This window comes from Lissotriton vulgaris, chromosome 4_1, assembly GCF_964263255.1.
Source record: "Lissotriton vulgaris chromosome 4_1, aLisVul1.2, whole genome shotgun sequence".
Lineage (NCBI taxonomy): Eukaryota > Metazoa > Chordata > Amphibia > Caudata > Salamandridae > Lissotriton > Lissotriton vulgaris.
Window position 1 is genome coordinate 44,631,899 of NC_141691.1, and position 144,179 is coordinate 44,776,077.

The following is a 144,179-nucleotide window of genomic DNA, read 5'->3' on the forward strand; positions in this document are numbered from 1 at the left end:
GATAGCAAGCACACAATACAAAGTGCAGGTCACAAGTTCCAGTCTTAGTAATATAATTCAGTGGCCTTTACTCCTGCATTAATGCGGGCTGCATGTAACCCGCAGACACAAGCCACAAGTTGAGAACTTAGCAGTTTTTTCACAATCTTTTGTTATACTAAGGATGTTAAAATGGACTCATTTGGGGGCTAATGGATACTTAGGAAGTACACATATAGGCAGATATACCTCAATTCTTGCAGGGCATGCATAGACTAACACCACTTACATACAAAACTTTAAAAAGTAAAGATCTGTAAAATGTAGTTTATCTCTTAGCAATTCGACAAGCTGAAGGTCCCTGTTTGCCCTGATGGGCACCTTTCTGAGTCTGCTGCCAGGCACTAGGTTCTTGGTGTGATCCTTTAACCTTTAACAGCTCCCAGTCTGGGTCAGCTTCAAAAGCTGTTGATGAGGGCCTTTTTAGGTCGAGCCTGAGCAGCGCAAGCGCTGCTTTGCGAGGCATGTTGTATTAGAGTATGGACTTAAATCTCCACCCACTCGCCACCCATATTTTTCATTGGCTTGAGTCATTGTCCCTTGTAAATGCTGGCTTCTGATTCGTTAATAGGCTTGTTAGTCCCACCTTGTCTACATTTGTAACCTCCCATGAGGACTGGCCCTTTTACTGCTGTTACACGATAGGTGTTATTTATTCTGTAAGCACTATGTTCTTTAATGAGTTTCTTGTACTGCAGACATGACATGCTTTCCTGCAACATTCAGGATGCCACATGCGCTTTCACTTACCAAGTAGCCCGGGGCAATGGCGGCTGTTTTTAGGTCTCGCATGCGCTGGAAAGGCAAAAAGACCTCTTGCAATCGCTTTGGCTTTTCAGCCATAAAGGTGCACGCGTTCCATTGCTTTCAATGGCAACGCGTGCACGTGTGGCGATTCACTTGCGGGAGCGCGCAGCGCCATATGGTAGCAATTATCGCTCTTGCCGCTGCTCGCTCACGCAAGTGAAACACTTTCACTCGCCCCCTCCTCTCGCCTGTCCGCCTGCTGCCTCCTTTTAGCCCAAGGAACGCGCTTGTCTTCCATGTCTCGTCAAACGCCTACTAACAAGTTGTTTGTTCCAAGTGATTTGAGTTGTGTCTCTGAATTTATTCTGCCAAAACTGAGTTTTTTACGTATAATGTCTGAGACGTGGGTTGTGAATGTTGCTCCGGCAGTGTTCCTCTGCATCTTTACTTTGGAAAGTTGTCTTAGATAAAACTGATCGCATTCTCGGCAGGAACCGTGTCTGTTTGGCCTTATCGAGAACATTCTTAAATCCAATTGCCTCACCTGCCAAACGACGACAAACCTCCAAGGACTAGCGGACCTGAGCACTCTTCTGAACGCCGTGAGGGCCAGCTGCAGCCGCCACGCCTCGCCGGACCCGCTTCGCGGGTCCCGCTTCGCGGTCTGCAGCGGCCAGTTTGTAACTGCAAGGGGCTTGCATCCAACAGAACGGCAGGGCTGCGAGCTTGAGCGGTGGACTCCAAGGACCAGGAGTCCCCGCGCGCCCGTGTCCAGCTGGGCTGCTCTCCCTGCCGGCCCGCCCCCACTCAGTCCAGTTAAAGCGGCGTCCCTCCAGCCATTCTGTGGATTGCCTCACCTGCCAAACGACGACAAACCTCCAAGGACTAGCGGACCTGAGCACTCCTCTGAACGCCGTGAGGGCCAGCTGCAGCCACCAGGCCTCGCCGGACCCGCTTCGCGGGTCCCGCTTCGCGGTCTGCAGCGGCCAGTTTGTAACTGCAAGGGGCTTGCATCCAACAGACCGGCAGGGCTGCGAGCTTGAGCGGTGGACTCCAAGGACCAGGAGTCCCTGCGCGCCCGTGTCCAGCTGGGCTGCTCTCCCTGCCGGCCCAGCCCCCTCAGCGACCAATCGCATAGCTATTTACAGGTAGAGCCACCCCCGCAGCGCGGGAGGGCGCCGGGAGAAGCCCGGGACAAGGGCGGGACCGTCTGTGGCTGTCCGGGGCCGCAGGAGGCCGGGCTGGGCCAGGTTATTTGCATCTCATTACTGCATACTGTGTTACGACCATCATCTAGCTTTCTGCCAGTAGTGTGTTAAGTCCGTTTCATTGTGTTGTGCAAGTTCAACTTGTCCTCTTTTGCTATGAGTCACTCTGCCCCCCCAGGTGTAGGTATCTCTGTTCTTGGCCCATTAGACAAATTCTTTAAGAAATCCATCAAGGAGGTAGATATGGACCTACTCCTTGCAGAGAGAAGAGCAGAGCGTCGGCGCTCAATTGAGCAGCTAAAGAACATCCCACTGCCCATACAGTTAGCCTCAAATCACACCCATGAAATGGCTGCCCAAGGGTTGAGCTCCATTGAGGACGATACCACTGATATCAACCAAACCCCCAGTATATTTAGGTTCCCAATTATTTCCCCGCCTTGTGTCAGTGCTTCCAGCGGAGGCAACCTAGTTTGTCCCCCTATTGATCACTCTAGTTTTGTAGAAACAAACATCCCTGACATCCAAACTACGGATTCGGAATCTCGTCCCATGCTGCCCAACCTGTCTCTGGTTTGCATAGACCCAGGCGAAAGTATACCAGTAACGAGTATACGTAACTCTAGAACCAAGCCTGACTTGACCAAGAGGGTTGTGCATTCTCCCCCTAGGAAAAAAAGGAGAAAGGGTGGGGTAAAAAGGAAAGGTCAAAGCTACCAGTCACCATCACTATCTCTATCGAAACCAAACAACGAGTTAGGGATCCCACCTAACCCAGAGCCACTGCCGCCAGATTTAATGGATTTGGTAACCCCTGAGTTAGCTAGCGAAGGAGTTAACGAGGTGTCCTATGTTATTATAGAGAAGCTTATCAAATCTTATATGCTACCCCTGCTGGAGCGTGTTAGGACAATGGGTGATAAATTGGACCGCCTACTGGCGACCATTGAGCCTACACATCCCTCTTGCTTGGATAAGCCCAAGGGTCCACCCAATAAACCTCCTGGTTCACCCCATGTTCCTGGTAATATAACTAATCCCACTAGCCAACAACCCAATAGTGCATCCAATGCAGCCACTACTACAAATACAATTTCGGCGCTGCCTATGAAACCCCCCAGAGTATCCACTAATGCCAAAGCAAACCCTAGGGAGGTAGTCAAAAAACCACCTGCTAAGGGAGTAGCGCCACAGACAAAGAATAGGATGGGTAAACCCGCTAACGTCACTGGTAAAACTAATAAACCCCTACCACAGAAGAAAAATGTAGATCTGCCCCCGGATTCAATGAACTATGTAATTGTTATGACGGGTGTGCCACCAGTTGCGGAGGGGGATTGGGAAAATAACGATAGCCTAAAAAACAAAGTCATCTTTAGGCTGAAAACAAACAGACCCCTTCCTCTTCATCTTAATGGGGATATTGTTACGGTCAGAAGATGTCAGTGGGTAGGGGTTCGCCCTAAGGATATAGAGGGGGACATAGTAATTATTAACTTTAGGGACCATAGAGTAGTATCCCATCTTACAGACTGGTATGTGGGAAGCAACGAGGGAGGGATCTCCACGAGAAATCTTAGCTATTTTTATCCTGAGACCCTGATTAACCCAACAGATCAACCTCCTGCTAAAAACAACAAAAATAGCCTCCTTAAATGGTCCAACTTTACACCCAGCTTTCATGGACCTCATTTTAATCCGGAGGCGCAGTATCGCTCCTACATTCAATCTAGCTACAATTGTCCCGTACAAACGTCTGGCTGGGCTAAGATCAATACCCAGCCCATAGGTCCTCCAGCCCTATTGGATCCGCCTTTCCCCAACAGGCCCCTGTTTCCCACGGTTTCTACAACACCTGCTTTCACACAGTTTCAACAGCCCCCAAGTTTCTACCCAGCACACCTCTATCCCAATAGGTTTACCCAGCCTAAAGATCTTTGGAATATTCCTCTGAGAAATCTATACGACCCACTATCAGGGCTGTCGACCAATGATTGACCAGTAGTTTCGACAAGGGATGATGAATCTAACCCTGACTGTCTGGGTGTGGGAGATGACCTGTGTATCTCAGCAGGTGTTGTTGAAAGTCTGGAAGACCAATCCCATTATCGTGTGGAGGGAGGTATGGCTTATTTAGGAGAGTCAGATATACCTGCCTTGGTACCCACCACTATGTCTCTCAATGATGCTAACAGTGTGGGTGCCAACCCGGAGTCAACTGTACAGGCTGGGTCAATATGTCTGCCAATGGAGGGTCTGATTATAGGTGCACCCATGCTTGTAGAACCCTCTCCCCAGTCCATCGATCCCTACCAAACAGCTGTAACAAAAACGTGTGACCAAGTATGTGAAAGGGGTACCACATTGGGATGTTGGAACGTCGCAGGAATTGAATCCTGTATCTGCATTCCAGACTGTGCTGATTTCATTCGACAAGGTGATGTTTGGTCTTTCCAAGAGACCTGGGCAACCCAACCAGTTTATTTTCCAGGTTTCTTGAATTTTACCAAACTAGCAGTTAGAGGCCAAAGAGGTAGGGCTATGGGTGGCCTCATTACCTGGGTCCGTCAAGCTGCAGGTGTATCTGTTAAGGAAATCCTTATTGATTGCCCCGATATATTGATAATTAGTATGAAAAGAAATAGTGGACTGGACATGCTGCTTATCAAAGTATATGCAAGAGGAACTGCGGGTGGCCGAGTTTCAACTACCCTCACTTGTTTGGATGACTTCTTAGGTTCCACTCAAATTACAGGTTATGTGGTTATTATGGGTGATTTTAATACCTGCTTTGAACCTTTAAGTATAGAGGATGGGTTACTAACCGAAGCTGAGGATCTGACCTGGGGGATCCCACAACTTGATTTACCCCCGATCCCTAAATGGTCCCAGTCAGCCACTTTCATTAAAGGTCTCTGCCTGAACTGGGGGTTGAGAGCCCTAAATGGACGTGTAAGCTCGGACAGGATGGGTAATTACACATTCTTCAATGGCAGACATAGTAGTCGCATTGATTACATCCTTGTTGACATCAAAATGTGGCCCATAGTAATGGACATGATAGTTAAGCCACGTCCTGAAAGTGACCACGAACCTCTCATAGCAGAACTGAAGGACTTTAGCTTTGTGGGGTCGACCGAACTACAGCCCAACCCTGTCCAGGAGGCCGTGGTTCTTTCAAATGACATGAGGAGGGTGCGCTGGCAAAAGGTTTCTGTAGATGTGGAAGCTCGCATAAAAATCAGAACCCTGATTTCAACTTCCTTAATGGAAATTGAAAAGTGTGAAAACCAGGAAACGACGACCACAAACATTACAGACATACATGCTCGCCTGTTCCTGTCCTTAAAATCATTGTTTGTTAAATTTGTTGCCAACAAGGGTAGAGGGAAGGTTAAGAAACCCGCAAACTGGTATAACGAAGCTTGCCGAGTGTCCCATTTGCTTCTATTTAAGGCCTTAAAATTAAAGAACCCAGCCCTAATTAAATCCAGTAGGAAGGCGTACAATGAAGCTAAACGTCATGCTAAAGCTACATGGGATGATGAGCGTTGGACATCCCTAGCCGAGGCCTGTGGCTCCAGGAACTTACAGCAATTTTGGCACCTTCTCAGGTGGGGTCAGTCACAGGATGATCGCCCAAGCCCAGCATCCGTTGAACAACAGAAATGGGTGTCCCATTTTGAGGAACAATTTAGATGCCATAGCACCACACAAGATTCCATTAGCTGGCCAATAACATTTGACACACTTGTGTTCTCAGCCAAAGAAGTTGAAACAGTCCTGAATGCCATCCCTAGGGGTAAAGCGCCTGGTCCGGACTGTATCCCAGCGGATATATTCCAACAGGATCAAGATCTATGGGTTCCGTACCTAGTGCGTTTGGTAAATGCGCTGGCCATGGGGGCCAGGGTACCCGATTCTTGGGCTAGCGCGGAAATATTGCCTATCTTTAAAAAGGGTGACCGGTCGGTTCCATCGAACTACCGGCCGATCAGTCTAATTGACGCGGTCCAGAAGATCATATCCCGTCTTGTCTTGTTAAGGGTTCAGGCTTGGATTGAGGAACATAACATCCTTACTCCTCTCCAAGCTGGGTTTAGACCACATGTGAGCACCCTGGATCAGGCATTTCGTTTCATGCTTTTGCACTGGAAAACGGTTACCTTGGGCAAAGGCAACCTTTATGCGGCCTTCGTGGACCTAAGGTCTGCGTTCGATCTTGTCCCGAGGGACGGGCTTTGGAAATGTCTATTAGATTTGGGCATGCCTCCCATTTTGGTACGACTTATTGTGAACCTTCATGCACAGACATTTGCATTCGTACGATGGGGTAAACCGGGTGAGGTGACAGAGAACTTTTCAGTGGCCAAAGGTGTCAGGCAAGGTTGTGTTTTGGCACCCACCTTGTTTTCTCTATATATTAATAGAGTCACTAAGTACTATGACAACTTTTCCACTGATGCTCCAAGTTTGGCTGGTATGAAAATCCCCCTGCTCATGTTCGCTGACGATACTCTCCTGATTTCACGAACCAGACAGGGTCTGCAGCAAGCACTGTCAAGGTTCGAGAGTTTCTGCAGCGAACATGAGCTGGAGGTAAACGTGTCCAAGACCAAATTTATGGTTTTAAGGGGGCACAAACAAATAAATGCCAGGGTTTCCATGGGGGACACCCCCCTGGAGCAGACAAAGCACTTCACCTATCTGGGAGTTACTTTTAGTGACACCATGAGTTGGACCCAACAGATCGAGCTCATGACCTTGAAACATCAACAGCTGGGCGGGGCACTGATCAAGGAACACAAAGGGTCTTTTACGAGGCCAATGTCCCCGCTTATCAAGATCTACGGTGGTACGGTTTTGTCAGCAGTCTTGTATGGCGCTGAACTTTGGGGTGGTAGCAATTTGGACTCGCTAAAACATGCTCAAAACAAATTTCTAAGAATGGCCACAGGGTTGCCACAGTCGACCCCACTAACCCCCCTACTTTATGACTTAGGATGCCACTCGGTGGAGGACCAAGCAAGACTACGCCCACTTGCATTCTGGCGTCGTCTGTGGACAACGCCAGAACTCCATCACTATGCAGAAGCCTGCCTGGAGGTAAAAAATAGCTCTGGTGCCGCAAAAATTGGATGGTTTAGAGACCTTAAGGCAACTTTATTAGCTTTGGGTTATGGCGATTTGTGGTCCTCGCCTGAGTCAGCCAATTTTCCCTCAAAAAAGGAACTTAAACAATGCTATTGGGCATGGGTGACACACAGTATGTATTCAAAAATTAGTTCGAGCAGTCTTACTGGACTGTTCATTGTACATAAGGACACGCCCAAGTTAGAAGGGTATTGGGATATTATAACCAAACCCTTGGACCGCAAATTATTCTTTCAATTTAGATGCGGTTCACTTCCAATTGGGGACTTCACTAAAAAGTGGGGAACAGAAAGGTCGGGGTTTTGTCCTATGTGTCAAGGTATTGGGGAAAGTCTGAATCACTTTTTGTATGTGTGTCCTCTATACTCTGCCCCCAGAGCCAAATGGCTAAGACCGGTATGTAGAAGTCTAGGAACCAGATCAGCTGCGGAAGCAACTAGATTGTGAAAAACCAACCTGGATCCCCTTATTGTTGTGGGGGTTGCCAAATTCTTTGGGTGGGCGTGGGTGCTCAGAAGTAGGCATATCAAAAACAATCAACTGGGGACTTAAAAATTGTGATTGTCTGACCCGCGACCTATTAAGCCACGGTTGTACTTGAGTCTTTCTGTAAAGCTTCGCATATTTGCACATGAAGTTGATTAGCTCGTCACTGATTTAATACTTGTTTTAACTGTTTTATATGTATATATTGTATTTTATGTCTTTTATGATGAACTAATCGAATAAAGACTTTTTGAACTGAACAAAATGAACATTGCCAACTTGGGTTATGCTGCTTGCCTGGGCCTTGGGGCAGGAGCTGTGCTGGTGGCAGGGACCGGACGTCTGGCGTTTTTGCACGTGATAATCTTGTGGCGTAACTGCCCATTCTGAGAGACAACTGCTCGCCAACAATTAAAATTGTTGCATGACTAATAAACGAAAAACGTCACCTACCGGATACTTTTCTCTGGTCCACCCATTCCGTCTGACAGAGTTTGTAGCGCTGAAGTGCAGGGCCCCACGGGGCTGCAGCAGCACCCCAGCTTTGCTGTGTACAGGGGGGTGAGAGCTGCAGTGATGCCATCCCGAACCCCTGTCCTATCGCCCCAGCAGCGGGCCCCCGCTTTCAGTAAGAGTACCCCCGCTGTGGTAACCTTCTGAATGTCACACGTGCCCGGAGATTGGCTTGGATGCAGTGGGCCCGGCTCTCGGGTTTCTGGTGTGTTCACTCTTGAGTCGGAGAAGCCCTGTCCTGTGATACTTCACCGGAGCTGCATTCACACCAGGGCCTGGAGCCGGTACGGAGGCCGAGAAGGGGACCTGCGACGTGCGCACCATGCCCGGGGTGTGCAGCGAGGAGGACAGGTCAGTTCAGTGTCTTGGGGTGCAACGGGCTGGGGGGAGGGAGGGAGCGGGGACAAACCTTGCAAAAGTTGGCATTTACTTTCTGTTAATAGGGTATGTCACGCGCCTTGCGTGTATCGCAGCGCTATGGTACAACAGACTCATTCCCTTTGAAAGGCATTTTTATCTTCACAATATATACAACAAACCCGTGTTATCTTCTTCCTTCGCCCCAGTGATATTATTTATTTATTTATTTATGCGTTTTTATATAGCGCGGACTTTACCCAAAGGCGTCAGAGCGCTTCACAAAAGGAACAGATATGATACATGAGGAGAACATTACAAGTGAATAAATTACAAAAGCAAACGGTGCATTACAGGAGGAAAAAGTGACGTGTGCAGGTTACAAAAGGATACAAAGTACAAGTAGAGGTAAAATACTGCAATAAATGGCAGACACTCAAGCACAAGAACAAACGTTACGTAAGCAATGGTGGCACTTGAGCAAGTATCAAAAGCCAACAAAATATAAGAGGAAGCAAACAGTGTGTTACAAGAGAAAAGTGATGTGTGCATGTTACAAATGAGTACCAAACACAGGTAGAAGGATAATACTGCAATGAATGGCAGAACACACTGGGAAGGCACTTCCATAGTCATAGAGAATAGAAATTTTCAATAATAAGAGGTCTTCCTTCAGATAATAGAGAGACTCCTGAGACCGGTTCATCCTTTGTCATTGCACCGGACAGGTTTAGTCAGAGGCAATTGATACTTATTGATCTGTCGCCAAGGGTGCATATGCTGTTTGCATAGTCCTGTTATATGGTAGTGGCTAAGATGTGCGGTATACATGTGGACTTACACGTAGGCATGCAAAAACAAGCGTATTGCCAGTTACAGGTCATTTACAAATGGAATGTGCGCACTTGTATTATATCACCCTATTCAAGGATTTGTTAGATAGTGCACATTCTCAATCTTCTTTTGAAAGCCACTGAGGTTTTACAAAGCTTTTCTTTTGCTGCTTGTTTTTTTGGGCCACCCAGCACTTGTCAGTTTTTGACCGCTGTAGATGGCTTATGGGATTTCAGTGGTGCTTGTACCAAGCACACGATGGTTCCAGTTGTAAACAAGGATTGAAAATGCAATAGGTCTTGTCTTTGATTAAGTTAAAGCCATTTGCTTTGCTAATGGTATTGTATAGCAAAGCAAAAGGCTTTAACTTAAGAAAAGGCGAAACCTATTGCATTTTCAATGCTTGTTTTATAAGGAAATAGGTCTCTAATTTACAAGAGTTTGAGCTATTGGCATTGTAAATAACAATGCCTTTTATTTATTTGAGAATTAGCAAAAAGTTACAATGCCAATAGCTTAAACTCTCGCAAATGCGAGACGTATTGCATTGCAAATGCTTGTTAAATCAAGCCGCCCTCTCGGGATGCTGGGTAGAATTTGGGAAAAATGTGGGTAGAGTGATACTGATTAATATGAAAATCCGAGATCCCTTTAGGTAGAAACTCGGGTGAGTTCTCATAACCACTCGATTAGCATGGAAAATGTGATAAGGCTCTGTAAAACATAAGGGCTGAATCTCACTTACCCTACAAGCAGAGGTAATTGCCACTAAAAAAGCGGCCTTCCAAGAGAAGTGCTGTAGAGAAGCTTTGTGAGAGGGTTCAAAGGAGGGGACCCATTAATTTAGAAAGGACCACATTAAGTTACCAGGCAGGGGAAGGTAATCAAATTGGTGGGTAGACCATTTTTAGGACTTCCAGGAAGTCTGAAACAACTGACATTTGAAAGAAAGAAGCCAGAGTGGGAGACTTTCTATAAGCTGTAATTGCTGCCAGATGTACTTTGAAAGAAGAGGAAATTAAGTCCTATTTAGCTAAGTACAAAAGATATGACAAAATAACCTGTTCTTGGTCCATGATAGGGTTATGACCATTAGCTGTACACCTTAGATAAAAAATGCTTCTACTTTTTGAGATTTTGAGTTTGCTGCATCTGCGAATAAGTCTCAGAAAAATGTCTTATGCTATCTAGTCTTTTAGCACCCAGTCGTGTGCTTCAACAAAGTTTCAGCTTAGGTCGTCTCCCTGTGCATTAAGGGCGCCTGGAAGGTGAACTGCAGCTATGGACATGTTCCTCACAGGTAGCCATTTCCAAATAGCTTGAGCCTCCAGAGACAGTGGCCTGGATCTGGTCCCTCCCGGTTCCTTCAGGTAGTACATTGTTGTGGTGTTGTCCATCTGAACCAACAGGGAGTGTGACTCTATGGAGGGGAAGAATGCTTTGAGAGCCAGATGTACAGCTCTGAGTTCTAACATGTTGATGTGGTAAGTTTTCTCCTTTTCCGACCACACCGCCTGGACCTGAAGAGATCCCACGTGAGCACCCCATTGCTGAAGAGATGCATCTATGACATTTTGTTTGGGAATTTCTTGGTGGAAAGGAACTCCTTTTAGAAGATGAGACTGTTGCATCCACCATCTTACTGAGATTTGGAATGCTTGAGTGGAGTGGTGTGGCTCACTGGTTAGAGGCGGCAGACCCGGAAGCAGAGGACGGCCCGGGACCAGGGTTCAATTCCCGACATGGCAGGGTCGTGGACCAGGGTCAGCGGACTCGATAATTCTCGCCATGGTGCCTACTCTAACCAGGGATAACACTCGGCACTCTGGGCATTAGCTTGCCTCATCTCCACAATGGCCCCCCACATACGCCGGGGATGCCTGGTTTCACCTTGGAGATACCCAGTAGGGACCATCTCATAGGGAAAGCCAGGACGGGTTCCCCAGCGGTCTACAGCGCGGAGATATCCCATGCGGGGTGATTCATGCGCTTTACAAGACATCATTACATTACATTACATTGAGAAACAGTTATTGTGTCCTCCCAGCAGTTGGAAACTTGAGACCATTGGTCTTCTAGAGCTTGTTGTAAGGGTCTCATCTGCAACCTGGCATTTGGAACAATGAGTATGCATGACGCCATCGAGCCCAGTAGAAGGGAAACCTGCCTGGCCATGGAGTGAGGTGTTCTCAGAAGAGTACGATCTTTGTGGAGTATTGATAATAATTCTTCCTCTGAAGGAAACGTTCCTACATTTGCAGCGTCTAGCCCTTTGAGTAGGGGTGAGGATAGATTTTTCTGAGTTTACTCACAGGCCCAATCAGTTTAAGATCTGAATTCAGTAATTCAGATGTTCCTGCAAGAGACTGGGAGAGGCACTTTTGAGTAACCAGTCATCTAGGTAAGGATTAGCGAAGGTCTTTTGCTTCCACAGGAAGGCAGCCACCTCCGCCATGCATTTTGAAAAGGTGCAAGGAGCAGACTTGAGTCCGAAAGGCAGGACTTTGAACTGGAAGTGGTCTAACTCTATTCTGAATTGAAGAAACCTCTGGTGCTTCTGAGAAATTGGGATGTGAAAATAAGCATCCTGAAGGTCTATGGAGCACATCCAATCCTCTTGATAAATATGTGGAATGATTTGGTGTAATGCCAACATTCTGAATCTCTCTTTGAGGATGAATTTGTTTGAGAATCTGCGGTCTAGTATGAGCCTGAACTCCTTGTTTGGACCTTTCTTTGGAACAAAGAAGCAGCAGGAATAGATCCCCTGTCACTGTTGTTGCCAGGGAACCTTTTCGATGGCATGTTTTTGTAGCAGGATGGAGACATCCTTTCGCAGCAGATCTAGACGATTGTCTGGCGTTCTTTAGGGAGGTACGGATGGTGGCGGAGACTTGAATCTGATTGAGTACCCATTCCGCACAATATTGAGTACGCAGGTGTCCTGCGTTAATTTTATCCACTCTTCCAAGTGAAAATGTATACTTCTTCCCACTGGAGTGGGTAATAGAGTTGGTGGAAGCAAGCACTCACTGCTTAGGCTGTTGTTTTCCACAGGGGTTTGTCTAGAGCCCCCTCTTCCTCTACCAGGTCCTTACTGGTGGAAATGCGATCTCGCATGGTGTTGCTGCAAGGACCAATGAGGGGTTTGAACTCTCTGCTAGTATTGAGGGCGATCGTAGGGTTGGTAGCCATGTCGGAAGTCCTTCCTCTTCTCCAAACCAAAAGCCTCCAGTTCGGATTTCATCCTTTACATATCATCCGCATGAGAGCCAGAGAGATGTACCATTGAAGGGAAGGTTGTGAATCCTGTGTTGGGCCTCTGGTTTCAAGCCCGTGAGTCTGAGCCATGAGGATCTCCTAGCGCAGATACCATGGGAATAACCATGGTCTGCAAGGTCTGAGGCATCTGCTGCAGTGCTGATGACCTAATTCGCCATGAGCCCTCCTTCATGCAGGATCTCCTGAAAATCTTCCGGATCTTCTTTTGGCAATTCCTCCGTAAAGTTTGAGAGAGAGTCCCATAGCGAACTCTCATATCGACCTAGCAGAGCAGAGGCGCTGGCCACCTTCATGTAAGAGCCAGAGGGGTTGCACATTCTCTTACCAATTGGGTCCATGACTTTGCTGTCTTTGGCAGGTGGAACACCAGATGAGGAGGCCCCCATGTGACCCTTTCTGGCTGCAACGGAGGTGGGTCAGATCTCAGAAAAAGAGGGTCCTGAACTGGAGCTCTGTACTTATTCAGTATCCGCGATGGAGCTACTGCCACTGAAGACGGTGTATGGAGAGCCGGTTCTAGTAACCAAGGCACCAAAGGAAGAAGAGGTCTAGTAGAGGACCTGTGATGCAGCGTCTCAAATATTACAGATGTTGATGGGACAGCTGTAGGCATTTCAATCTTGAGCTTCGTAGCCCCTCTACACAGTACCTCATTAAAAGTGATAATATCATCCACTGGCAATACTCTAGTTGGTGGAGTGGATGACAGAGTTGGAGAGTAGTTGGCCTTCGATGGTGTGAAATCAAAGGACCATGAAGGAGACCTGTGTCTTCGCTCTCTAGGCGAACAGTGCCTAGATTTAGACCTAGAGCGACTAAGAGGAGACCTTAATCTGGGTCTCCTCGAGGATGTGGGCTTTTGAGGTAGAGAGGGAGAATCAGAAGGCGTGTATACTTGAGAGTATTCTGATCCGGGGGTAACTTTCCGCATCCTCCAGTCCTTTAAACTCTCCAACCATCTTGGGGAGAGGTTAGTAGGAGGAGTATGGTGTTCTGGAGCCAGCGAGCCTTCCAGTGTGACCTGAACATTTCGTAGTTCCTGAGAGGCTGAAGCACTCCTCGACGGCAAGCCTTTAGCAGTCAGATTGTTGATTTCCCTCGATGTCGACGGATCCCTCGACGTCGACACTGGTGAGCTACATGTTCTCAGTCTCTTAGGTGGAGACCTATGGGTGGAACTAGGTCTCGACGTCGACCTCCTCGATGGCGACCTCCTCGATGGCGCCCCCCTCGCTGGTGACCTCCGATGTCGAAGATGACCTTTTTCTCGACGCCGAAGGCAACTTTCTCAACGGCGATTTTCTCGACGGCGTTGCTCGTTCTGCCGTCTGCGATGAAGCAGTCGATTGGCCGTGAAGAACAAGTTACTTACCTTCGGTAACGCTTTTTCTGGTGGATACAGTATCTGCCTGTGGATTCCTCACCTACTGAATACCCCCTGCACCAGGATTCCGCGGGAAATTCTTTCCTAGCTCTCCCACATCGACGAGGACGTCACAATAGGTAGGCTCTGCTCGCGACACTGTATGACGTCATCGGAGCCATAAGATGACTTCGTCGGCATACTGACGTCAGTTTCACCCATTTTTCCCATGCCACCGAGGCAAACAGGCAGACCGACACATTTTCAAATATATACATAGCATATCAAATATTAAACACACTCGTTTGGCGTTTGCTCCAGCCTCCCTTAGCAGCGGGCTTCCCGGCGGGATCGCCACTTCCCAAACATTAACACACTCCTGGTAGTAAAAGCTCGTAGATCAGCAACACACCAGAGCTGGGCCCAAATGCTTGTTCAAAGTGCAATATTTATTTGGCACACGGACAAACCCTACGCGTTTCGAAGCTTACGCCTCTTGCTCACGGGTACATTTGTTTGGGTGGCCATTCTTTTTTAAAGTGATACAGACGTGATTACTTTCGTGCACGTGACTTAGGGAACATAGAAAAGTTACTATGTTGCATTCACGGTCTACTGTTTACAATTACAAGGTTGCCATGAAAATACACACATTTAACTTTGGAGCATTTGAAAGAATAAAGCCCATTCCAAATTTATAATAAATGCAGAATTGCTGAACTTATAAAGTCTTAAACATGTAACGACCAGCGTTTCATACCCAAGTGGGCAATTTCAAAAACCTCTCATTTTCAAGAATACATTCCGCAAATTACAAAGAGGCGACAGGGTCATAAGTTCATGTCTAAAGATGTCTCGCTCCAGTGGGCAATTTCAAAACCTCCTTATTGTCAATATAGTGTTCTTAATATTGTATGGAGGAAACAAAGTCCAAAGTTCATGCTTGAAGGTGTCTAGCCCCAGTGGGCAAAGTTGTTCCAATTGCTGTGTGTATAATCAGCATACCTAAAAATTAAAATTCAAAGGACAATGAGTCAGAGATTTACTCTATCAAGCCCTTACGTCACGCAGGAATTAACATATAAAAAACAAACAGATTGGATATATGTAGGAAAGCAGACAAAATATATCTATTATGTTTGTAAGTGAACTGATAATTCTTCCCCCATATTGTGTCCAAAGGGCTGTATGGTGTTGTACCGGATGATGTACCGGGATTCCAGTTTGCGCAGCTCTAATAGTCTGTTACCACCTCTTTCATTTCTTGTCACACAATCAATGACATAAAATTTCACGAGATTAGGGTTCTGTTGATGCTCAACTGCAAAATGCCTAGCCACAGGGTATTGTGGATTTGCATTTTTGATGGCACGTAGGTGTTCAAGTGCCCGCAGTTTCGCTTTTTTGGTTGTCATCCCAATGTAGAACTTGTCACATGGGCATTTAAGGGCATACACTGCATACTCGGTGTTACAGCCTAGTATCTTGGTGATCTTATGTTCTGCCTGATTACTGCAGATTTTGAGACTTTTACATTTGTGGCTGTTTTTACAAGCTTTGCACTTAGTGCAGGGAAAAAATCCCACAATTTGGGAAGATTTGGTACATTCCTGTATTGTGGCCTTACTGAGAGAGTCTTTCAATGATTTTGCTTTTCTAAAAGTGAGTGATGGATTCTCACTAAGAACTTCACTAAGATCCTGGTCAAGTTTGAGGATACTCCAGTGTTTGTCCATACTTTTTCTCAATTGCCAGGTCTGACTATCAAAATTAGTGACAAACCTGATCTGTTCAGATTCTTCACGTACCTTGGGTGCTAACAAATCATTTCTTTGCATTGATTCAACCTTGGTTACAGCTTGCTTAATCACTTTTTTCGCTGTACCCCCTTTCCCTGAACCTTTGGCACATTATGATTTTTTCTGCCTCAGAACTCTCATTGGCACTGCAGTTGCGTTTAGCCCTGATTAGTTCTCCCATGGGGATGCTACGTATTAAGTTAAGAGGGTGGCAACTTTTGGCATGTAGCAAACTGTTCCCCGCAGTGGGTTTACGAAAAAGAGAACTAGTTAGTGACCCATTGATAATTTCTAGACTAACATCTAGAAACTCCAATTTTTTGGTGCTCATGTGGCTGGTAAATTGTAAATTCAATGAGTTGTCATTGAGGATGACCTCAAAATCATTCGCTTGATTCAAAGTCCCATTCCACACACAGAAAATATCATCGATGTAACGTACCCAGAGAACTACATGGTCAGAGAAGTGGGAGATGTTATTCACCACATGCTCCTCCCACCAGCCCAGGTACAACCCTGCAAAACTGGGGGCGAAGCAACTGCCCATCGAAATTCCCTGGGTTTGCTGGTATATCTGTTTGTTGAAGATGAAGAAATTGTTCTTCAAACAAATCTCAATCATGTCGAGTAGCATGTGTGTGTGGAGTAGGTGAGAAACTGATCTTTTTCTCAAGAAATGCTTACTAGCATCAACGCCCGAGTCATACGGTATACATGTGTAGAGACTCGTGACGTCAAAGCTGATAAGCCAATATTCATCTTTCCATACTAAGTCATTAATGACTCTCAAAAAGTCAGAAGTATCTCTGATAAAAGAGGGAAGAGACTGGACCAGTGGTTGTAAGAAATAATCAATATACCTGGAAGTATTTTCTAAAAGGCTTCCATTAGAAGACACAATGGGCCTTCACAGGGGCACATCAAAGTTTTAATGTAACTTTGGAAGTAAGTAGAGTGCGGGGATACGTGGATATTTGCACACTAGAAAATTATACTCATCATCTTCTAGAACCCCTCTGTCTCTCCAGTCAATCAGTTTGCAGAAATACATTTGTTTGGATGCCTCATACTCTTGCATGTTTGAAATCTTGTAATTGTCACCATTATTTAACTGCATGAGACCCTCTTTCAAATACATGTCTAAAGGCCAGATGACGACGTTGCCTCCTTTATCGGAGTTTTTGATTACAACATCCGACCAATTCTGCATTTCTTGTAATGCTGAATACTGTTTTTTGTTTAAATTGAAATTTAGATGTGAAACCCGTTTTTCAATTTTTCTCATCTCATTAATCATACCAGTTTCAAAACATTCAATACAATTGCTATTGATTTGCGGAACAAACAAGGATTTAGGTTTAAAATTACTCTCACTGCTTGCCCCAATGTCAATATCACTGTCCAGTAAATTAAGGACCGGATTGTCTAAAACATCCTCACAGCCTGCCAATTCATGCACCAACTGTAGTGTCTCTGCATCATTAATACACAGGGTGCTCGCTTTTTCTTTTTTGTCTTGTCTTAGCCGTGGCTTAGAGGCAAACCATTTTCTAAGCTTCAGTTTTCTGGTGAACCTGAATAGGTCAATTCGTGCCTCTGTGAAATTAAATTTGGCAGTGGGGCAAAAAGATAACCCACGTGACAAGACATACAATTGTTCAGTAGATAAAATATGAGTTGAAAGATTTACCACTGTCTTGTTATCTTGACTCTTCATTTTTGTGCCTTCTTGCCCCTTGTTCGAACTCCCACTGGGCTTGCTGATTCTGTTGTTCCTGTTGATCTCCTCTTGCTCCTTTGCCTCCTCTTGCGCCTCTGCCACGACCTCTTGGTGGGGTTTGGCGTTCCCGGGCAAGTAAAACTACCTCGTTTAAAATGGGGTCTTTTACATTTTGTGGTTCCATGTTTACAGAAACATCACTTTCCACACTTTCTACATCTGACTGCTCCAATGTAGCGATACCTTCCATCGCTGTTTCATCTTGTGCAGCTGACTTGTTGCCTGGCGGTTTTACTTTTTAGGCGTTTTGGTAGACACTCGTAATGCTTCAAATTTCTTGGCAAAAGTAAGGATTTGGCCTTTTTTGTACTCAATCTCATCTCTTAGAAATTTCCTTTGTTTTTTGGCTTTTATTTCTTCTTCCACTTTCTCCAACCTTTTGTCCATCTTATTCATTTCCGTGGTGAACTCGCTTTCCGTGTACTTTTCTTTCAATTTAGTTATAAGGGTTTCACTTTCAGTATTAAGCTCAACACATTCCTTTTCCGCATATTTTATGAGAATGTGGAGCATGTTCATCGAGCAAGCATGATTGTTGGTCATCCACTCATTGATTAACTCGGGATCGGGCTTTTGAAATGTAGGGATTATGAAAATCCGAAGACCTCGTGGAATACGCCCACATTCCACATATTTAGTGAGGGCAGCCGCCTCCCACCACTTGGATTGTTCTCTTTTTAGCACTTTCCATAGTGCATCCCATAGCTTCTATACATCATCCACCCTCGTGCTGGGTGGCAGTGTCTCATCACCGATATCAGTTCCATTAGTTGTAAATAGTTTGGACGCTGCCTCTTTCCTTTTGCTATTCCGCGTTTCTGCCATTGAAAAATATAAATCAGCGTGCACAGCGTGCTTCGCTGATCGCACTGAACTTAACGCTGCTTTGCCTTAAAACTGTACTGTCTTGATGTTGAAATACCGGCTTTCGATTCCCCCTCACCTGCGTTACCAAAGCCCGCAGACAGCCGCCTGCTCCGCTCGTCAACGCAGGAATCGGGTACAATCCTTTCCGTTGATCGTTGTGTTGATGCTACTGTTTCCTCGGCGGGCAGGAGCGTTTTCTCTTGAAATTAAACACACTCGTTTGGCGTTTGCTCCAGCCTCCCTTAGCAGCGGGCTTCCCGGCGGCATCGCCACTTCCCAAACATTAACACACTCCTGGTAGTAAAAGCTCGTAGATCAGCAACACACCAGAGCCGGGGCCCAAATGCTTGTTCAAAGTGCAATATTTATTTGGCATACGGACAAACCCTACGCGTTTCGAAGCTTACGCCTCTTGCTCACGGGTACATTTGTTTGGGTGGCCATTCTTTTTTAAAGTGATACAGACGTGATTACTTTCGTGCACGTGACTTAGGGAACATAGAAAAGTTACTATGTTGCATTCACGGTCTACTGTTTACAATTACAAGGTTGCCATGAAAATACACACATTTAACTTTGGAGCATTTGAAAGAATAAAGCCCATTCCAAATTTATAATAAATGCAGAATTGCTGAACTTATAAATTCTTAAACATGTAATGACCAGCGTTTCATACCCAAGTGGGCAATTTCAAAAACCTCTCATTTTCAAGAATACATTCCGCAAATTACAAAGAGGCGACAGGGTCATAAGTTCATGTTTAAAGATGTCTCGCCCCAGTGGGCAATTTCAAAACCTCCTTATTGTCAATATCGTGTTCTTAATATTGTATGGAGCTTTTACTACCAGGAGTGTGTTAAAGCATATCAAATATATATACATATGTAAAAGCACAAATGCATAATCAATAAAGGCAAAGAGAAATAGCAAGCGAAAACCATTTCTCATTATTAAAATATAAACATGCCTAAAATAAAACATTTTTTGGTAGAAGCAGGTGGACACCGTGGAGGCGGGTGGGACCATGAGGAATCCACAAGCAGATACTGTATCTCCCAGAAAAAGCGTTACTGAAAGGTAAGTTACTTGTTCTTCTGATGGATACTTCTGCCTGTGGATTCCTCACCTTCTGAATAGAATCCCAAAGCCGTACCTCTCCTGGAGGAGAGTATCCACCTGACTAGACCAAAAAATCCTGCAAAAAAGAACGAGCAAAATGGCCATCTCTCCTAACCTCAGAGTCCCTCCAATGCAAAGGTGTGGAGGGAGGCCCAAGTTGCTGCTTTACATATATCAAGAACAGGAACACCTCTAGCCAAAGCAGTAGACTTAGCTCTGGTGGAGAAGAGGGTCCTTCTTGGCCAGGGCGTAGCAAATCTTGATGCACAAGATAATCCACCTGGAAAGAGTCCTCTTGTGCACAGCCTTGCCTTTCATCTTCCCAACATAGCTCAAGAAGAATCGATCGTCCAACCTCAGTTCTCTTGTGAGACCCAAATAAAAGCTGACAGCTCTCTTAGGGTCCAAACAATGCAGTCTCTCTTCCTCCTCAGAATAGTGAGGGGGAAGATAGAAGGTGAGTAAAATAATGCACTCTCCCATGTGAAAAGGGGTAACCACTTTGGGAAGGCAAGCAGCCCTGGTCTTTAGAACCAACTTATCTGCATGAATGGTCAGGAAAGGAGGTTTTGAACTAAGAGCCTGATGCTCACTTACCCTCCTAGCCGAGACAATCCAGAAAAACCTTTTAAAAGAAAGAAGCCTCAACGGTCAAGTATGAAGAGGCTCAAACGGAGAACCCATTAAAAAGGTAGGAACGAGATTCAAATCCCACTGAGGCATAATAAAAGGTGTAGGAGGGAACTTATTTGTAAGGCCCTTAATGAACATCATGACAATGGGGGGCGTAAATAAAGACGGCTGGTCCGGCAAACATAGAAAGGCCGACAAATAGCTCTTAATAGTGGCCACAGCAAAACCTTGCTGTGCCAAAGAAAGCGAAAACTCCAGAATATTAGACAAACGGGCCTTCAGAGGTTCAATATCTCTCTCCGCACCACTTAACAAACCTGGACCATCTGGAAGAGTAAACAGACTTAGTGGCGTGTCGCCTGGACGATAAAATAACATCCACTATATCCGGCGGGAGAGAGAAGGAACTCAGGTTGCCCCGTTCAATCTCCAGGCATGAAGGTGCAAGCTCTGGAGGTAGGGGTGTAGAACCTGCCCCTGCGACTGCAAGAGGAGATGTGCCCTGAGAGGGAGACGGAGTGGTGGGTATGATGAGAGGTGAAGTAGATCTGTGTACCACACCCTTCTTGGCCAATCCAGTGAGATCAATATAACTTGGGCCCGGTCTTGGCGAATCTTTCTCAGAAACCGAGGAATCAAGGGTATGGGAGGAAACGCGTAAAGGAGTTTTGAGCTCCAATCTATCTGAAACGCGTCCCCCAACGCTCCTTGCATCGGATATTGGAGACTGCAGAACAACGGGCAGTGCGCTTTCTCGTGAGTGGCAAACAGGTCCAACTGAGGAGATCCCCACATCTGAAAGATGCGATGGAACACCTCCGGATGAAGCTGCCACTCTTGATCGGACGAGTAACGCCGACTGAGACTGTCGGCACGAACATTTAGCACACCGGCCAGATGAATTGCAAACAAACAAATCTGATGGCCCTGAGCCCAGGACCATAGACGCAGAGCTTCTCGGCAGAGACGATACGACCCTACACCTCCCTGTTTATTGATGTACCACATCGCGGTAGTGTTGTCCATCAGGATCTGAACCGACTGACCGCGAAGGGAAGGAAGGAGAGCTTTTAGTGCCAAACCTATTTCCCGCAATTCCAACAGGTTGATATGAAGCAAACTTTCCTCTAGAGACCAAAGACCTTTGACCTCCTGATCCCCCCAGATGAGCACCCTACCCTAGAGTGGAGCCATCCGTGATTATTGTGGCCACCGGAGGAGCCTGAAAGGGCTTTCCTTGAGACAGGTTGCCCTGCACACTCCACCAAGTTGTAGGAGAGTAGGGTCTGCTATCCTATGGTCACCCCAAATTTTTGCTTTTTGCTTCACTGGTTTATGACTTAATGTGGCAGTGGGCCTGCTAATCAGACCCACAGCCTGCTGTTCTCTCTCTAAATTAATGCCAATGCACTCTAGGTGCATTACGAATTGGAACTGGTTCACCGTATAGGCCCCTGTAACAGTGTACCCCAGGTGCCCAGGGCATAGGTGTAACCAAGGCCTACCAGGGGCTGCAGCATGTATTATGCCACCCCTGGCCTGGCCATATTTGACACAACTGGCTGATCAATCAGCTGGGGTAATTTGGTGTAATCACCTCTTACTTAGATATAGTATACCTTTATCTTACCTAACTGGACACATGTTAACCTATAAGCCACTCCTATGGAAGGCCTCGACAATCCTGGAGGCAGAGTACTTGGTTTCATGTGAGATGGTGCTCTGGCACGAGCTGAGCCCGTCTGCAGCTGTCGGGAACAACTCCCTTAGCTGTTCAGGGATATTGCCATACCACATACTCTTAAGTGCATTATAATACTCGCTGTTACTTGCTAACTTTAGTTGGGCTTTATCAAAACATGTTGAGTAAGGTGTCATACGAATTGGGATACTACCCCCTCGCCAATTCTGGCGACGGGGGTAGCATTCCACCCTTCTAGAGGGACACGACATGTACCTAACCTGAACCCCGCTTAAAGTTAAACTTGAGCCTCAGCATCACAAAATAGATACTGCCACCACAGACACAAGTCTGACCTCCTGCTGCTGGGAGTCCTTCCAGCGAGGGAGGCTTGGACAAAGGGTTTCCTGCCTTGGGAGGTGCGAGCACCACCCCAGACAGGATTTTGTGTATTGGGTAGGACAGGGCTGAATAGAATGAGACATGCCTGGGGCACACAAGGTGTCCCCGTGCATAAGCCAGTCCAAACCAGTGCTGGGGCTTTCCAGCCCCAGTCCTGGCACGGAGCTGGACAAAGGAAAGGGGGTGTAACCACCCCCCTTCCTGGTCCCACCCTGAGGAGGGGCCTAGCAGGTGATCCGGCCCCCAGGTTTGGAATAAGAGTAGGAGCTGTGTCCCAGGACTTCAGATCACATCCTGAACTCGACTTGAAACTAAGAAGAAAACTGGACTTCGACATTCTGCTGCACAGAAGACTGAAGAGCATCTCCCTTGTGGCCAAGGAGTGACCACCCTGTGAATACAGGCACCATCCAGCAACTCGATGTCTGCTTTGCCGCCGCCTCCCGCCGGAGCCCGAGCCCAGAGCCCGACAAGACCTGGATTCCCAGACATCTCAGAGCCCGATCCACAGTCCCTGAAAAGAAGAGACCCGTGGAGGCACCGAGAGACGTGGGACCGGCCATCTTGAAAGACCCACGAGGAGCTGACTGCGCAGCACCCGAGGCACCTTCGACGCTGTGCTTTGAGGTTTGAGAAGCCCCACCACCGAGCAGCATCTGCACCGAAGATCAGCCCCCCAGCATCTCCACGATCTGCGTGGGGCCCTTTTGCATTTTTGCCACTCAACGCGCCATCCCGGTTACTGGCCCGTTGGCTACTGGCCATTTTGGCGACAAAATCCAAAATCAACACCGCTGGTCTGGTTGCTCCAGACTGGCCCTCGCTCCTGTAAAAAGGAGCAACCATTCTGACCTTGCTGGTCCGAGTGAGAAGCTTGCATCGTTTCCTGCGTGGCTTGCATTAGCTAGGACCTGTTTGATCCGATCAAGACGCCGACACCGCCATCAGCTAGAGCCTGCGTGGGACAGCTTGTGACCAATGCCTGGACGTCCTCGACCTCTTCGTGTCCACGTGGCTGCAGAGACAATCTTCACCTCTTCGCCTGTTTGCACCCGACATCGCCTGGTTCCATCCTGGTTCAATGGTAGTCACTGGCTAGTGACTTTGAACATTGTCCCCTCTGCTTTCAGGTCTTCACCTCTTCAGATCCACCCTTGGATCCACCGGAACTCTCCTCGACGACCCGCCTGCAGCATCTTCATCTTCAGGCACCATCGACCTCCGTGACGAAACCCGACACTACTTTGCACCTGTGCACCCGCTTCCTGTGGGTGAGGTAACTCAGCAACGCTGGTGCTCCTGCACTGGTACAAACCTCTAGTGTATATGTCTAAAGTTTCGTCCTTCTAGGTCAGTCTGAAGGTTCCTTTAACAGTAACTTTATAACTTTTACGCACCATTGACATTGCATTGGTGCATGCGTGTGCTTTAAGCGCTGCACCCAAGTCCCGCGGGTAACCAGTTAGTTACTTCACCGTTAGTCCCGACCAGCTCCAGCGATTCACCAGGCCCTATGCCAACTTCCTTTTTGATTGGTGGTTCTTATACCACTATTTTAGTATATGGTTTGGGTGGCCCATAGGGCTCATCCATATTGTGCAACTTTTGTATATTTAAATTGTGTTTTGTTTTAACGCATTTGCTTCTGTGCTCATAAAGAGAATAGGGGATACTTGTAGTAAATAAATATATATATATTTTCAATGTATATCTGTGTGGTGTCCTTTCATTTGGTATTCAAGGGGGTTGTGTATGGTAAAACAGCTTGCTTCACATGCCTTTACAGAGTTTAGCCTAAGACTGCTTTGTCCACACTACTAGGATAGCTGGTCTATAAGGTTGACTTACAACCAATCATCATAAGGGTTGCTTGGCATGGTACAAGGTGATCACTAGAACTAGTGAGCATCATATACCAGGCCAACTTCTCACACAAGTCAGCTCCGTTGCAGCTTCTCTGGAGATTCTGATCTTCTCCCTGAGATCTCCGTTGGGCTGATACCACTGCCTGTGGAGGCACCATTGGAGTGCCCTCATGTGCCAGTGTGCATGGTTGACCAACAGAATGCAAGAAGCGAACATACCGAGCAGGCGAAGAACCTTCAGGATTGGAACAACCGCTCCATCGTGAAATAAAGGAATCATCTCCTGTATGTTGAGAATCCTCTGCGGAGGTGGGTATGCACAACATACAGTAGTGCCCAGTATTGCCCCTATGAACAGGCTGCGCTGAGAAGGCACCAAGTGAGATTTGGGTACATTTATCGAGAATACCAATTTGAACAACAGATGAGCTGTTACCTGCAAGTGGCGCGAAACCAACTCTGGAGACTGTGCTTTCAACAGCCTGTCGTCCAGGTAGGGGAAAACAGGAACCCCTGACCATCTGAGATGAGCCGCTACCTTTGTAAAAACTTGAGTTGCGGAAGTAAGACCGAACGAAAGAACCGCAAACTGATAATGTTGCGACCCTACCGTGAACTGGAGATACATCTGATGCGACTTCAGGATGGGAAGATGAAAAAACGCATCCTGTAGATCGATGGACACCATCCAGTCTTCCTGTTGCAGCGTAAGCAGAAACTGAGCCAAGGTCAACATTTATTTTGAACTTCTCCTGTCTGAGGTAAAGGTTCAAAATACTGAGGTCCAAGATTGGTCTTAAGCGACCGTCCTTTTTGGGGATCAGGAAATTCCGGGAGTACAACCGTAACCCCTTTCCTGCTCTGGAACAACCTCTATTGCACCTTTCTGAAGCAAAGTAAGAAACTCCTGCTGTAAAAGCAGTAAGTGGTCCTCGGAGCACCAACCCTGGCGAGGAGGGTAAGGAGGAGGAAACTCCAAAAAGGGAAGGACATACCCATTCTCTATGAGATTCAAGACGCAACAGTCAGACGTGATCAGTCTCCAATCTTGTAGAAAGTGGGACACCCGACCTCCAACCGGATCAACATGTTCTGAGATGGGGGATCCGGAACTGCTTTCCTGTTGTACCAACGGTAGTGGGAGGAAAAGTAGAGGAAGAGGATGAGGATTGCTGTGGAGCTGCTCTCCTGAGGCCTCTTTTATTCTTCCCTCTGTACGACTTGTACAAGGGATTCTGCTGTTGCTGGCCCTGTTGAGATTGCTGGCGGCCACGAAAGGAAGCAGATCTCCCAAAACCACAATACCGGTTGTAGCCGTATCCTCTGGACTGCACCTGGAGGCCCAGAGATCTTGCATTAGCCCTGCTGTCCTTAAAACGCTCTAAGGCTGAATCCACCTTTGAACCAAAGAGTTTTGACCCATCAAAGGGAAAATCCAGCAAATTCTCCTGAACATCAGATGAGAAACCAGACGACCGAAGCCATGCCTGTTTCCTTGCAGCAACAGAAGACTCCATCACACGAGCCACAGAGTCCGCAGTGTCCAGGCCCAATTAAATCTCCTGATGTGCCGCAGTCTGTGAATCAGCAAGGACTTCCAAGAAATTAGCCCGATCCTCCTCAGGCAACTACGGAGCTAGCTGCATGACTGAGTCCATCAAAGCATGGATTTATCTCCCAAGAAGACAGGTTGCATTCGTGAATTTAAGAGCCATACTTGCAGAAGAGAACACCTTCTTTGCCACCTGCTCCATTTTTTTAGAATCACTATGTGATGATAAAAAAGCCAGATCCCCAGGAGCAGGCCTGTACCTTCTAGAGATTGAACGAGAAACCGCAGGAGCAGATAAAGGCTTCTGCCACACCTCCAAGATTGGCTCAGTCAGAGCATCCGTAAAGAGAAGCAATGGTTCAGACATTGAAGAAGATGTATTAAGAACTTCCATAAGAATATTAGATTTCACCTCAGCCGAGGTAAGCTGTGGACCAAACAAATCAGCTTCCTTTCTTATGACCACATGATACGGAGCAATGTCCTGCACAACCCCAGCATTTGCAAATGGGGGATTATACTCAGGAGAAGTATCCAAGCCACTAGCCTCATCAAAGCCTAAAAACTCATCCATAGAATCAACAATCTCTCCTTCCTCCTGATTCTGTGTATATTCCTCCTCTTCAAGGAGCCTCTGAGCCTCTCTCCTAGAGCGTTGTTTAGGAATCGGCGTCGGAGGCACCACACGCGGCGCCGGTGAAGACATCAACGACTGAGAAGCCTCGGCTTCGAACCTCGATGTCGATCGAACTCGAGGCAGTGGCAACTCAGCAGCTGAAGGAGTCTGCTGAGCTGGAGTGGAGGACCTCAGCGCTGGTCGACGGCAAGAATGGCATAAAGGGTGCTTGAGGATAAAATTGAGAAACACCCAGATTGAAGGCCAAAGGACCCAGGGGGCCCGAAGGCGCACCGGATGGAGCAGAGGACCTGGCAAACATGTTAAACATCGCATTAAGAAAATGCGACGAATCCGACCCAGGAGCAGGAAAAGGCGGGTATGGATCTGTACCTTCCTGAAGAGGTCCCACCTGAGGTCGAACCGGAGGCTGCGGGGTTGGGGACTGCACCCACACAGGAAAATCCACCCGGCCTGGAGAAGACTCCCTAGGCATCTGAGACATTGCTGGAGCCTGTGAGTCTTCATGCAGCGAAGAGCCTTTCGAAGCTGGTAACTCCGGAACCGGAGATGGAACCGGCATCACCCTAAGAGAACGAGATGGAGAGACTAAGTCCTTTCTTCGAGGCCACTCAGTCGGAGTCTGCGACCTGGACCTCGAAGTCCTGGCCTTCGAAGTGCGGTGCCGAGAGCCATGTCTTCTTTTACTCTTCTTATATTTTTTCGACTTCAAAGTAGGGGAAGATGAAGACTTCGCCCTCTTTCGACCCCTCTTCTCCTTCTTCGCTTTGGCCATGAATAGCTTTGCTTCACGCTCCTTAATTGCCTTGGGATTCATTTTCCTGTAGCTTCGACATTCTTCGACATCATGATCCGAAGATAAGCACCAGAGGCAATCATCATGCGGGTCCGTGATCGACATATGCCCGTCACACTCTCTGCAGGGTTTAATTCCCGTCTTCCTAGAAGTAGCCATCATAAACCAACAAGAGATACAAAGTTTTCTTCGAAGAAAATGGAGAGCCCCTAGAAAAACCGTAAGCGTCGACGGTGCAGAAAAAAGGGAACTGACGTCAGCACGCCAAGGAGGTACTCTTATGGCTCCGATGGCGTCATACGGTGTCACGAGCGGAGCCTACCTATTGTGACATCTTTGTCGACCTGGGAGAGCTAGGAAAGACTTTCCTACGGAATGCTGGCGCAGGGGGGTATTCAGAAGGTGAGGAATCCACATGCAGAAGTATCCATCAGAACCATGCTTACCGATGTCATAGTCTTCTGCGTCGGGTTGGGCGTCGATGTTCTAGGGACCTTCGATGTCGGTGGTGTTCTTGACATTGGCGCAGAGGTCCTTGACAGCGACCGCATGTGTTGGGGATGTGTCTTTGACATAGAGTATCTGCCCTCCACCATCGTAGTCGAACCAGACTCTGACCGCCTGCGAGAGAATGTCGACGTCGCTCGGTGATAAGCCTTAGCTGTACCAGGAGTCATCCGCTTTGATGGCAATATAGTCTTCGAAGCTGATCTCGGCACTGGAGGTTTCGATGCTGAAGAAGAGCACAAGGGTATTTTCAACGTCGACCTTTCCCTCGACGGCGAATCCAACCGATGTCTTTGTTTTTCTCCCTTTTTCTTGTGCTCTGACCTTCTTTGAGAGGAGGGCTCTTTAAAGGGATGTCCTTCCCTGCCACTTACAGACTTCTTACCTCTCTCCTGCTTGGCATGCAGCTTGACCTTATCCCTTTCACGAAGGGTGCTTCTCGAAAACTGTTGGCAGTAGGTGCACTTATCACGCCTGTGTGTAGATAGCAAGCACACAATACAAAGTGCAGAGCTTACTTAACCATTTTCTTCCCACAGGAAGGGCACTTATTTAATAAGACTGGCATTCTGACAGGAAAAATAGCTGGGAAGTCAGAAAAAAGCATGGAAATAGTACACTAAGTACTACAAACGTTGAGTGAAGACAGAAAACCTCACTTGAAAAGACCAATTAGTGACAAAAGACCACTAACTGACAAGCTCAATCCTTTAGGATCCTCACAGAAGGAGTCGGAAAAAAGAACTGACATGTCACCTGGGGGGCATGATAGGAGCCTGGAGGTCTTAAAGGCACGGCGCCAGTTTTTTCTCTGTGTGTTCTATATTCAGCCTTCTAGGCTAATCTATCTGTTATCACCTTGCCTTTTTTCTCTGAAAATTAAGGCTGTGTTCAAACAAGCTTAGAGTATATTTCTCTATGTCATAGAAAGGTTGTTTTGTATGATGTTTTGTTATTCAAATGAAAAATACAATGACATATTGGCATATTTGAGCCTAGATTTGAATATTGTTACAGCAAACAAATGGCCGGAATGCTGACAATGCAAACATTCTCCCCCCGTCAAACGATCTGGGTTAAATCCATCGTTCTTTTGCTCACCAAGCCACCCCAGGATGCTGGTTTCCGGTCCAGGGAGGACCTGGCTTGGCAGTTTGGGCTGGGCTGTTCCCATGAGGCACAGGGTCAAGACTGATTTGAATATGGCCAGTTCCAAACTGGGGTGGCATGGTGAGCAAAAGAATGATGGATTTAACCCAGACCTCTTGACTAGGGGTGAATGTTTTAATTTGTTCTGCATTCCATCCATCAATTGTGTGTCTTTTGCTAGATCTGAATAGTGGGCTGCACATTTGTATACATGTGTGTATATTGTAGATATATGCACATTATTATATATATATTTATATATATGCATATATGTTTTGTTAATGCTCCGGGGTCCCCGCATGTGGGCGGTACTATTCAGTGCTTATGACTTTGATGAGTATACCCCTAGAAGAGAACTAGGATTAAAGGGAAGTTACTTATCCATATAATCAATCAAAAGATGGAGGACGGGGAGTCAGCTGATTAAGAGACACTCCTACTGTATATGTTAAAAAGAGATTTCTATGCCAAACAAATCTGGACAGTTAATGGAAAGTTGACAAACCTTTTATCCCAAAAAAATCTTAACTCAAAATAGTAGCCCCCCCCGCACCCCCGGAGGGTCAACTTGGTTTGGACTTACATGCTGGGACATGAAATGTTTTAAAGCCCTGTCTATATGACGAAGAAATCTCCCAATTTTCTTGAGACATAATTACGTCAGCTGTTTCTATAAAAACCTAGATTCGAATATTGGGCTGTATATTGATATACGTATGTATATTGTAGAGATATGCATATTAATATAAATATATTTTAGATATGGTTATGTATGAATATATCTTTTGTTAATGCTACAGGGTCCCCCCGCACATGGGGGGGACTATTCAGTGCTTATGACTATTCATAAGTATCCCCCGGAAGAGAACTCCACCTTAGTACAGGCAAAAGCGGTTTTGCTTGTGGATTGGAATTTCAATGTATGTTTCGCACCATCCGGAGAAGTAGCCGGAGAAGTCGACCAATACGGAGGGATTCCCCAAATTAAGAGACCTTTCCTAACACTCCTTCCTTGGGTTGCCCTACAAATGCTGGATCTCTGTATGAGTTGTCGATTGAGGGCTTGTAACGGTAGAACAAAATCTGATTTAGAGATGCATTCACACTTTTAAAGGAAACAATTACCAGAGCCCTATTGATTATTTTTTACTAGGCATTTAACTCCAGGGAAATAATAATGATAAGCATGTGTTGTCTAGAAAGGAGAGTGATCACTTCCCTCTTCGCCTCACACTTCGTAGTAGTTGTGATGGAGGGAGTGGGACCCATAAACTGCCTCATGGTGTCCTTTCGGTGAGCAATAATCAGAGCAGAATTAAGCGGGAGAGCATTACAGACAATGAGTCCAAGCATGCTTTATTATACCATAAACTAGTTCCCATTCTGCCTTAACTGGCCAACATAGGTAGCTTACGATATGATTATGGATGCGCATAGCAAATGGTTCGAGAAGCTGAAAATTAGTTTCTTAATTAAACTTTCCCCATGCAAGAATCTCCCACAGAAGGCTGACACCACATGGTACAACAGAGCTTGTAAGTCAGCTAAAAATAAGCTGCTTAGTGCCCTTTAAGAGGGTTTCCGCATGAGATAAAGTCAGCCAGAGCAGACTATAAACTAGCCTTAAAACTGGCAATATTGACATGGGACACAGCAATCTGGAGCGATATTTTGACTGCAGTACGCTCAGGAGACCAGATGTTCTGGCATACAATAGCAAATGGCGCAAAGACAACTAAGATGAAGTCAGAATCACACATTCTTCCACAAGACTAAGTGGACCATTTAAAATCTCTATATGGAAGTACCCTGGAGTACCCTGATGTACCTGGTCTCATGCAGATCCGTCTACCGAGGATGATTTCCGCTTCTAATTAAGTTACTGGTAATGTGGGTTGGGCATTCACAGAGACTGAATTGTCTGTGGCCATCAGCTCACAGAAGGCAGGAAAGGCGGATTAGATTGAATCCCAGTAGATCTTTTTTAATCAGAGCCGGTAATCTGGGCACCCTACACTCCATGTTTTTTAATGCTATTTTATCTGGGGGCGAGATACCAAACTCATGGAAAGGGGTGGAACTCATTCCTATACACAAGAAGGGACCAAAGTCTGATACGACTAACTACCGCCCAATTAGTCTAATTGATTCTAGTCAACAAATCTTTTGCAAGCTTTTATTTGACTAGCTCCTTACCTGGATCAACGAAAATAAAATGTTAACACAATTCCAGGCTGGATTCAGTTCCAAAATGAGCACGGTGGACCACGTTTTTAGGTTCCAACTAATTAAGTGGAAAGGAGCCATCATAAAAAGGGGTAGCCTTCATGTAGCCTTTGTAGATCTTAAGGCAGCATTAGATATAGTGCCTAGGAATAAGTTATACACTAGAACTACACTGGGTGTGGCTCTAAGGAGTAAGGCTGAGCCCTTAAACAACCAAAACAACGACAAATGCCAATACTGATAACCATTAGAATGATTTTGCAAGGCACACAAGCTACTAGTCAAAATGTGCCAAGTTAATCAATACATTTTATTTCTTCAGACGTTTATTTCTTTTTTCTTTTTACACACTTTTTTTCAGAAAGAGAAACATCGCAACAGGTTAATACAAAAATACAAGAAAACAAATATTCAGAAATCGATCTATACACACCCCAAAATCACACAAAATGTTCCACATCCATTCAAACGCTGTTCACACCCTCAACCCACAATTCTTCACTCATACTGCACGATCACACTCATACTCAAAACAGTCCCTTGGAGTCCATAAATAAAGATTTGTTCTTCTGCATAGAACGGAACAAGGGACCCAACGCCACAAACAATGCCATAGATTTAAAACAGGCTTGGTTGTGTACAACTCAATAATAACCAAGAAAAAATTAATAAATTATCACCCACTTATTTTATACTACACAACCAGCCTTAACTGTCTAACACAATGTATTTGTTTGATAACAACAAAGAAACGAAGAGGTCTACGCGTTTCGAACCCTCTTAATCGTGGGGTTCTCCTCCGGACCACCAACAACTAGAAAAAAGAAGAAAACAAAACTATATTTACTACTTCTGACTCAAACACTCAAAAGCTTACCACCTCAAAGCGCCAAGCTGGCTCCTATCTTACCTATTTTGTAGATCCATAAGTGATCAATAAAGTTTCAGACCTAAAAAGTGAGAATGACACAAACAAAAACCAAATAAATGAAAGCGCTGTCAGAGTTGTTGGAACTCAAACTGTTTCTGCAAGAGAAAGAAGGTCTTACCAGTTACAACAAGGTAACATATGGACACGAGGCGATGTGATTTCGTTTTTCCGCGACTTGAAATGTCTGCAGAAAAAATGTAATAATTACAAATTGTGACTGAAGTTGTAGCTATAACCAATATGCGGCTGAGTGCAGTTGATTGTACCGCATACCTGACTTCCTGGGATGGATCTTAATCCAATATATCCAACTGAAGACTGAAGGGAAACCTGTGGCGATGTTTCTCTTTCTGAAAAAAAGTGTGTAAAAAGAAAAAAGAATTAAACTTCGGAAGAAATAAAATTTATTGATTAACTTGGCACATTTTGACTAGTAGCTTGTGTGCCTTGCAAAGTGATTCTAATGGTTATCAGTATTGGCATTTGTGGTTGTTTTGGTTGTTAGGAATAAGTTATGGCACACATTAGGTGATTTAGCGGTTCCCAGAACACTCCTCGAAGTATTTTCTAGGAGCCACTACAACACCTTTGCATAGGCTAGATGGGGTACAAATGGGGAAAATACCAATCCTTTAAGATTGAAAAAGGAGTCAGGCAAGGATGTGTCATGGCCCCACCTTGTTCCTGCTGTTTAAATTGGCTGAATTGATTACATTTTGAACTGGGATAATGACTCTCCACTTCTTAAGGGAATTAAAATACCCACCTTGCTATTGATGGATGATACTCTATTAGAATCAAAAATAAAACAAGGGCCTAGAAACTCTTTTGTACAAGTTTAATTCATTTGGCCTTGATCACGGCCTGGCAATGAACACGAGCAAGATAACATTCTTGGCCATTCATGCTCATAGACGCATCAGAGGATCACTGAAGCTGGAAGGCGAGAGGAGTTGGAGAAAGTACTAGATTTTGATTATCTTGGCATTCGCCTCTCTAGTGCAAATACTTAGGGTCCTCAAGTCACCAAAAGCACCCTTTTAATAAAACATAGGGCGGCAGCTATCAAAAAATGTCCCACCCAATCTCCCCCTCCTTGAGGTTTGGAGCGCCAAAGCTGATCGTCCACTATAGATGGGGCAGACCTTTGGGGCCAAGTCAATTGAAAACCTTTGGAAGTAGCTGAGAATACATTTCTAGGAGTAGCCCTTAAACTGCCTCAAAGTACACCACTGATCTTTAAGCATGACCTAGGACTTTGGCCTGTTGTCCCCCAAGCACATCTGAAATCTATTTTGTATTGGTTTCGGATGTGATCCACCCTCGAGTTGGCAGATTACAGGGTGGGGCTAAGAGAGGTTATAGACGGAGCACAGGGAGGAGTTTTGATACCCTGGTTGGATTATATAAAGCAGACCTTGTATTCTACGAAAATGACATGAATATTGGTTGTCCTCTAAAACTATTACATCCTCCACAACAAAGAAACTAAAAAGCCATTTATTTGGAGCTTGAGGAGGCAACATTTTCTAAACTGGTAGGCTCGGGCCAAATGACGGATTGTGTTATCGAATTCAAGCAGACCTCGTACTCTGAATATTATATGAATTATATCGACCCCCCATTCACAAAAACTCCATAAGGTTCAGGTTAGGAACAATACCTCTTGATACCTATACTGCCAAATGGAATGGTAATCAGTGAGGAAATAAAATATGACTTGCATGTGGAAGTGCTGAAGAAACAGACGTCAATCTCCTCTTTTATTTGTCCAGGGTGTAGTGTAGTTCCTATATCCCTGCTAGGTTCTGCGCATTCGGATAATATACATAGGCTTTCCTGTTTTCAGTTTCTATTTTTGGGAAATTCTGGTGGTGTTTTCTCAGTGTTTTCCAGTGATTTCAATACCTCAAAAAAACAGTTATTTTCAGTGGTTACTCATTTTCGCGCCATAAAAAAACAATTGAAACAGTGTTTTACCGGTGTTTATGGAACGCTTTGCTTTTAGTATTGCTTTTTCCATTTTCCTTTAGAAATTGTATACTGCTCTAAATTTCAGAAGCTTAATACAGTCATGAAATACTTTCCATTGTCATTTGATGCTGCAGCTCAGATTTAACAAGCATTTGCAATGCAATATGTTTCGCATTTATGCAAGTTTTAGCTATTTGCATTGTAAATGACAAAGCCTTATATTTATGTTTTAAAAACGAATTCAAAAATAAAAGGCATTGTTATGTGCAATGTCAATAGCTCAAACTCGCCTAAATGCGAGACCTATTGCATTGCAAATGCTTGTTTTAAATGAAAACGTGAATTGGTCCCTCAGCAAGTTGGAAGTTACAGTCTGTTCCAGAGTCACTACCCCTCTTCTGCGCAGAGAGTGTTGCACTCCACGAAGGACATGGTCACCTGACTAGTGCAGTGTCTGCTTCTTAAGCGTGTTTCTGGTAGCCTACCAACTCTGATTAAGGACTTGGTAAACATCAGTTGTATGGTTTGAGTTTGCAGTACAATGAAGACGGGGTATCGTGCACATTTAAAAAACAAGCATTGGCATAGCCAATAGGCCTCACCTTGAGGAGCACATGGTTATGAGCGGGGTCGGCAATTGGGTTGCTACAGGTGAAAGTGTGTTGGGAAAGGGGCTCTCTTCCATGTATTGCATAAGAAACATGGCAGACTCAAATGAATCCTTCTCAGTAGGGAGCCAATGTAATCTATGAGTGAAAACAGAACCATGCTCCTGTCTCCTCAAACCAAGTATTAACTGGAAGACTGAATTCTGTACTACCTGAATTTTGGACAGCCCAGCATTTGAAATGCCAAGATAGAGACTATTACGATAATCCATGCTTGACAGAATGAGGGCTTGCACAGCTAATTTCTGAGTATTGTGTCTTGTTTTCCTTTTTATTGCGCAACCACAAGTAAAGTAAAAGCTGACTTTTAATGGTTGGAATAGTGCTATTTGTTACCAACACCCATTAGGACACTTCATTAGTCAAAAATTAATTGCGAGTTTCCCCTGAATATGCTTTCACACCTAGCTAACAAATATAATCGTAATAAAAACTTTGACACATCGAGTATGTTGCGCTGCTCGCATTTCAGTGACCGCAATCTGTTAAATGCATGTATGGCACGAAATTTCCAGAGCAAGCGTTTCCTCAGATGGATAGAGGTAAATATCCTAAGCAGGGAACATGTAGAATCCAGGACTGCTACAGGTATCGTGCTGCATGCTGCTAGCCACGATGTATGGTTTTAGACAAACAGTTTTACAGCGAACCCCTTACAAAGGCAATTCCGACGAGGCAACCATCTTACATGACCAACCTTTCCTGTCCCGCATTATTAATTTAAGCAGCAAACGTGCACTACGTCATTGTATCAGCGGGAGATGGCACATGGTCACCCAGTTCTTGGAAATAAAAGAGCATAAAGTAAATAGGTGTCAGAATGTGTCCCCAAATGGCGTGGCAAAAACATCATTGGCCCTTATGTAAGCATTTCTTAATTCTATTTAAAGCAAGGACTCAAACCTTTAAAGCTCAAAATCAGGGATACAACACTGGAGCTAGATGATCTCAATGTTAAACAGATCTGGAAATTGAGCCCTAGAATTCAACGGGCTTATTTACAAGGCCCATGCGCCACTTTTGTGTCATTTTTAACATGGAGAAAGTGATGCAAAAGTGGCGCAAGGGGCTTGTAAATATGCCCCCAAGTTCTTATCACTGGGTCAATTTACGTCTGGCTGCTGATGAACAGGAAAGTCTTTTTTTTTAAACTGTGAAACTGAGGACTTCTGTTTTTTAACAAGCTAAGCAGTGCACTCAAAGGAGATTGGAATACCTCACGGCGCTGAACAATGCCTGCTCATGCTACCCAAAAATATCTATATGACGGACAATTAAGGCCTTAAAAAGACTGCTACCTCCTCACAAATATCAGTCAATCTAGGATTTATGAAACACGGGGACCTCCAAGAATTACATGGTTCTGCTATCAAAGGCTATTTTAATAAACCGTTCATAGAAATATATTAACAGACATTCATCTTTAAAAATGTTCCAACCTTTAGACTGGAGAGACCTTGCTTTTGGAAAACAGAAGTACTAAGTACTGCACATACCGCGAAGGCACAGCAGACCTGCCCTGGACAAATGCCATGTGTTTTCATGAGCACCCTGAACAGCTTCATTGGAAGGGCTTGCATATTGTTTTTATTGCATCTAACGCGCGCTTTGAGTCACTGTCTGGCGCAGCTCCACTTACACGGGATACTCCCAGCAAGAGCCCTGACCCAGTTGTCTGAGTAGGTGAAAGAAAACTCAGCAATAGTGAAAAGGAAAAACAGCGCCAAAGACTTAGAAATACATGGGCCCGAGCTCGGTAAACGTCCCCGACTCCCACACAGTGTGACATGAGCGGTCAAAATGGCAAAAGAAATGCTGCAGTGTGGTTCCCGCTATGGCGGCGCGGCCACGGTCTGCACAGAGCAAAACCCCCTCTTCAGATTTTGCAGTTAACCATTGCAATTCTTCCATGATTGTTTAGCTCTTAAAAAAGACTGGCTAATCCCAGGGCAGAAACTAGAGGGAATTACTACATTGAGAGCAGAGCTGTGAGTGAGTATGGCCACAACGAGAGCCAAGCTACGAGAGAGTGGGGGTGACATCGAGAGCAGAGCTCCGAAAATGCGGTTTAATAATATCCTGACCAGACTTCGGAAAAGCTTGGTAACACACGTCCGGGTTCAACGCCATCAAGGAAGGCAGTAATAGACTGGATTGTGGTAGGCGCCTGCAGGGCTGCGCTAGGTGAGAACTAACATGCAAGAAACTTGAGCGTGCCGCCTCTTTCTCCGGTGCCCGTCCCCCATCGCCCACTACTTTCTTAACAAAGCCTTGTTATGTAAATGGTCTTTTGAAAGACCTGTAAAGTACTTGTGCGCGGCCGGCTGCAGTAAGACGCAGACCACAACAGCTCGTCTCCACCCCCCCCCACGTGAGCCAGGCAGGGGGCCTGGTGTTACTCCAGCCCTTGGGCCATTCACACCTCGGCTGCCCATTTGCAGAAGCAGTGTTTTCCCCAGACACCTCCGTGTCAGACACTACAGGCAGGCCACTGATTTGTATTGCGTTGGCTCCATCAAGTGGCCAAGAGGCGCTACAGCAATGAAAATCAGTGAGACTCGGTTTCAACCGAGTCAGCTGATTTTCATTCAGTAGTGTATTGTCGTTTACAATCGGTTTTAACCGAATTCCGAACAGCCTAAATATACACTATAGTTTTGACATAGGACTGAGGTGGGTATGTCTCTATCGAGTACATTAAACTTAATTACTTGTGTGTGCCAGCTAGTGTAGTATGAGGGAAGACGTAGGTGCTGTTCTAGCTATAGTTTAGTTTAATTGTGCCAAGAATTTGCCAAAACTTTCTCTAGGTTTTATTCAGCTCCATACCTTAGAATGAGAGGTTGGTATCTCTTTCCCGGGACTCGATCTCTAAAACCCCGCAAGGGGAATCAGAAACACTGGAGCTGGATTCTCAGTGAGGAGGATGACAGCGTCTGGTCTGTGCGTCAGTTGGGGACTTGACTTCCTTCGGGACTTGCTGTGGCGAGCCTTGTCGTGCAAGTACGTAGCCGAACTGCACCGTGCCTTGCCATAGCAAGCAGGGCCGGACTGGGAACAGAAACCTGCCCTGGCAAACTGCTCAGCTGCCACCCCCCCCCGGGTGAGGGGGAGAGCAGCCGAGCAGTTTGCGACGGCCAGTTTCGGCCAATTTTGTTACAGGGGGTCGATATTGCCGGCCCCCTGTAACAAAAACGCCCCCCAGGGGCCCAAAACCGCCCCCCACGTAGCGCCTACCGGGGAAACGCCCGGTGCCCGCTATGGCCAGTCCGGCCCTGATAGCAAGTGAAGGTATATTCATACCTTGAAGGTGTTTAGGAATGCCAGTATTGACGTACAGGTCGGGCATAAGAACGTCATGAATGAACCCCTAATGAATAAATGTTCATGAATAATAAATGAGTTCTTTGAGAAATCCATATCCAGGCAAGGGGAAGTCCTAAAGGCTTAAGGGTCTGGTTTTCCAAGAACTCGTGACAGAGAGGATCGGATGTAGTTGACCATGCCTGTATTTGGTTAGCATGAGCAATGCATAAATAAGGGCTGGATTTATATGCCTAAATAAGGGCAATCTGGATTGTACCTATATAAGGGCATGAATCTGGAAATCTATAGACGGTATCTAAAGCGACACACAAAACCCACTCCACTTACGTAAGAACAACATTACTATATCCTAAACATGATAACATATCTAAAATATATATACACATGAAGTGCACAAAAATGTCTAAAATACATTTCTAAAAATGCATTAAACTGTTGTAAGCATAAAAAATGCATTGGTGCTGTACATATTAAAGCAATGTTTCATTCTAAGCATATGTTGACATTTGAATGCTAAATTAATGAATCACGAAAATATACATTTATGAAATGGCTCTTAAATACAGAAGAAAGGGGGCCAAAACCATTTCATGTCAGATTACATAAAACTGTTTGTTTGTGGAGAAGGTCATATATAGTGGCGAGCAGGGATCAACGGCGGACTCCAATTGCTGCACCTCTTTGCTGTGTTTCCGTTATGTATAGTAGATACTTTAGTCACGGTTGGTGTGTACAAACTGCTCCTGCACCCGCCGTTGGGAGATGCAAATTGCTAGGCAGATAAACAGGAATCTAGGAAAGAGTGGAGCAATGCAGTACCCTGGTCTTCTGTTTCAAGTAGTCAATTCTCTTTAGTGAAAAAATATTCTTTATTCAGGTATTCCAACCAAATTGTGCAGAGAGTCTTAGCCAACGCGTTTCATTCAGCAGAGTGAACTTCATCAGGGCTTGTGTAACAAAGAAGGCTGACTCCAATGGGTTCCATGTAGGTGGAATCTCCAATTCTGGAAAAAGACCAAATTATCGCTATAATAGTAGGCAAGTGTTGTATGGCAGGTCCAAGGATAAAGAGTGCCTCCTTGATAAGGGCCCAATCCAATGTTCTGTAGCAGTGAAATATCTGCGCTCCTTCCTCGTACAGCCTCTGGAAGTAGGTGCAAACTACATCCACGTTCACTCTGCTGAACGAAACGCGTTGGCTGAGACTCTTTGGTTGAATTACCTGAATAAAGAATATTTTTTCACCAAAGAAAATTGACTACTTGTTGTTACTGAAACAGAAGACTAGGGTAGTGCATCGCTTCCCTCTTTCCTAAAGTCATATATTGCTCCTGGAAGTATTCAAAGAATTCTGTTCTCTATGAATAGTTCTACTATAAGCAGATTACTTGTGACCAAAATGAAAAATGCAAATTTTGAAAAACAACATTTATCACAGGAAAAAGTTCCAACGTTAGTACCTTGTTTTGAAAAAATTAAGGTCAAATTCAGAGTCTCTCAGTACACTGTGTGCCAAAATAAAAAATCAGTGTTAGGACTTGGAGAAAACATGAAATCTTCTAATCCTGTAGACAAAAAGTTGTCTACTGTTGTAGGTGAAAGTTGGATCGTTTAGAAGACTAATCGCCTTCAGCATTGGTCGCATCAGCAATGTTCGTATCGGATGTTACCTGCACGCCTGTTGATCCCTCTCGTCCCTCAGCAGTTGCATTTTGCGTCTGTGAGATCTCAATGAATGCCGTCATCAGGATTGGTATCTGCTGGGGACAACACAGAGCATGGGCCGTTACAGGGTCCAGCAGAGTATTGACATCCGTAGGTATGACTGATGGGAGTGTTAGACAGATGTATAGCACGCATTCTTCACAGCAAAGCAGGCAGCGTAGAACAGGTAAGATGCAATTTTGCCAGATTTGGTCTGAATGACAGAAACCATGTGGTATTTTATTCTCGTAGACTAGGTAAACCCAAAATTTGACCGATGCGCTCACAACACTTCATCTCCTGCAGAGCTCTCTCCACGTTGAATTGGGTGTCGCTGGTGATTTGGCTTGCCATGTCGCAGCAGTCGGAGCACAAATAGTATCCCTGCAACGAGTCCCCAAAGTAGGGGCAGTCCGCCAAACACAGAGTGCACAATGTTTTGAATGATTCAGAGGACTGCTTGAAAAGGTGCTAACAGTACGGAAAACACTGTCTTAAATACATGTACAATACCGCTCGTATCAGACATGTTTAAGATACGACCTAACATTTCTGAGAAATGTATGAGGCAGTTTGTTTTCAAAAGGGCATGTATCTCTGCCGAAATTCTTGTGACTTGTAGATCATAGGTCTCTTTGGACGACGTCAGTGGCACAGTTTTTTTGCAAAAGAATGGCTTTCATTCTGCTTAGAGTATCAATTCGTATAGAAGAGATGTTCAGTGAGGCCATAAAGGTGACTCCCTCTCTGTCTTGGTTTGTGAAAACAATACTTGCATACAGCAAGTGACCCTGGATGAAACAGTCGCTAGATATGGGATACCTGGCAACATGCCACAGCAGCTGTGATCGTTCAACATGAGGTAACATTTGAAAGTTGTCCAAAAATTGGATCAATCACTGCAGCTGGTGAACCTTGCAGGTGACAGGACAAGTTGTTAGAGGAACCATCGCAGGCCCCATGTAAATTAATACCCTGACAAAGGAGAGTACCGCTTAGTGCGTTTTCACAGTTAGAACCGCTAAAAAAGACTTCACGTCCCCCACTCCAACATCTTTGTGTGTATGGTAAATTCCAGGATGTCTTGATCTATTCTTTAGCCAACCTTTCATATTTGCCCGCTGGTATGTGTTTTAGGCAATACTGAAAATAGAAAATTGTAACAGGCAGAGTGATTTTACCATGTATGATCCATTCAGTAGCTGTTTTTTCTGCCACTGTGAATGGTAATCTTTCCAGTTTTTAATGCTCAGCACCGTATAGTCTGCTCCCATTTGTGCCAATTTGATCTGTTTATCAGTGAGATTGAATTCTGAAAACAGTGACGTAGTGTTGATTCACGCCAAGGCACATAGCCTGCACGCATGTTTTGTAGCATCCAGCCTAATAGCATGATAGAACGTAGCTGAGATTGACCATGTTGCAACATGGCCAAGTCTTGTTCCATGATGTCTATGGCAGAAGACACAATGCTGTCCAATGAATATATCCTGGACGACAGAGTTGTTAACCCATTGTCTACTACAGAGAGAGATTTCTCTAAATTAATACGATCAATTTCTCGTTTTCGTTCTGCAGTCTCTTCTTGGGTAATCTTCCATAATTTGTTATATGCAGCATATATACCGGCATATATGAAACGCTTTTGACGCAGTTTTCTTGGTCCTAGCAAGAATTGCCTACGGTTTGCGCCATCTTTAAGTAAAGAGAAGTGTTGTTTTACATCCTTTAGTGTAGATGTTTGTAGCCAATCAAGGCATAGCTTCCCTACACTGTATGTTGTTATTACCCCAGGATGCTGTCTTTGAACATATCTTGGGTCTGTCTATTGATTTTGAAACCCTGAGTTTTATTCAGGAATCTATCTTGACAGTTGTTTGTGCCTATGGGCCAGAGCAACCATTTGTTCCAATCTAGATCTGATCTGTTATGATGCAAAATATTATGTACGTCGACCTACCCCCGTACAGTGCTTTTACTTGCAGGTATAGGTATGGTTGGTGTGCTCATGTCTTCGATCTTGGCTAACACAAGGCAAGACGTCTGTTGAACAGTGTCATTCAAAAACATAATTTGTTCAGGGGTGATACAGGCTCTAAACATAGCTTCTATCCCCTGCACTTGCAAATCTTTTAAACTCCAGACAGTTTTTTTTCTCAATGTTGTCTTTCCAAAGGTCGAAACACTGTCTAGGCAGTTGGGCAATAAAGGCTGCAGAATAAATCTGCTTTGTATTGGTTAACAAACTTTTCATTCCTGTTCTGTTCAAATTTCTAAAATAAAATGTTTCTACATTCGATACATTGAACCCTGAAAAATATGGAAACGTATTCGCAAAAGTTTTTGAGCAACCCTTTGGAAGTGTAGTACAATGCTCCCATTGGTTATACATATGTACATTACTAGGCATTGCAGATCTGTGCAAGAAATGATGACCATAATGGTTATAACAATACATTTGCTCATAGTCTGATGAACCCTCTAAATATTCATGATTTGTGAATACAGCAGACATTTCTAGATCAGACATCATGTTATTAACAGTCTCGAAGTCCAAATCATCAGAAAAGGAACTAGAGGTAATAAAGTCACTTAATGAAATCTTGAATAAGTGTGAATCTTCAACAGCTCCGATGGGCCAAAAATGTCATATTCGGTTCTATCCCAAACTATACCATGCGGTATAGGAACGGCTGTGATGTTCACTGCTGACAAGTCTCTTTGTTCACAATGGGATGATTTGTGTGGCTTCAGAAGTAAGTTCACTTGTTTACTTGCTGTGTCCATTTTTACATATCTTCCATTTATCAGCATACCAGAGGTAACCAAAGTATAAGAAAAAATATTCCCAACACAATCCAAAGTTCATTCCATGGTGAAACCAGATACGTTTTTTCCAGGTGATGAAAAAAGTATTTTGCTTATTTGAAAGTTATTTTTGCTGCCGTCATTTCAGGTTCACTGGGATCCTCAGAAAACGTATCAAAGTTAATGAAAGAGCCAGAGGCAGTTCTGTCAATGGATGGAATTGCACCAGGATTAGTTGAAATCGCTGTAACCACTTGATCACTTGTTACTTCGTTGTAGACAGGTGTTTCAAGACAAACTGTTATTTGGGTCTCAAGAGGTACAAGTTCCATAGCTTTGTTGCTTAGTCCTTCGTTTCTCACTGCAGATTCTTCAATGGTGATGAGTCTCTCCGTGTGAACCTCTTGGATTGTAGATAGATGAGTGTGTCTGCTACATTGGCGGAGTCCACTTGGCCTACTGCTTAGTATCGGCCTCATAGTGTGGTTTGATCAGGTCGATGGACACAAATCGGCTCCCTTTTTACCAGCAAAGGGCGGCAGTATTACTGTTCTTGATCCGTGGATTGCTAGAACAGGTACTGGTTGTCTGGAAGGAGGCCCAAATTCCTTCTTGTCTGTGATCTTTTCTCTGACTAGATCACCAAGCTTTGGGATCCAGACAGGCCTTGCTGGGACGTTGTTTTTTTCCCCAGTGTTGGTTGGCTTCAGGAACACGTCGATTTGTTTCATTCTTAGTTCATTTAAGTTCTGTAAAACAGCCAAATGATGTTTGATATCAAATTTCTTATTTTCCACCACTGTTCCATGACAATCAAGGTCCGGAACCAACATTCTTGTCCCAAATAGGACCTCATATTGAGTGACACCCCTAGAGAACTTCTTGGCAAGTTGTTAAGTGCACGTTGAACCCCAATGAGATGTTTGACCCACCCATCACCCGAACCTAATACCCTAGCTCTTATAGACTGCTTTATGTCCCGGTTTTTTCTTTCCACAACAGAATTTCCCTCAGGATGGATTGGAGAAGAGTACTGCAATTCAACACCCAAACTGGCCCTGGCTTCCTTGTAAGCTCGAGAGCTAACCGCAAGGCCCTGATCAGAATGTAGTGTGCCAATTGCGTATGTGCCGATAAAGACTTGCAAATCTTTTATAGCACTTCGAGCGTCAGCCAAGCGATGAGGCTACATCCAAAGGAACCTTGACTTAGTGTTTGTGGGATTGCATTCGTCCAATGGGACGTCTGCACGTAGATAGTCTAATGCTGTCTAACAATGGTATCTGTACCGGGCTGGCTACGCTGTAGTCTGGTGGCGTTCTGTGCTGCGGTCCCTATTACAGTTTATGCAGTTAATGACGAAGATGTGAATATGAGCATTCTGGCCACCAGTACATCTCCTTTTAAGCTAATATTGTTTTAGAGATCCCCTGATGTATCAGACCCTCTCCCAGATGTGCTTCATAAATCAAAGCTGCTCTTCGTTCCATGTTTGGAATTACTCTATCTCCCACTCCAGGAATTAGCGCAAACGGAACGCTGTTCGCATCAATTATATACGAGCATTTGAGTGGAAACTTTTTAGGTAACGCTGCACCGCTGCCTTTGCTTGCAACATTGACAGCCAGTATTATTTAACTGTCTATTTTTGTTTTTTAATGAGTGATTGCAGCTACGGAAGCGGTTTGCACAGCTCCCTTCACAGCTTCATCAGCCAATTATTTCCTTCAAGGTGAGCGCCATCACGTTGATAACTCAGCGTGTGTATCACGCAAGTGTTTTATAGTCAGTTTCGCAACTGAACTACTTGGCACAATTAAGCATAAAACGCTCTGGGGACACCTTTAGCATCTTTGAAACCGTTTTGAAGACAATTCTGTAAATATTCATTGTAGGATTGTACACAGTAAAAGGAATCGCACACTATGAGTGTGGGGATTGGCGATCTGTATCTTCAAGTGCCAATATGAAGGCTTGTAGTTCAGCTCGCTGAACTGTAAAATCTCCTAGAGATTGAGTTTTTGTGACCATAGGTCTAAATTTGCCATCGGGCGTACGATCTTTAACGATCGCGCATGCTGCACTATAAGCTTGTTTACCCCCCATAGGGGGTTGTGCAGATCCGTCAGTATAAATTATACATTCATACTGGTCTAGAGGTAGAATTTCAGTAGGCAGAGGACATTCATGTTCGTATTGCAGGAATGCTTGTGTTTTCAAATAAGGATCAAAAACGTATTCAACATCAGTTGCAGCAAGATAATTAACCCATTGTATCCATCTTGGAAGTAAAGCTTTTGCATTTGGAATGCTCGCTTTAGTCACTGCCTCCAAGGCTGGTACAGGAGTTACGACCAAAATGCGTTTCCCCTGTGCCAGGGCTCTCTCTTTTGCTACAGCGGTTTGAACTTCTGTCAGAATATTTTCTGTAGATGTGAATTTAATTTCTGCTTGTGTGTGCAAATGTGACTTGTATGCAATCGGTACTTTTTTACCTTCGTTAAAAGTTAAGTAGGTGAAACCGCAAGGACCTGGAATGATTTGGATCACTAAGTTGCGTACATTTACGTGTGTTTGTAAGTGTTTTGTTGCTAACATGTCTGTTTGTAGTGAGCATAAAATTTCTGTGTGTGTTTGTGTCCAATGTACTGTTTTAAAATCAGGTTTATTAATTCGTAGAGAGGTTTAACACTTTCTGCATAGTTTAGAATGTAGGTTCTTCCAAAATTTAGGAAACCTAGAATCCACTAAGATTTTCCGCGATTTTGGAGGTCGGAGCAGCGCACACTTTTCTAAAAAATTGGCTGTCAGGCTTTTGCCTTCACTTGAAAGTTCATATCCTAGAAAAAGGACGTTGAGATGGGCAATTCTTGATCTATTAAAATTGAATTTATACCCTTCCGGGGTGTTCACCCTGTACCTATCCAGGTCTTCATCAGTCAGATATCATCGACATATGACAATGCCTCATCATCATAAGTTTGTAGTAACTCTGTTACCCTTGCCAAGAATAACCTTGGACTATTCTTGAATCCTTGAGGGAGACGACAGAATTGACGTTGAGTCCCCATTATTGAGAAAGCGGTCAAATACCTACTTTCAGGTGAAATGTTTTGTCAAAAGTCTAATGTGGTTTTGTATTTCTTATGCACAACGTTATTCATTAATGCTGTACTGTGTGCATTTTGCATTGCAAATGTTTTGCAACAAGAGTTTAGATGTCTGTAATCCAAAACTAGACAATATGTATTGTCTGGTTTAGAAACAGGAAACAAAGGATTGTTCATTGATGAGGTGCATGTTTCAATCACCCCTTGATATTCAAGTTGATCTAAAATCTCCCAGACCTGTTTTTTAGCTTCTTGCTTGACTGGGTACTTGCCTTTGTGCAGTTGGTTGATTTTTCAACTGGATTTTATGGTGAGGAGAATCCTCATCCCATCCTACATGATTTTTGTATGATGCTGGGGCTTGGAAACTGCCCATTTCCTGGCATAAGTATATTTTAAATGTGCTGGAATATGGTTAGAGAAGGCTGGCATAATGATGTCTTCACCATGTGGGCACTCTCTGACAAATTCTGGTGGCCAGTCTTGTTCTGCTAGAAGTATATCATAACCCTTAGAAAGTCGCTCCCAACGAGTGCTTTGACTTTTCTTGGTAGGTCTCCCTCCATCCGGAGTGTTATTTCATATAACCTATAGGGAGAACTAACCCTGGTGTCTGCAGTTTCAACTTCAATGTCTTCATTCAAGTCCACTGTCTCTAGAAGTCCCTTCAGGTTCTGGTGAGCTATTGTTACTTCTGCTGCGCTGTTCAACATTGTCTGAGCCCATTCTCTGTCCTTGAGTTGTGTCCTCAAGATCCTCGGCATGTCTGATTTTTAGACCTCCTACCTTTTTTTGGTGTATTGAGGTTTTGGTTTGTTTTTTCTGAACGTGTTGATTGTCTTTGGACTTCAGGCGTTCTTCCTTGTTCTTCTGACCGTCCTCTTATTTCGGATGTCTGTGACGATATCTGAAAGGTACGAGATGACCGTGTATCAGTATCTTGATACCAGTCAGGTTTTCTCAATTTATCCCTATTCCTGAGGTTGTACCTCCTTTCAGAGAGCTCCTTTGGAGAAGACCTACCTCGGGAATGAGAACGCTTCTCTTTGGAAGGTTGTTTGCTATTTTCCCACTTCTTTTTAGAAGATGTATCAGTGTTTTTAGTAAAGACCTTTTCAGGACTTTCAGACAGTTGTGGTTTAACTAGTTTCTCACCCAAACTGTCTCTGCCTAATTCTTCATAGGGTTTTTCAATTATTCTGGCTAGTTCTTGTGGTTGCCGTTACCTCAAACTCCCTTATTTTCTGGAGGATCGCCACCGATTCTGCTTCCCCTTTAATATTAGATAATATTATTGATGAGACCTGGTTAACATTTTTCAGTAATTTCATACCTAAATTTAGGAAACTGAGTTGTGTATACAGAAAGCCTTCTGATACATCCCCTGTTCAGAAGGCTTTCTGTATACACAACTCAGTTTCCTAAATATCCGGTGCACGGACGGTTTGCACCACCCTCAAGAGCACCCGAAACTTGCTTACATTTTCACTGTGAAACAGCAACAACCTAGCAGTGCACCTCCTACCTCCTACATTTTTGTCATACCTAAATTTAGAGCAGGTTCTGCCACGTATTCGTTTTGAATCTGTTTCAGGACGTCAGGTATCACCGCCATAGATGGAACACCATGTGTTTTAGTGTTGATAGCAGCAAAAACTGTGACCCAAGTGGTGCAGTCTTCCAGATGTGGTGTGATCCCCATTGGTAAACAGATTGTTAAAATTCTGTGTTTTTCATGAGGGCTAGTATTAGGAAATACTGCTTTGATTTGAGTAATCTTTTGAGCTATCGAGAATGGAATTTGTTCATGTTTTGCAGGCAATTTACCGATGACTGCGTGTAAAGTCTGTGGTGTAATATTTAGTGTATTACCCTGGTGAGAGGTTTGTTGTGGAATAACTATTGGTGGTTGGACTGTGAGAGTCCGCATGACATATTGAACCAGTTGTCTAAAACTTTTGATTAACTCTTTGAGCTGAGTGAGTAATTCTACGTCTGACATGCCATCAATGTCAGGACGTGGTGTATAGCCGGCTAAAACTGGCCATGTTGCTCCTGGTCTACCTAGTGGACCGAGCCAGGTAATGTGATTTAAATGTTTTAGGGTGCCTTTAAACCAGAGCTCATGCTACTGGTATGTGAGTGGAATTTCAATATCCTCGAAAGGAATATACACCTCTGGTGTATCATCTTCTTTGTAGAAGTGAATCATATGTGTTCCTGGATTTGATTCAGGGAATACTATCCGTGAATAGAATACCTCTGTCTGGTGAAATCCATGTGCCTCTATCACAAAAGCTGCTCTACCACCTCTTGAAATTAGGCCATGTTTTATAAGTTTTAGAGTGATGGCGCTCCTTAAATTTGGAGGAATGTTTATAGCATTCTCATCGGTTTCAGCTAAACCTGTTAAGTTAAAAGCTGGCACGGCATTGTCCCCTGTAGCTCTACCGGTTTCGGTGTTATTGTCAATCAATCAATCAATCAGTACATTTATAGAGCGCGCTACTCACCCGTGAGGGTCTCAAGGCACTGGAGGGAGGGGTGGGGGTGTCGCTACTGCTCGAAAAGCCAGATTTTGAGGTGTTTCCTGAAGGCAAGATGGTCCTCGGTCAGTCGTAGGTGTGCGGGGAGGGAGTTCCATGTTTTGGCTGCCAGGTAGGAGAATGATCTTCCTCCGGTGGTGGTTCTGCGGATCCGTGGGGCGGTGGCGAGGGGGCTGGCAGAGCGGGTGGGGGTGTAGAACGAGAGGCGGTTGTTGAGGTATTCGGGCCATTGTCATGGAGTGCTTTGTGTGCGTAGGTGAGGAGCCTGAACGTGATCCTCTTGTTGACGGGGAGCCAGTGCAGGTTTCTCAGGTGGGCGAATATGTGGCTGTGGCGGTGGATGTCGAGGATGAGTCGTGCAGAGGCGATCTGTATTCGCTGGAGTCGTTTCTGAAGTTTGGCTGTGGTTCCTGCGTATAGGGCAATTCCGTAGTCCAGTCGGCTGGTGACGAGGGCCTGGGTGACGGTTTTTCTGGTTTCGGTGGGGATCCACCGAAAGATCTTACGGAGCATGGGTAGGGTGTTGAAGCAAGATGATGAGACGGCGTTGACTTGCTCGGTCATTGTGAGGGAGGAGTCCAGGATGAATCCCAGGTTGCGTGCGTGGGTTTTGGTGCTGAGCCCAGAGCTGTGGGCCACCAGGAGTCGTCCCAGGCGGAAGGGGATTGTCCGAGGATGAGGACCTTCGTCTTGTCTGAGTTCAATTTCAGGTGACTGAGTTTCATCCATTCTGCGACGTCTTTCATTCCTTCATGGAGGTTGGCGTTGGCTGGGTCTTTGGTGAGGGAGAGTATCAGTATTGTGTCGTCGGCATAGGAGATGATGTAGATGTTGTGTTTGCGTGCGATGGCGGCGAGGGGGCTCATGTAGATATTGAAGAGGGTCGGGCTGAGCGAGGAGCCTTGGGGTACGCCGCAGATGATCTCGGTGGCCGCTGAGCGGAAAGGGGCTAGACGGACTCTCTGGGTTCTGTCGGAGAGGAACGAGGTGATCCAGTCCAGGGCCTTTTCTTGGATCCCTGTGTTGAAGAGGTGGGTTATCAGGGTGCGGTGGCATACGGTGTCGAAGGCGGCCGAGAGGTCTAGGAGGATGAGAGCTCCTCCCGTCGTTATTAGACATTGTTTAATGAAAAATGCAGAGCAAATTTCAAGGGAACAAAGATAAGGTGCATAATATTTTGGAACACTGTATCCTTCAACGTTGAACAAACCAAAAAAGCTAATACATAGGATTTTTCGTCGTCAGTATGTTTTTATGGAGTACATTAAACTTAATTATTTGTGTGTGCAAGGTAACTCAGAGGTCACTAGAAACTTTTCGAATGAACAAAAAGGGATTAGTCTCTGACAAGCGCATAAACATGACAACTTTGTTTCCCTTAGAGTCGGAACAATATCTTCAGAGCTGTGGAAACAAGAGATTACAGTTTCACTCAGTCAATCATGCATGCTTCGTTTCTAGAGAGTTGTACAGAAATAGAGAGACTGGCATTTCAATAAAAGGGTTTATTGAACAGTCTTATTTCTCCTGCAAGAGATATGAACTGCCACAATCGTAAGACAGAATGCGAAGTATAATACGTACAGCATCAGCAGTAATATAAAATAATACTGCAATAGCATGGTCTGTAGCTATGACATATATAAAAAGACATACATAAATAACACCAGCTAAAATACTTAACTGGTGCTTCTAAAAGAATCCTACCCCAATGTACCTAACCTAAGTGTAGTATGAGGGAAGACGTAGGTGCTGTTTTAGCTATAGTTTAGTTTAGTTGTTCCAAGAATTTGCCAAAAGTTTCTCTAAGTTCTAATCAGCTCCATACCTTAGAATGAGAGAGGTTGGTATCTCTTTCCCGGGACTCGATCTCTAACACCCCTCAAGGGGAATAAGTAACACTGTAGCCGGATTCTGGGCGAAGAGGATGACAGCGTCTTGTCTGTGCATCAGTTGGGGACTTGACTTCCTTCGGGACATGCTGTGGCGAGCCGCGTCATGCAAGTAGGTTGCCCAACTGCACTGTGCCTTGCCATAGCAAGTGAAGGTATATTTATACCTTGAAGGTGTTTAGGAATGCCAGTATTGACGTACAAGTCGGGCAAAAGAACTTCATGAATGAACCTGTAAGGAATAGATGTTCATGTATAATAAATGAGTTCTTGGAGAAATCAATATCCAGGCAAGGGGAAGTCCTAAAGGCTTAAGAGTCTGGTTTTCCAAGAACTCATTGTGACGAAGAGGATCGGATGTAGTTGACCATGCCTGTATTTGGTAAGCATGAGCAATGCCTAAATAAGGGCAATGTGTATTGTACCTATATAAGGTCATGAATCGGGAAATCTATAGACGTTATCTAAATCAACTCACAACAAAGGTAATATAAACTGCGTAGGCTTTGAATTGTACTCTTGTGCCAGTTCTTAGGTGGAACCCAATATAAGGTATCGGGAGCGACCCTTGATCCTGTCTGTCTCCATGGCAAGGCAGGTCGCTTCCCCACGCCGCACAGCAACACCAGTGTGTCTGCGTACCTCTGCTGCCCGTCACTGCCGCTGCTGCAGGTTCGAGGCCCCTCTGCATCGGGAGCCCGGTACTTTGTTGTTTGCATTGCTGCATTGTGCATTTTTTCGTAACTGCCTTGTAACTGCCTTTCTGCTATTCTTGTGTCCCCCTCGTATTTCCTCATTGCTGCCTTCCTGTATTTGCTACCTTCCTGTATTTGTTGTCCCTCTTGTGTTCTACATTGCTGTCCTCTGTAATCTTGTCCCCTTCATTGCCCTTTTTCTCCTCTACCTTCGCCCGTTCCGCCCCTGTGACCCCGCTCACTACACTTGCTTAACTTTATTTGTATTGCATGTTGTTGTATTTGGTTATCTGGTTTTCGTCTTCATTCTTCCTTTTCCCCTCTTGTGCCATTTCTGTGCTCTGTGCCCGCTTTTGCCTTCTGTATCCCTTGCAGTTCCTTCCCCATTTTCCCGCCGCTCCGTCCCCTGCGGCCCCGCCCCCCCGCTCGCCCACTCTTCCGCTCCCACCTCCCCTTCTTAATTCGACCGCTGCACGGCCGTGCGCAGCAGCGTGCCTATGGCAAGCCTGTCTGCGTCTGGCCCCTGCGAATGCCACAACGCCAGACACTGCTACGATACCAGCACCCTCCGCACACTCAACACCGGACGATGACACACCTCCTTCCTGGTGGCCCCGAAACACACCCAAGGAACCCTATCCTGCCGGAACTGCAGCTTCACCAGCATCCAATCCGCATACCCACCCACCTGAAAGAACACAACCACCTCAGATGCATTCTTCTCAACACCCGCTTCGCCCGCAAACATGCCGTTGAACTCTGGGACCTACCCGACTCAACCTCCCGAGACATCGCCTTCCTGATGGAGACCTGGCTGAATCCCTCCTCGGCACCCGACATCGCCATAGCCATCCAGGACGGCTACAAGATCAACCGCAGGGACCGCACAAACGGAGTAGGAGGAGGAATCGCCATTGTCTACAGGAACACTCTCAGAATCTCGACCGACGACACCCTCAACACCGCCGAAAACCTGCACTTCCAGATCCACACCGATCCAAACACCACCCTCAGAGGAACCCTTGTCTAATGACCCCCCCCCGACCCTGACCACAGTTCAGCGACTCCATCGCCGACTTAGTCAGTACACACGCCCTCGCCTCCACAGCCAACATCCTTCTCTGGAACCTGAACTCGAGAACAACAACACTAACTCCACCACCCTGATCAACAACCTCGCCAACCTCGGACTCAGACAACTTGTCACAACACCCACCCACTCTGCCGGCCACATGCTGGACCCAATCTCTTCCCCGCAAGCTCCCACGTCACCTTCACCCACACCACCGAACTCCACTGGACTGACCATCGCTACCTCCACTTCCCCTTCCGGAAACCTACCACGCACCACTGCACCCAACAGATCCCCGCAGCTGCTGGAGCAAAGTCACCAAAGATCAGCTAACCACCACCCTCACCTGGAGCCCACCCGTGGACCCCACCGACCCCGGCACCGCTGCCCGCAACCTCAGACAATGGATCGACGACTGCACCAACACCCTCGCCCCGGTCAAGAAACCCTCCAACAGACACACCAGCAAGAAAGCCAGCTAGTTCACAGTGGACCTCCAAGCCTCCAAGCAAACCTGCCGAAAGCTAGAGAAGAAACGGCACTGTGAACCGACACCGGACAGCTACGCAGCCCACAAGAACGCCACCCGCCGACACCATCACCTCATCAGATCCGCTAAAAGAGCCTCCTTCAAAAACCTAGACAACAACGCCCACAACAGCAAAGAGCTCTTCAACATCGTGAAGGAACTCTCCAACCCCAGCTCCAACACCAACGACATCCCACCTGTGCGACTCCCTTGCCACCTTCTTCCACTGCAAGATCGCAGACATCCACAACAGCTTCAACGTCACAACCACCCCGACAACCACTGAGACCTTTGTCCCCATGGCCACCATCCGCACCGATCCCCTGCTCTCCAGGACAACATAAACGACGACAATACCATCAAAATCATGAACACCATCCACTCTGGATCTCCGTCAGACCCATGCCCATACCACATCTTTAACAAAGCCAGCACCATCATCGCACCCCATCTCCGCAAAGTCATCAACATCTCCTTCGAGACATCAACCTCCCTGGAGAGCTGGAAGCACGCAGAGTTCAACGCCTTACTCAAAAAACCCAAGGCTGAACCCCAAGGACCTCAAGAACTTCCGGCCCATCTCCCTGCTCCCGTTTCCGGCGAAGGCCATCGAGAAGACCGTCAACAGACAACTGACCCGCTACCTCAAGGAGAACAGCACCCTGGACCCGTCCCAGTCCAGATTCTGCAGCAACCACAGCACCGAAACTGCCCTCATCGCCGCCACTGATGACATCAGGGCCCTACTGGACAAAGGAGAAACCACGGCCCTCATCCTCCTGGCCCGGTCAGCTGCCTTTGACATGGTCTGTCACCGCACCCTACGCACACGCCTCCACAACGCTGGGATCCAAGACAAGGCTCTGGACTGGACCACCTCCTTCCTCTCAGGCAGAACCCAGAGCATCCACCTCCCACCGATCCGCTCCGAAGCCACTGAGATCATCTGCGGCGTACCCCAGGGCTCATTCCTCAACCCAACATTGTTCAACATCTACATGCCACTGCTCACCCAAGTCGCCCGACTGCACGACCTCAACCTCATCTCCTACTTCGACGACACCCAGCTGATCCTCACCAAAACCAACCTCCATGAGGGAATAAGAGTCACCGACGAGTGGATTCAGAACAGCCGACTGAAGCTAAACTCAGACCAGACGGAAGTCCTCATCCTTGGCTCCACCCCCTCGGCCTGGGATGACTCCTGGTGGCCGACTGCACTGGGAACAGCCCCAACACCCACGACCACGCACGTAACCTAGTGGTCATCCTCGACTCTACTCTCTCCATGGCAAAGCAGGTCAACGACGTCTCGTCCTCCTGCTTCAACACTCTCGCGCTACAGCCAGGGTGACTGACGCTGGAATCTGGGGATCACGGTTCGATCCCTGGCGCCGGCGGCAGATTAGCCCAGCACCATGCGACTCTGGGCAATAGCTTGCTTAATCTTCCTGACGACCCCCAGCGCCTGAAGACCCTTATGGGTGATTGTTCGTGCTTTACAAATGTGGATTATTATCCGCATGCTCAGCAAGATCTACAGGTGGATCCCCACCGAAACAAGAACGGTCACCCAGGCCCTCGTCAGCAGCAGGTTGGACTACGGAAACGCCCTCTACGGAGGAGCCTCAGCCGACCTCCTGAAACGACTACAACGCATTCAAAACGCCTCTGCATGCCAGATCCCCGCTGCTGCCACATCACACTCTAACTGAGAGACCTGCACTGGCTCCCTGTCAACAAGAGGATCAACTTCAAGCTCCTCACCCACGCACACAAGGCACTCCACAACACCGGACCAGCATACTTCAACAAACGACTCAGCTTCTACACCGCCAACCGCCAGCTCCGCTCCACCGACCTCGCCCTTGCCACCATCCCCCGCATCCGAAGAGTGACCTCTGGCGGCAGATCGTTCTCCACCTTGCTGCCAAGACCTGGAAATAAAATGAAATTAAATGAAATGTGTATTTATAAAGTGCGATTGCTGCCCAGGGGCGTCCAAGCGCTAGTGTGAGGTGTATTTGCTGACCAAAGGGGATTCTTCCAGGAGCTTAATGATGAGCATTAAACAGGAAAGTTTTCAGTTGTTTGCGGAAGCAAAGAAGGTTGGGGTTGGACCTGAGTAGCAGGGGACGGGAGTTCCAAAGTTTGGCAGCATTGAGGGAGAACATCCTGCCTCCAGCTCTTGCCCTTTTTATTCTGGGCACTGAGGCCAGAAAAGCCTGACTTGATCGAAGACATCTGGTGGGGTGGTACAGAGTTATTAATTTGTGGGCAATTGCTGGTCCTGTATGCCAAAATGCCTGATGGGAAATGCACATCGCCTTGAAGGCAATTCTTTGTCGTACGGGTAACCAGCGCAGCATGCTCAGCCCAGGTTTGGCTGATTGTCTGCGGGACAACTGGAGCAATGCGCGGGCTGCGCAGTTGTGCACTATCTGCAGCTTTCGTAGTGTGTATTCCGGAGCACCAAGATACAGGGCATTACTGAAATACAACCGGGATTGGAACAGCCCCTGGACGGCTACCTACTTGGCCTCCATAGGTAGGAGAGGGAGGACTTTCCTCAGCATCGTGAGAAGACCAAAACAGGTTGCAGACAGTTTCGTAGCCTGAGTGTTGAAGGAGAGAGTTTTGTCCAGCCATACCCCCAAGCTCTTTATGTTGTCTTTGGGGGCTAGGGGGTTGCCTAGGCAAGGGGGCCAGAGGGAATTGAAATGTACCAAAGGTGTGGGTCCGAGGAGCATCAGCTCCGTTTTATACCCATTGAGTTTGAGGGAGGATGTCGTCATCCATCCCTTGACTTCCTCCAGGCATTTCATTAGTCCTACTGATGATGGTTGACCGCTCTCCTGCAACAAAGAGACCACTAGCTGAGTGTCATCCGCGTATGAGATGATTTTAATACCAAACGGATGGACAACCTCAGCCAGTGGTTTCATATAGATATTAAATAGCGCAGGGCTTAGAGAGGAGCCCTGCGGAACTCCACAGCTCAGTGGCCTGCTCGCTGAGACAGTGTCTCCATCAAAGATCTGGAAAGACCTGGTGCTCAGAAATTATTCGAGCCACTGCAGTGCCCTGCCTGCTATTCCGACGTCCGATAGGCGGCTCAGCAGGGTGACATGTCTGACCGTATCGAAAGCAGCACTCAGGTCAAGGAGGATCACTGCCACTGATCCCCCTTGATCTAGGATCTTTCGGGTTTCCTCAGTGACTGCTAACAGAGCAGTTTCTGTTCCGTGCTTAGGTCGGAAGCCCGCCTGGGTGGCATCTAACAGCTGGTTATTCTCGAGAAAGTCCATTAGATGGAGATTGACATTTTTCTCGAGAATCTTGCTCACCCAGGGGAGCAGGGAGATCGGGCGATAGCTACCAGGATCCTCGGGATCAAGATTTGGGGTTTTTAGCAGAGCCCGAACCCTGGCCTTCTTCCAGGCAGGCGGGACGGTGCAGGAGGTGATGGAGGCGTTCAGGAGATTCATTATGGTAGGAAACACGGCCTGGCTTGCCAGCAATTTTTCAAAGTGCTTTATTTCGAGTATTACTCATAAAAGCAGACAAACATACATATAATAAAAAAACAATTAAATTTACAACGTCATATTAGACTTGAGCACACACTTAATATTTAGAAAGACACAATACATGAAAGAATATCATAAGCAGGATAAATATGAAAAAGTGCCAAAAATAGTGATCATAAATAAGCAATTTTTAAAAAAAGACAATATATCATAAAATTTCTAGCCGATGATACATTAAAATTGAATATGTTATAAGGGGTAAAAGATGAATACAAGTCTAGCAGTCTCTGACCAAATAATCATTTTTTCCAGAGAATAGACTAAAGCCTAGCAGTCTCTGAGTATATCATAACTTGTTACAGAGAATAGACGTGTACTAGTAATCTTGTAAACAACAGATTGAGTTATTGCCCTCTAATCGTTCTCTGTCTTAAAACCCAAGCCCACCCCAGGTACTTCGCAATGGCAATAATAATCCAATTAGCAGATGTAGTTCTTAAAATCCGCAGTGCTACCATGCCATTTCTTGTTCCTAGGCTCCTACACATTGGGGCCAACCAAACTCTCCTAGGAATAGAGTACCTTGAACATGAGAACAGAAAGTGACCAAGGGTCTCATTGCCTACCCCACAGGCAGGACAGGTTGTCACGCCCCCTGCTTTCCATTTAGATGTTAAGTTGGATAAAGGCAAGGAACCAACCCTCAATTGAAAAAGCAATTTCCTGTCCATGGGCTTTAGTATGTAATCCCAATACATTTCATAATTTGGGTACAGCTTGGTCTCTAAGTAGCTAGTGGTCATGGACCCACTGTTTAAACTAAGCATACTTTTATTAACAACATGTTCCCAGTAGATACTTTTTATAGTAGACTTAGAAGGGAATAGGGCCCCGGCTGGGTCAACCCAAAGAGCATTAAGTCCTATATCGAACAAAGCAGTCTTCAATGATTTAAACCATTTAATTTTGTTGTAGCAATCTCTAGTGACAACATCTTTAAACCCATTCGCATAGTGAGAGAGCTCTGGCGTGGTCCAAAGCCTACGCCAATATAAAATCGGGCGTAGTTTGGCCTTGTCAGAAATTGCTCTCCTGCCTAATTCATATCTTAGAGGCAATTGCGGGCTGCTCTGGGGGACGCCTATCAGATTCCTGTAAAATTTATTTTCTGAGGTTTGGAGCTCCTGAAGGTTTTCATACCCCCATAGTTCCGCACCATACAGGGCAGACCCTATTACTTTTGCCTCATAGATTATCAGAGGTGGCTTGATGGGCTTAGTAAACGATTTCCTTTGCTCTTTAATGATTGTGCCAGCTATTTGCTTGTGTCTTAATATAGAAATATTAAGGTGAGACTGCCACCTGTTATCGTTGGAAATATGTATCCCTAGGTAGGTGAAGGATTTAACAACCTCCAGGGTACGACCACTCAACGAAATATTAGATTTAAAATTTCTGTGAGGGTTGAAGGCCATTAGTTTTGACTTGGACCCATTTACCTCCAGTCCATGAGCTACACAGAAATCATCAAATATTGCTAGTGCTTTTTGCAACCCTGCTGGTGTTTTTGATAAAATTAAAGTATCGTCGGCGAACATTAAAATTGGAACTTTTTCACCTGCAAGGGAAGGAGCATCAACTGCCTGGGACTGCATGGAGGAAACCACACCGTTAATAAAAAGAGTGAACAGGGTAGGCGCCATTGAACAACCCTGCCTAACCCCACGCTCAACTGGAAATTCGACGGTGTCATTACCATACCCACCCCAGCGAATTTTGGCATAATTGCCCTCATGCAGCCGCATGATTAGGGACAACAATTCCCCGGGGACCCCAAGTGTCACAAGAACTTCCCACAGTTTTGACCTTGGTACCAGGTCGAAGGCAGCCCGCAGATCAACAAATGCTGCGTACAGGCTGCCTCCGCCTAGCACCACGGTCCTCCACTGAATCAGCTGGAGGCGGAAGACTTGGTCGACAGTGCTGGTTGCCCTGCGAAAGCCAGCCTGGAAGGGGGATAAGATGTTGTTATCCTCAGCCCAATCAAGCAGCCTATTTACAATTACTCGACCGACTATCTTTTGGACAGTGTCGATCAGACTGATCGGACGGTAATTACTAGGCAGAGCACGATCCCCTTTCTTGTATATTGGGATGATGACGGCACCCCTCCATGTCACAGGGATATCTGCACCTCTGGCGATGTGGTTGATTAGCAGATGGATGTATTTAGACCACCTTGCAGTGTCGTTTAAAAAAACGTCTGCAGGTACACCGTCGATGCCAGGAGCACGACCTTGATGGACAGATTTAAGTGCCATCATTATTTCATGCTGCGTAAAGGTGTCAGCTTCCATCGTTTCATGGGGTACACAAACGCTATCCGTAGCCAGGTTGCTCGATGCGTATTGTTCACTAAAAAATTTTACCCAAGCATCCTGGGGGACATTATTTGTGGAGGCATCTTCAATCCTGTCATGGCCCCATTTAACTATATGCCAAAATAACCTAGAGTTATTTTGGTCACTGGCACTCTGTAACATATTCCAATGAGCTTCATCCCAAACTTTTTTAGCCTTAATTATTGAAGATTTATATTGTACCCTAGCCATCCTAATGGCCTCCTTGTTTTTGTCTTTAATCGCGGCCCATAAATGGGCCCTGGCCCCCTTGCAGTCTTGGTTATACCATTTGGCTGGCCTAAGTTTCCCTGGCTTTTTGTTATTAGTCGATTTTAAAAAATGGCGTTGTATTTCTTTGAAAAGGTCATTGTGGACCTGAGTTACTATGTTCTGGGTAGAAGGTAACCCGACCACACCCTCAAGGGCCACAATGGCCCTATCAGTTGCCATATTTATTTTTCCCAAAGCCAGCAGGTCAGATTTAACACTGGTCCACCTCAGCCTGCGCATATCATTAGTGGGTATAATCGAAGGCGGGAGGGGTTCAGCACAGGTATTTAAAACGGCATCGGGCTTCCACCAATTATGAAGGACACATAAAGGGTCGTGATCGCTCTCTAACCTTTCCAACACAGCCATATCAATGACCTTTGGCCATAGAGACATACTACATATTACGTAGTCAATACGGCTCTTGTTTCTTCCATTGTTAAAGGTCATGGCTGGTGTTCTGTCAGACTTTGTTCGGCCATTCAAGGCCCTTAACCCATGTTCAAAACACATAGCGTTTAGGCCAAGAATGTCCTCAGTCCAACGAGTTATTGGGACTGCATTGAGAGCGGGGATATCCCATAGGGTGTCTTCTTCCAATCCCAATTGTACATCGCCAGTGTCTAAAGGCTCAAAAGTGCGATTTAGGTCGCCGGCTATTAATATGTTATTCCCTGATGAATGAGTTTCTAATAGATTGTACAGAGACAAAAGGACCTCAGATTTTCTTGCATTTCCCCCCCTGGCATATACATTGTAGATATCCATGGAAGTAGATGAGCTACCCTTTAATCGAATGAGCTGAATGTCTTTTAGATGTAGCTCAATTTTTCTCACATCAACCATGAGAGCCTGGCGCACCCATATCGTAAGTCCCCCCATCGGTCGCCCTTTAGGACCCTTCGTAGCTGGGATGTAGAAATTCAGATAACCAAGTGCAAATACAGGATCTACAGCCCAAGTTTCTTGGAAGATGCAGACATCATATTGGCTGACAAAACCAGACCATTCACCACAATCCATTTTAGAACAAAGGCCCGCAATATTCCAAGACAATAAATTCCCAGTTGTGTTTGCTGTTATAGAACGAGTGCAATAATCCAACCCTGATGACAACAGATCAACATTGCCAGTTTCATTAGGATTTGCAATAACTACACCAGCTCTAGATACAGTCGTGTCTATCACATCCTGTACAGATTGAGGACAACTCGAAACCACTGTATAGTTAGCAGCCATAGGAACTTGCAGCACGGTGGTAGGGGTGCATGGTAGTCAATCACAAGCGTCTAGGTTGGAGAGTGCAGCAAATCTATTTTCCACTCCTAGACCCCACTCAGCAAGATCAGAGTTCTTGCTGCCCCTCTTAGTTACAACGTTCCATTTTGTTCTAAGAGTGCTGCAATTAGGACCTCTGCCTTTTCTAGGATAAAAGAAATCTAAAGTCAGAGGAACAATAGGGGTAAATCTTTTCTGGGGCGGGTGGAGGTTTGGTAAAATGTTAGGCAGGACCTCGGGGTCAGTAAAGTTAAGTACTACGCAATCCCCCTTGAATTTTTTTGCCCTGTTCCCAATCCACTCGACCCTTCGTGCATTCACCAGTTCTTCCGCAAGTTGCTCCTTACCCCAGGGTGTTATGGCCATGTTATTAGTTAGCCATGACAATGATTTGTTGAGTAATGACGCAGTCGACTCAACGTCGCCGGGGGCTAATTTGGGTACATTAGCAAGAACAAGAACTAATGGTGAGGCTTCAACGACGAGCTCTGATGCTCCATTCGTGGTATTTAATTCCCCATGAGGTAAAGCAGATGAAACATCCCCGGGAGGCCTGTCAGATAAGTTTGTCAATAAGGGCAACGGGGGATTTTGTGTAACAACAGAAGACGCACCATCAGAGTGGGTAGATTTAATTTCTGACAACAGAGGCTGGACACATGTTGAAATGGCTTCTGGTAGTTTTCTCACCTCTCCCAAGGTTTTACCCAATAGACCTTCCAGTTTGCTAACCTCAGCAGTTAATTTGTCGATTTTACTGATTAGGGGTTTTACCATCCCTTTAATTTTTGTATCCATCAGACAACAAAGTTTTTGCAATAAATCGTCGGAAAGAGTCACATAAGTTTCCCCAGTCAAGTCCTCCTCCTCATCGTCGGTAGATTTCCTTGGTGGCGACGCAACTTTGTTTTTAGATGACCTTAAGCCTCCTCTCTTTTGTATGGCTTTCCTTTTACCCCCTGAAACCCTAGGTGCGGGGATGGGGGGAGCGGTAGAAATAGCAGACTCGCTATTAACGGAAAGCACAGTTGGTGCATCTATGTCACTATTTTCTTCTCTATTAGCAACAATGCCGCTAGACTGAATGCAATTTGAATCCTGGAGGGAGGCATGTGCCCCACCGAGGAGGCTATTGTTTAACAAGGCAAATGAGTCCTCGTTCTCTATATCTACTAATGGTGATTGTAGTGGTGATTCCAGACCCAGTGAGGCCCTTCTATCAGTGTTAATTTTTGTCACAACCTGTACGAGATAGTTCTCCATTGTGTTAGAAGGTGTGGGTTGCTTTTTTGCAGGCATTTGGCAACAGAAATCCACTTGGGACTATAACAAGTACTACAAATAGTAAGGTTACTAATTACCTGGAGCTTCGTGAGCCTGGACAGCCTTGTGCGCTTATGGATGGAGTGAATAGAGCAAAGTCCCTGGCCCAACCCAACCGTGGCCAACCTCGGACGGCCTCAGACGGCCCGCCCTTTGTCCGGGCTTCGTCCGGGCGTCCCGCTCGCGTCCCGCGAAGCGGGTGTCAACGCCGCTTTTGTGCGCCTCCTGGCGCCCTCGCGTCACTGTGAAGCGCGCCGCCGCGTAGGCTGCCGGGAATTGAAGTCCAGGAGCGGCGACGCGTGCAGTCTGTGCAAAGGATGACTCTCGGCGGTGGCGGCTTGTCTCCGGTGCCCCTGCAGCCTGGAAAGAAAGGTCCGGTCTGTGGCAGCGTCAGCAGGTAAGTGGATGGCTCCACCTGCTCCGCCGGTGTCAGCGCCGCTTTTGTGCGCCTCCTGGCGCCCTCGCGTCACTGTGAAGCGCGCCGCCGCGTAGGCTGCCGGGAATTGAAGTCCCGGAGCGGCGACGCGTGCAGTCTGTGCAAAGGATGACTCTCGGCGGTGGCGGCTTGTCTCCGGTGCCCCTGCAGCCTGGAAAGAAAGGTCCGGTCTGTGGCAGCGTCAGCAGGTAAGTGGATGGCTCCCAGCAACATTATCTCTGGCGGGGCTGGATCCCATGGCGAACCCGATTTTACTTGGCGAGCTAGTAAGTTCCAGGGATTCAAGGTCTAGCAGAGGGAAATGATCTAATGTCACCAGAGGTTGAGGGGGGACTACCTCCGGGTTCCCCTGTCCCTGTGCTGTAGGGTCTGTTACTGCAGTCGGGAAGGAGGAGTAAATTTGGTTGACCTTCTGGTGGAAAAATGCTGCTAGGTCGTTGCAGTGAGCTGATGTTTTGGCAGGAGGCGTGGCAGAGGTGGAGATTTTGGTGACGCTTTTTACTATGTGGAAGATTTCCTTAGGTTTGGACTTTGCTTCCATTATCTTCCCCGAGAAATAGGCTGATTGGGCGGACTTTACATCGCCCTTGTAGATTTTGATTGCCTCTCTGTATTTAGTTTTCACCTGCATAATCCAAGCGCCACCTTCTTTCCAGTTTCCTACAGAGATGTTTCTTGTCTCTGAGGACCTTTGAGAACCAGGGAGCAGTTTTATGTGACCGTTTTGGTGTGACTTTATGGAGGGGGAGCGTAGCTTCAAGGGATTTTGTGACCCATTCTTCATATTCCTGGTTGGCTACACTTGGGTCCTCATTATGGGGTGGGCAGGTGAGCACCAGATTATGGAGCCAGGAGTCAATTGGTAGTCTGGCCCAATTCCTGGAGTTCCTGACCAAAGGAGTGGGGGGTGGTGATTTGCACATGATCCAAGTAAAGGGAATGAGAGAGTGGTCTGTCCAGGGGAGGCAGATTGGTTGACCGACCACAACTTCATTGCAGTTGCTAAAGACTGGATCCAGGAGGTGACCTTTGATATGTGTGGGTACTTCGACCCGTTGGTCTAACTGAAGGGCCGCTAGGTCGTCCATAAGTTCCATGGCTACATGATCATGGGTGGTATCAAAATGTAGGTTAAGATCGCCTAACAGTGTAAAATTGGAGGCAGTAGTGACCTGTTCAGCTAGAATAGCTGGGAGAAGTTTGTGGAACTGTTTGGACAGGCCCGGTGGGCGGTAAACCATGATGCCAGAGAAACAGTTGTTGGGGGAGAAGTCAACACCGAATGCAAGGCTCTCGCACTCTGGGATAGATTCGGGGGTTACTCGGCAGCGGTACTGCTCTTTAAATATAATTGCCAGGCTTCCTCCTCTCCCTTCGACCCGATCTAGTCGGGTGATTTGGAAGCCTGGGGGCAGGGCTGTTACTATATCAGGCTCGGATTCTGGGTCAGCCAAGTTTCTGTCAGAAAAACTGCGTCCGGCATGCGCTCTTCTAGCATGAGGGCGATTTCTGTCCTGTGTTTGGGCAGTGACAACAGTTTAAACGTTGCATGTTGTATTCCTGTTTCGTGACCCGTGGCTGGCTGTTATTGAATGTGTGTCTGCACATCGGGCAGACCAGTGGCAGTTCGGTGGGCATAGATGCGTGTAGACAGCCCTGCATCTCTGTAATCCTCATACTGTGCAGGGTGTCTGAGCTGTAAACCCCTGTGTGTGAGGAGTAAGATGCAGGGGGTATGGCCCCGGGTCCCGCTCTGTCGCAGACGGGTGCAGACGGGCTTGCCTTTGGCGCTGCGCCCACCCGCTGCGCGTCCGGGGAAGGCACATCGTAAAATAGAGTGGGGAGGGGTCGTGGCCTGAGGCTGTGGGCGTGGCTTGGGCTCAGGGCTTCCTCTGGGATGACGGGGATCTTTCTACGACCCGCTGCAGCACCTTACTCGGCTGCGCGGGAAGAAGTGATCAGGGTGGGAGTATCAGGTGCTCAAGTGAGGTTTCCAACAAGTTTAAAAGCACATCACAATATACAATACAATTTTAAAAGATCGTGGCTCCCGGCTTCTGCCTCAGGAGTTCGAAACACCCTCCCCATCCTCCTACGGCAGACCCAGGACCTGCTGAGCTTAAGAAGATTCCTCAAGACCTGGCTATTCGAGCACTAGTAGCATTCCCCCCCCACCCCCACCCCAGAGCCAGCGCCTTGAGACCCTCCCGGGTGAGTAGTGTGCTTTACAAATGTTCTGATTGATTTATTGATCGTTAAGATTATGTGGAGTGGACACGTCACCAGTCATGGTCTTTTCCATTGCTAAATATCTGGACAGGATATGGGCAATTACCTTTTTACCTTCACTACAGCGGTTGCCAAGCCTTAATGTGCTTTTTTTCTGTAAACTATGTCTTTATTGTTTTTAGAACTTCTGATTTTATTGCCATAATGTAGCTGGAGCACATGCACCTTTTTAAGGCTGTCAATCGAGACATGGTATAGTGAGTAACTTTAATTTACACTGGAAAAACACTTTTTATGCCCTACGTGTAAAATGCAGCATGCACATGCTTTGAAATTTATTTTCTTCTTTGTGTTTCTTGCTTCTGGTTTGTGTTTTTAACTCGTACATAAAATTAAGGATTGATGCGTATAATCAGTACAATAGACCATATTAGGTTTGGCTATGGTCAGTCCTTGTATACTTGTCTTTGTGTTCCTATGGCATTGTGGTCCCTTTTAAGAAAAATATACGCATGGGATCTGCATAGCTTTTAGATGATATTGTATATGATTTTTTTTAATTTTCTAATTACATTATTTTTATGGCCATCAGACGAAATAAAGTAGGTATGTAAGACTCCTGAGATTGAATCAGATAGATGCGAAGTTCTATGACCACATGAAGGGTACCCTGATAGAGGGCTGTGGACTCACCACTGAAGAGTATAGGATCAGGTACAGGGATACTCGAAAAACCCAGAGTCAGTTCTGGGTAGATTTTGTAAACTTTTCAGTAAAAACACTAGATGGTTAAAAGGTAACAAAGTGCATGATCATGATGGGCTTTACAATTTATCAATGAAAGAGCATTTGTTGAGTAATTGTCTTCTAAAAAGAAATTAAATCAGTACCAGGTAGACCTTGGTCCACTTTCTCTTCAAAAGTGGGGGGAAAAAGGCAGGTCACTGGGTCGAAACAAGGATGACTAAAACTTTCACTGGAAGGGATGACCATACAAAAGAGGACAAGACCCCCCCCCCCTCCCAACCAAAGGATAGAGGGTGATCAATCAAATGATGAAAACAAAGAGTCTTCTCAAGGCCCCCAAAAACCTGCTCAGGAGGGTGGGCCCCTAAGCTCTACAGTTTAATGGGGGTGTCAGGGTAAGAACTGGTATTCCAAAAAGTCTTGGTGTAGTGATATTAGAGCTCTTGGACACCAAACTGGAGACCCTAGCTGTAAAAACAAAATGAATGCCTCTAGTGCACCTGCAGTAAATGCAGTGGTAAGTCTCCAGATGGGATCACACTGAGGCAACTCTAGGCCCAGAGGGAGGGGTGGATGTAGCTGTCCTGGCTGTAGGGCCCAGCAATCTGGAGAAATACAGTCAGCAGCCACATATCAATGGAGTTAGAGTTGAAGCACTGAGAGATACTGGTGCCAGTGTCATTGTGGCGACTGAGCAACTGGTGTCTTCAGACCAATACTTGACTAGTGAGACATATACAGTCCTCAAAGCTGATAATCAAGCTAAGGTGCACCCCATGGCAGTGATAGTCTTAGAATGGGGAGGGGTCACTGGCCACAAGAAAGTGGTGGTATCTTCTGCAATCCCCGTAGTGTCAGCTGGGCAGTGATTTTAAGTCCTCAGCATGGGCGGAGGTCAAAAGAAAAACCCATGCAGCCATGCTGGGTATACATGAATGGGTGTGTGAAAACCACAGCACACTGCAAAGCTCAGGGTGAAAAAGATGTGCTGGAGTCTGAATTAATGGCCCAGTCCTCCATGAGAAAAGGCAAGAAGGCTGGGAAACCAGCTTCTAAACCGACAACAGACCAGGTCCCCTCTCCTTGATGAGGAGACCTGTCAGACCCAGAGGGAATTGAGCCCCAGGAGCTTGGGCCTTACAGCCCAGAGCTCTTGGGCCCAGTGGGACTCTCTAGGGAAGATCTGTGCCATGGGCAGAGGACCTGCCCCATTATTGACAGCCTGAGACAGTAGGCTACTGATCAGGAAAAGGGAGATGTCAGTGGCTCCTGCAGGACGTATTGGAAGGAGGGACTCCTTTACATTGAAGTCAGAGACCCCAAGCCTAGCGCCGCTATGAGAGTGGTAATGCATCAGCAGTTTAGAGAGTTTCTCCTCACACTGGCCCATGACATTCCCCTAACTAGGCATCTTAGCCAGACCAAAACATGGAGTCGAATGGTGAACCACTTCTATTGGCCAGGAATGTCCCAGAAGGTGAAGGAGTTTTGTAACTCCTGTGCCACCTGTCTAGGCAGTGGCAATACCAGCGACCACCCAAAGGTCCCCTTAATTCCACTTCCAGTGGTTGGGGTCCCCTATGAAAGGGGAGGGATTACCATTGTCAGTCCCGTTGACCCCCAAACAGCCTCAGGAAAGACATTTATACTGGTAGTAGTGGATCATGCCACCAGGTATCCTAAAGCAATTCCTCTATGGACTACTACTACTACTACTGCAGTAGCTAGGGCCCTGATTGGAATCTTTACCAGAGGGTTTTTTCCAAAGGAAGTGGTTTCAGACAGAGGTACAAACTTTATGTCTGGTTACCGGAAACACATGTGGGCCGAGTGTGGAGTGACTTACAAGGTCACTACCCCATATCACCTACAAATGACCTTGTTGAGAGATTCAACAAGACCATGAAAGGTATGATTTGTGGACTCCCTGAAAAACATGCCTGCTTTTCGCCTACAGGGAAGTGCCACAGAAGGGAGTAGGGTCCCCCCTACCCATTTGAACCTGTGTTTGGTCATCCAGTAAGGGGACCAGTGCGTCTTGTAAAAGAAGGATGGGAGAGGCCTCCCAAGGCTCCTAAACAGAACATTGTGGATTATGTGCTTGGCCTTCATTCCAGAATGAAGGTATATGAAAAAAGCAAATACAAACCATTTGACCAAAGGCTGCCTAGGTGGAGTTCCAACTAGGGCAGAAGGTATGGGTTTTGGAGCCTGTGGCTCCTAGAGCTCTCCAGGACAAATTATTTGTGCCCTAGCCTATCCTAGAAAGAAAAGGGGTGGTCCCCAAACTTGTGAACCTGTGCAGTTGCAGGAACCCCAAGAGGGGCATCCATGTTAACCACCTTAATTATCATAACAGGGCTGAAGTGACCATGCTGATGGTCATAGATGAGTTTCAAGCAGAGACTGAACCTCCTCTGAAACTAACCTAAAGATGGATTAGTGCAAGGAAATAGCCTTGTCAGACCCATCAATGACCAACAGCAGACAGCCTATCTGTCAAAAGGAAAATGCTACTTACCAAGTATGCATCTGCTCTTGGCATGTAGAGCAGTAGAGTCACATGTTGTGCATAGACTGCCATCTAGTGTTGGGTTCGGATGTTTGCACTTTGTTTTTGTTCGAAGAAGTCTTTTCCAGTCACAAGGTAGGTGATTCCTCCTTTCGGTGATATTGCGCATGGGCATCAACTCCATTGTTAGATTGTTTTTTTCCACCATCGGGTTCGGATGTGAATTGCTGCGTTGCGGTTCGGCACAGTTTCTTGGGTTCCTTTCGACGAGCAATCCACTACCCTCTACGGTATTGTTTCTCAATTGCGTTTCCCATCCTCCCTGTATCGTGCGCACCAAGAATCTTAGATAGGAAAGCTTGTGGAGTGCCTACCTGCACGGAGGGTCGCTAGCAGTAGATGAAACAGACTCCATTTAAGCTCTGTCCCGGGTGTCACGCCAAGTTTCCGTGCATCGACCTGCACGACGTGTGCAATCTCTGTCCCCAGAACATAACGAGAAAGACTGCGACGCGTGCCGATCAAATAAGACGCTTCGTGACCGTCTAACTTGATGTCACGTGATGCAACACAAAGGCGGCTCCGTACCGGATATCTTCTGACAAGATTCTGACAGAAAACTAACACACGCCCAAGGAGCAGAGGAAGAAGAACATAGCTCCGTGTCCGAGGCGGACTCCGACATGGAAGGAGAGAAGCAAGCTACACCGGGTCAGCATACCAAGAGTACAGAAAACCCCTTGCCCCAAAAACCAAAACCGAAAAAGGCTCCAGTCCTTCCTCTGCCTGCAGGTCAAGGTCGGCACCGAAAAAAGTTTCAAGCACCCCGCCCAAGGGCCTGGAGCCGAAACACAAAGAAAAGCCTTCCGGCCCAATGCTGGTGCTGAGACAATATCCTCAACGCCGAAAACCAAGCATGTCCATGTTCCATCTTTTCGAAGCCTAAATCTTCGGTGCCGAAGAGTTCGGAGCCGAAATCTTCGATGCCGAAAACTACAAGTAAAGTAAAGAGAAAAAGAGTCCGACAAAAGAGCCTCGGTCCGATGTTCCACCTCCGGATCCGAAACAAAAAGAACTGGTTATTAACCGAGATACTGGACATATTCACCCTAAATTGCCAGAAAAACAGGAAATTGTCCCATCAAGATGTGCATCGCATGCCCCTGAAGAAAATGAATGTGGGTACAAACCCATCACCACCTGTGCCACCTCCTTCACCTACTAATCCTCAACTACTCATTACCCCCACTAATTTACCGCTATCACCTGACCCACAGGATGTAGGAGATGAGCACAAGATGTTGACTAATTGGAGGATTACGACACTGATCTACACACAGACACTTACCCTGACTTATATCTGTCCGGGCCGCCACCTCCTGATGACAATATGGGTTATATTGAGCTTCCTAACAGGGCTGCGGTAGGAAGCTGGCTCTGTATCTACTATACCAAAGTGAGGTATAGTGTACACAGAGTCCAGTGGAACCCCAAAGGTAGGCAGAGGTAAAAGTAGATAGCACCTTCCTCTCTATTTGTGGTAGTGTGGTCGAGCAGTAAGGCTTTATCAGAGGACAGTGTAAGCATTTGCTGTGCACACTCAGTCTGCAAATGAATTCACTTGCACAAAGACTGAACTTCAGACCAGTTTTTCTATAAAAAACTTTTTTTAGTTATTTTATTTTCTAGAACCAAGCAAGTCTGGAACAGGTAAGCAATAAATACTTTACAGTAGTAATGCAGTTTGTAAATAGTTTGAATTGCAGTTGTAAATGTACTTTGATTTGATTACAGTAGTGTTACTGATAATGCAATGCTTTTCAGAATAAAGTACATATACTTTGTATTAGATTTTTAGTAAAATTACAGGAAAGCTACTTTTGAGATTACTTTTCTTACACAGTGTAGTATACCTGGATACTACACTGGGACATTTCCTGTAAACAGGTAAGTAAAATCGTTTTTGTTAGTACAATTGTAAAGAATTTCTTTAGGTTTTCCAACTCCAACAAGTCCATGTTATCCTAAGGAGGAAGGGAAATGCTACTTACCAGTATGCATCTGTTCTTGGCATGTAGAGCTGCAGAGATTCATACTTGTGCATAGATCGCCATCTGGTGTTGGGCTCGGATGCGTACACCTCGTTGTTGTCTTGGAAGAAGTGTTTGTAGTCACGAGATAGGGGACTCCTCCCTTGGACGATCGTGCGCATGGGCATCGACTCCATACTCAGATTGTTTTTCGCCATGATGGGAAATTATGGAGTTTGTAAGAAACAGAAAAGATGTCCATGTGAATGTATCTAAGTAAGATAACACTGGAACAGATACAGGTTCCGGGGAGGTGGGTGGGCGTATGTATCTCTGCAGCTCTACATGCCAAGAACAGATGCATACTGGTAAGTAGCATTTTCTGTTCAAGGCATATAAGCTGCAGAATTCATACTTGTGCATAGACTGTACAGCAGTTTCTCCCCTAGCGGTGGTCACCTGTATCGATTGCAGTGATTTGAAAAAGTGTTTTAAGAACAGCTTGGCCGAGAGAAGGTTGTTGCTTCGCGTGCACATCTACACAATAGTGTTTAGTGAAGGTGTGTGTAGTAGACCATGCAGCTGCCTTACATATATGTTCTAGGGGAATGTTCCCTAAGAACGCCATGGAAACCCCTAGTTTGCATGTTGAATGTGCTCTGGGGGAATTGTTAATGTGCGTTTTGCTTTGTGATAGCATATTTGAATGCATTTGACTATCCACCTGGCAATTCCAACTTTGGAGATAGGATTGCCTTTATGATGTGGAGCTAAAGCTACAAACAGTTATTTTGTTTTTCTAAAGGCTTTAGTCCTGTCGATATAATAAAGCAGAGCTCTTTTGACGCCAAGCGTGTGAAGAGCTCTCTCTGCTACGGAATCAGGGTTTTGAAAAAATACTGGTAATTCTACCGATTGATTAAGATGGAAAGTAGAAATTACTTTGGGAAGGAATTTTGGATTTTTTCTGAGAACCACTTTGTTAGGATGTATTTGTAAGAATGGTTCTTGTATGGTTAAAGCCTGGATCTCACTACACTCCTGAGAGAGGTGATTGCGACAAGGAAAGCTACTTTCCATGTAAGGAACTGTAATTCACATTTGTGTAAAGGCTCAAATGGGGGACCCATGCGTTTAGTAAGAACAATGTTTAGATTCCACACAGGAGAGGGTGGCAGTGTGGGTGGAATTATTCTTTTAAGGCCTTCCATAAAGGCTTTGATAGTCTGTACTCTAAATAATGACAAATGTTGTCTATTTTGTAGGTGGGCAGCAAGTGCGTCCAGATGAAGTCTTATAGAGGAGTATGCCAGGTTGCATCTTTGTAGATGCAGCAAATAGCAAATTATTTTTTGAATTGAAGCATCTAACGGGTCAATTTTATTGTTATTGCAGTAAATTACGAATCTTTTCCATTTAGCTGCATAGCAAGCTCTAGTATTGGAGCGTCTGGCTTCTTTAATAATGTTCATACAGTTGGGTGGAAGGTGGAGGTAACCAAACTCTAGGATTTCAGGAGCCAGATCCCTACATTCAGATGTGCTGGATCTGGGTGCCTTATGTCTCCATGGCTCTGCGTCAGCAGGTTTGGAGAGAGTTGTAGTTTTTGGTGTGGAACTACTGAGAGTTCTAGAGGTGTTGTGAACCATGGGTGGCCCCACATGTGGAAAAAGGGTTGAAGAACTTGCGGATGAAGTTCCCATTCATGTATCTGCTGAGTCTAATGACTCAAAAGATCTGCGATCTGATTGTTCACTCCAGGAAGATGTTCTGCCAGAAGATATATATTTTGGGAAATGGCCCATCTCCATATGCTTAGTGCCAGTTGAGACAGCTGCAAAGAATGTGTTCCTCCTTGTTTTTGTATGTAAAACATTGCTGTCATATTGTCAGTGCGGACAGTTTTGTGAAAGAGATGTGCTTGGAATGACTTTAACGCTAGAAATATTGTTTGGAGTTCTAGGTGATTGATGTGGAGCATTTTTTGTTGGGGGGTCCACTTGCCCTAAATTGTTTGGTTTAGGAGAAGGGCTCCCCAACCGGTGAGTGATGCGTCCGTGTTAGCACTGATGGTGGAACTGGCTCTAGGAACGGCCGCCCTCTGAAAAGGTTTTGTGTGTTCCACCACTGCAGAGAGCGATGTGTGCGGCTGTCCACCAACACCAGACCTGTAAGATGACCCTGAGCCTGGTTCCACTGACGTGCTAAGCATTCTTCTAAGGGGAACATCTGAAGTCTTGCGTGAGGTACTATGAAAATGCAAGATGCCATCATTCCTATGAGCTGCATAAACACTCGAGCTGGAAGAGAGTGTTGTGGTTGAAATTTGGTGATGAGTGTTTGCATATTGGCTATCCCGGCTGGATTGGGGCATGCTAGAGCTTTGGATGGGTATTTTGTGGCTTCTAGGTACTGATGTAGGTAGGAGGGCTGCAGGTTTTACTTGGTGTAGTTTACTGTAAGCCCCAAGTTGTGTAGCAGCTGGATTGTTTGATAAGTGTGGTGAACACACTGGTGGTATGACTTGGCTTTTATCAGCCAGTCATCCAGGTATGGATGTGCTGCCTTTGCAAGTGTGCTGCTACTACCGCAAGACACTTTGTGAATACCCTGGGTGCTGTAGTCACCCCAAATGGGAGGTCTTTGAACTGATAGTGTAGGCCGTCCACTGTGAACCTTAGATATTTCCTGTGCGCAGGGTGTATGGGAATATGGAAGTAGGCGCTCTTGAGATCTAATGTGGCAAGAAAGTTGTTTTGTTGAAGCAATGGAAGGACTTGTTGAAGAGTGATCATGTGAAAATGACCTGACAGTATGTAGAAATTGAGGGGTGCGAGGTCCAGTATTGGTCTTAGAGTACCGTCCTTTTTGGGAATTAGGAAATACAGGGAGTAAACTCCTGTTCCTTGATGCTGTATGCAGTGGCGTCACTAGGGTTGGTGTCACCCGGTGCGGATAACTCATGGTGTCACCCCCTAACCACTTACCGCATGGACCTCAAGTGCCATCAGCGGGTTTGCTTTCTAGTCTGCACCATTTCCACTGTTTACCTAGGGGTACCCTGCGCGAGTTTCAGGACGCTCATCTGCATGTCCAGCGTTGTCCCCTGTATTTTGCGAGCATTTGTGCCTGTATTTGCTCAATATAAACTCACTTGACTGCAGTTTGGTTCACTCTGCGTCTGGGCGTTATACTTAGTTCACTGGTTTCCACCGTATTGAATTATTCTCTGGTTCAGGCCTTTCCTGAAGCCACTTTTAATAACCAATAACTCTGTGTTGATACAACCATTGCCAGACAGTTTTCTGTGTCTCAACTCACTGCCCACTAAGAAAACTAAAATGATCGCCTTATTGTAAATGGTTCCATTTACTCTGTAGCGCCAAGAGGCCTGCATAGTTAATGTGTGGCCTTCTATTGATTACTCTCAGTATTCCTAGTTGTGTGAGTAGAAATAATGAATGGTATTTTTTTATAAACCAAAGTAGTGCCTGGATAGCAATTTATTAACTGCTGTTTGATGCTTGCAGAGTTTCTAACCCACACCACCCTCTAAAGCAGAGGTCTTCAAACTTTTTGATGCCGAGACCCCCTTGTAAAACCTTTTTAGGCGTAAGGACCCCCTTCCGACAAAAATTTCTAGAAACTGGTACTCTTGTTCATCAACTTTTGACAACCATAAATGCGCCTGTTAGACCTCATCACATCCCTCCATCATTCATCCACCCACACTTTCACACATCCATCCATCCACCCTTTCATCCTTCCATCCATACATCCATCCTTCATCCATCGACCCTTTCATCCTTCCATCCATACATCCATCCTTTACCCATCCACCCTTCCTTTCATCCACCCACCTTTTCACACATCCATCCAACCTTTTATCCATTCATACATCCATCCACCCTTTCATCTTCCCATCCATACATCCATCCTTCATCCATCCACTCTTTCATCCTCCCATCCATCATCCATCCACCCTTTCATCCATACATCCATCCACCCACCCACCCACCCTTTCATCCATCCATCTACCCATCATTCATCCCCCCACCTTTTCACACATCCATCCATCCATCATTCATCCATCCACCCTTCCATCCATCCATCCATCCTTCATCCGTCCACCCTTTCATTCTTCCATCCATACATCTATCCTTCACTAATCTATCCTTCATCCATCCACCCTTTCATCCTTCCATCCATACATCCATCCTTCATCCATCCACCCTTTCATCCTTCCATCCATACATCCATCCTTTACCCATCAACCCTTCCTTCCATCCACCCATCATTCATCCACCCACCTTTTCACACATCCATCCATCATTCATCCATGCAACCTTTTATCCATTCATACATCCATCCACCCTTTCATCTTCCCATCCATACATCCATCCTTCATCCATCCACTCTTTCATCCTCCCATCCATCCATACATCCATACATCCATCCTTCATCCATCCACCCTTCCATCCATCCATCCATCCATCCATCCATCCATCCATCCATCCATCCATCCATCCATCCTTCATCCGTCCACCCTTTCATTCTTCCATCCATACATCTATCCTTCACCAATCTATCCTTCATCCATCCACCCTTTCATCCTTCCATCCATACATCCATCATTCATCCATCCACCCTTTCATCCATCCATCTACCCATCATTCATCCCCCACCTTTTCACACATCCATCCATACATCCATCCATCATTCATCCATCCACCCTTTCATCCACCCTTTCATCCATCCATTCACCCATCCACCCTTCCTTCCATCCATCCACCCATCATTCATCCACCCACCTTTTCACACATCCATCCATCATTCATCCATACAACCTTTTATCCATTCATACATCCATCCACCCTTCCATTCTCCGATCCATCCTTCATCCATCCTTCATCCATCCACCCTTTCATCCTCCCATCCATACATCCATCCTTCATCCACCCACCCTTTCATCCATATATCCATCCATCCACCCACCCTTTCATCCATCCACCCATCATTCATCCCCCCACCTTTTCACACATCCATCCATGCATCATTCATCCATGCAACCTTGTATCCATCCATACATCCATCCATCCACCCTTTCATCCTCCCATCCATACATACATTCATCCACCCTTTCATCCATACATCCACCCACCCACCCTTTCATCCATCCATCCATCATTCATCCCCCCACCTTTTCACACATCCATCCATCCATCATTCATCCATCCACCCTTCCATCCATCCTTCATCCGTCCACCCTTTCATTCTTCCATCAATACATCTATCCTTCACCAATCTATCCTTCATCCATCCACCCTTTCATCCTTCCATCCATACATCCATCATTCATCCATCCACCCTTTCATTCATCCATCCACTCATCATTCATCCACCCACCTTTTCACACATCCATCCATCCTTCAGCCTTTCATCCATCCATCCACCCATCATTCATCCACCCACCTTTTCTGTGCCTCTCTCATGGGAGGGGGGGGGGGGGGGGGGGGAGGGGGATCAGTATCTCTCTGCGTCGTCTTCCTTCTTCTTTCCCACTCATGGGAGGGCATCTCTGTGCCTCCCTGCTGGGGGCGGGGGACGTGTCATGGGACCCACAGCTCTAGGTGCGCAACATCCATTTCAATCACAGGGCTAAACTACAGCCGCTCCCCCAGCCCCCCCCCCCCCCTCGCCCCCAGCTCCCCCCAGCTCGTGTATGTGAGCCCGGCCGAAACTGCTTCAGGGACACACACACAGTCACACCCAAGTACTTGACAGGTCTTTAAAAGACCTTTTAGTTGTTATTGAGGCGTTGATGTTTTTCACACCTCGGTGTGAATTAGGCCTCCGCCGAGCACCCTCAGCCCAATGCCAGGAACTGCACTCTGCAGAATCTGCGACCCCCTTCCCAGGACTCCACGACCCCCCTGGGGGTCGCGCCCCACAGATTAAAGACCGATGCTTTAAAGTAAGCCTCAGACTGCTTAACTTTGCTGCCGTGAGAGCCAGGTCTACAGGGATGTACTTGCAGTCACTTTTGGATGCAATAGTAGGAATAAGATCTAGGGTAGAAATTAGTAAATAGCTCTGATTCACACAAACTGGGTGCAGTAACTTCTGATTGCCCTGGGACTCCTGAAAAAAATGTACCAAAGCCTCCATCAAAAAAGCATATGGTTCCAATTCTTTCAGCTCATCTCAGAAATAATCAACCCACATAGAGAACTACCCATTAAATAAAAATCAGAACCCAGGCTGCACTGATTCCAAAGTGACATTCTCCCAAGAATTATGCCACTCTCTGTCAACCCACTTTCTTGCAAAATCCAAGGAAAGGGACTCTTATTTTGAGAGAAGCGCTAAAGATGATAAACTAAATCACATCATCTCATAAAAAATAGGACGACTGTCAAAATTACTACCTTTCAACCTCCTAACACCATGAGACTTCTCCACAATTCCCATCCTGAATAATATATACTGAACCACCTGACACAAAACACATCCAAAACCGAAATAGGTTCATGTGCAAATTGAATAAAAAACCACCCATCAACAGTTTGGTCCCCAGTACCAAAGATTGCCACCAAGCAACCTATGGACTCCATGTTCTTGCTCATAGCAGAATCTAATAATGTTGAAACAAAGATTCTATATGCTGAGATGCTTATAAAGAATTTTCACATATGTACGTTTCTGCCACATATTCCAAGCGATCATTTCATTATAATATAATACATGGGACTTGTTGATAAATTGCATGGTGATGGCACCGTGTTAACTCCAAACCCGTTAATACTGGTACCGTGCTGTTACACCTCGCCAGTAACATGTGCAATAACTGTGAGATCCTGGCTGGATTTACTGAGTGGAACTCTACATGGTATTTCCATTGCCCAGACGTGGGTCCCTTGCTCACTTTGCCACTGGATTCAAGCTAGCCTGGCTGATGAGGGGTGTTACCACGAAACCGGTCCCAAGATGCTTATTTCTGGTTCAGGGAAGAGCTGGGTCGGAAATGAGGTGGTGAAGTGAGCTACATAATGAGGATGAATTCAATCCAGATCTGTGACTGGAGGTGAGTGTCTGAAAAGTTTCAGCACTTCGTCCATCACCTCCTTCTTTCCGATGTGCATGTATCTATCTATACCTTATACATACCAGTATTTTCTGTGATGTTATGCTCGCTTCTTCATGCTGCTTTTAGTGATGATTTGAGTCTCTGTCTTGCGAAGTAGCATATTAAGAGTACTTAGCCAAAAACAAATCCAAAAAGAACAACTGATTTGTGAATGTTCAAATATGCTCAAAGCAGGTGGTGAATTGAAGCATTAATCACGGAAAGGGGATGATGCATGTATACTGCGAGAGATACTTTAATACAAGCACTATTATGTGATAACATGTTTAGAGGGAATGGGTGCGTGCTGCACCCTAAAATATCAAAAACATACTCTATTGACTTTTGCCAGTTCTGTAACTGAAACGGAGAGTCAAAATGTTTCTTAAATCTGAACCTTGAGACCTCAGCCTGCAGCCAGTTATTATTCATGTGGAAGGCACGAAGAGTTTTGTGTTTATGAATTGAATATTTGCTTATTGATTAATCATAGAGTGTACCTCAGAAAAGAGTCCTTGTTGTTTGATCACAGAGTGTACTTCAGAAAAGAAGCCACAAATGACAATACATATTTCCAGCACAGGCACGTTCCTTACCTCAGTCTGCACACGAGGTCCTGCAGGCCCCAGCCCGTCTCGGAGGCCGGGCCCCCGCCTGTGAGCCATGGTGTGGGGGGCACAATCAGGTCAACGGCCCCCGCCTGTGAGCCATGGTGTGGGGGGCACAATCAGGTCAAACCCCGAGCCCCGGGAGCTAAACCCTCCGGCGGGACCAGGTGGGGATCGGCCGCCCGGTACTCCTGGGTTGATGGGTTCAGTGGAGTGGGATCACGCAAAAGCATTCTGCCGCTCCTTGCGTGAGTGACGTTTGGAAGTTTAACGTCATTGACGTACGGACGCTGACCTCGTACAGCAGCCTAATAATTAATCTTGGCCTGCGGCCGGGTAATGAGTCGGGTGACACTGTCACATGGGGTGACACCGTCAGCCTCTACTTTAAATAATCGTATTGCTTTGCTACATCTCGCTTCCTGATATGTAGCAAAGCAATACGATTATTTAAAGCAGAGGCTCACGGTGTCACCCCATGTGACGGTGTCACCCGGTGCGGTCCGCACCCCCCGCACCCTCATAGTGACGCCCCTGGCTGTATGGGGACTGGTTCTATTGCATGCTTTTGAAGCAGTGAGAGAACCTCCTGCTTGAGAAGCGTCAAATGTTCTGTGGACATTGGACGTTGTTTGGGCGGTATGTTGGGTGGAGTTGAAGTAAGTTCCAGGCAGTAACCATATTGGATAATTTGTTTTACCCACTTGTCTGTTGCAATGGAATCCCAGACATATAGGAACTGTGAGAGGCGTCCTCCACAGGAGTGGCATGATCGGGGAGAAGTCACTGTTTGGTATTAGGGGAGCTGCAGGTGTTATTTCCTCTGCCTCTGCCCTTGTTGTTGTTGTTCCCCCTATAACCTCCTCTATTATATCCTCTTGAAAAGGAGCCCTGGTTGGGACTATTGTAGGATGAGTATGGGTGTTCTGTTGTATTTGTTTAGGTGCCTTCCCTATAGAAGGAACACCGAAAGGAGCCTCTGTTAGAAGGTAACTGTAAAGCTCCCATAGACTTGGCAGTTTCTTTGTATTTTTTTATCTTTTCTAAAGATGTGTCCACTGCAGGGCCAAAGAGGTGCTCCTGGTCAAAAGGTTGATTAAGGATGGTATTTTGTACCTCTTGTTTAAAACCAGATAGACATGTCTGCGTAGCAAGACACTAGTATTTAGTGCGCAGGACGCGGTGTCTGCAGTGTCAAGCGCGCTTTAATGGATGTATTGGTAATGAGTTTGCCTTCTTGTATAAGGTCATTGGCTTTGTCCTTATATTATTGAGGGAGAGGTTGGATGAGGGTTTCTAGCTCATCATAGTGAGCAGTCGTATCTTGCCAGAAGGGCTTGTGTGTTAGCTATTTTCCATGAGTTTGCAGCTTGAGACGCTATACTTTTGCCTGATGCGTCTAGTGATTTAGATTCTTTATCAGGAGGTGGTGTGTCACCTAATCCCTCAGAGTTTGTTCTTTTACATGCATTGGCTACAACTAAGGAATCTAATGGAAGCTGACACTTGATGTATATGGGGTCAGTGGGAGCTGCTTTGTATTTTTTATCTATCCTGGGGTTAAGAACTCTAGCTCTAACTGGGTCCTTGAACACATCAGTGGCGTCTCTAAGAAGCCCTTTAAGCATTGGCAAAACAGGAGTAGATTTTTGTGGCTGGTCAAAAGTTTCTAGAAGAAAATCGTCCTCTGTAGGGTCTGAGTGTAGCTTGACTTTATGGTATGTTGCAGCCCTATTCATTAACTGAGCAAAACCCACATTGTCATCTGGTGGAGATGGTTTTGAAGGATAGAAGTCTGGATCATTATTTAGATCAGGATCCGTATTATAGTCATGCCAGGGGTTTGGTTCCTGTGGTAGATCATCAGGGTCAGTGCCTATTGGCAGTATATCTTCATCTGGTTGCCCATCCCCCTGTTCATCATACCTATCCTGTGGTTGTGGAGAATGTGGTGGTGAAATTAGCAAATTCGGGTTAATTGATGGAGGGGGTGATTGTGAAGTATTAGTAGCCATATGTATTTTCTTTGGAGGAACTGGTGCCTGTGGTAAAAGTTCTGGTTTACTCTTTGTAGGTGGTTTGGTAATTATGTGACAAGTCTTTGGATGTATTAAAATGGTGGTTTGCTTTGGTTCGGGGAGAAAAAGTTCTTTGGCATCAACAATTTTGTTTGGCATGGAAGATTTCTTCCTGGAGACTGTTTTTGGGTTGTCCGGTATGGAAGCTTTCCCTAGCTCCGAGACTTTCAGTGGGGGTTGTTTCGGCTCCAAAGGTGTTTGTTTAGGAGGCTTAGTTATGGAATGCTTGTCTTTTAGTGATTTCTACTCCGAGGTCTTTGGTGCCGAGGTCTTATCCGGCTGTTTTGGCGCCGAAGGCTTATCCGGCTGCTTAGGTGCCGAGGGCTTATCCGGCTGCTTAGGTGCCGAGGGCTTATCCGGCTGCTTAGGTGCCGAGGGTTTATCCGGCTGCTTAGGTGCCGAGGGCTTATCTGGCTGCTTCGGCGTAGAGAGCTTTTCTGCGTGCTTCGGTGCCGAGAGCTTTTCTGCCTGCTTCGGTGCAGAGGCCTTCTCCTGCTTTTTTGGTGCAGAGGGTGGCTTTCCGGGATCGGGTGGTTGGCTCGAGCCGGAAGGTTTTTGTTTGTCCTTCGGCGCCGGGCCAGAAGGCGGGGCGCTCAAAGTTTTTGTAGTGTGTTGACTTGAGCCCGAAGGAGAAGGTGTCACCGGAGCCTTTGTTATGGGTTTGTGTAGGGTGGGGATCTCAGTACTCACGTCCCTTTGAGCCAGGGTGATGTCATCTTCGGCGTCGGAGACATCTACTTTGGAGTCTAGGACCTGTTCTTCCTGTTCTGGTTCTGAAGGCTTTCGGGGCCTGCATGGAAGATGTCCGGAATGGAGCCTGTGCCTCGCGACATCTCGTGGCGTCGAGCCAGATGATCCCAGATGGTTTTCTTGGACTTCAAGGATAAGCAAGCTTCACAGTCATCCTCTCGGTGTTCTGGAGAGAGGAACAGGTTACAAACAGGATGGAGGTCTGAGTGTGGGAATTTAACAACACACTGACGACATTTTTTAAAGGGAGTCCGCTCCATCAACGTCAGTCTTTACCGGCCCACGTCGCAGTGCGCAGGTGTCGACGTTTTTTGAAGCGGTCATCGAGGGTGCACGTCGAAAGAAAACGCGATCGAGACAATACCTTTGTTAGCTGCGATTGCACGTCGAAAGTGGGTTCGATAACGACACCGACTGGAAGCACAGCAAGTCACATCCGAACCCATGGTGGAAATAAACAATCTAAGGATGTAGTTGATGCCCATGCGCACTATCGTCCAAGGGAGGAGTCACCTATCTCGCAACTACAAAGACTTCTTCCAAGACAACAAGGTGCAAGCATCCGAGCCCAACACCAGATGGCGATCTATGCACAAGTATGAATTCTGCAACTCATATGCCTCGAACAATAGTGTTATCGGTTTGAAGATAATTTGTTGTGGGAGTTGGTGTTCTGGGGTTAGACTCAGGGGTCCTCCAGAGTCAAGGATGCACTCTTGCTACACCCTCAGCGGCACTAGGGCACCCTGGGGCAGAGTGCTGAGGCCCAATGTTATCCAAAGGGGGATAGGGGGCCACCAGTTTGTGGCTGCGGACCAGCAGGCCACTGGGTTGTGGGAGCAAAGCTCCTAGACTTAAGCTCAGAGCAAATGGGGATTTAGGCCAGCACAAGAGGCACCCTCAGCAGCACTGGGTGGCGGGTGCTGTAATGGCGTCGGATGCCCTGTAGCTTTCAATGGGGAGTCTCCGATTCGCAAAAGCACTTGGGGATGAAGGTCTTCTGTGTGTGAGCCACCACTTGGAGAGGTAAGTTGGGATCTTTGGGGTTTGTTAGGCACCATCGTTGGGCCACCCAAAGCTGTGGGGCATCGGGTGCAGGGATGCGTTTTAGGGTTGGATCTTCTTACCAGCTCCTGGTCGCGTTTGGGGGGACCTTCCGGTTTGAGGGACCTTCCGGTTTGAGGCTGCAGGCGTCAGCTAAAGGCTTGAGGCAGGTCAGGGGTAGCCAGATCTCGGGTAAGGATCACAGCGGGAACCTCCTCTTGGTGTTGGGAGAATCAATCTCGGGCCGTGGGGGTTTCAGAACTAGAGTCTGTTATTTGAACAAATCCGGTGTTCACAGGATTGAAGGCAGGCAGGCAGGACCTCCGGGTTTCTTGAGGTCCCTGGCTACAGTACACACCAGGATTTTGCTGCAGCAGGTTCTAGGGGGGGGGGGCCAAGTTGGGGTCCTCCACTTGTTCGCTTCTGCACAGCGGTTCATTCCTTCTTTTCTTTTTGCAGGTTCTTGTCTGAGGAAGCATGGTTCAGGGGTGCCCCATAATACTAGATTTAGGAGTGTTACAGGTAGGTAAAAGGGTTGGGGGACCAGTGTCCCTTCCCTGGGGTGGGTACACCCCTTATTATCTACAGTTCACATGCCTCGAACACTAAATTAACAGGCAGTCTGATCATGTCAAAGAGAATATCAAAGCTGAAGTTAGCAAGATGCTGGAATTGGGAGTCGCTGAACTCTCGGAGTCCCCCTGGGCCAGCCCAGTTGTCTTAGTCCACAAACCTCACACCCGGGGTAGAAAGAAAGACATGAGGTTTTGTGAGGACTAGAGGGAGCTTCAAGGCTGTAACCAAAACTGATGCACACCCAATTCCTTGGGTTCATGAATTTGACACACCGGTTAGGGGCAGCCAAATATCTCTGTACTTTTGATCTGACATCAGGGTACTGGCAGATAGGTCCGACCCCTGGAGCAATACTGTTATGATCTTTGGACTGAAGAATGCCCCGCTACCCTCCAAAGGTTGGTGAACAAAGTCCTTGCTGGGTTGGAATCTTTTAGTGCTGCACATCTTGATCATATTGCTGTCTTTATCTCCAACTGGCCAGATCAGCTGATCTCCCATACATTGGCGAAACTGGACGGGAGGTCTGCCCTAGGATAGGGGAGCAAAAATCTAACATACGGACTAACAAATATTTTGCCCCCATTGTTGCCCACTGGCAACAAAAGAATCACTCTGAAAATGACCTCAAGTGGTCTGTTTTGGAGAAAATCCAGATACACCCTGGCCGTGATCCTACGGCCATACGCAAGAAAAAGTAGGTCCTTTGGATCTATCTCTTAAACACAGTGGAAAGGGGCCTCAATAAGGAATGCCCTTGGGCTAATGCCATCTTGTAATTGACATCCCCAGGCTTGGGGTTGTTTTATCCTTGAGATTCCTTCAATATATTTGGTTGGCTCATTTGGGCCCTTTGGGGCCTGATGCATCTTTAAAATGCTCACATAGGGCCCTAATTGTGTCTTTGGTCCGAGCATTCTGAAACTCCTTACTGAGCCTGATTTGTGTCTAACTGTACATTACCAATACGGACTTAATTATGTCTCACGTTTGAGCACTTTGCAACCAGTGATTAAACCCGGCTTGTGTCCTGTTTTCTAATGTTTATGGGCTCAAGCTGGAACCCCTCTCCCTGTCATATGACCTGTTTATCTGCAGTTTTTTTCATAATTCCTTTATGCAGTATTACCTATTTCGCCTATGTCAGCCGGTGGGTGTGGCATTTCACTTTATCTTTTTGAGACTCTCGTCAACACATCTGTCTTTGTTTTCTCGCCGGACACTCTGATGGTTTAGATTGCTTCGAGTGACTTAAGCTTCATATTCACTCTGAACAAAGGTTACGTTATAAGATGGCCGCCGAATTCGGCCGAAGTTACCTCCGTAGTGGTTTTTTAGTCCTTTCTCTATGTTTGACTATCTGATGTTCCCTGACGCGTTTATGCGTCCGCCCGCGACCCTTAAATCTGACGCCTTTGATCACGGGAATTGGTTGAACTCTCCCCTGTCGACATGAAGAACGTTCATTATGGGCAGTCTATCGTTACCTTGGGTTTAGTCTGATGTTTGGTTTGGTGGGGCGGGAAAGCGACGACTTGACGGTATCTCCGTAATCTATTTAGTATATGGGTGGCGAGCCACTCTAACGTCCCAAAGGATCCTCCGCCTGGTCCGCTACACTCCCCAGATAGTTCTTTCATGAACCCATTGGGGGCCCGTTTGTTCTGCCTTTGGAAAAACATAAAAAGGAACCTTATGTCGCCTCATTTATTAGCGATCTTGTTCCATTGCTTTTTCGTGCATTATTCATTATGCAATTGAAATCCAACTATGATGCCTCCTCCTTTTGTTCCAGTACCGGGTACATGTTTAACATACTTTGAGAATTACCCCCATATCCCGGATGCAGGCCTCATATCTTCGGGTTCCCCCATATTTAAAATTCACTTTTACCAGTTTGCTGTTACCCTAGGGCATTTAATCTTATTTCCCGAATGCCTGGATGTACATACCATTTTGATCATCCTGATCATCCTGATCAGATTGTGTTCCCTAATTTCAGGTGTAACTTTGTGTATAAATGCCTATTGTTATATACTGACTGACTCATCTTCAACCATTTCTTTTTAGAAAATTGAGGAGTCAGCCTGCACTTTACATATTTGAGGAGAGTGCCTCCTGAACTATCAGCATATCCTATCCCCCTTCATCCTCCAGATTTGGTGCCATTGGACAGAATTTATTATGGGAGTCGCCCATAAGAATGACTTTGACCCCCTATGGTAGGTTTCTTTCATATCTGGAATCAGCTCTTTAGGGAATGTCTGTGGGGGGCCTTCTCTCTGAGTGCCCCTAAACTGTATTAGTTAGAAGCAGTTATATATATATGTCACTATCTTTGTTCACCCCACCGCATATTTTGAAGTTTCCTATTTGAGGACCCCTGCATTGCTGGATTCCTCCTGAGATTTGGTGTGCCTACATTTTAGATTGATATGGAGCTTTATGAGATCCTCAGTATCCATCTTGCATGCCCAAATCACGTTGGGTGATGATCCTACTTATACACATTCTTTTTTAGTTTAGCATCTACTCACTTCTGTTTACACCCTACACGTGCAATTTTTGAAAATCTGCGCTACTCTGTCTCCCCTCTTCTTTATTTCCGATTTAACGTGAATTATCACTTCATGTGATGTATATCCACGTTGGTTGTCGTATTGTATGAAATTGCAGTGGGTTCAGGGCCCTTTACTACCTTTTTAATATTAGACTATTTTTGTTCCCAAAAAAAACCACCCAAACAGCCATGTAAAATTAATTGATCATTCATTGTTGATTGTTTCTGAGATGTATATATATTTTTCTACAGATGGTTTGTCCCACTGTGAACTGTACATCATCGCCCTGAAGAAGGTGTAGCCCCGTCCGGGGCCTTACACCGAAACGCGAGTCGGCGTTTTCTAATCTGGGGTTTACCTGACTGATCTTTTGTCCTTCTCCCCGATGACTGTTTTCCATCTATTATTATTAGATCAGCCCATGGCTATTATGTACTTGTGTATTGGTTGCCTGGTTGTGGTATGAGTTGTTTGAAATGTTGGTATGTATGAAGGTAGAGCTTTGTATGATATTGGTATGTGGGACTGTATTTGTAAATCATCTGGGTTTTAAGAAAAAGCCCCATGCGGTTTTTTGTTAATGTCTTGAGAAAAATTTTTCTCTATGGAATAAGATCTGTATTTATGTGCTATCATGTTTTGATCTGATCAATTTTGGTTCGGGGGGTTCTAAATGTATCAAAGGACCTCTTTGTGAGGCCTTTATTTAACTTGTCTGGCAGGTATCTATTTTGTTGTTGTATTTTGTATTCTCCCCACTCACCTGCCCTCAATTAACTGGGGGTCCCCCTTCTGTTGAGCAGATCAGCTGATCTACCTTGACAAATTTCTTGAGGCTGCGAGAAGTGTTGGTCTCACTAGCAAAGCAAGGACATGCCAGATAGGGCAGGGGGCGGTTCTATAGTTGGGCCACCTTGTGGGTGGAGGCCAAGTTTAACCCTTACAGCCCAAGATCGACAATTTTGGGCTGGGTTGCTCCAACCACCTAGACTCAAGTCAGGGCTTTCCCTGGCTTGACTGGGTACTTCAAGACATTTGTGAGGGGGTAGGGTCATTGTGACTCCCTCACAGAACTTACCTCCAAGAAGATGCCCAAAAAGGTTAGATGGGCAGAGGGCTGTCAAAAGGCTTTTGACACCCTAAAGGAAGAAATGCGCTCAGCACCTATTCTAAAAGCTCCAGATTATGCCAATTAGTTCCTAGTACAGACAGATACCGCTGAACATGAGATAGGAGCCATCGTATACAAAATCAATGATGATGGTCATGACCAACCTGTTGCTTTCATTAGCAGGAGTTTACTCTCCCAGAGAGCAGTGTTGGAGTGCCATGGAGGGCATCCTTTCCTGTGTATCGGTCCCTGAAGAATCTGAGGCGATACTCATTTGGCGTTCACTTCCTTGTTCAAACTGACCACAGGCCGCTCAGATAGCTAATGCAAAGGTGAAAACCCCAAACTGTTAAGGTGGTTCACATTACTACAAGGAATAGACTTTGCAGTGGAACACAGACCTGGGACTGAGTAGGACAATGCAGATGGCCTTTACAGGTTCCTCAATTTAGAAGATGAAAACTCTCTAGCGAAAGGTTAGTTTCATCCTCTGTTTTTCTTGTGTGGTGGCATTTTGAGGTGAGGTGCCAATCTAGAGCAGAGGTTCCTTTGTTGAATGTATTTGGCGAAGTACAGTTTGGATGAGAAAGGTGGGGTATGGATAACATTAGTTCCGTTTTGAAGGTAGGATGTGATCCAGTTGAGAGAAGTCCCCTCTAAGCTGGCTTCATAGAATCTTTGTATTAGTGTGTCATGGTCAACTGTATCAAAGGCAGCAGAGAGGTCCAAGAGAAGTAGTGCAACAACCCAGTTCCAGTCAACTTTGTTCTTAAGGTCATCCCAGATGGAAATGAGAGCAGATACTGTGCCTCTTCCTGTAAAGAATCCTGTTTAAAAGTCTGAAAGTATGGCATTATCTTCAATGGATTGCTGCCCTTTTAATTAGTTTGCCCAGGAAAGGTCATGGTCGTGGTTAAGCTGGTCCAGGTTGGTTTTCTTTAGTAATGGCCTTATGCATGACTTTTCTTTTTTTAGGTCTTCGGGAAATATTCCTGTAGTTAAGGAATTATTGATGATTCTTCTTACTGATGGGGGTGCAGAGGTAGTTAGAAGAATCTTCTTGATTGTTTGTGGTGGACACGGGTCAGAGGGCTGCTTGCTTGCTTTGACCAGGCCCATGAATTCATTGTGTGGTATTTGTTGGAAGGAATGCAGAGGGGCTGGGTTAGACTACTCTCGGAGGGGATTTTTGTAAACTAGTTGGTGCTGGTTGTTTTTCTTTGTTTTAAATAGGAGTCTAACCTGTCTGCTTTGGTTGTGAACTGATTTGCCAGTTTGTCTGTGAATTCTTGAGTAATGGGATGATCTACTACTAGGCAATTTCATAGAATTCTTCACTTGCACATTAATCATTTAGAATTCTGTCTGAATAGTATTTTTTTAGCTTCTTTGATTGCTGACTAGTATAATCTATTAATTTTCTGTAGGTGAAGTTGGTCTTGATTGGTGTTTGTTTTGAGCCAGGTGCGTTGCAGCTTTCTAATTTGCTGTTTTATCTCTTTTAGCTCTGTATTTCTCAAAGGTGACGGTTTTCTTTTGTTCTGTTGTTCTTAGTGGCATTAGGATATCAAAAGCATCCTGTAGCCACTCCAAGTTTAACAGAATGTATTGTGCCTAGATCTGTGTTGAATGTTAGTTGCGTTTCTAAGAGTTCAATATTGAGTTTGTTCCATGGTCAATAGGTGGATGGATGTAAGGTGTTTTTAGGTGTGTTTTATGTTGGAAATCAAGCAAATGACGGTCTGACCATGTGACTGGAGTAATTGTTTGAAAAGTAACTAGCTCTTGAATTGCAAAAATGACATCAAGAATGTGTCCAGCAATGTGTGCGTTTGTAAAAGATCTGAAGTAGGTTCAGAACGTCTAGGCCAGTGATGATTGTTTTTGGATTGGGCATATTGGGTTTGTCAAACCAAATGTTTAGGTCACCAAGAATGCATAGGTTGGAGTGGTTTTATTAGGTTTGAAACGGTGTCTAAAGGTGTGTGTCTGAGAATGCTGCCTTGCTACATGGAGGTCTATAAAGGCGTAGGCAGTTGCAGGAGGAAGATGGTGTAGGGTTTCATTTGGTGAACAGGGCTTCACAATCTTGTATTGAGACGTGATCAACTTTAGTGATATTTAATGTTTGCTTGAATACAACAGCTAAGCCACCTCCTCTTTTGCCTATTCAATTTTGTTAGGTTTGATAGCCTACAGGAGTGGCTTCATGCAACACTGGAGCCATATCATCTCCCTACCATGATCTAGTTATGAAGAGTAAGTCACACTGTGGGTCAGTGAGAATGTCGTAAACGTGATGCTTGGTTTTTTAGGGTGATTGAGCATTTAATAATAGGCAGTCTAGAGTGACAGTTTTGTAGAAGAGTAAGCAATGTTATGTGGACTATAGCAGGTGTGTCCTTAGTGCTATTAGCTGTATGAGGATAGCAGTGTAGCTGTTCTGTATCACAATTTTCGTCCAGCAGGCAAAGAAGACATTTTGAGGGGTCTGCGTGTGTCAGTGGTGGTTGAGTGTGAGTTGGGGAGGTGTTTTTCTAGCGTAGTCTTGTTCTGCAGTAGACCTGAATATGCGAAGTTGTGAAGAATGGCATGTTTATTTTGTTTGCATTTGTTTAGGGTGGAATGTGTATATGTGGGGGAGGCGCACATGCGAGTCATGTTGTAAGGTTCTCAACTGTCCAATGGATGAAAGGCAGTTAGAAGAGAGTTGCTCTATCTATGTTAGGTGTGCGGGAAGAGAGAAAGCTTGGCAGAGTTGGTTTAGAATGTATCATTTGCGCACTCAGGAGGGTGGGAGTGTGTGTGTGTGTATGTAGTTTGATGGAAAGCTTTATGAGGTAGTGTGTGATTTTGTTGTGCTGGTGTGGGAGTTTTGTTTGCGAGGAGATGGTGATGTATTTATTTTCTGAGAAGTACTTGTATTTAAAGCACAGTTAGCGAGAGGAAGTTGCAAGGTAAAGGGGCTGGAGATGTGCTTTGGAGAAAGCAAGCGCCGATAGCAGCGGTGTAGACCACAAGCCCCAGGTGACCTTGCCGCAGAGAAGCCGCCGCTGATGTCTCATCGCACCAGGAGGTGCTCTTGAAATTCCTGCTGGGGGCCTGCGGTACGGCGCGAAAGCAATCGCCTAGAGCAGTGGGGGCAGACCACAAGCCCCCGGAGACCTTGCAGCGGGGAAGCCAATGACATCTCATTGCGACCGGAGGCGCTCTTGAAATTCCTGCTGGGGGTCCCGTGGTGCGGGATATGCCCAGGCCAAGAGCAGACCCATCTGCACCTGAACGAGGGTGGTCTGGGCCACCCTTCTTCCACTAGGTATCAGAGGTACCCGAGGTCAGCGACAGGTCTGCTAGGGTGAGTGATAAAGGAGGAATTTTCTCCAATATTGGGCAGACTATCTGAGGGGGAGTTATTAAGTCCCATACCAAGCAGTTTTTGCCAGTAGAGCAGTTTCGAAAATTAGGTGGTGGCACAGAGTCTGTACCAAATCAAAGTTTATTTCCAATACAGCAATATGCTAGACCGAAGAGTGGCCTCCTGCCTATACCAGTGGAAGGAAACGCCTCAGTCAGCCACATGCTTATACTCCCTGACAACGCTAAGGAGCGTAGAAGTGCAGTAAATTAGACTGGATAAGTTAACAAGAAGGCTTCAGCAACCAATGAAACAAGGAATTTACTAGCGATTAGCTTGCCCCCTACGTGGTTGTGATGGCCATAGATCTAAGTCCTTAGAATAGATCAGATTAAAACATTTCGTGAACTCCAAAAAAAAGTGTACAAACTGGTTGGGTCTGCGTAGGAATTTTCCAATGTCATTGGTTAATATCCTTTTTACTCAAAGAGTGAGCTGGGACGGGAATGAAAGATAGGAGACTTATTATGAATTTTAGTGATCCGGGGGAGGTTAGGAACCAGTTACAAAACAATCACAGATGTCCATGGGGTATGGGGCCATTTCGGATATTTCTATGAACCTACTGTTGGAGCCCTCGGCGGCCCAAACCCACAATATATTCATTGTTCCTGTTTGCAATAGGTTTGGGCCCCTTGATCAAGTTGATTGACCGAAGGCGAAGTGACAGTTTAAATTTTACCCCATTTAAACTGGGAGGACCAGTTTTTGGGAGGTGGGGGAAGACACACTGGACACCAAGGAAACAACTGCCATACAATGCCAGTGAGGAATCAACAGTCTGATAACCTAGTTAATGATACAGATCTGGGTAATCAGACTTTTTCCTTTTTCAACATCGTGATCCCTAGATCAAAAATGATTGAACAGAGCAGAATTTCTCAGCTCTAATCCATCAGATGCTTTAGTAGTTAACAAAGGAGATTGTTACAATTGGTGGTGAAAGACTATGCTGTATTTGTGGGCCTCCGAGTGGCCTTCTATTGGGTGCCAAGGGCTACTCTCTGGAAGGTTCTAGCAGAGATGGGCATGCCGGACTAGTTATGTAGCTTTCTAAAAAAAGAGCCTGGACAAAACTTTACCTGGGTCTATGTGGCACACTCAGTGAAATGACCGAACCCTTCCCTGTAAACGAAGATCTACAACAGGGTTGCGTGATGGCCAACCCTCTTTACCTTATTTATTAACGGTATGGTCAGCTGTCTAAACAGATGCAATAATGATGCACCCAAAATTAGCAAACATGAGGGTTCCTGCAGATAACAATCTTCTTCTGGCCAAATAGTCAACGGGGATCCAGAAACTACTGGACCAGTTTAGCAGGTTCTGCTCAGATATGGGGTCAGAAATGAATGCATCCAAGGCTAAGTACATGGTTTTTAATCCATGTCATTCAACTCTATCAAACCCCACGCTAAATGGAGTAACCCTAGAACAAGTATACCTGTTTGAATATCTGGGTGTCACATTTAGTGGAATGATGGATTGAGCTCACTTTATCTCTAACAAGGAAAGCGGACACTACAACACGGCCGTTTCCACAAAAACCTTTACCACACATGCATTACAATGCGGTTACAACGACAGCCTTTACCATGCATACCCTTACAACGAGTTTCCTAGTAAAGGCATGTGTGGTAAAAAAAAAAAAGGGGGGGTGGGTCTTCCCCCCAAAAAATAAAGCGTGGGATCAAAAAGGGGGGTTGGGGGGGTCTCCCACCCCCAAAAAAATGAAACTTAAGTGACGAAACTGAAGCAATCAGCGTCGTTAGAGAGGAATTGAAATAAACTTCTGCTTCCTCTTTACGACATACGACCGATGTAACCAATGAAAAGGAGCCGACTCAAAAAGGTAAGGGGAATTTTTGTTTAAAAAAAAGATTAACGGCAGGGGTAATTATAAGGAGTGGGAGCCGGGGTCCTGTAAGGGGAGAGGTATAACCTTTAACACGAGTATACCCTCACCATGCATAAATTTACAACGAAAATCATTGTAAATCTATGCGTGGTAAAGGAATATTCATGGTAAAGGTGATGCCTGGAAAACGAATTCCGTTGTAACACATGCGTGGTAAAGGAATTCGTTGTAACGACATACAACCCTCCTATCTGTTGCTCCAATTTAATCCTTCGTTTAAAGAGAGATGAGGGGGCTTCCTTTTAAACCATACCCACCAGTTGCCCAGTTCTATTCCTAGAAGGCAAGGGTCTTCAAACACAGTCGGAAGGAGCAGCATTAAAAGGTTTGAAGACCACTGCTATCAGGCATTGGGTGTGGCCTTGCCCGTGGATGAGCTATGTGGACATACAAATCTTAATACCTAGATATGGACTGTTTGGAGGTGGCAAGACCAGTCCTGACCGATCCGTAATTAACAAACAACTGATCTGACCTACGAATGTCTTTGGTCTTGCCTAAGTAGAATTTCAACACCCATCTCACATCAAGTGAATGAAGGGACCTCTCTGCCGGAGAGGAAGGATGTTGTAAGAACGTTGGTAAAGTGATCGTCTGACATGAACATCGGATATCACTTTAGGGAGACACTTCGGGTGAGTCCTCATGACAACCTTGGATGCATGAAATACAGTATAGGGCTCTTGGCAACAGAGCCTGAATCTCACTCACCCTGCAAACTGATGTTCTAGCCACAAGGAAAGCTTCCTTCCAGGATAAATGCTGTAAAGAAGCCTTATGAATAGGCTCAAAAGGCTCCTTTATCAATCTAGACAGCACCACATTCAGCTCCCACGGAGGTGAAGGACGCCTAATGGGAGGAAACACCTTCAAACCTTCCAGAAAATCTTTGATGAAAGGGATTTGGAAAAAGGAATTTTGTGAAGGGCATTTCCTATACGCAGTTAAAGCTGCGAGGTGAACCTTAATAGAATGAAAATTAAGACCAGATTGTAGCATGTATGGAAGGATGACATCCTCCTTGCAGGATCAGCATCCTTAGAAGCACACCAAATGCAGAATCTCTTCCATTTGTATGCGTAGGAAGTCCTCGTAGACGGTCTCTTTGCCTTATAGTATCTCCATGCAGTTCTGTAGAAGATTTAAATGTCCATACTGCACTAGCTCAGGAGCCATGCTGCCAAACTCAACGACAAGAGGTTGGGGTGCACCATCTGCCCTCCGAACTTCATGAGAAGGTCCGGGCGACATGGGAGCCGAAGATGGGGCAGGAGAGACCGGTGTAGGAGGTTGGTAAACCACCACTGCCGAGGCCATTCTGGAGCAATGAGGATCATTCGGGCCCTGGATTGGGACAGCTTGATCAGCATTGCTGGGATCAGGGGAATGGGCGGAAAAGCGTATAGAAAGCTGTTCAACCAGTTGATCCACAGTGCATTCCCCAGCATCCCTGGTTGGTAAAACCTGCTCATGCAGACGTGCTCAGGCAGACTCACTCTGCAAGCTCATTCAAGAAAATCATGAGTGGGTCTTAAACGACGAGGTGTTAAGAAGCATCTTCGCAAGATGGGGCACTCCAGAAATCCACTACCAACAGCAAAGTCTCAGCATTTGCTGTTGTCGGCAGTGGATTTCTGGAGCCCCATCTTGCGAAGATGCTTCTTAACACCTCGTCGTTTAAGACCCACTCGTGATTTTCTTGAACGAGCCTGCAGAGTGAGTCTGCCTGAGCGCGTCTGCATGAGCATTCTGCACACCTGGCAGATGGGTAGCCGTTATCGTTAGTCCCCTGGCCAACAGCCAGATTACTTGCGCTTCCTCAGAGTGTGTGCAATATCGAGCCCCCCTGCTTGTTGAGGTAATACATCGTTGTGTTGTCCGTCTGCAGAATCAGGGAGCTGGTACGGAAGGACGGGTGAATGGCTTTCAGAGCCAGACGAACAGCCCTGAGTTCCAGAAAATGTATATGATACGTGGCTTCTGTCTAAGACCACGTGCCTTGGATCTGAAGATGGTCTGAATGCGCTCCCCAGCCCTGAAGAGAGGCATCTGTCACAATGGTCTGTGTCGGTATGTCCTTGTGGAACGGAACCCCCTTGAGGAGATTCCCTGCTGAACACCACCACTTCAGGGATTTTAGAGCGTGTTGAGCCAGTCGGATCCTGTCCTCCCAGCTCCCTCTTTTCTGGTCCCATTGATGCTCCAGATAGTCCTGCAGCGGCCTCATGTGGAGGCGAGTATGTGGGGTGAGATACAAGAGGCCATCGACCCCAGTAGAGAGGACACTGTCCTCACTGTCGTTGATGGAACGGACATGAGAGTCTGAGCCTTTCCAAGGATCGATAAGCGTCACTCCACACACGCATGCCTTGAGAGTATCAATGGAGGCTCCCAAGTACTGCAGACACTGAACAGGAGTCGGGACAGACTTGGGCATGTTGATGTGCAGACCCAGTTGGTTCAACAGAACGGCTGTCCTGTTGAAGTGTAGTTGCGCTTCCTGGAACATGGATGCTTTGATCAACCAGTCGTCCAGATAAGGATAAACAAACACCTTGTTCTTCCTCAGGTGCGCTGCAACCACCGCCATGCACTTTGAAAAAGTCCTGGGCGCAAACTTCAGACCGAACGGAAGTACGGTATACGGATAGTGGTTAGTGCCGACTAGGAAGTGCGGGAACGTCCAATGCTTCTGTGCAATGGGAACGTGGAAGTACGCGTCCTGCAGATCTATAGCGCAAAGCCAGTCTCCTCAATGCAACGGAGGATAAATCTGGTGCAAGGACAGCATTCAGAACTTTTCTCTGCAAATCCATTTGTTTGCTTGCCGCAAATCCAGAATGGGCCTGAACTTGTTTTTGTCCTTTTTGCACACAAGACAGAACTTCGATGTGAGAAAGTGGCTCTATATATACTGGACTAGAATGAAGTACAGTGTGTATAGAGTCCACCAACCCCAGAGGTATAACAGAGGTAAAAGTCAGAACTGACCTTACTCTCCAAAGTGGTAGCTTGGTCGAGCAGTAAGGCAGTACCAGAGGACAGTGTAAAGCATTTGTTGTACACACTCAGTCAGCAAAAGATTTCACGCACTCAAGGACGGAACTCCAAGCCAATTGTTTTTATATCCACAGATATAGTTGTTTTATTTTTAGAACCAACAGTTATAAAAATATACTTTTCTCCTTATGAGTACTCTCATTTAATTACTTTGCAAAGGAGCAATAAAGTTTGTGCACACAATTTATACAGTATTGACAGTAAGCAACACAATCCTAAAACACACTATAGCATTGTGCTCAATGAGTTTTCCACATGTAAGTACAGTTGATTACTATACAGATTACTAGTAGTTCCAGGACCAGATCCTAGATTCAGTCCTGGGGTCTAAGCTGAAACCAGATTAGCAAAAACGTTTTAGTTTCTGTAGTGAATTTTCATGAATATAAAGCGGTTTTAAAAGTTCACACTTCTGACAATGTTATTCAATGGGAGAAAATTCAGGTTGCAGGTAAAGTACGATCGTGTTACTTTTGTAATCCAGCACTGGTCTCCTGGGGTCAGCACTGAGGTCTTCACCTAAAACAGGTAGGTAATTGCGTTTCAGTGTTTCGTATGATTTTTAAAGAATATTTCAAGTTTTCAAAAGTAGACACTTAGAAGAAATTGCACAGAAACGCAGACAATGGGTTCCTATGGAGAAAATACAGATTACTAGTAAACCCAGTATGATTACTCTTACGGTTCAGTACTGGGCGGAAAGGTACAGTACTGACTTCTCCTCTGATCACAGGTGAATATTTCGGAATTCGGCTGATTTTATATGAATATTTTCAGTTTTCAAAACTTCACACTTAAAAGAAATTCCACAGAAAAACAGTCAATGGTTTCCTATGGCAGAAATATAGGGGCACATGCATCAACCTATTTAGGAAGTGCAAATGGTGCGAATCGGTAAATTCGGCCGTTTGCGCTTCCTAAATACGTTTTTGGGATGCATGAAACATTTTTTCAAAAATCGTTATTTTTTGCATTTCCTAAAAATGAGAATGCATTTAAGGAATCGCATTAGTGCGATTCCTTAAATGCAATGCATCATTTTAAAAAAAAAGCAAATTTTGAAATAGGAAGTGCAAATTAACATGAGGTTGACCCTCGTGTTAATTTGCGAAATTGTTTCAAAAAGCACAAAAATGCATTTTGAAAAGTGTCATGTTACAGACACACATGTCCTTAGGACATGTGTGTGTGAAACATTCACTTTAAAATACATTTCAGGGGTGCAGGGGGGGGTCCTTTGGACCCCCCTCTGCACCCTTGCAATGCATCAACAAATTGCGATTTCCTAAAAAAAGAAATGCAAAACGGCATTGATTCCTATGGGCCTCTAGGCCCATAGGAATCAATGTAATGCCATTCCTTAATTGCGATTCGCAATTAAGGAATCGCAAATTCCGAAATTTAAGAAATCCTAAAAAATTTTAGGATTTCTTGATGCATAGGATTTTGCAATTCCTAAATAGCGATTCCTTAATTTTCGCTATTTAGGAAATGCAAAATCCTAGATTGATGCATGTGCCCCTTAGATTACTAGCAGACACGGTTGTGATTACTTTTGGGGTTCAGTACTGGGCTACAAGGTACAGTGATGGCTTCTCTCCTGATTACAGGCAAGTACTTCGGATTTCGATATTCGGCTGATTTTAGGTGAATATTTTAACATTTAAAAACTTCACACTTAGAAGAAATTTCACAGAAAAGCAGTCAATGGTTTCCTATGGCAGAAATTTAGATTTCTAGCAAACACGGTTGTGATTACTTTTGCGGTCCAGCACTGGGCTACAAGGTACAGTACTGGCTTCGCTCCTGATCACAGGTGAGTAATTCGAAATTCGTTATTCGGCTGATTTTAGATGAATATTTTAAAGTTTCAAAACTTCACACTTAGAAGATTTTTCAAGTCAAACAAGTCAATGTTATCCTATGGCAGGAAAGTGGGTCCTTGGGAACTGGATTCCGAGTCAGAATCGCCAGGGGGGTGTCCTCAGGGTCTTGGTTCACTCCAGCACAGGCCAGACTTGGCAGGTGCAGAGTGTGCAGGGGTCGCGGTTCCGGGCTGATGCCAGGGCTTGTTACTTGCTTTGAGCAGTACCACTGCAACTGGAACTCACTTTCTCAGCAAAGTGTTGGCTATCGGGGGGCCTTACTAAGGCCAGGTTTGGAGTTTTCCCTCACTGGGATGGAATCCCCCTGTCCTCTGGAAGGAGTAGTTTCTGTCCTGTAACTCCAGTTCTGTAGTAGGGGTATCTCTGTTATAGTCATAATCTAGTGAATAGTCCCGCCCATGTGCGTGGACCCCGGCAATTAAAAATAATCTCTTAAATTGTCAAAAAATTGCAGAACTGCAAAGACACTTAAGAGAGAATTTAAAGACAAATAATGCAGCCTATATCCACAGGCTACACTGTCCAGTACTTCAACTAGAAATTCCACCAAAAACCCCACACATACAACACAGCCTGCCCAGTTTCTTCCCAGAGAAACTTGCCTCTACCAGTAAAAGCCTCTGGAATGATAGAGAGGAAGGCAAGGACAGACAAGCCCCATAGGCTGCCATTATGTGGCTTAAATAGGATACTGTGCCTTTAAGAGAACTTTCCAGAACTTCTCCCAGTATCCCAGAATGCACAGCAGGTCCCTTTTACTTTAATTTCTTTTTGAAGGCGTAACACCAGACCTGTAGCATTCCTTACATGAAAAACTTTCTCCACCGGGGAGGGGGGAGGGCGCTTATGACTATAACAGAGATACCCCTACTACAAAACTGGAGTTCCAGGACAGAAACTACTCCTTCTGTAGTAGGGGATCTCTGTGTATACTCATAATCTAGTGAATAGAATGGCAAGCCCATCCCCACACCAAAGTGGCGGTGGAGAGAAGAAAATTAACACCACTACTGTGCGAACAGATTTCGCAGCGAAGCCTGCCCAACCTGAGCGTCTGTCCTGGCATCAGTGTCCAGACAGTAATGCTTAGCAAGGGTATGAACCGACTTCCCAGTGGCTGCCTTGCAGATTTCTGCAATCAGCACGTTACGGAGCAAGGCTGTCGTGGCAGCTTTGCCCCTGGTGGAATGAGCCTTAGGCTTACCTCCTAAGGTCCTATTAGCTTTTTGGTAACACAACTGTATGCAGGACACAATCCGCCTAGAAATGGACTCCTTAGAGGTAGCTAGACCAGTCCTGACCGATCCGTAATTGATGAACAATTGGTCTGACCTACCAATATCTTTGGTTTTATCCAGATACAATTTCAACACCCTCCTAACATCCAGGGAATGTAGAGACCTTTCCGCTGGAGATGAAGGATTCTAAAAAAACGTAGGCAAAGTTATGGTCTGGTTGACATGAAAATCAGAAATAACCTTGGGAAGAAATTTAGGGTGAGTACGCATAACAACCTTAGCAGCATGAAATACAGTATAAGGTTCTTGGCAACACAACGCCTGAATTTCACTCACCCTGCGGGCCGATGTAATGGCCACGAGGAACGCCGCCTTCCAGGACAGGTGCTGCAACGACGCCTTATGAATAGGTTCAAAAGGCTCCTTCATCAACCTGGACAGCACCACATTCAATTCCCATGAAGGCGAAGGGAGCCTGACAGGAGGGAATACTTTCTTCAAGCCTTCCAGAAAATCTTTGATCACAGGAATCTGGAAGAAGGAAGTCTGTGAAGGGCATTTCCTGTAGACAGTCAATGCAGCGATATGACTCTTAATGGAGTGAACATTAAGTCCAGACTGGGCAAAATGTAGAAGGTAAGGAAGGATGACATCTTCCTTGCACGTCGTCGGGTCAAAGTTCTTGGACTTGCACCAGATACAGAACCTCTTCCACTTGTAAGCATAGGAAGTTCGAGTGGAAGGCCTCTTAGACTCCTTCAGTATGTCCATGCAATCTTCAGGTAGATTCAAATGGCCATATTGCACTATCTCAGGAGCCATGCCGCCAAACTCAAAGACGAGAGGTTGGGGTGCAACATCTGCCCCCCAAACTTCGTGAGAAGGTCCAGCCTGCACGGCAGCCGTAAGCGAGGAAGGAGAGACCGGTGAAGCAGATCCGTGAACCACCACTGCCTGGGCCATTCCGGGGCAATGAGTATCATCCGCACCCTGGACCGGGCCAACTTGATGAGTACCGCCGGAATCAGGGGAATGGGTGGAAAAGCGTACAGAAAGCTGTTCGACCAGTCGATCCATAGCGCATTACCCAGCGTCCCCTGCTGGTAGTACCTGGAGGCAAAGTCTCTGCATTTGCTGTTTTCGGCGGTGGCGAACAGATCTACGTCTGGAGTCCCCCACCTTGCGAAGACTTCTCCTAGTACTTCGTTGTTTATGACCCATTCGTGGTTTTCTTGAATCAGTCTGCTCAGTGCGTCCGCCTGAACATTATGCACACCTGGTAGATGTGTAGCCGTTATCGTCAGTCCTCTGGCCAGAAGCCAGCGCCAGATCGCCTGCGCCTCCTACGACCGAGTGCGTGATCTCGAACCCCCCTGCTTGTTGAGGTAATACATCGTGGTCGTATTGTCCGTCTGTACAAGCAGAGAGTTGGTCTGGAAGGACGGATGAAAGGCCTTCAGTGCCAAGTGAACAGCTCTGAGTTCCTGGAAATTGATGTGATACGTGGACTCCATCGGGGACCACGTTCCTTGAATCTGTAAGTCTCCGGAGTGCGCCCCCCAGCCGTGGAGGGAAGCATCCGTCATGACGGTCTGCGTGGGAATGTCCTTGTGGAAGGGAACCCCTCTGAGGAGATTCTCTGCCGAACACCACCACTTCAGAGACTGAAGAGCATGCAGACACAGTCGTATCTTGTTGTCCCAAGATCCTTTCCTTTGATCCCACTGGTCCTCCAAGCACTCCTGCAACGGTCTCATGTGCAGCCGTGCGTTAAGCGTTTGGAAGATACAAGAGGCCATCGATCCCAGTAGAGAAGACACCGTCCTCACTGTTGTAAATGGAGTGGTCATAAGAGCCTGAGCCTTCCGAAGGAGTGATAAGCGTCGCTCCTCCGAAGGAGACACGCTTGCTGACAGCGTATTGATGGAGGCTCCCAAGTACTGTATGCATTTGAACGGAGTCAGGATAGACTTGGACATGTTGATGTGCAACACCAGCTTGTTTAAGAGAACGCACGTCTTCTGGAAGTGTGCTCGAGCTTCCGAGAAGGAGGAGGCCTTGATCAACCAATCGTCCAGATACGGGTAGACGAGCACCTTGTTCTTCCTCAGGTGTGCAGCTACCACCACCATGAACTTCGAGAATGTTCTCGGTGCAGACTTCAGCCCGAATGAGATACTGTGTATTGATAGTGATTGGCGCCGACTTGGAATTGCAGTAACTTCCTGTGTTTGTGTGCAATGGGCACATGGAAGTATGCATCCTGTAGGTTTATAGCACATAGCCAGTCATCCTGTTGCAACGGAGGATAAATCTGATGCAACGACAGCATGCAAAACTTTTCTCTGCGAATCCACTTGTTTGCCTGCCGCAAGTCTAGAATGGGCCTGAACTCGTTCTTGTCCTTCTTGCGAACGAGGAAGAACCGGGAGTACAGACCTCTTCCTCTCTGAGACAGAGGAACATCTTCTATCGCCCTTTTCCTTAACAGGATATCTGCCACCGCCTGAAGCTCGCGCAGTTGAAACTGCGAGCTGACCGGCGGAATCGCTGGAGGCGGGCTGGTGCACCAATGACTGTATCCATTGCAAACAATATTCAGCACCCACTTGTCCTGAGTAATTTTTCTCCACTCTGCCAGAAAAAATTGCACGCTTCCCCCCCACCAGAGTGGGTAACGGATGCAGGGGAAGTAAGCGCTCAGGGCCTAGACCCGGCCGGGCCTTTGGTCGCTCGTGTCGACTGTTGGCCTCCTCTGCCTTTCTGGCGTTTCTGGAACGGCCTTCGGAACTGCTGCTGTTGTTGTTGCTGCTGTCCCAAAGGTTGGCCACGCCCTCTGCCCTGTCCGGCGAACCGCCTCTGGAACAGGCGGTATGACTTCTTTGTCTCCTTGGGCTTCTCCAGGCCCACAGCCGTGAGCGTCTCAGCCTCAGCCTTCAAGCGGGCCATTTCGTCATCCGCATGTTTCCCGAACAGGGTTTCGCCAGAGAATGGCAAATTGGCAACCCTCTGTTGGGCGTCAGGTTTAGCGACGTGAGGCGGAGCCAAGCGTGTCGTCTCTGGTTAATCCTATGGCAGAAGCCATGCGCCGCCAGGAGGGAAGAATCGGCCGCAGCACTGATGGCCTGATTCGCCACCAACATCCCCTTGTTTAACACCTCCTGGAAATCCTCTCTTTTATCGCGAGGTAGGTGTTCCACAAACTGCTGGAGGGATTCCCAGAGTGCGCGGTCGTAGCGCTCCAACAGGGTCGTAGCATTCGCCGCCTTCATTGATGTAGCCGACGTCCCATGAACCTTACTCCCAGCAGAATCCAGCCACCTAGATTCTTTATCTGGTGGGACCGTGGATGACGGAGTAGTGGCATGCTGTTTACGAGCCGCCGTCACTATAACAGAGTCTGGAGGAGGTTCCACCCTTAGAAAGGCCGGATCCGAATCAGGAGCCCGGTACTTTTTCTGTAGTCTCGAGGGGGCCGCCTTAGTCACCGCCGGGGTGAGAAAAAGGTCCATGGCCGGATCCTCCAGGCCCGGAACCAGTGGCAGTAATGGTCGAGACAGATGTTTTTGGTGCAGCGTCTCGAAGATTACCGACGTCTTGGGAGTGGGCACCGTCAACGAGATGCCCAACTTTGCTGCACCCCTTAACAGGACGTCGTGAAAGGACACCAGATCATCCACCGGTGATACCCTTGTCTCCGGTGACTCAGACAACGTGGGGGAGTAGTCCCTGGTCCCTGATGACCTCGTACGGGAACGAGATCTGTGCCTCCTGTGGCGTCGTCTCGATCTCGTGGATGACCTGTTGCGTGATCGTTCCCTCCTCCTGGAATGAGAACGCGATCCACCAGTCCGTGGACGTTCCGCAGGTTTCCGTGGAGGTGTTCTCCGTGGTTTATCCTGAGGTTTCGGCTTTGGCGTCCCCTTAGGAGGTGTCGGAAGGGGAGGCAGCGACACCGATCTTGGTGGAGGAACGAGAGGTGTCTCCGACCGAGGGACGGGCCCCACAAGGCGGAAGTGGTGGTGGTGGTTGTCCTGAGGGAGGAAGTGGTGGAAGTGGAGGGTTGATGGGAGGATCCTCCTTAGGTACAGGGCGAGGAGGAACCTTCGGCCGAGGTGGTGTATAAACCACTGAGTACACCGAGCCCGGTGACTTCTTCGGGGGAGGGGACTGCGAACCAGCCCCTCCAGCAGGTGATCGCCGTCTCCGGCGCCCTCCACCAGAACCAGCGTGACTTCTGGTGCCAGAACTCCTACTGCGCCGCTTAGGAGAGATGGAACAACTCCTAGACGCAGATCTATTCCTTCTCGACGCCGAGCGTTGTGTCTCCGGCGGCGAATGTCGCCTCCACGACTCCGGCGTCGATTGCCGCCTCTGCGACGTCGAACGCTTCTTCCTCGATGCCGAACGCCGCCTCCGCGACGTCGAACGTTCCGTCCTCGATGACGAACGTCGGCTCTTCCTTGACGCCGACCGCTTCTTCGAGGTCCTCGACGTCGAGGATCCCCTCGACGGCGAACGTCTTCTCGACGCCGATCGTCTTCTTGACGCCGATCGTCTTCGACGGCGAACGTCGGTGTCGCCTTGACGGCGAGCGCCGACGCCTGTCACTCCTTCGGCGTCGATGGCTCGACGCGGACGTCGACGCCGAAGACGACAAAGTCGTCGACTGAGAACTCGACGGAGGCCTACCCAGGCCCTTCGACGTTGATCTTTCACGTCGTCTCGGCCCGGAGCCCCGGGGAGATGGTGAACACACCGTCGTCATCCCTCTCGACGTCGTCGTCCATGCAATCAATGCCGACGGAGACCGGGACCGTTTGCTGGTCTTCCTGCCTCTGGGTAGCCCCCCCAGAGGCCTCAGCAGAGGCAGAGGGAGCCTTCCCAGTCTGCCCAGACCCACCTGCAGCCTGCAGTCGTCTGTCCTCTAGGCCTTGAAGCCTAATCTTCAGCCTTTCCCTCAGGGTCCTTGCTGAAAGGTTCTTGCAGATGTCACACTCTTCAGGGACATGTGCTTCAGGAAGGCAGATGATGCAGACCTCGTGTGGATCAGTCTTGGCCTTCTTCCTCCCACATGCAGGGCATTTGTCGAAAAGAGCAGGCATTTTAGAGCCCTAAAAAGCCTGAACAAACACACAGGAGTGAAGGGAAAGCACCAAGACACAAACTGAAAACACTTTTAAAACACAAAGTGCACAAAAATCCAATAAACCCTTGAAAAAGGGAGAGCTCAATGCACCAGGGCCCTGTTAGCAGGAGCCGAAAAAAAGAACTGAAAGTAAAAGGGACCTGCTGTGCATTCTGGGATACTGGGAGAAGTTCTGAAAAGTTCTCTTAGAGGCACAGTATCCTATTTAAGCCACATAATGGCAGCCTATGGGGCTTGTCTGTCCATGCCTTCCTCTCTATCATTCCAGAGGCTTTTACTGGTAGAGGCAAGTTTCTCTGGGAAGAAACTGGGCAGGCTGTGTTGTATGTGTGGTGTTTTTGGTGGAATTTCTAGTTGAAGTACTGGACAGTGTAGCCTGTGGATATAGGCTGCATTATTTGTCTTTAAATTCTCTCTCAGGTGTCTTTGCAGTTCTGCAATTTTTTGACAATTTAAGAGATTATTTTTGATTGCCGGGATCCACGCACATGGGCGGGACTATTCACTAGATTATGACTATACACAGAGATCCCCTACAACAGAACTGTGGCTAACAGTTGCCCACCTTTCCTATCCTGTTTTCTATTTTGGGGCTCAGCTGCACTGACTGTAGGTGGCACCCCCCTAGGTTTCTTGGTTGAGGCCTGGCATTGAGCTAGTGCCTCTCTTTGGCTCAGATCCACCTCTAAGTGGTCATTCCCCAGGAGACAATCAAGGGGGAGGTCTTTACTGACTACCACTTTTCTCCATCTTTGGGACCCAGCTACGACTAGGGGCACTACAGCCACGTGCCTAACAGTGACCCCCCCTGGGACAGCCTTTACTCTTCTTGTTTCTCCTGGGACATACTGGTGAGGTAGTACCAACCTGTCATGTACAACAGTGTGACTGGCACAAGTATCTCTCAGGGCAGTGACTGGGAATCCATTCACCAGTAGGTGGTGGAAGTATCTACTCCCCTCTGGGATCTCTAGCTCACCCTCTTGCCCCATTCCCCAGTTGAAGACTAGGAGTACTTCCTCTTCTGAGGACCTATCCTCCCATGCTACACTGGCAACCCCTGGGATTACACAAGTCAGCCCTGGAGTTGTACTAGGGACCTTGTTCTTAGGACAGCTAGGGTCCTTGGTGTGGTGTCCTGCCTTCTGACAGTTGTGTAAATAATGAATTTGGAAGGGTAGCCGCACTCTTTTTAATGAGTATGTTGAGGCGTTTGTTCGGTATGTGTGCTGTGCTGGTATGTAGCCTGCAAACTATGAAGTATAAAGTGTATTTGGCCTGGTTGAGAACCAGGACACCAGTACGCACTACTCAATTTGAATTTGAACGCTAGTACATTTATTTTAAATTTTCACAAAAAATCAGCTTAGATCAGCATTACATTCATATTCATATTTCATTTGTTGCAAAGCAAGTTTTTTGTCAACATATACATTGCTATCTTTGAGCATATACCATACATTTCAATATCAATACATTTTATCTACACCCAATGCATTTCGGGGCGCGAGCCCCTTCGTCAGGGGTCTATATGTAGAGAAAAGAAAAAGAAGAAGAAAAAGAAAAGGAATCTTATTACTATTGATGCACTTATATATAGAAAAATAGATCTCTGTGCTATGTATATTTCTTACCGCAGGTTAGGTAGAATCAATTATAGGTTGCAGTAACCCAATTGAATATTGAAATAGCCTGGACGAAAGAAAAATTTGAAGAGTGCTACCTCCATTTCCAATGCGTTTGTGTGGTACGTGGTTACAAAAGATATACCTTTGTTCAATATCTTTTTCTCAAAGTTGGAGAGGGTATAGTGTGAGATGTTTATTATGAGGTCTTGGTCTGGCTTCTCAATCCTGTTTTCTTCAGTAGTTCTCTGTCCTTCTCCCGTTGCTTTTCCCTTTCCCTGTCCTCTTCTCGATTTTTTTCTCCAGTTGTTGTTATTGGGACATCCGGTGGTTTGCTTGGTGGTAGATCCTTTTCTAAAAAAGGAATCGACAGTGGTCCAGCGGCTGCACTAGTTAGGTCAGAGGATTGTGATGTTGATTTTTGTGCTTGTGTGGTTACTATCGGCTGCCTTCTCGAGCTTATTTCACTATCTGAGACTACACTCTCATCTGAGGAAGTTGGTTGTTGTTTTTTATTGCTGTTAAATCGTCGTTTTGCATACACTTCCGCCCATGTGTAGGCCTCGTTTAATTTATAGTCGATAGTGTCACGTTTAAATTTACGTAACTTGGTCTCTTCTAGTTCTTTACCATATTTGTCTAATCGTGTGTTGATATCTTCTAGGGTCCTGCCCCATACATCATCCTCTATTCTTTCTGATAGATCCCGTTTAAGGTTGAATATTTCCTCCTCTAGATCAGCTATCGTCTTTGCGAGTTCCTCTACTAGTAGTAGTATTAGGTCCAGGGAGCATTTGTTTAGGATCTCGAACCATTTTTCCATAAACTTTGGATTGTTGTTCAATCTATACAGCATGGGTCTTATTGCTAGTCTTAGTCCTCTGGGTATGCGCTTAACCCGATGGTATTGAATAAGCGTTGTTGCGTGTAATCGCTGGTTCAACTCACGCCTAGTTAGGTATTCTAGTTGCTTCAGTTGTTGTGTAACTGTTCCTTCTTGTGCATCAAAGGTTTTGGATTCCTTTATCAGCTTATAGATTTGATTCGCATCTTCAGCAGTATAAACTTTAGTATTGGCTCTGTTGTCTGTAATGGCCGCTATTGATTCGAACGACATTTTTTTTGTTATTTGGTGCAAGCACCCTATGGTTGCAGTAGAGTAAATAATGAATTTGGAAGGGTAGCCGCACTCTTTTTAATGAGTATGTTGAGGCGTTTGTTCGGTATGTGTGCTGTGCTGGTATGTAGCCTGCAAACTATGAAGTATAAAGTGTATTTGGCCTGGTTGAGAACCAGGACACCAGTACGCACTACTCAATTTGAATTTGAACGCTAGTACATTTATTTTAAATTTTCACAAAAAATCAGCTTAGATCAGCATTACATTCATATTCATATTTCATTTGTTGCAAAGCAAGTTTTTTGTCAACATATACATTGCTATCTTTGAGCATATACCATACATTTCAATATCAATACATTTTATCTACACCCAATGCATTTCGGGGCGCGAGCCCCTTCGTCAGGGGTCTATATGTAGAGAAAAGAAAAAGAAGAAGAAAAAGAAAAGGAATCTTATTACTATTGATGCACTTATATATAGAAAAATAGATCTCTGTGCTATGTATATTTCTTACCGCAGGTTAGGTAGAATCAATTATAGGTTGCAGTAACCCAATTGAATATTGAAATAGCCTGGACGAAAGAAAAATTTGAAGAGTGCTACCTCCATTTCCAATGCGTTTGTGTGGTACGTGGTTACAAAAGATATACCTTTGTTCAATATCTTTTTCTCAAAGTTGGAGAGGGTATAGTGTGAGATGTTTATTATGAGGTCTTGGTCTGGCTTCTCAATCCTGTTTTCTTCAGTAGTTCTCTGTCCTTCTCCCGTTGCTTTTCCCTTTCCCTGTCCTCTTCTCGATTTTTTTCTCCAGTTGTTGTTATTGGGACATCCGGTGGTTTGCTTGGTGGTAGATCCTTTTCTAAAAAAGGAATCGACGGTGGTCCAGCGGCTGCACTAGTTAGGTCAGAGGATTGTGATGTTGATTTTTGTGCTTGTGTGGTTACTATCGGCTGCCTTCTCGAGCTTATTTCACTATCTGAGACTACACTCTACTGCAACCTATAATTGATTCTACCTAACCTGCGGTAAGAAATATACATAGCACAGAGATCTATTTTTCTATATATAAGTGCATCAATAGTAATAAGATTCCTTTTCTTTTTCTTCTTCTTTTTCTTTTCTCTACATATAGACCCCTGACGAAGGGGCTCGCGCCCCGAAATGCATTGGGTGTAGATAAAATGTATTGATATTGAAATGTATGGTATATGCTCAAAGATAGCAATGTATATGTTGACAAAAAACTTGCTTTGCAACAAATGAAATATGAATATGAATGTAATGCTGATCTAAGCTGATTTTTTGTGAAAATTTAAAATAAATGTACTAGCGTTCAAATTCAAATTGAGTAGTGCGTACTGGTGTCCTGGTTCTCAACCAGGCCAAATACACTTTATACTTCATAGTTTGCAGGCTACATACCAGCACAGCACACATACCGAACAAACGCCTCAACATACTCATTAAAAAGAGTGCGGCTACCCTTCCAAATTCATTATTTACTCTACTGCAACCATAGGGGGCTTGCACCAAATAACAAAAAAAATGTCGTTCGAATCAATAGCGGCCATTACAGACAACAGAGCCAATACTAAAGTTTATACTGCTGAAGATGCGAATCAAATCTATAAGCTGATAAAGGAATCCAAAACCTTTGATGCACAAGGAGGAACAGTTACACAACAACTGAAGCAACTAGAATACCTAACTAGGCGTGAGTTGAACCAGCGATTACACGCAACAACGCTTATTCAATACCATCGGGTTAAGCGCATACCCAGAGGACTAAGACTAGCAATAAGACCCATGCTGTATAGATTGAACAACAATCCAAAGTTTATGGAAAAATGGTTCGAGATCCTAAACAAATGCTCCCTGGACCTAATACTACTACTAGTAGAGGAACTCGCAAAGACGATAGCTGATCTAGAGGAGGAAATATTCAACCTTAAACGGGATCTATCAGAAAGAATAGAGGATGATGTATGGGGCAGGACCCTAGAAGATATCAACACACGATTAGACAAATATGGTAAAGAACTAGAAGAGACCAAGTTACGTAAATTTAAACGTGACACTATCGACTATAAATTAAACGAGGCCTACACATGGGCGGAAGTGTATGCAAAACGACGATTTAACAGCAATAAAAAACAACAACCAACTTCCTCAGATGAGAGTGTAGTCTCAGATAGTGAAATAAGCTCGAGAAGGCAGCCGATAGTAACCACACAAGCACAAAAATCAACATCACAATCCTCTGACCTAACTAGTGCAGCCGCTGGACCACCGTCGATTCCTTTTTTAGAAAAGGATCTACCACCAAGCAAACCACCGGATGTCCCAATAACAACTGGAGAAAAAAATCGAGAAGAGGACAGGGAAAGGGAAAAGCAACGGGAGAAGGACAGAGAACTACTGAAGAAAACAGGATTGAGAAGCCAGACCAAGACCTCATAATAAACATCTCACACTATACCCTCTCCAACTTTGAGAAAAAGATATTGAACAAAGGTATATCTTTTGTAACCACGTACCACACAAACGCATTGGAAATGGAGGTAGCACTCTTCAAATTTTTCTTTCGTCCAGGCTATTTCAATATTCAATTGGGTTACTGCAACCTATAATTGATTCTACCTAACCTGCGGTAAGAAATATACATAGCACAGAGATCTATTTTTCTATATATAAGTGCATCAATAGTAATAAGATTCCTTTTCTTTTTCTTTTCTCTACATATAGACCCCTGACGAAGGGGCTCGCGCCCCGAAATGCATTGGGTGTAGATAAAATGTATTGATATTGAAATGTATGGTATATGCTCAAAGATAGCAATGTATATGTTGACAAAAAACTTGCTTTGCAACAAATGAAATATGAATATGAATGTAATGCTGATCTAAGCTGATTTTTTGTGAAAATTTAAAATAAATGTACTAGCGTTCAAATTCAAATTGAGTAGTGCGTACTGGTGTCCTGGTTCTCAACCAGGCCAAATACACTTTATACTTCATAGTTTGCAGGCTACATACCAGCACAGCACACATACCGAACAAACGCCTCAACATACTCATTAAAAAGAGTGCGGCTACCCTTCCAAATTCATTATTTACTCTACTGCAACCATAGGGTGCTTGCACCAAATAACAAAAAAAATGTCGTTCGAATCAATAGCGGCCATTACAGACAACAGAGCCAATACTAAAGTTTATACTGCTGAAGATGCGAATCAAATCTATAAGCTGATAAAGGAATCCAAAACCTTTGATGCACAAGGAGGAACAGTTACACAACAACTGAAGCAACTAGAATACCTAACTAGGCGTGAGTTGAACCAGCGATTACACGCAACAACGCTTATTCAATACCATCGGGTTAAGCGCATACCCAGAGGACTAAGACTAGCAATAAGACCCATGTTGTATAGATTGAACAACAATCCAAAGTTTATGGAAAAATGGTTCGAGATCCTAAACAAATGCTCCCTGGACCTAATACTACTACTAGTAGAGGAACTCGCAAAGACGATAGCTGATCTAGAGGAGGAAATATTCAACCTTAAATGGGATCTATCAGAAAGAATAGAGGATGATGTATGGGGCAGGACCCTAGAAGATATCAACACACGATTAGACAAATATGGTAAAGAACTAGAAGAGACCAAGTTACGTAAATTTAAACGTGACACTATCGACTATAAATTAAACGAGGCCTACACATGGGCGGAAGTGTATGCAAAACGACGATTTAACAGCAATAAAAAACAACAACCAACTTCCTCAGATGAGAGTGTAGTCTCAGATAGTGAAATAAGCTCGAGAAGGCAGCCGATAGTAACCACACAAGCACAAAAATCAACATCACAATCCTCTGACCTAACTAGTGCAGCCGCTGGACCACCGTCGATTCCTTTTTTAGAAAAGGATCTACCACCAAGCAAACCACCGGATGTCCCAATAACAACAACTGGAGAAAAAAATCGAGAAGAGGACAGGGAAAGGGAAAAGCAACGGGAGAAGGACAGAGAACTACTGAAGAAAACAGGATTGAGAAGCCAGACCAAGACCTCATAATAAACATCTCACACTATACCCTCTCCAACTTTGAGAAAAAGATATTGAACAAAGGTATATCTTTTGTAACCACGTACCACACAAACGCATTGGAAATGGAGGTAGCACTCTTCAAATTTTTCTTTCGTCCAGGCTATTTCAATATTCAATTGGGTTACTGCAACCTATAATTGATTCTACCTAACCTGCGGTAAGAAATATACATAGCACAGAGATCTATTTTTCTATATATAAGTGCATCAATAGTAATAAGATTCCATTTCTTTTTCTTCTTCTTTTTCTTTTCTCTACATATAGACCCCTGACGAAGGGGCTCGCGCCCCGAAATGCATTGGGTGTAGATAAAATGTATTGATATTGAAATGTATGGTATATGCTCAAAGATAGCAATGTATATGTTGACAAAAAACTTGCTTTGCAACAAATGAAATATGAATATGAATGTAATGCTGATCTAAGCTGATTTTTTGTGAAAATTTAAAATAAATGTACTAGCGTTCAAATTCAAATTGAGTAGTGCGTACTGGTGTCCTGGTTCTCAACCAGGCCAAATACACTTTATACTTCATAGTTTGCAGGCTACATACCAGCACAGCACACATACCGAACAAACGCCTCAACATACTCATTAAAAAGAGTGCGGCTACCCTTCCAAATTCATTATTTACTCTACTGCAACCATAGGGTGCTTGCACCAAATAACAAAAAAAATGTCGTTCGAATCAATAGCGGCCATTACAGACAACAGAGCCAATACTAAAGTTTATACTGCTGAAGATGCGAATCAAATCTATAAGCTGATAAAGGAATCCAAAACCTTTGATGCACAAGGAGGAACAGTTACACAACAACTGAAGCAACTAGAATACCTAACTAGGCGTGAGTTGAACAAGCGATTACACGCAACAACGCTTATTCAATACCATCGGGTTAAGCGCATACCCAGAGGACTAAGACTAGCAATAAGACCCATGCTGTATAGATTGAACAACAATCCAAAGTTTATGGAAAAATGGTTCGAGATCCTAAACAAATGCTCCCTGGACCTAATACTACTACTAGTAGAGGAACTCGCAAAGACGATAGCTGATCTAGAGGAGGAAATATTCAACCTTAAACGGGATCTATCAGAAAGAATAGAGGATGATGTATGGGGCAGGACCCTAGAAGATATCAACACACGATTAGACAAATATGGTAAAGAACTAGAAGAGACCAAGTTACGTAAATTTAAACGTGACACTATCGACTATAAATTAAACGAGGCCTACACATGGGCGGAAGTGTATGCAAAACGACGATTTAACAGCAATAAAAAACAACAACCAACTTCCTCAGATGAGAGTGTAGTCTCAGATAGTGAAATAAGCTCGAGAAGGCAGCCGATAGTAACCACACAAGCACAAAAATCAACATCACAATCCTCTGACCTAACTAGTGCAGCCGCTGGACCACCGTCGATTCCTTTTTTAGAAAAGGATCTACCACCAAGCAAACCACCGGATGTCCCAATAACAACAACTGGAGAAAAAAAAATCGAGAAGAGGACAGGGAAAGGGAAAAGCAACGGGAGAAGGACAGAGAACTACTGAAGAAAACAGGTTTGAGAAGCCAGACCAAGACCTCATAATAAACATCTCACACTATACCCTCTCCAACTTTGAGAAAAAGATATTGAACAAAGGTATATCTTTTGTAACCACGTACCACACAAACGCATTGGAAATGGAGGTAGCACTCTTCAAATTTTTCTTTCGTCCAGGCTATTTCAATATTCAATTGGGTTACTGCAACCTATAATTGATTCTACCTAACCTGCGGTAAGAAATATACATAGCACAGAGATCTATTTTTCTATATATAAGTGCATCAATAGTAATAAGATTCCTTTTCTTTTTCTTCTTCTTTTTCTTTTCTCTACATATAGACCCCTGACGAAGGGGCTCGCGCCCCGAAATGCATTGGGTGTAGATAAAATGTATTGATATTGAAATGTATGGTATATGCTCAAAGATAGCAATGTATATGTTGACAAAAAACTTGCTTTGCAACAAATGAAATATGAATATGAATGTAATGCTGATCTAAGCTGATTTTTTGTGAAAATTTAAAATAAATGTACTAGCGTTCAAATTCAAATTGAGTAGTGCGTACTGGTGTCCTGGTTCTCAACCAGGCCAAATACACTTCTGACAGTTGTGACACCATACTCTGTTGGGATCCCAATTCTTACCTTGGTACCCTGGTTTGGCTTGTGAGGTGTCTTTGGGCCCACCCTCGTGGATAGGTTTTTGGGGGGCTACCTGGGACTCCTTGCCTTTCTCCTTAAGGGGTTCACCATCTCTCTTCTGGGGAGGCTTTGTGACCCCTTCCTTTTGGTCACCCCCAGTGGAAGTCCTAGTTACCCTCGTTTTGACCCAATGGTCTGCCTTCTTTCCCAATTCTTGGGGAGAAAGCGGACCCAGGTCTACTAGATACTGATGCAACTTTAAATCAATGCAGTTACTTAAGATGTGTTCCTCCATAAAGAGGTTGTAAATTCCATTAAAGGCATGCACATTGCTTCCAGTTAACCACCCATCCAGTGTCTTTACTGAGTAGTCCACAAAGTCAATCCAGGATTGGTTCTGGGTTTTGTGAGCCCCCCTGATTCTAATTCTGTACCCCTCAGTGGTGAGTCCAAATCCCTCAGAATGCTCTTCATGAGATCATAGGACCCTGTCTCTGGCCCAGAGAGGGTCAGAAGCCCGTCTCTGTAGTTACCAGAGAACAGTTCCTACAGGAGTGCCCCCCAGAGAGGTGTCTTTACTCTTCTTATTTCACAAGCCTTCTCAAAGGCTGTGAACCGCTTGGGGATATCATCTTCCTCAAATTTAGGGACAATCCCTTTGGGGGTTTTAGGGTCAGAAAGTTCTTCCCTATCCTCATTTTTATTATTACTGCCACCATTGATGGGTGCTAAACCCATCTCTTCCCTTTCTTTCTCTAGAGTCAGGAGTCTGGCCAGTCTGCTAGAAAGCTGTCCTCTTCACTGGGGGTTCTCCCAGTGAACTCTCTGGTACCTGGTCCATCTGTGTGGCCCCTAGGTTCCCAGATGCTGATTCTGGAGTTCAAGGGTATGGGGGGCATTTCCTCCCTAAAGATGATTGGGGGGAGGGAATTATCCTCCTCCTCAGACCTGTCTGGTCTTCACCATGTTCAGAGGGGTGGCCTTTAGCATACTCAGCCAGGAGCTCCTGGAGCCCTAGTGTGGTTGGATGCAGGCCTAATGGTATATTTTTAAGTTTGCATAAGGACCTCAATTCCTTGAAATTCAAGTGTAAGTAAGGTGTGAGGTTGAGCTCCTCAACCACCAGGTCCATGGTGTTATCTTCACTAATAGCTGGGTTCTGTTGAGGCATTCTAACCTGACAGTTCTAACCCTCTACCCTGACTATAGTGACTTATTTTTCTAAAATTCTAATGGGGCTTAAGCAAGGCCCTACAAGACTTTAAGTATTTTGGAAAAAGGGGGGGCGTGGCTAGCCGAGCAGCGAGATGGCCGCTCTCTGAGTGAGCTCCGCCGGCTACAATAATTAATCCTCCAGTTATCCTGTTCCTGGTGCCTGCGGACCCCTGTTCTTCCCGGGTTCGCTTCAGTACACCCAGGTGATCCTTCGACCTGAATCTGAGGCGCGGAGGCGGCGCCCCTTCGGAGCGGCGGCGACCTACACATACCCCGACCCGTGCGACCGCCCTGCCCCTCGCCGGAAGCGCCTCTTGCTGGGCGACGCGAGGCACTGTGGGCCGCGGCTGCGGAGGCCTTCTCTGATCTGGCGGACTCTGCGGGGGAACGTCGCCTACCTAGGAGCTGCCGCATCAAGCATACCGGTGAGCCGCGGGAACAGCCGTAGAAGGATCGAACGGGTGAGAAGCTGCGGAGGCCGGCGCGGCTTAGCGCAACAGCCTGGGACGCCACGAGGAGCTCCGATGTCCATCCAAGGTAGCGCTGGGTTGCCGGGAGGCGGGAGCCCGGGGAGCTGAAGTGAGGGACGCGCCGACACTGCCTACATTGCTACGGGGACCGGAGGGGTGAGAGGCGCAGCTGCGGCGAGACGGGGGGCAGCTTGGAGTTCCACCCACTTCGCCACCGCACCTGGCCCTGCCGTCTGCCACCCACTTGGTGTATCTCCAGCTTCGCCACCACGCCTAGACTTACCGACCACCACTTACTGCGCGGAGCGGACCTCCGCTCATATAATTGGGCGCTGTGTGGCTCCGGTCCCCGAAATCCCAGAGGCTGCAGATTTCCCGCCTGCGACGCGGGCTCGCCATTGCGGTACGGGTGCCCGCCATTTTGTAACCCGACGAGCCCCGCACTGAACACTGCGGTTCAGGGTTGCCACTGGGCACCTGCGCCCGTCATAACACACGGCTGGACTGGGCACCGAAATCCCACAGCTACGCCTGGCACACCTGGCGCCACTTGGACTGTTGCACGTGGGCTGCGCACCCACTGACCACGACACGGGATAGGCGCTGCCCCTTTGCGCAACCCGCGAAATACATCTGTCTGCAGAGATGGGGAAGAACGATGCAAAGCAGACTAGGATAAGCTTTGACAACAGAAAACCCCCGAAGAACCCGGCGACGGAGTCTGATAGTGGCGCATCATCATCGCAAGGTGCCACCCAGGACATTGACTTTGGGGCCCTCATTATGGAGGTCAGATCCAGCTTAAAGAGCATTGACGCTAAGCTTGATAATATGGCCACACAACTCGAATCCGTGAAAACTAAGGTGGACGCCCACGAGACGAGACTGGATTGCCTTGAAAATAGACAAACTGAATGTTGCGAAGTCCAGCAACAGGCCAAGCAACATATCACGTCGCTGGAGCGGGAAATCGATAATCTGCGTGCCAAGTCGGACGACTTGGAAGCACGTTCCAGAAGATCCAACATCCGCATTACGGGCATTCCGGAGACTACAAACATTGGAAAAATGGAATCGTTTGTGGCGGACCTCCTGCATGAACTGTTCGACCCGGATTTGTCCCCGGTTTTCACAGTGGAAAGGGCGCACAGATCCCTTGGGAAAAAGCCTCCGCCGGGCGCCCCTCCACGTCCCATCCTGGCTAAATTGCTCAACTATCAGGACAGAGACATCATCCTGCGTTTGGCGAGAGAGAAGGGTAAGGTCACGCACCAAGGTAACCACATCTCCTTTTACCCGGACTTCACCCCACTTGTGCAGGCTGCCCGCAAGGAATTCCTGCCAGCGAAGAGAATTCTGCTACAAGCTGGTGTACCCTATTCTCTCCTTTACCCGGCGAAATTGAAGATTCAACACGAAAACACCTCTCACTTCTTCACGGACGCCAAATCTGCGCTCAAGTTTGCTAAACACATCTGTGCTGGTGCCAGAAGGAAATCGCCACGACTTGAGGAAGCGGCAGACCACCTCAGTGACAATGACTGAGGACCCTACAGCTTTCGCCTGGCACAGCTGCAAACTTACCTCGTTGACTCATGGTTGGAAACCCGAATCCGCCCTGGACACAGGTATGTTACTTCCGAACTGACCCATTGCGGGTAAGTCGCTGGGACGCTCCTGAGCGCCAACCTGTAGCTGCTGCATCTGTGCCTTATTTGAGACTTTGATTGCTTATGGACTTTGTGAGCCTCGGGACGGGGGCACTGCCAGAGCCCAGGAACTTTAAAGTTTGACTGTAGCCACCCCGTGTATACGGGGGTGATTGCTGGGCACACCACGCCTCATGGGGTGCCTCCCTTTGTTATTGATGTTGGGGTTTTTTCACGCTATGCGTGCTTGCTTTAGGGGTATGTCACGACCTGATTGGGGGGTTGCTGAGGGAGGAGGGTGGTGGGGGGGGTTTCGCAAGTTGCGAGTTTCAGTTTTGAACTGGTGCAATGTACTGCTATACATGCTTATTTGTGTGCGACCTGTGCTTGTAGCCATGACGCCTCGAAGGCCTTCTAGCTTTTGGGGATGGGGGTGCGGGGGAGGGTTTCGACACTTTCAGACATTTTAAATGGGGGGTATTAAGCTCTGGACTTGGAACATTAGGGGTCTTGGGGATTTCAAGAAAGCCCGCTTGATGCATGGTATATTATCTAGGCATAATGTAGACATTTGCTTCTTGCAAGAAACACATCTTCATGTGATCCCCTCACCCCGTTTGAAAAATTCCCGATGGGCTCACGTTTACTCTTCTATTTACTCTAACTATGCGAGAGGCGTGGCCATACTCATTCGCAGAGGGTTGGATTGGCGAGAGCACTCTCAAGTGCGGGATGCAGAGGGGAGGTATGTCTTGCTGCATGGTTCTTTACAGGGACGACCCGTTGTGCTGGCTGCAATCTATGGTCCCAATGTAGACGATCCCGACTTTTTCAGAAGTGGTTGGGCGGAGATTGCGTTGCTGGACTGCCAGACGATAGTAATGGGGGGTGATTTCAACACTGTACTGAATGATGACATGGATCGGAGTGGGGTGAGCAGACCACAGCATGCTAGAGCTCGCCAGGCGCTATTGGATGTCATGAGTGAGGGTATGCTATCTGATGTGTGGAGAGCCAGGTACCCAGGGGTCAGAGCGGGGACCTGCTATACTTGCCATAAAGCCGCTTGGTCCAGATTAGACTTCTGGCTGGTGTCTCCTGAAGTTGCGACATGGGTGACGAATGTTGATATCACGGCTAGATCTCTGTCGGACCATGCTCCGTGCATGTTGGAGCTGAGCCCCCCCGGCACTATAAACAGGGCGTTCCAGTGGCGCCTTCCCCCACACGCGCTCACAGACCCGGTATTTGTAGAGGAGATTAGAGAAGACATCATTAAATACTTCACTGAAAATGCTGGGTCTGTCTCCTCTGAGGCCATTGTATGGGATGCCTTTAAGGCTGTGATCAGAGGCCAATGTATAGCGCGGAAAGCAGGGGTCCTACGCACCATTAGGGACACGTTGGCTAAACTAGAGGGGGAACTGAGAGACCTTGATATCGCTTTTAGCTCTGACCCGTCGTTAGAAATTGCTGGTAATCTGAAAACCAAGCTGCTAGCCTTCAATGAGGAAGCGGAGCGGGAGGTGCGATTCCTGGGGAAACAGGCCGAGGCGCGCAGGTACGGAGAGGGAGACAGGCCGAGCAGGACCCTTGCCAGACTGATAGCTCCGCGCACACAATCCAACTATATCCACACCATATATGATAGTTCCGGCAACCTAGTGATGGGCCAAGAGGCTGTGTTAGGTGCGTTCGCGGATTTTTATGCCACCCTCTACGCCTCTAGACAACCCACGACACCGACATCACTGCAGGATTTTCTTGACTCGATTGCCCTCATATGGTTTAACAACAATCACAGACAATACATGGACCTCACTGTCACAATACAAGATATCGCACAGGTGATCAAAAGCATGCCGGCCAACAAAGCCCCTGGCCCTGATGGCCTAACTACATCCTTCTACAAAACTTATGTCGATGAACTGGCGCCGAGACTGCACTCCGTGTTTGTCGAGGCTCTTGAATTAAATTCCCTTCCAGACTCCATGCGTGAAGCCCTCATTATCACGCTACTTAAACCGGACAAGGATGAACAACAACTGGACTCATACAGGCCCCTTTCACTTATAAACGTGGATGCTAAAATTTACGCGAAGGTAATTGCAGACAGATTGCAACCAATGCTACCCATGATTGCGCTCCCTGATCAATCGGGATTCATCCCTGGCCGCGCGACATCACATAATCTCAGAACTATTTTTTCGGTCCTTCACTACTTGCACCCATCAGTACAGGCGGCGGTGGTGTTTCTAGACGCCACCAAAGCCTTCGACTCCTTAGAATGGCCTTACCTTTTTACTGTTTTGAGGCGGATGGGCTTCAGTCAGAATTTCATTACCCTGATCAAACTCCTATATACGGAACCTAGAGCCAGGGTGAGACGGAACCTAGAGCCAGGGTGAGTGTTAACGGGCTCGTTTCCAAGCCATTTAATGTCTCCAGGGGTACCAGGCAGGGATGTCCCCTGTCCCCGCTCCTTTTTGCGATCGCGATGGAGCCGCTTGCGGCTCGAATACGGCAACACCATACTGCCAGAGGCATTAGTTTTAGCGCCAAGAGCCTGCTAATTTCGCTATACGCGGATGATGTCACTTTGTACGTCATTAATCCCAAAGACAACATGAGTCCGTTACTCCGGGAATTTGTGAGGTTGAGGGCCTGGCGGGAGTGTCCATCAACTGGTTAAAGTCGGTGGCCTTCCCCCTTACGGAGTGTACTGTTCGCCCTGCTCCGGACTACCCCCTTAGATGGGAGACGGAAGCGGTCAAATATTTGGGTGTCTGGATCAGCCGAGATGTACAGGAGCTGTGGTCGCTAAATTTCGGGAGAGCGGTAGACTGGCTTGAGGGAAAGATTGAGGTCTGGAACAAATTACCTCTGTCCCTGGTTGCTAGGATTGCACTGGCGAAAATGGTGGTCCTCCCCAAATTTTTATATTTGTTCGTAAACATACCACTGCCAATGACAACACACTTCCACGCTCGCATCCGCTCGCTGCTGCTGAAGTTGGTGTGGGCCGGCGGACAGGCCAGAGTCTCGTGGGACCTGCTCACACTTCCGCTCCGACAAGGGGGCCTGGGTGCCCCTGACTTGAAGCTATACTCTCTTTGTGCGCAAGCTCAGTTCCTTCACTTCTGGGCCTATCCAACTCCCTACCAGCCGCATGCGGCGGTGGAACTAGCTGTGGTCGCCCCCTTGCCATTACGAGTGGCACTGTACGGGAAAGTTACTTGCCCATCGTTTTTGGCCACTATAGGTGTGGCAGGGTATACTCAGACATGAGTCCCTTTCTCACTGCTCCATCAGGATTCAAGCAAGCCGGGCCGAAGACGGCTGAAATGCCAGAAACCGGTCCCCGGTAGCTTGTCTCCTTTCTGGTGAAGAATTGGCTTGGTAGTTTAGTCTGCCCTGTTCCCATGATGCACTGGGCCAGGGACAGACTGATTTGCATATAGCCAGGTTCTGAGCTAGGATGGGGCAGTGAGATAAATAACGGTGATGGATCAAGCCCTGATCTTCGGACTGGGTAAGAGTGGTCTGCTCAATTCAGACACTCTGTTCATCACCACCCCCTTTTCTGAATCGTTTTTGGCCACTATAGGTGTGGCAGGGTATACTCAGACATGAGTCCCTTTCTCACTGCTCCATCAGGATTCAAGCAAGCCGGGCCGAAGACGGCTGAAATGCCAGAAACCGGTCCCCGGTAGCTTGTCTCCTTTCTGGTGAAGAATTGGCTTGGTAGTTTAGTCTGCCCTGTTCCCATGATGCACTGGGCCAGGGACAGACTGATTTGCATATAGCCAGGTTCTGAGCTAGGATGGGGCAGTGAGATAAATAACGGTGATGGATCAAGCCCTGATCTTCGGACTGGGTAAGAGTGGTCTGCTCAATTCAGACACTCTGTTCATCACCACCCCCTTTTCTGAATCGTTTTTGGCCACTATAGGTGTGGCAGGGTATACTCAGACATGAGTCCCTTTCTCACTGCTCCATCAGGATTCAAGCAAGCCGGGCCGAAGACGGCTGAAATGCCAGAAACCGGTCCCCGGTAGCTTGTCTCCTTTCTGGTGAAGAATTGGCTTGGTAGTTTAGTCTGCCCTGTTCCCATGATGCACTGGGCCAGGGACAGACTGATTTGCATATAGCCAGGTTCTGAGCTAGGATGGGGCAGTGAGATAAATAACGGTGATGGATCAAGCCCTGATCTTCGGACTGGGTAAGAGTGGTCTGCTCAATTCAGACACTCTGTTCATCACCACCCCCTTTTCTGAATCGTTTTTGGCCACTATAGGTGTGGCAGGGTATACTCAGACATGAGTCCCTTTCTCACTGCTCCATCAGGATTCAAGCAAGCCGGGCCGAAGACGGCTGAAATGCCAGAAACCGGTCCCCGGTAGCTTGTCTCCTTTCTGGTGAAGAATTGGCTTGGTAGTTTAGTCTGCCCTGTTCCCATGATGCACTGGGCCAGGGACAGACTGATTTGCATATAGCCAGGTTCTGAGCTAGGATGGGGCAGTGAGATAAATAACGGTGATGGATCAAGCCCTGATCTTCGGACTGGGTAAGAGTGGTCTGCTCAATTCAGACACTCTGTTCATCACCACCCCCTTTTCTGAATCGTTTTTGGCCACTATAGGTGTGGCAGGGTATACTCAGACATGAGTCCCTTTCTCACTGCTCCATCAGGATTCAAGCAAGCCGGGCCGAAGACGGCTGAAATGCCAGAAACCGGTCCCCGGTAGCTTGTCTCCTTTCTGGTGAAGAATTGGCTTGGTAGTTTAGTCTGCCCTGTTCCCATGATGCACTGGGCCAGGGACAGACTGATTTGCATATAGCCAGGTTCTGAGCTAGGATGGGGCAGTGAGATAAATAACGGTGATGGATCAAGCCCTGATCTTCGGACTGGGTAAGAGTGGTCTGCTCAATTCAGACACTCTGTTCATCACCACCCCCTTTTCTGAATCATCGCGAGAGGTGGACACAGTGGAAATGGTCCGCTGGGCCTGGCGCGAACTGCAGAAAAGGGCCGGGCTCTCCTTGCTTTACGCGCCGGCTATCCCCCTGAGGGGTAACCCTATGTTACCTTGTCTGACAGCCAGAGGAGACGTCCTCACGATCCGTGGAAACCGACTTCTCACCTTTGCTGACCTGTATCCTGACGGCACTTTCTTTGAGATGACCGCCAGTGGGGACGACCAGCCCGACTCTTTTGCAGACATGTTCCTGTACCATTCCCTTAGGGAATCCTGCAAAAAGTTAGGCCCGCGATTCCCGGAAGAACCGTGCACACTGTCCGCCCTCCAAAACTTGCTTTCGCGACCTTCCCCCAAAAAGCTGGTATCTAGACTGTATAATTGCATACAGGAACAGGCGCCACTGACGGTGGCCACAGCCAAGAACGCTTGGGCTGAAGACCTGGAAGACCAGTTGTCGGATGACGCAAGGGAGTACTGCTGTAAGCAGCTCACGGCACTTTCTCCGAACTATCGGCTGCGGCTAATCCACTTCAAATTCCTGCACCGGTATTATCGGACGCCGACACTTCTACACCGGATGGGCGTCCGTGCGGACACCTCTTGCTGGAAATGTGGAGGGGAGGGTGCTTCCTTTATCCATGTGGCTTGGAGTTGCCCCAGGCTGGGTGCATACTGGTCGGAGGTCTTCACAGCCATCAATCAAATCACACATAGGAACGACGCGCCGACCCCACTACTGGGTCTGCTGGGATACGTTAAGGACACTGAACCCTGCGACAGGAAACTACATGCCTTGCTTCTTTTGTATGCCAAAAGACAGGTCGCATTACACTGGGGCAGGTCGGCTCTCCCCTCCTTCAAGGGCTGGATCAGGGATGTGACATACGGCCATACTCAACTGACGCACTACTGGGAGACTATGCCCACCGCTTCCGGACCTACTGATATATGGGACCCGTTTCTTCAGTGGACTAGGGAACGCGCGAACTCGGACACCCCGGGTACATCACCTGCTGCGAGTATTTCAGACGATATGGGCTGATGTGTGCACTGCGTGGCTGAGTGATTACCGTCCCATGGACCTGCGCTGGCGCGGACCGACCCTGCACTGGTACACACTCTGCGCTTGCGGCCCCCTCTGCCCCCGGGTATGACACTGACCCCCCTCTCCCACTGGCCCTCTAGTGACCTCACTCCGGACCCTCCCACCCCCCCCTAACCCATATGTGCACAAAATAGATGTCGCCACACACCCGCCCTAGCTGTGGCTGGCCCTCCTTCGAGACGTTCCAGCGCGGGTCCATTAGACCTCATTGATGGCTGAGTTGTTGTATGGCTTTTTTGACACGTACTTGCACCTATTGCTGATGTTTTTTTTTTCTTTTTTTGGTCTTTGTTTGTTGGTGGGATATGTTGGGAGAAAAACGGTGCTGTATGACGCATCCTTATCACATGCCGCTGCAGCTGGTTGTTGACCGCTGCTTGAACAGAGGCGGCTTAATTGATTCCTGATGCCTTTACATGTCACACGCACTGTGAGAAAAGTAAGACCGTTTACTCGCTGAAGTTGCACTGCATATGATTAAGCTGTTATTACGTTAATTGTCTGCCCAGGAATGTTGGAACCGGCCGGATGACGGCCCCTACTCTGTTTTCTTGTACCTTGTGCATTCTATATCTTATAGCGGCCTGCCTCCGGGTTGTTGGCGTGACGCAGTGTGAACCTTCTACCTCATTTGTTCAAAATAAATGTCTTACACAAAAAAAAAAAAAAAAAAAAAGTATTTTGGAAAAACCAATTTCAGAATTCTTAAAGGCAATTTATGAGTTCTGTCGTGTGATCAGATGGTAACCAAGTAGTCCAACAAAAGCAAGTTTGTATCCCACCGCCGATCCACCAATGTGAGAAAGTGGCTCTATATATACTGGACTAGAAGGAAGTACAGTATGTATAGAGTCCACCAACCCCAGAGGTATAACAGAGGCAAAAGTCAGAACTGACCTTACTCTCCAAAGTGGTAGCTTGGTCGAGCAGTAAGGAAGTACCAGAGGACAGTGTAAAGCATTTGTTGTACACACTCAGACAGCAAAAGGTTTCACCCACTCAAGGACTGAACTCCAGGCCAATTGTTTTTATATCCACAGATATAATTGTTTTATTTTTAGAACCAACAGTTATAAAAATATACTACTCTCGTTATGAGTACTCTCATGTAATTACTTTGCAAAGGAGCAAAAAAGTTTGTGCACACAATTAATACAGTATTGACATTAAGCAACACAATCCTAAAACACACTATAGCATTGAGCTCAATGAGTTTCTGTCAGGACCCCACAAGTCTCACCTGTTACTTGTGGGGCTATCTCGCAGTGAAGACGTGAGCAACCTCCTCCGTCCCCCTCCCTACCTGATCCAATGCAGAATGTCCAGACCTAGGCAAGGATGGGACCAGGGGAAGCTTTCATGAAGTAGGGTAGGGATGTCGTCAGTGAAGACCGGGTGGAAGTCCCATCAGTCAGAGGAATTTTTCTGGGTATCGCCAGCTATATAGGGACAAGCAAGCGGGTACTGCGTCTACTGCCCCTCTGCCTAGGTCATACACACAACAACCATACAATAGAACCAGGGTGTAAACAAGAACCGCAGTCACCTGGATTGTAGACGTGTGCTCCTTATAGAAGACCTTCCAGGAATAGTATCGGATACCCACGTAGCTTCGGCTTCAGTGGTTCCCCAGGGAGGAAAGATAGGTGCTAGTACTTCCACTGGTAATGACGCGGTATTAGGGGCAAGGCGCTCCTGCGCCTGGAACAAAGCAAGTCGCGTCCACGCTACCCAAGCGTGACGCGGTATTAGGGGCAAGGCACTCCTGCACCTGGAACAAAGCAAGTCGCGTCCACGCTAACCAAGCGTGATGCGATTGACCGAAGGTCAACAAGGTACTCCTGCAGGGGAATTACTGCGGTCCAGGAAGATGCCTAGACGCGTCTTTGTAGTTCGATAAGGGTCCGGAGGTCGCTGGTACACACGGGTCTTCAGGAGAAGCAGCAGCACCAGTAACCAACAGTACTAGAAGCAACAACGGGTCTATGCGCCGCGGCTATAAGCGGTCCACCCGGAAGGGCTTCTCGAGTACTGGTGCACTTCCTTTGCTGAAGGCTAGACTGCTGACTTGTCTAGTGGCGCGCTGCTCACGAGGAAGACCGGAACCCACCGCAAGCACTCCGTAGTCCCTGGCAGAATCATGACAGTACCCCCAACCAAGAACAAACCCCCACCTAAACGGGAGTAGCAGGGCGGGGTTTGCACGGTTCTGTGTGTGGAAGGCACAAACCAACAGCGGTGCATGACGCACATGGGACAGGGGTTCCCAGGACCGCTCCTCAGGTCCATACCCTTTCCAGTCCACTAAATAATAAAGTCGCCCCCTGGTTCTACGGGAATCAAGGACGGCCCTCACCTCATATTCCTCGTGGTCGTCCCTGAGGATAGGGGGCGGAGGACCAGTAACATGTGTCTCAGGATGGGCAGGACGTAGGAGGGAAACATGGAAGACTGGGTGAATTTTCATGTGTTGTGGTAGTGTGAGTCTAATTGCTACCCGACTGATGATGTTCTCAAAGGGAAAGGGACCAACGTATCTCGGAAGCAACTTTTTGGGTCCATGAACATTGAGATTCGTTATTGACACCCATACCTCGTTCCATTTCTTGTATTCTGGTTCTTTTAGCCTGTGAGCATCAGCGTGGTGTTTGTAGTTTTCTTTGGCTTTTGCAAATTCGAACCGGGCCTTTTACCATAAGTCATGCAAAAGGGCGTGGTACTCTTGTACTGTGGGTATATGGCAGGATAGTGGCTTTTCCCATGGCTCTGATCGGGGATGTCGCCCTTGCAGGCAGAAAAAGGGTGACATGCCGATAGACGCATGTTTGCTGTTGTTGTATGTGTACTCTACCATCCAGAGTACCTCCAACCATTCTTGTTCTATGGACAACAGCAAACAACTGAGCTTTTGTTCCAAGGTTTGGTTTGTTCGTTCTGCGTGCCAATCGGTCTGTGGGTAGTAAGCTGTTGATAGACGGGTTTTCATGCCCATGTTTCTGCATGTCTCACCCCAAAACCTGGATACAAATTGGGAACCCCTGTCTGTGATGAGAACTGAAGGCACCCAATGCAAACGGATCACGTTGTGTGCGAAGATCAGGGCTAGTTCGGGTGCTGATGGTAGTTTTTTCAAGGGAACAAAGTGTGCCATTTTCGTCAAGTGATCTACGATAGTAAGGATGGTGGTAAAGCCGGTTTCAGTTTTGGGTAGCTCAACCACGAAGTCCATGGACACGGTATGCGAGGTCTAAGGGGGTACAGGGATTGGGTTCAAGAGCCCTACCAATGGACTGGAATTGATTTTTCCTTGTGCACAGACATTACAACGAGCTATGTAGGACTGGACTGCATTGTACATGGAGGGCCACCAGAAGTGTCTGTGTAAGAGGTCCAAGGTTTTATGGACCCCTGGATGGATGGATAGGTGCAAGGCTTGTTGTTGATGGTCCTCTAGGGGGAGGTAGTACCGGTCTCCTTTGAACAGAAACCCATCCTGTGTTGTGACCCCTTCTGTGTTCCCGAGCCATTCCTCTGTTTCCTTTTGCTTTAGATCTTCCTGCAACTGGTCGAAGAAGGAAGTGGAAAGGACAACCCCTTGAAAGCGATGTTCAGGTAGGATCAGCATGGGTTCGGCTTTGGATATGCTTTCTTCGGTGTCATCCAGTCTGGACAGGGCGTCTGCCTTGGCGTTTTCCTTCCCAGGGTGATAAGTGATCTGGAACTGGTATTCATTGAAAAACAGGGTCCATCTTAATTGTCTGGAAGTGAGGGCTCTGGCAGAACGGAGGCATTGCAGGTTTCTGTGGTCGGTGTATATTGTCACTGGGTGTCGGGCGTCCTGGAGGTAATGACGCCATTCCTCAAATCGGCTTTGATGGCAAGTAATTCCCGGTCTGACACAGTGTAATTGTGTTCCGTTGGTAGTAACTTGCGGGAGAAAAAGGCCACGGGATGTAACAGGCCTGTTTCGGTGTTGCGTTGTGACGACACCCCTCCCAGGGCGTTTAGTGATGCATCTGCTTCCACTATGAAGGGTTGTTCGGGATCAGGGTGCCGTAGAACAGGAGCGCTAGAAAACCTTCTCTTTAGTACCAAAAACGCCTCCTCTGCTTCTGGGGTCCAGGAGAACTTCACCCCTTTGCGCAGTAAGCTGGTGATGGGCGTAACAATGTTAGAGAAACCGGTGATGAAACACATAATTGGCAAACCCCAGGAACCTCTGGACCTGTTTGACGGAACAGGGTGAGGGCCATTGAAGGACAGCCTCAACTTTTCTGGTGTCCATTCTGATCCCATCAGGGGTGAGTATGTGTCCCAGGAACTCTATCATGGTGGTGTGAAAAACACTCTTCTCCAGCTTCACGTAGAGGCCGTGAAGCTGAAGTTGTTGCAATACAGAACAAACTTGATTTATGTGTTCTGGAATGGTATTGGAGAAGATCAAGATGTCGTCGATATAAACAACACAAAAGCGGTCGAGGTATTCTCTCAAGACTTCGTCGATGAAGAACTGGAATGCTGTCGGAGCGTTTCAGAGTCCGTAGGCATGACTCGGTACTCGAATAGACCGTATGCGAGGCCTCAGGTTATTCTATGCGCTATATAAATATAATTTTTATTTCATTTCGTGCGGAATGTGGTCTTCCATTCATCGCCCTCTCGGACTGTGATGAGATGGTAGGCTCCTCGTAGATCCAGTTTGGTATATATGGCAGCGTCTTTTACTTGATCCAAGAGGTTGGAAATGAGTGGCAAAGGGTACCGGTTCTGGATTGTCATGGTGTTTATGGCTCTGAAGTCGATGCACGTACTTAAATCCCCCTCTTTCTTTGCCACAAAAAAGAGAGAAGAAGAAACAGGTGATTTGGAGTGGCGTATGAATCCATTTTGTAGAAACTCATCCAGATAGGTACGTAAGTGGTGGTTTTCCTTTTCCGTGAGTGAGTACACACGGCTACAAGGAAGAGTTGAACCAGGAACGAGGTCTATCCTGCAATCAAAGGGGCGGTGTGGTGGCAAACTGTTAGCCCCCTTCTTGTCGAATACCAAGTCCAGGTCTGCATATGTAAATGTAGTAGTACTTGTATAGCGCACAAATCACCCATGAGGCATCTCGGCGCTTGTACACATACCGCTGTGGAACCCTTCCTGGCTTTTCCCAGTGAAGTGCCCACTCCTGGGCACCCCCAAGGTGAAGCCAGGCATCCTAGCGTTTTTGGGGCCGTTGTGGAGATTAAGCAAGCTATTGCCCAGAGTTGCAGAGTGGGACCCATGAATTAGAATAGGCACAGAGGCGAGAATGATCAGGTCCGAGGAAATTGAGCCCAAGACCCGCCGAGGCGGGAATTGAACCCTGGTCCCCGGCTAGACCTCTGCATCAGGGACTGCCGCTCTAACCATTGAGCCACACTTCTCCATATGCTTCTGGTATGTCCTCCAGAGACTGTCCCCATCCGTATCCAGGGCACTGAACAGGCTTGTATAACATGACCCCCGGATGTGTCTTCCTGTGGATAGCAGGTGGTAATGCAATGGTCAGAATCAAGGGTCATGATCTGGGTCACCAACCAAGGAAGCCCCAGAATAAGCTTGAACTGAGGAGCGTCGATCACGGCAAAGGTGATAGGTGCTGCATGCTCGTTCACGCATGTCATATGCAGAACTTCTGTCTGGTACCGTATCAGCCCAGAGGTTAGATCAGTGCCGCCCACCGCTTTCACGCTTTCGGGTTTGTTCTTGGTTATAGTCGGGATGCTCAGTCCCTCCATGTAACAGTTATCAATGAAGTTTACGGTGGCACCAGAGTCGATGACCGTCCATGTCTGTCCTGTCAATGACTGTAATGTTACCGTGATTCCCATGTCTGATGTTGATAAGGGATTGCATGAGAGGGGCCCGCATGGAGGAAGAACCCAGTAGACTGACCCCTTTGTCTACTGGGTTTCGTCGTTTCCCGCATCTTCTCTGCGGGTGACAGAAAGAGCGTAGGGCTTGTTGGTTCTGAGCTTGGCAGGTTTCACAGGACATTCCTTAACAAAATGCCCACTCTTGCCGCAGTACAGGCATAGGTTTTGTTTCCTTAGTTTTGCTCTTTCTTCCTGGGTTAGGGGACCACGGACGCCACCAATTTGCATTGGTTCGGGTGCTTCGAGGGTCTTCCCTGGTTCACTCCTGGTTTTCTCTCGGAACGACATGAACCGGGGTTCGGTGCCCTTAGTTTTTTTTTGTTTTTCCGCTCCTGCAGCCTGAAGTTCAACCTAACCACCAGGTCAATGAAGGAGCAGATGTCATCGTGAGGTTCTGATTGTTGAGAGAGAAGATCCTTGATGTCGTCCCGTAGCCCTCTATAAAACACAGAAACCGGTTTGGTTATTGAAGCCAGATGGCCAGAGTTCAGTTTGTTGAAGGTGGTAATATAATGCAGCAGGTCGGAGGAGCCTTGTTTCAGGTTCAAGAGCTCAGTGTCTGCGGCTTTCACGAACGTGTGGCGGGCGAACATTCGCTGGAGGGTTTACTTGAAGACAAAAAGGCGATAAAGCATGGGGTCATCATTTTCGACCATGGCTATGGACCACTGGGCGGCATCTCCTCTGAGATAGGACAAGATAAATGCCATTTAGGCGTCGGCGTCGGGGAAGGTAGAAGCACGTGCCATGAAGTGCAGTTGGCATTGATTCAGGAAAATGCTGTATTTGGTGCTGTCACCATAGAAGCGTTCTGGGGGATGCTAGCTGTACTGGGTGTGAAGTAATCACCTGTATGGGTAGGTTCTGTCTGTGTGGGTCAGGAACTGGCCCCCAATAGGTAAATGTAGGCGGGTGTAAGACACCTCCATGTGTGGGTCTGCTGGCAGGGTCTGGACTCCAAGCCCCTGTTTGTCCCGCAGCTAACTGTCCCTGCAGTGTCATAATGTCTTGACGCAGACTCAAGTTATCTGCCTGTATGCAGGTCAATATGGCTGCGATGTCCTGTAGGGTAATATCGGGTTTGCTCATGACGTCCAGGCGAGATATTCTGTCAGGACCCCACAAGTCTAACCTGTTAATTGTGGAGCTATCTCGCAAGGAAGACGTGAGCAACCTCCTCCGTCCCCCTCCCTACCTGATCCAATGCAGAATGTCCAGACCTAGGCAAGAATGGGACCAGGGGAAGCCGTCATCAAGTAGGGTAGGGATGTCATCATTGAAGACCGGGTGGAAGTCCTATCAGTCAGAGGACTTTTTCTGGGTGTCGCCAGCTATATAGGGACAAGCAAGCGGTTAGTGAGTCTATTGCCCCTCTGCCTAGGTCATACACACACCAACAACAACCATACAATAGAACCAGAGTGTAAACAAGAACCACAGTCACCTGGATTGTAGACGTGTGCTCCTGATAGAAGACCTTCTAGGAATAGTATTGGATACCCAGGTAGCTTCGGCTTCAGTGGCTCCCCAGGGAGGAAAGATAGGTGCCATTACTTCCACTGGTAATGATGCTTTTTGTAACAGCAGTTTAGAACGTGATCATGCTTCCCTGTGCGTGTCGCTATTTTGGGACATAAAGCGCTCCTGCGCTGGGCCAGACAGCATAAACAAACAGAAGGATCACAACCATGCTTCCCTGTGCATGTCGTGGGGAGGGGGAAAAAGGCGCTCCTGTGCTGTGGAAAGTAATAAATTGCGTTCACGCTATCCCAGTGCTTGACGCGATAACGGGGGCAAGGGGCGCCTGGAACAAAGCAAGTCCCGTCCACGCTAACCAAGCGTGACTCGATTGACCGAAGGTCAGCGAGGTACTCCTGCAGGGGGAGTACGGAAGTCCAGGAAGACACCTCGAGGCGTCTTTGTAGTTCAATAAGGGTCCGGAGGTCGCTGGTACACACAAGTCTTCAGGAGAAGCAGCAGCGCCAGTAACCAACAGTACTAGAAGCAACGACGGGTCTATGCGCCGCGGCCATAAGCGGTCCACCCAGAAGTGCTTCTCAAGTACTGGTGCACTTCCTGTGCTGAAGGCTAGACTGCTGACTTGTCTAGCGGTGCGCTGCTCACGAGGAAAACCGGAACCCAGAGCAAGAACTCCGTAGTCCCTGGCAGAATCATGACAGTTTTCCACATGTAAGTGTAAGTACAGTTGATTACTATACAGATTACTTTAGTAGTCCCAGGACCAGATCCTAGATTCAGTCCTGGGGTCTAAGCTGAAACCAGATTAGCAAAAACGTTTTAGTTTCTGTAGTGAATTTTCATGAATATAAAGCGGTTTTAAAAGTTCACACTTCTGACAATGTTATTCAATGGAGGAAACTTACTTTTGTAATCCAGCACTGGTCTCCTGGGGCCAGCACTGGGGTCTTCACCTAAAACAGGTAGGTAATTGCGTTTCAGTGTTTCGTATGATTTTTAAAGAATATTTTCAAAAGTAGACACGTAGAAGAAATTTCATAGGAAAGCAGACAACGGGTTCCTATGAAGAAAATACAGATTACTTGTAAACCCGGTACGGATTACTCTTATGTTTCAGTACTGGGCTGAAAGGTACAGTACTGACTTCTCCCCTGATCACATGTGAGTATTTCGGAATTCGGCTGATTTTTATATGAATATTTTCAGTTTTCAAAACTTCACATTTAGAAGAAATTTCATAGAAAAACAGTCAATGGTTTCCTATGGTAGATATTTAAATTACTAGCAGACACGGTTGTGATTACTTTTGGGGTTCAGTACTGGGCTACAAGATACAGTGCTGGCTTCTCTCCTGATTACAGGGGAGTACTTCGGATTTCGATATTCTGCAGATTTTTGGTGAATATTTGAACATTTCAAAACTTCACATTTAGAAGAAATTTCACAGAAAAGCAGTCAATGGTTTCCTATGGCAGAAATTTAGATTACTAGCAAACAAGGTTGTGATTACTGTTGCGGTCCAGCACTGGGCTACAAGGTACAGTACTGGCTACGCTCCTGATCACAGGTGAGTAATTCGAAATTCGTTATTCGACTGATTTTAGATGAATATTTTAAAGTTTCAAAACTTCACACTTAGAAGATTTTTCAAGTCAAACAAGTCAATGTTATGCTATGGCAGGAAAGTGAGTCATCGGTATTCCAGGTGAGTACTCGACTGGTGAAGTTAAGGTTCTGGGCATAGTCTCAGGGGTCCCCCAGGGTCAGGTAGGTACAGTTAGTACACCCTCAGCGGCACAGGAGCAGTGGGTGCAGAGGTAGTTAGGCCCAATGTTATCAATGAGAGGCAGGGGGCCTTCGGTTGGTGGCTGCTGGCTAGCAGGCCACACGGCTGTGGGAGCTGGGCTTCTGGTCACTTGCTCAGGGCAAATGGGGAAGTAGAATAGGGTATAGGTTGCACTGCCAGGGGCACTCGGGCGGCTGGGTGCAGGGTGCTTTTGAGCCGTCGGGCGCTCAATGTTATCCAATGAGGATCTTGAAAAGGGAACAAAGGCTGCAGGCTCGGGAACGGTGGATCTTCAGGAGTGACCAACACCTCGAAGGGTAAGTTGGGATCTTGGAGGATAGGTAGGCACCCAGGAGTTGGGCACAGGGGGCATGGGGTCCTGGGTGAAGGGGTGTCTTTTGAGGTCGGGAAATCTTACCCCCTGCTGGCCGCGGACAGAGTGATCCTTTGTCCTGAGGCTGCAGGCGTTGTCGAGGAGGGTCCTTGGGCACTGGATTCAGAATCGCCAGGGGGATGTCCTCAGGGTCTTGATTAATTCCAGCACAGGCCAGGCTTGGCGGGTGCAGAGTGTGCAGGGTTCGCGGTTCCGGGCTGATGCCAGGGCTTGTTACTTGCTTTGAGCAGTACCACTGCTCGTGGGAGACCCAGGTAGTCCGAGTCACAAGGCAGTCAAGTCCTCCGGGGGTTTTGAGGTTGATGACCATTGGAGATGCTGGGGTTTAGCAGGAGCAGGTTCGGGGGTCGACAGGGCTGGGGTCAAATCAGTTGGTGTCTTCCTCTTCTTAGCAGCTGCATGGCAGGTCTTGTTTCTTCTTCTTTCTTGTCTCGGTATCTGGATCTTAGGAAGGAAGGTTCATGGAGCTCCTAAAAACTAAATTTATGGGCGTTACAGGTAGGGCAAGGGCAGGGCCCAATGGGTCCCCGTCCTGGGGTGAGTACACCCCATAGCTTCTCCTCTCCTGTGGGAGGGGGGGCAGGAGCCTAGCTGGGATTGGGCAGGGCTCCCCATCTACAAGATGGCCGGAGCCAGAGGTCGTGCTTCACCTCGCCTCCTCCTCCACTTGAGGGGTGGAGTTGGCAAAGGTTGGCACACCTCCCTTACGGACGTAGTTTTTCCCGCCACTCTTCCCACCAGAGTAGGGGTAGAAAGGGTGGGGGCCAGTTGCTGGGTACAGCAAATGGTCTGGAGAAGCTCTCAGAGGCGGCATGCCTTTGAAGCTTCCCCCTGTCCATCCTGGGGGAGGAGACACAGCACCTCACCCAGGATGTGCATTGTTGCAGGCCCAGGAGAGCGAGGGGGTCCAGCAACAGGTCTGCTGTGTGGCAGCCACTCAGCCCAGACGTGGAATGTAGGTTAGATTTCAGGGGGCATCTCCAAGATGCCCTCTGTAGTGCATTTTACATTAAATCCCACACTGGCATCAGTGTGGGTTTAACGTGCTGTGAAGTCTGATATCAAACTTGTCAGTGTTTAGTGTAGCCATTATGGTGCTGTGGAATTCGTAATGACCACCTCCCAGCAACATATACTCTTAATGGCATCACTGTACTTACAGTGCCCAGGAATGGCTCTGGGTACTGTAGGAGCACAGGGCTCATGCACCCGTGCCCACACCACTGGCATAGGGCACCCAGCTAGAGGGGTGGCTGATGTATGCCAGGGCAGTTGGGTTGTGGGCATGGCACACAGGGCTGTGTGCCATGTCGACTCTTTGTTTAGTTCTGCACCTAGACACTCAACCTGCAAAGGCAGTGTGTGGGTGTCAAGGTACAGGGCCCCTGAGGGTGGCACAATAAGTGCTGCAGCCCTTAGGGGCCTTCTCTCGTCACAATGCCCTGGGTACCATTTACTAGGGGCTGATATGTGGCCAGAGATGCCAATTGGGTTTAGGCTTTAGTATAGTTTTTAGGGAAGAAACACAGGCCCTGGGTACCTGATTGGCAGGGACCCAGGCCACCCCTAGGAAAAGTGCATCAGGCAAAAAGTGGGGGGTATTGCAACAGGAACTCACTTTCTCAAACTCTAGTATGGCTACTTTCCCCTTTGAGATGGAGGGACAGATTCTATTGCACGTTTTCTCAACAGGGTATCGGCCTCCGCTTGGAGTTCGCATAGCAGGTATTGTGAGCTAACTGGTGGAATAGCTGGATGAGGGCTGATAAAAAGTAGACTATATCCATGGCAAACAATATTTAGCACCCACGTTGTAATTTTTCTCCACTATGCCGGGTAGTTCTGAATGCTTCCCCACACTGGAGTGGGTAAAAGAAGGAGGGAGAAGTAATCCCTCAGGATTTGGAGTCTCTGAAAAGGCTGCAGCTGAAACTACTTTTGCTGCTGCCGCCCAGCTTGACAACCCTGCCCGCATTGGAACCGCTGGGAGGAATAGCAGCTTTGGTAGGGGCGGAAAGTTTTAAGCTGTTCTTTGGGCTTCTCCAAGCCAACAGCCTTGAGTGTCTCAACTTCCGCCTTCATGCGAGCCATTTTCTCATCTGCATGGGCACCGAAAAGCTGGAACCCAAAATGGGCAGGTTGGCAATTTGCTGCTCCCCCACCGTGACAGTATCCATGGGCTGCCAGGAAAGATGTGTCTGCAGCCGCACTGATGATTTAGTTTGAAACCAACATGCCCTCATCAAGAACCTCCTGAAAGTCCTCTCGCATGTCCCTCGGGAGGAGTTCAATAAATTGCTGGACACATTCCCACAAGGAGCGGTCATAGCGGCCCAAAAGGGCAGTTGAACTTGCTGCCTTCATGGAAGATGACAGATGTGGAGGGGGTAGGCGCAGCCAGGGCAATCCCCAGTTTAGCCGCTCCCCTTAGCAGCACATCGTGAAAGGTGGCAATGTCATCAACAGGAGATATCCTCGTAGAAGGAGAGTCCAACAAGGTCAGCGAATATCTTCCACCACTAGAGGAATCTGTGTCCCTAGTGTATCTTGAGTGTGATCTCTCACGGCGGCAGCAATGTCGAGATCTGGTGGAAGACCTGTACCGACTACGAGAGTGATGTCTCGTTCGGGAGCGAGATCTCGGACTTCTGGGCACAGGCGGGATCACAGGCATCAGTGGTTGAGGCTGAGGCAGTAGTAGTCAGAGGCGGCGGTGGAGGAGGAGTCTGAGTCAGAGGCCGCGGAGGCAACAGATGGGGGACCACAGGTTGGGCCGTCTCCGGAGACCTATATGGTGAGTAGGTCCTGGAGTATTCAGAGTCCAAGGAATGGATCACTCTTCTCTTCCGGGCAGGCTTGGACGATGGCACCCTGGAGGCAGTGTCCCCCGACAGAGAACACCTGCGTCACACCAAACTAGGGCAGTCAGATGTTGAAATGCTGACCACCGAGCAGGACCTGCTCCTTGAAGACTGCCTTTCCCTCGACGTCTACTTTCTCCTAGATGTCAACTTCCTGTGCGACATCGACTTTCCTTTCGACATCCGACTTACTCTTCAACGGGGAATATCTCAGCGGCGGCGAACAGCGGTGTCGCCTCAACAGCAAGCACCGATGTCTTCGGGACTAGGACCGACGACTATGATGTATCGACGTCATTTGCAATGTCCTCTACGTCGACCTAGTCTGAGATTGACATCCTTTCTCTCGACGCCGAGCGTCGATGTTGTTTAGACCCAGAGCCCCGTGTCAATAGGGAGCACATCATCGACATACCTTTTGACGGCGTAGCCATCGACATCGACCGGGACCGATGTCGTTTCTGGGCCTTCCTGGGCCTTCTTGTGACTGGGGAGCCCCCCAGAGGCAGCAGCACGGGAAGTGGAAGATGATTAATTCCCTCCATGCCCCGAGGTCCCACCTGCATCCTGATGTCTTCTCTGGTCCAGGCCTTGAAGACGAATCTTCTCCCTGTCATGCAGGGTCCTCCTGGAGAATGACTTGCAGATGACACAGAAGTCAGGAACAAGAGAAGATGAAAGACAGTATGCAAACCCTGCGACAGTCTGACTTGGCCTTCTTCCTGCCACACTCAGGGCACTTGTGAAATAAAGCTGGCATTTTGACAAAAAAAGGTGGCTTAGCTGCTCAAAAAAGACAGCAAATGGAAGATAAAGGCCCCAGACGTCGAGTGAATCACTAAAAACTTATCAAAATAGCTCCAAAAATTGAAGTTACACCAGTAAAGGTAGAGTTCAATGCTCCAGTTTCCTGCTAGCAGGAGTCGGAAAAAAAGAACTGAAAGTAACTTGTCTTTGGCTGTGCATCATGGGATACTGAGGGTCCCTGGAGGGTTCCTTAAAGGCACAGTATCCCTTTTCCAGACACATTGGCAGCCTATGGGGCTCTTATGTCCAACCCTTCCGCTCTATCAAGACAAAGGATTTGTGTGATGAGGAGTTTCTCTATGTGTGAAACTCTGTAAAATGTGTCAATTTCTATATTATTTGGCTATTCTTTTTCACTTCAGGATGATGTGCTGGCCAATGTAGCCTTGTTAATGTCAGGCTGCATTATTCGTCTTTGACTTTCTCTTAAGTGTCTATGCAGAACTGCAGAAAAGAACAACTTAAGAGACTATTTTGATTGCTCCGGGGTCCACGCACATGGTCGGGACTATTCACAGATTAGGACTAACAGATTCCCCTACAACCGAAGTGAGTTTACCCAAAATGTGGGCAGATCCAGGTACCTGCAATTTCACCATCTCAGCCAAGGAATTATAAAGGTGGTTCAGATCATATAGGCTGAATAAGCTTTTAAACGTTTAGTCACTGGGTAACTTAACAGCCTCTTTAACCCGTTAACCGCGGCGGTAATTCCGCCGCGGTGCGGGCGTTGCCGTGTGCGGGTGGGGCCGCGTCGGCCATTGGCCGACTGCAGCACTGGGGAGGTAGTGCTGCCGTCGGCCAATGGCCGACAGCAGCAAGGAATGGATTAATGATCGACATTAATCACACAGAACCCTTTCTGAATGACATTGAGCCGATCCTGGCAAGGAAACTATTGGCACTTTCGATAGGGTACTTTGCCCATTTTGAGGTAAAAAAGCTTAATGGCAAAGTCAACAGATTTCACTGCAATGGGGTGCCCAACCTGCGGACAGGATAGGGAAACTGTAGCTCACATGCTGTTTTTCTGCCGAACCTAAATTAGGGCTAGGTGGATAATTCCTGTATGTAGACATTAGGACTTATAAGATATCTGGAGGCGTGTAGAACTATGCAGACTGAGTTGACGGCCCCTATGGTGTTTGTTCTTTGTAGATATTTATTTATGTAGTTAAATCATTGTTCTGCTTCATTTCTGATACGACTGACTTTAAAGCTCATAGTATACATTACCTACTGTCGGTCGCCAGTAGGTATTTATAGTTAGGATTTTTTTCAATGCAAAATCTCAACATTCTATTGGCAATAACTTTGGCGCCGGTTGAGGAATCTGCCTGAAAATGTCCTCAAATTTGCCTCGCGGCGCTTCAGTCCTTCCCTGAAAGTTTGGGGGGGATTCGTCAAGCCGGGGCCAAGATAAAAGGGGGGTCCCAAAACGTGTTTTCCCCATGTTAATTTCCATAGGGCGGTCGACCTCACTTTTAGCCCGAACGGCTGAATGGATTTCCACCAAACTTGGCAAAATTATAGGGACTGGTAGCCCGATGTGCCTTTGCTATGTCTCAAGATATGTGCTCCAGTGGATTTTGAGTAATTTAGGTTCCAAAAAATATATATATCTATGGCCTCGCTCCGGTACGCGCACCGGGGAGCGCTCCGGGCGCGCTACGCGACTTGCGCGCAGAAAGCGGATTGGCTCTTGGGTGTCTGTAAACATTCGAAACAGTCCGGAGCGGCTGCCATCTTGTGTCTCGGTAAGATCGAGACAAAAGGAGTAAAAAACCAAAGGGGGAAATGACCATAAGGGGGAGAGTAGACCCCCCCTGATCCCTCTAGGTGGGGGCCATAAAAGGGCCCCGCGGGGCAAAAAAAAAAGTTTTTTCGATTTGCGCGGCGGGAGCGCCCGGTACGCGCACCGGGGAGCGTACCATAAGGAAAAAAGAATGACAGAGTTTTAAAAAAATGTTGCCTTTTTTTATAAATTGGAGGTGGTTCTAAAAAGAACTGGTTTTTTTCTTCTTTTTGTGGTTTTATATTTTTTAATGTTTTTTGAACATTTTGTACTTTTTTTGGCTTTTATGAACTATTTTATATATTTTTTTTGTTATTTTTATGGGGAGAAACAAAAAACAGGGAATTCAAAATGGCTCAACTGGAGCAAAAAAAAAAAATCAGGAAAAAATTAGGGTTTTTTGGGGCAATTTTAGTTGTCACCAGCAAGGAGGATGAGCTTTATGCTCTGTTCACCATAGGAGATGGTCTTACCACAAAAAATACATGTAATTCTGAATTTCCCAAACCGTGGTTGTATGCAAGAGATCGTCTCCCTTGTCTCTGGTCCCGATGGAGTGGGTTGCTTTGTTTTGGAGGTGGTGGTTGAAGATTGGGGAGGGTTACTGGCCAGTTCCCTCATCTCTGCAGCAGAATAGTTGTTCGGATGCTTGCGCTGCATGTGTCTAATCATAGTATTATTACCAAAAGAATATTTTTTGTTAGGGTTCCCCCTTGAAAGTTCCATGCCACAGATTAGGCAAGTCACCGTGGGCGCATTGACTTTCTTCTTGCCCTCTGGTATAGAAAAAAACTCCCATACAATGTGCTGCCTTGGCTTGTATGGGGTATTGTCTTCTTGCAGCCACCTTCTCCCCTCCTCCTCCTCCTCTTCCTCCTCCTCCTCCTCCTCCTCCTCCTCCTCCTCCTCCTCCTCCTGACCACCAATGAAATGTTGTGGTGGTCCTCTTTGTGGTGGTGGGGGTGCAGATGCTCCAGCTGCTGCTGGTACTGTAGCCATTTTAAAGTACAAAATAGTTCTCAAAGATGTTCAAACAGGTGGGGTCTCATCATTTGGGGGAAAAACTGCTGTGAACCAATGAAGTGTTATTTTCAGGTCACATGACCCGGGCTTTCATCATTTGGAAACCAAAACTGTTCTGCACCAATAAGTGTTATTTTCAGGTCACATGACCTGAAGCGCCCCCGGGCACACCCGGGGGCTCGCCCCGGGTCGCGTCGGATGTTTACGTTGCGCGATCGTATTCGCTCAAGTGCTTCCGGGTGCGCTTACGCCGTGCGTATCGCGCGGACGCGGCTACGCGATACATCACGATGTTTTCGTTCACGGCAATAGGGCTAACGGGACGCTAACCGGTGCGTGCCAAAAAACTGCACTTTCCGGGGCGCGCACCGGGAGCGCACCAAGGCAAAAAAATATATATATATTATATAATTATACAATATAGGATTCATTATAAAAAATTACATTTCAGAGGTTTGAGGCCCTATATATAGTTAGGAGTTAGCATTTAGAAAACCTATGAAATTCACTGAAAAAACTTTATTGCAGCACCTGTCCTGGAAGGCGGCGTTCCTCGTGGCCATTACAACGGCCCGCAGGGTGAGTGAAATTCAGGCGTTGTGTTGCCAAGAACCGTATACTGTATTTCATGCTGCTAAGGTTGTTATGCGTACTCACCCTAAATTTCTTCCCAGGTTATTTCTGATTTTCATGTCAACCAGACCATAATTTTGCCTACGTTTTTTCAGAATCCTTCGTCTCCAGCGGAAAGGTCTCTCCATTCCCTGGATGTTAGGAGGGTGTTGAAATTTTATCTGGATAAAACCAAGGATATTCGTAGGTCTGACCAGTTGTTTATCAATTATGGATCAGTCAGGATGGGTCTTGCTACCTCTAAGCAGTCCATTTCTAGGTGGATTGTGTCCTGCATACAATTGTGTTACCAAAAAGCTAATAAGACCTTAGGAGGTAAGCCTAAGGCTCATTCCACGAGGGGTAAAGCTGCCACGACAGCCTTGCTCCGTAACGTGCCGATTGCTGAAATCTGCAAAGCAGCCACTTGAAACCCGGTTCATACCTTTGCTAAGCATTACTGTCTGGACACTGATGCCAGGGCAGATGCTCAGGTTGGACAGGCTTCGCTGCGGAATTTGTTCGCACAATAGTGGTGTTAATTTCTTTCTCCACCGCCGCTTTGGTGTGGGGATGGGCTTGCCATTCTATTCACTAGATTATGACTATACACAGAGATCCCCTACTACAGAAGGAGTCGTTTCTGTCCTGTAACTCCAGTTCTGTAGTAGGGGTATCTCTGTTATAGTCATAAGCGCCCGCCCTCCTCCCCCGTGGAGATAATTCTTCAAGTGAGGAATGCTACAGGTCTGGCGTGCTACGCCTTCAAAAAGAACTGAAAGGAAGAGTGACCTGCTATGCATACTGGGATACTGGGAGAAAGTTCTTAAAGGCACAGTATCCTATTTAAGCCACATAATTACAGCCTATGGGGCTTGTCTGTCCATGCCTTCCTCTCTATCATTCCAGAGTCTTTTACTGGTGGAGGCAAGTTTCTCTATGGTAGAAACTGTGGGGTGTGTGGTGTTTGGTGGAATTTCTAGTTGAAGTACTGGACAGTGTAGCCTGTGAATATAGGCTGCATTATTTGTCTTTAAATTCTCTCTTAAGTGTCTTGCAGTGTCTGTATGATTTGACAACTTAAGAGATTATTTTTGATTGCCGGGGTCCACGCACATGGGCGGGACTATTCACTAGATTATGACTATAACAGAGATACCCCTACTACAGAACTAGAGTTACAGGACAGAAACTACTCCTTATAGTTAGTTGGACTCACTATAACTTGCGCGTGAAATGCACTGCTGATGACTTCACATTACATCACTCATGACCTGGTCAGTGACATCACTCATGACATCACTGATGACACCACCCAGTGAATGTGTGTTTTTCTGAAAAATAAATGTTTTATATATGGATTTGTAAAGGTCGATGGACGAATAAATGTTTAAATAAGTGTGTAAATGAATGTTTTTTTAATAAAATATTGATTGGTTAACTGGCTTATAAAGTGTATCTTAGTGAATACATATATTAACGAGCAGTTTTTAAATATTTAGATATATGTATCAGTGTTTCACTTTGTGTATAAGTGGCTGCATGGGTTGGTGACTGACTCACTGTTTGTATGCGTTTTGAAGACCGCATATGTGCAGGACTGCATGGGTGGATGAGTGTGTATATGTGTGTGTTAGTGAGTGAATGCCTGCCTCACTATTGTCTTTGAGTAACTACATGTTTTAATCTAGTATATGTGATTATTGATGTATATAAGTGAGAGCGAGAGATTGAAAGAGTTCCTGTTTAAATAAGTACGTGTTTCTATAAGTGATTGTTTAAGAGAGTAAGTATGTGTAAGTTTCCTTAGAAGTAATGTGCTAGTGTGTGCATAGCTGTAAATGCAAATAAATTGATGTTCAATAGTTTATTTGCATGTGTGAGTATGTGTGTGAGTAACTTTTGGATGACTATCGGTGTGTAACAGGATGTATATGTGTATCACTACATATGATGAGTGAGTATATGTATGAGTGACTATATAGAACTGTTGCTGAATGAGAGGGTGTGTATATAGATGGTGGAATTACTGAATTGGTTGTTGTAACTGGTATGGGTATCAATTTTTTTGAAAATGTTAATTTCTATTTTTGAATATGTGTTTCAAGGGTTACATTACACTGAAAGGAGGTCTGTCAATGTAGGAAGGTGGATATGTGACTATGGTTGCCCCCAACTTTTTGCCTGGTGTTTTGCTGGTTTTTCGACTTAGTTGACCTGGGGCCCTGCTATTCAGGACCCCAGGCCCACTGCTCTCTGTAAAATGGATTCCATGTACCTTAGGTACATATCTAATTGGATACTGAGTCACCTTATCAGTCCCTGTATAGCATACCTTAGGTATCCAGGGCATAGGTGTACCCAGGGCCTACTAGGGGCTGCAGCATGTATTATGCCACCCCTGGCTGGCCATCCAAATCTGACAACTGGCTGCACGACAGCTGGGGCAAGGTGGTGTAATCACCCGTTGCTTTAGATATAGAATCTCTATATCTAACCCTAAAATGGACACATATATTCCTATCAGTCACTCCTATGGCAGGCCTTATCAATCCTGAAGGCAGAGTGCTTGGAATTATGTGAGATGGTGCTCTGGCATGAGCTGAGCCCGTTTGCAGCTTGCGGAACCAAGTCCTAATAGCTGTTCCATGATAACGCGTACCATATACTCTTAAGTGCATTATAATCCTCGCGGTTATTTACTAACTTTGGTATCGCATTATCCAAACATGTCGAGTAAGGTGTCATACACATTGGAATACTAACCCCTCGCCAATTCTGGCGACGGGGTTAGCATTCCACCCTTCTAGAGGGACACGACATGTATGTAACTGTGAACCCCTGTTAAAGTTATCTCGAGCCTCAGCATCACAAAATGGATGCTGCCACCACAGACACAAGTCTGACCTCCTGCTGCTGGGAGTCCTTCCAGCGAGGAGAGCTCGGACAAAGGGTTTCCTGTCAGGGGCGGTGCTAGCACCATCCCAGACAGGATTTTGTGTATCCCAGGTAGGCAGGGCTGAGAGGAAGGCGACTGCAAGTGGCATCCCGGTGCTCACTGTGCATATGCCGGCTCAAACCAGTTCCAGGGGTACCCCAGCCCCTGAGCTGGGGGAGACCGGACAAAGGAGAGGGGTGTAACCACCCCCCTCCTGGTCCCAGCCATGGGCAGGACCTAGTCGCGTGCCAGCCCCTTTTCTTAGGATAAAGGTAGGAGCGGGCCCCCTTCCCAAATTGGATCATCTTGAACTACTTTCCAAGAAAGGAACTCTTGACATTCTCTGAAGACTCTCCCTTGTGGCTAAGGAGTAGCCACCCTGCACCCGCAGGCACAACCTAAGCAATTGCGGTTTGCTGCACGTCCATCCTCCGGATCAAGACTGACCAGCTCGACGAGACCCGGATTCCCTGCCATCTCTGACCTCTACCTGCCTCATCAGCCCAGCTGAGATTCGTGGGTGTGACGAGACCTGAGGGACCGTCCATCTTCAAAACCTGCACGACCGCCGAGGGATCCTCGAGTGAGTGCACTGGGGTTTGAGAAGCCCCAACCCAGAGCAGCTCCAGCACCGAAGTCCAGCATCAACGAGATCTGCGTGGGGCCCTTCTGCTTCTCTGCTGCTTGCCACGTTGTCCGGTCACTTGCCCGTTGGCTAGTGGCCCTCCTGACGACGTACCACAACGTTTTCACCGATGGTCTGGTTGCTCCAGACTGGCCCTTGCTTCCAAAAGGGGAGCACCCCAGACCCTCCTGGTCCACTCCAGACGCCATCTTGACTCCACCGCGTGGGCTTGCCTTTGCCAAGGCTTGTTGCTCCAATCCTGGTTCCAGCATCGCAGACACCATCGTGGGACAGCTCTCCCCTCCAGCCTGGTCGCCGACAACGCCTGCTGGTCCGTGTGACTGCAGAGTCCAGCGTCGCCCACTCACCTGATCGCGGTGACTTCATCCGGTGCCATCCTGGTGCCCACACAATCACTGGCTAGTGATTAAGAACTGAGTCCCCTCTGCTTTCAGGTAGTCTCCATCACCGATCCAGCCTTGGATCACACCGAACATCTTCACTGGTCGCCTGCCAGCAACAACTTCTTTCAGGCTCCATAAACTACAACGAGGATTCCAGACGTCATTTAAACCCTATGCAGCCGCAGCCCCTGGGCTAGGTAACCCTAGCATTTCGGTGCTGCAACGCAGGTTCACTATCCAAGTGTCCAGATCCTTTCTCGTTTTTAGTCTACCTAGCCGGATTCGTCCGGAAAGAGTAACTTTAGAATTACTAGCATCCATAGACTTTGTCCCGCATCCCGCGTGAGAGTGCACACTCTGCACCTGATTTTCCTAGGCCTCCTGCTCCTAACGGTCCTGAAGCCTCTGGATCGTGTTACTCACCTGCTAGTATTTCGCATTCCACTTTTAGAGTATATGGTTTTTCGTGCCCCACGGGCATTTGTGTAAATTGTGCAACTTGAAGTATTTTCGTAAGAGTTTTGTATTGTGCTTAGCTCCCTGACTCATAAAGAGTTCAGGGTAGACTTGTTATTAATAAATATCCTTTATTTTTATAACAACTTGTGTGGTGTCCTTTCACTTGGTGTTCAAGGGGTATATGTGATGGTAAAACTGCTGGCTTAACACGCCCTCTAGAGTTTAGCCTAAAGACTGCTTTTGTCCACACTACTAGGATAGCTGGTCTATAAGGTGGACTTACAACCAATCATCAATAAGGGTCGTTTGGAATGATATATAGTGCTCACTATTCTAGTGATCACTGTGTATCAGGCCAACTTCTCACAGTCAGTCTGTCACATGGATGGTGTCATCAGTGATGCCACTGACCATGTCATGAGTGATGTAATGTGTGACGTCATCAGCAGTGCATTGCACGCGCAAGTTATAGTGAATTCAACTAACTAGAACGTGGGAATTTCAATGGTTTTATGAGAGTAAAACTTCATGCTAACTATAACTGGTGTGAAACCTATGGTTTTTTTCAGTGAATTTCATAGGTTTTTTAAATGCTAATTCCTAACTATAACTGGTCTGAAACCTATGGTTTTTTCAGTGAATTTAATAGGTTTTTTTAAATGCTAATTCCTAACTATAACTGGTGTGAAACCTATGGTTCTTTCAGTGTATGTATATATATATATATATATATATATATATATATATATATATATATATATATGGAAATCAAGCCTTTTGTTTAACTATTACTTATACTTACATTTTAAAGTTCCATTTGTAATAGTCAGTGTTTCATATTTTACTGTAATGGTCTTGTTTTTGGTATTTTTGAAAGATAAAGAGTACTGAACTGTTTTGAAAAAGTGTGGTGTGCGAGGGGATGGACAAGAAGTGTTTGAATTACATTTGATTGCTGGAAGAGGTAATGTGCGCTAGAGTGTAAGAGTTGTGTGGTTAGTCAAGTCAAGTCAAAGAATTTATATAGCGCGCTACATACCCAGAGGGTCTCAAGGCGCTGTAGGAGGGGTGGGGAATTACTTGTCAAATATCCAGGTTTTAAGTTGCTTTCTGAATGCTAGGTGGTTCTGGGTAGGGCGAAGGTGGGTGGGAAGTGAGTTCCAGGTTTTAGCTGCCAGGTAGGAGAAGGATCTGCCTCCCATGGTGGTTTTGTTGATGCGAGGTACCGTGGCGAGGGCTTGGTTGGAGGATCGTAGTTGGCGGGAGGGGGTGTAGACGGACAGTCGTGAGTTGAGGCATTCTGGTCCGATTTCGTAGAGTGCTTTGTGTGCGTGGGTTAGGAGCCGGAAAGTGATCCTCTTATTGACGGGGAGCCAGTGGAGGTTTTTCAGGTGACCAGAGATATGTTCTTTACGTGGGATGTCTAGTATGAGTCTGGCTGAGGCGTTTTGGATTCGTTGGAGTTTTTTCTGGAGTTTAGCGGTAGTACCGGCGTAGATGGTGTTTCCATAGTTCAGTCGGCTCGTGACCAGAGCGTGGGTGACCGTTTTCCTAGTTTCGGTGGGGATCCAACGAAAAGTTTTTTGAGCATGCGAAGAATGTTGAAGCATGATGAAGAGACGGCGTTGACTTGTCTGTTCATTGAAAGTGAGGAATCCAGGATGACGCCCAGGTTCCGAGCGTGGTCTGTTGGGATGGGTGCTTTTCCAAGGGCTTCTGGCCACCACGAGTCGTCCCATGCGGAGGGGGAGGTACCTAAGATGAGTACTTCTGTTTTATCTGAGTTCAGTTTGACGGCTGTGTTTCATCCATTCGGCTACTTCTTTCATTCCTTCGTGTAGGTTAGTTTTGGCGGTGTTAGGGTCATTGGTGAGTGATAGGATCAGTTGGGTGTCGTCCACGTAGGAGATGATGTTGAGGTTGTGTTGGCGTGCGATGGCAGCGAGGGGGCTCATGTATACGTTGAAAAGGGTGGGGCTGAGTGAAGATCCTTGTGGTACGCCGCAGATGACTTCAGTGGCCTCTGACTTGAATGGTGGAAGGCGGACTCTCTGGGTTCTTCCAGTGAGGAACGAGGTGATCCATTCTAGTGCTTTTCCTTGGATTCCGATGTTTCTGAGGCGCTGTAGAAGGGTGCTGTGGCAGACTGTGTCGAAGGCTGCAGAGAGGTCGAGGAGGATGAGGGCGACTGTCTCCATTGTCCAGTAGAGTTCGAATGTCGTCTGTTGCAGCAATGAGGGCGGTCTCCGTGCTGTGTTTTGCTCGGAAGCCGGACTGTGAGGAGTCGAGGGAATTGTTGGCTTCGAGGAAGGCGGCGAGCTGGTAGTTGACAGCTTTCTCGATGACTTTGGCCGGGAATGGAAGGAGCGAGATGGGACGGTAGTTTTTGAGTTTGGTGGGGTCCGCTGTGGGTTTTTTCAGAAGGGCGCTGAGTTCAGCGTGTTTCCAGCTTTCCGGGAAGGTGGCGGAGTTGAGGAAGCAGTTGATGGCGTCTCGGAGGTGCGGTGCTATGATGGAGTCTGCTTTGTTGAAGATGTGGTGAGGGCAAGGGTCTGTGGGGGATCCTGAGTGGATGGAGTTCATCAGGCGGATGGTGTCCTCAGTGGAGATTGGGTTCCAGTCGTTAAGGATGTTCGGGGGGGTGAAAGTCCAGCATGTGGTTGGGTGGGTTGGTCTCCGGGTTGGTTGTCGAAGCTGTTGTGGATTTCTGCAATTTTGTTGTGGAAGAATGAGGCTAGGGAGTCGCAGAGGGCTTGAGAGGGGGTGATGTTGTTAGAGTTGGCCGAGGGATTGGTAAATTCCTTGACGATGTTGAAAAGTTCCTTGCTGTTGTGGGCGTTGCTGTCTAGTCGGTCCTTGAAGGCAGTTTTCTTGGCCTTTCGGATCAGTTGGTGGTGTATGCGGGTGGCGTTTTTGAAGGCGTCCTTGGTGCTGGTGGTTGGGTCTTTTTTCCAGGCCTTCTCAAGGGAGCGGCAGAGTTTCTTGGATTTCTTAAGATCGTTGAACCAGGAGGCCTTCTTGCTGCCTAGTTTGGTTTGTCGTTTTTTCAGTGGTGCTAGGATGTCGGCGCTGTTGGATAACCATAG